Source organism: Leptidea sinapis, chromosome 30 (assembly GCF_905404315.1).
Source record: "Leptidea sinapis chromosome 30, ilLepSina1.1, whole genome shotgun sequence".
Lineage (NCBI taxonomy): Eukaryota > Metazoa > Arthropoda > Insecta > Lepidoptera > Pieridae > Leptidea > Leptidea sinapis.
Window position 1 is genome coordinate 3,909,568 of NC_066294.1, and position 144,179 is coordinate 4,053,746.

Sequence of the window (144,179 nt, forward strand, 5' to 3'; positions counted from 1 at the left end):
TAAGTTGCGTGAACTAAATAAATGCGAGTGAAGTCACCGGCCAAACATTGGATTTTTTTATCCCCGTGCGTTGAAAATGGATAAGCTGCCATATTAGTGATGTAATAGTGATGCCAAATCCAGCCACAGAAATATCAGCAATCAAAAGTACAGATTACATTTATATTTCACTTGCGTCAATTCACAATCTTCTAATGGCCATTTCCAATATTCAGTCTATGCCCGGTTGTGGCTTACTTGAGATAAAAAATTGTACATTTCTGTCCCAATACACTTATCGACAGTAACTCATCTTATCCGTACACGCTGTCTGTCAATAGGACGACGTAAAGCTTACCAGGGATAGAAGTTTGTGTGGAAATTGCAACAGTGAACTGGCAATAAGAATGACCTATCATCGGGTATATTGGGACAGCTTCAGATTATTAACAGCTAATTACTGACAGTAGAAGGTAGTAATTTATCTCTATCTGTAGATAGTATATTGGGAACGGCCGTTAATCCTAGCGTGACACTCATTCTACTAAAACAAGTCCGTGTTGTTATAGTGATAGGCGTTGTTTGATAAAAACTTAAAAAAAATACTATAAAATGTAGCTGACATTAAAAGCACCATGTACATTGATATTATATTTTTTTTCATCATAATATAAGTCATTAGCTGTTTAAGCTTGTACGTGAAATATTTTCTAAAGTTTACCTAAATATTATATAAGTGTTGCTTATAATAATAATAATAATATTGACAAACTTTTTACACAAATTATCTTGCACCAAGTTAAGCATATATAATAGCCTGTGTTATGGGTTACAAGACAATGATATATTTAATACAATATACTTACTTAAACCTACATAAATTCATATAAACATACATAAATACATTTAAACATCCATGACTCGGAAACAAACATCCATATTCATCATATAAATGCTAGCACCTACCGGGATTCCTAGCTAATAGATGATACATATATAAACTAAACATTATGATACATTTATGATACGTCTGTCGTTAACCAATCTCTTTTGTGTGATATAAATGATTATTAATCAGCTTTGTATATGGATTATAAAATATTTAGACCTTTTTTCATTCAGGATTTGCTTAGTTAATTGCCAATTCATCTGATTTTCCCAATGTAATACTTAACATTTTTTTTTTCAACAAACAGTAATATACAAAAAAATGTTCTTATTCTAATACTTAATAGGACCTTAAGTGCCCACAAATTATAATATAGTTATACTTCTTTAAGCGCGTAATGAAAAAATAGTGAGAGTGAAATTTTAGTAATTTCAGTAATTTCTGTAACACAAAAGTAGCAGGTTGAAGTTAGTTCCTAAAATTTTCAGACGTTCGCGTCATTCGTTATTTTTTTGGTTTCTTCGTCCATTATTAGGACAGGCAAAGGGTTCAAGCTCATACAGCCGTATTCATTATTTAATAACTAATTGTTATTGCAAGATATTTACAAAATTGTTATTTCTAAAAACGTAGAATATCACGAGGTATTCCTGATGATTTATTAATCATTTTAATGATTTTTGCTTCGTTAGGCCAAAGAAGTATATCATCTTGCGTGCATACATAAGTACACACAACCTTTTTTTTTAATAGATGCATCAAGAGTGATTGATTATATCGCTTAGTTTAATGGTGAATATGTAGTTGAGAGCTTAAGAGTTTTTGATGTTTCTCATGATCAACCACTCACTACAACAGGCGTCGCATGGTTTTCAATATATCGGTTTTCAAGCAACCGCTGCGTAGACTAGTATCATAACACCATCGCACCCTATTTCCTAAAGGTTTAACGCGTGCTACTAACAACCCATTGCTTTCAGATCAGACTAAAGAATCAACTGCGATTGTCTATGGTCGGCGCACGTCACGTGCGTTTGACAACTGACAGCGACTGTCACGTGTCTGGCACGTGGCCCTCTCTTTTGTTATTTTTTAATTACATTCTAGGGGAGCTTGGAGGGCGCGTTAGGACAACTGGCACTTGATAGTACGTAAATATTTCTCAACGTCCTATTCTTATGCAACTTTTGGATATTTATGCAGTTTATACGTATATTTCTGAGTGATGCGTGGATTCGAAACTGAGCTTTTGGAGATTAAACTAACCATGATCCATCGCTCTTAACCCAATGAGTGCAACCTAATCCGATACCCGCTATGTTTCTAAGTCCTGGTATGTTTGTTGAACTCTTAAGTTCCAGGTTCGAATTCCGCGTCGTCCGTAAGTTTTGGTATAAATTAAAGTTTGTGTATAATTTATTTTATTATAAGTGAATTTGCTAGAAACTGTTATAACCATAATGTAAGCCAGGAACAAACATAAACTTATAATGCCCACTACACGGCTAAGTCGAGTTAGTATGTCTTTTGTGGGGCGTTGTATATGCTTTACTACAAGATCCCGTTCAAAACAAATGTATTACGAAATTCAAAAGAATCGTTATAAAACGTTTGTGTGGTAAAGGTTACTATAACATAAATTACTTTCTTAATGATACCACTGATTGGGAATTGGGCGACTGCCCACAGGTTATTAAAAATTAAACTTTATTGTACGATTATACATTGTTAAAAAAAGAGGCCCGCTGAGTTTGTCGCACCTGTTCTTCTCAGGTCTAAGGCATACCTTTTGGAATGGGTGGTACTTTCAATAAGTGATTTTATATCCTCTTTTGAATTAAAATATATCAATTTGAATTTACCTTATCCCAACAGTTGGGAAAACCACCTAGATATTACACATTGTTTCATTTATACAGAAAGAAAAACACACGTCCGATTCCTAATTTAAGTCTACTTATAAAACCTAGAAAATGTTTCTACTTATTGATCCATTCCATCATACGTCTTCTCATTCATTTTCTTCTCAGGTTGTCTATGAAGTACGGCTCTGTATAGCGAATGGTTGCTATAACCAAACCATAGGCATAAGATTTTAACTTAGATACGTTAGCTTTCGGCTCTCCTTTCACTTTTACTTGGGTTTATCTTATACAAAGTCTTGAGTTTCCACAATGTGACCAGAATGTTGTGGTCCTCATCCATAAGTGAGAAAAATTTGATTTGAGTATTCTTTTTACAGGATAGGCTAGATGCCATACAGCGACAGTCAAGGAACTGTAGTGTGTAAGCACTATAATATGTGCTTCGGTTTGAAGGGAACTGTTGGTACTTAGTTAAATTACTAGGCTAATGATAGTTAACATCTCATATCTCAAAGTGATAAGCGCAGTTGCATTTACCACTAATACTCATTACCACTCAAAATTATGTGTTTTTTAAAAATCCTGAGAGGCACTAGGGGCAGGGAGTATCACTTACCTTACTTTTGTGCTATATATCAGCTTGGTTATAGACAGTCTCTCAAAGAAAAATTTAAAGGAAATAAATATTATGACTGTTCATTGTCAGTACATTTATGAAAATTTAATATACGTTCACAAAAATCGTCACCTTTTTGGTCTTAATAGTGATTTTCATTAGTATTAAACTAGAAATAAGGGATAGTGTGAATCTAATTCTAGTAGGCTTCATATGATACATAATAGCTTTAAGGATAAATACATACACTTTTATAATAAAGTCCCAGCCACTGTTCAGGCATTATATTAATGTTTTATTAAAAAATGGGTCTGTTGAAAATCCTACTACTCCATAGCTGAATATCTAAGTGATCCGACAGCCTGGGACTAGATTATGATTATTTTATAGCAATAGCAATGACAGTACAATATTGTGTATCTCATTAAAAAGCGCGCAAATTAATAATGATGAGAGAGATTCTTGCGCCGCTTCCTCCCTTAGAGGTCTTTTTTTTCTTTCCGAAGCGGTAGTAGTATCTAGTATATTGAAAATAAAATAAAAAAAAAAATTCTAAAGGAATCTTGAGAAAATAAATGCCTTTTATGGATTTTCACCACCTTTATAGATCAGCGTTGGATATATATATAGTTGGATAAGATAAGCGTCCTTTTCGTTTCGTCACTTTTTTTGATTAAAAAAACCTCTTCACAGAATGCCGTTCAAAATGTAATCGTTTTAAAAAATCTGAAAATTATTATAAAGCCAACAATTTGACTTAGTATTGATAAAATTTTTTGGCTCTCCTGCCAACTACACTGTGCTAAATAAGTGTAGTATATTCCTCCTCTCCGATACCTCAGACAATCCCTAAAACGTATATTTGATAATATATTCATGATTTAAGAAGATACCATTTCCAACGTCGAAGTTAGGAACAGAATTACTCTCATCCCAATTCCTTTCATCAAGCTGCTCCCTATCTTTGCGAAAACCTCATCTCGTCCAAAATTAAACTCCAGTAAATGAATCTTTAGCTGCGAAGGTAAAATAAACACAATAATTTAGTCGCCATCAGCGATGTGTATAAATATCGCGCTTCCACCAGATGGCGCGGCGTATCCTGGACGGAACAGATTGCTGGTAATTATAGTCGGTAAGTGGCGCGTGCGCAGCGCTCCCTGTCGTCCTAGATAGCCCCAGTGCACACTGTTAACGATCAGTAAGATATATTATGTTTCAAGAAAAAAAGAGATTTCTAACTCAATCAAATCTCTTCGTAATACAACACAGTCCTGTTTTAATTTTATTATTTTACATATATTAATGTCCACCCATATAAAGTAAAAAACTGAGTTATAGATTTACGAACATCATTACCTAATAAATAGTAATCGTCCAATGTGAGAGCCCAAATGTTACAGAGACCAAACTAGAAACTAGATCCTTTAACAGGTACCGTGTTCTATCTGGGAGATAAGTCTCAAACCACCTCTGTAGATCTATGTGAAAAACGACATGTTCAAGTTTAATTATTTATAGGAAAATCAATCGAATGCCTTCGAATAGTCGGAATAGTAATATCAACCTGAAAACTGTTGTTTAAAAAGCATCCATAACTTGCTGTTTCAATATGTTGTAACAAAAGTGTCATAGATTATTGTTTCAAAATTATGTTAAACTTCTGCTAATGATAACTATACTAAGAACAATCAGTTAATTTGACGTTTTCTCATTTTTTTTCAATCTAAGCTTGGGGCATATACAGATTCTCAGCATATATGCGGTTGTAGGTACCTATATATTTTTATTTATGTTGCCTATATTAATTCGAAAAATTACTAACACATTGATACGATTGATTCGCTACACTATTCACATTAAATTAACCATTTCCCATCCCGTGTTTCATACAAGTCCGAGTAGGCAGCGTGAAGAGTGTTCAAAAATATCATAAAAATGAAATTAAAATAATGTGATCTCACCCTAACTCGAAGACGAACAATTTTGGAACTCGCGTGTGGCTTCCGTTGGCTGTTCGGTATGTCAGAAGATATCAACATTTTAATTTCTCACTGTAGTATATTTTTGTCAATGTATTTTTAAGTAGTGCTATAATTGGATTATTGATTTCTAATTAATTAACTTGATTCTTTAATCAAATCAAATAGTTTATTAAATTTATTGTTAGAAATCGATATCACTATTAGGTATTACTATTTAAAGACTAAGTAAAATACATTATAACTTATTTTGATATGTCAAAATAAGTTACTGTGCAATTACGTTGCTCTAGTAATTCACAGTTAAGAATGGACTCTGAAGTTTTATTATTATAATTATTGTGCGAACAAAAAAGCATTTTTGCAAGAGGAATCACAGAGTTAAAAGACCAGGTCATATAATTTTATTTTACTAGGTATATAAAAATATTTTGAATCTTATTTTAATATTTTACAATACCACCTATTCTTCAAGCTGCTTATATTGTTGAAGAATTGACAAGAAACTGAACAATTATATTGATTAATCCACAAAAAAGTAAATATACATATACAAAGGTCAATACAAATATAAACTTAAAAATAACCGCTGCAGAAGGGAATTTGGGAAGGTTTGAATTTGGGGTGCGTGTTGCTCTTCCGGAGACATTAAATAGTGCTTCAGAACACACGCACATATAAAAAAATGGTTTCAGATTTTTTAAAGTGTATAGTGGAGATTAACATTTTTATAACCATTGTCCACGAATTCTGCTGTAACAGAAACGTGAAAAAAGCCGTGGTTTATTGGATTTTTTTTTAGATGAGGTAAAAATAATAATATGCTATTTATTATATCTACGTTCCCTTTTTTTTAATAAAAGAAGGGGCAAGAGTTGTACGAGTTAGGAAGTAATGAGGCAAAGGCTCATGGACATGCGTAATACCAGGGCTCATGAGAAGCATTACTGTTAAGTTGGGAGTATACTCTAAGTCCTGAAGGTCCCTAAGTTGTATCGGTTAGGGAAAATTTCAATCGGTAATTCATTCCACAAAATGATTGTCCGAGGCAAGAAGACCTAAATACTAACTGCCGTACAAATAAACTTGGTATAAAGTTATTCCTGAGTATAAGCCAAGAATATGCAAAATGTTGACTATAACGTTGAAACACTGTCAATACAGTGATAATTTTAAAGTTTCAGGCAGGCAGCCTTGTAAATAAACGCGGGAAACTTTATACGTCCGAATAAACCAATCAAAAGTAAAATGTTAATTAGTAAACATTTTGCATATTCTTGATTAATTCTCAGGTATAACTTTATACCAAGTTTATTTGTAAGGCCATTAATGTTTCTTTTCATTTGAGTAATGCAAATATTTATTGTATTTTTTACTAAAATGTTACAAATCCCTGAGTGAAGCACCAGGATGTGTAACTTCCGAAACAACTGCTTAAGTTTACAAGACAATGAACACAACGCGCTCTATTTACGAGTACTAACACATCGTAGACAAGCAATCGCCTACTGGCCTGCGTACTGATATCATAGAATGAGAAGTTGAAGACTTTACTTTGCGGAAATCCATAATTATCCCGATGATTTGAGTTTTCTTTAATGTTAATGCCGCCAATATTTGTCTTTAAACAATGTGACACGTGTTTCGCCACTATACGAGGCATCCTCAGGCCAGATTTTGGCGACTCGTGTCGAATTGTTTAAAGACAAATATTGGCGGAGTTAACACTAAAGAAAACTCAAATCATTTGGAGAACGATATAGAATTTGTAACCAGCAATGTAATTTTAGAGTAAGTGATGCTGCCCATTACAATGGAGTGCCGCTTAAGATTGGATGTACCCAAAATTCTGTACAACTTATTTCAGTACTTTCACTAGCTACGGCATGCTTCAAATTTAATCGCAATATTGCTTGCTCATTACTTTCTGACGGCAGAAAAAGACGTTGGCTAACTATTATACTATCGGTATTAATAGGTCTTAAAATTATGAATTATTCGGTATTCTTATACAATACTTAGTTTATTTTCTATAGAATATGTAGGCCGTTTAGGATATGTATGAAATATTATTCATTTTATGGTGGATTACATACTTTATATGTTCTATCGTCTTGGAAACACCGCACAATGAAACTCATTTGACAGTTTGTAACCGACTTCAAAAAAGAGGAGGTTCTCAATTCGACGGAATTTTGTTCGTTTGTTAGTTCAGAACTTTCAACTGGTTGAACCGATTTCGATGATTCTTTTTTTATTTGAATGCTGGTGCTTTCCATGTGGTCCCCATTTCAATTTGGTCCATTATAATGTAGTTACAATTAATTTTATTTTTGGAGTCGGTGTCAGCCAAGGTAAGTTTGTAAGTACATCCATAGTTATAGATGAGATGTACTTGTGTTGCACGCGCACTGTATAATCCTTCCTATCTCATATTTCTTCTACTGCATTTATCACGGGGAGTGTTCCGAAGAGCTGTTTCACCTGATTCCTGCCGCCGAATTCTACCTTCGCACGACACGCCACACATTAGAATATCATGCCCACCATCTGGATGTGTGGCGGTCCTCCACAGTGCAGTTTTTAAGGAGCTTTCTTCCACGTCACGCCTGTGGAATGAGCCTCCTTGTGCGGTGTTTCCGGGACGATACGAATGGAATACAAGTGGAATGGAATGCAAAAAAAGCGCGTACACTTTCCTTAAAGGCCGGCAACGCTCCTGAGATTCCTCTGGTGTTGCAAGAGAATGTGGGCGGCGGTGATCACTTAACACCAGGTAAGCTCGTTTCTCCTTCTTTTCCAAAAAAAAATAACAAATCATGTTATTAAGAGTAAAAAGTGTTGTAAAATTTAACTTCTCATTTCTACAAACAGACAATTTAACAGTCCTCAGGGCCGTATTAACAATAATATAAATTATCTTTACGATTGAAACATGTAACACATGCTGAAATAACTCACAGGAGCTTATAAAAACATGACAGACATACAAAAGCCATTCGTAGCTACGAACGGTTGAAGTAACCAAAATAGTCTTGACCAAGTTAATTCAGAGGTATTTTAAAGTCATTCATCATTTTGTCCTTTTTAATATATTATTGAAAATTATTCATATTTACCAATAATGGGTGGGTTTTTAACATTATTTTAATAATTTATGTATAGGTAATATTATTATCTATGCTAATAATAATAATAATATTGACACACTTTTACACAAATTATCTTGCCCCAAGTTAAGCATATATAGCCTGTGTTATGGGTTACAAGACAATGATATATTTAATACAATACACATACTTAAACTTACATAAATTCATATAAACATACATAAATACATTTAAACGTCCATGACTCGGAAACAAACATCCATATTCATCATATAAATGCCTACCGGGATTCGAACCCAGGACCTCTAGCTTAGTAGGTAGGATCGCTAACCACTCGGCTATACAGGTCGTCATATAATAGTTATCACTACTATATAAATCTATAGGATCAGTACAGACAGAAAAAATTTGGCAAAAAGAAATTATATGTACAGACATATAATTTCTTTTTGCCCGGCAAACGTTGTTTTGCCATATAAAGTATAATTCACGCGATAGTTTTATAAGTAATAAAATATTGTCTATATTATAGCCTGTACATCATTTTGTTCAATTGTCAATAGTTTTTGCAGCGCACGCAAAAATAGGTTTTTGATTTTACACCTTCTGTTACAAAATAGCAATTTTATTACGGATCCCTAATTTTGAAAAAAAAAAAAAAAACATAGCAAAAGAAAGAATCATTCAAATCGGACCAGTAGTACCAGAGATTAGCGCGTTCAAACAAACACTGCAGCTTTATAATATTAAGTATAGATAGGTACTTTTCGTTTTGCGTCTCACTCGTACCAATTCTACTTAAGTTATTAAGGTGTATAACAGAAGTAAATATATTTAAACCTAACTTTGTTTTATTTAATTTTTAGGGTTCCGTAGCCAAATAGCAAAAAATTAACCCTTATAGATTCGTCATGTCTGTCTGTCTATTTGTCCGTGTATGTCACAGCCACTTTTCTCAAAACTATAACAAGTATACTATTGTCACTTGGTAAGTAGATGTATTCTGTGCATTGTATTGAAAAAGAAAAAAATTTGGAGGTTCCCCATACTTGGAAGTGAAACTCAAAATTTTTTTTCATGAAACCCATACGTGTAAGGTATTTATGGCTAAGTCTTCAGAGATAATATTGAGGTTTCTAAAATCATTTTTTTCTTAACTAAATAGTTTGCGCGAGAGACACTTCCAGAGTGGTAAAATATTATGGTAAAATTGGTTCGAACCAGATCTAGTAAGTAGTTTTTTTAATACGTATAAATGAGGAGAGCTCATTTGCACTGTATAATCATCAGCAAAGATTTTTTGCCTTTCCATTTAAAGAATTTAATATCAACTTCCTTTCTATATAACTTTTATATTATGTTACTTGCTGCTACGGAACCCTTCATGTGCGAGTCGGACTCACACTTGACCGCTTTTTAATTTTACACACAGCTTTTCAGGGCTCAGTAAAGGATGTAGGTTACATTTTCTCAGCTCTCGAGGACGCGCGATATAATTTTAATGCGGACGAATTCTGTTGATATATTTGTTTGAAATATATGAATCAAAATAACAGTTTAGATTAAAACTTCATATAGGTATGAGACATTACGTAGGGTAAAACTAATTTTTTGCTTACCTCTATATTTCTTCCGGGAATTCTTTATAAAGGCTGGACATATTACGACAAGATTTGCAATGCCAGAGCTCACTTCAAAGAAAGAAATAACTTATTTCCATGTGTACGTTCAAAAAAAGCGCGTACACCTTTATTAAAGGCCGGCAACGCTCCTGTCATTCCCCTGGTGTTGCAAGAGAATGTGGGCGGCGGTGATCACTTAACACCAGGTGACCATTACGCTCGTTTTTTCTTCCTTTTCCATAAAAAAACATGTTTTCACTTCAAAACTCCAATTCTACTTTTATAATATTCTATTATATTGACGACCTGTATAGCCGAGAGGTTAGCGATCCTACCTACTAAGCTAGAGGTCCCGGGTTCGAATCCCGGTAGGTGCAAGCATTTATATGATGAATATGGATGTTTGTTTCCGAGTCACGGATGTTTAAATGTATTTATGTATGTTTATATGAATTTATGTATGTTTAAGTAAGTATATTGTATTAAATATATCATTGTCTTGTAACCCATAACACAGGCTATATATGCTTAACTTGGGACAAGATAATTTGTGTAAAAAGTGTGTCAATATTATTATTATTATTATTATAAAAACCTATTATAGGGTACCATGCAAAATTTAAAAAACCATGAAATTGACAACAAATTACGATCCAATGGTTAGGTTGTGGTGTAATCGAAATCGGCGCCGCCAAATTTGAGGCGGTCGCTCGTTATGTAATACAAATTTACTCTCAACCAACTTCAATTTGGCTGTAAATTTTGTGTTGCCTCATATTTCAGCCGTTTATGTTGATTTACGTCCCATTAAGTACGCAAGCTGGTAGTGCAGAGTTAACTCATGAGATAGACCTTCAGGATGATGTTAAGTAACCCACCTTAGTGATATCAAAGAGCTGTCACGGCGCTTCTTTGTCAAGGCCACCGTACACTCTAACACTCTTATCGCACCCGATTGTCAAACACGTTCTGGCAAAGCCAATGAACGAAAGAAGACGCTATTTAGGCTTATTAGTGCATACATTCTAAGTCAGCTAATATATAAAATTCTCGTGTCACGGTGTGCGGGACCGAACTCCTCCGAAACGGCTTGACCGATTCTCATGAAATTTTGAGTGCATATTGGGTAGGTATGAGAATCGGACAACATCTATTTTTCATCCCCCTAAATGTTAAGGGTGGTCCACACGATTTTTTTTTTATCTGTTTGATTATGAGTCAGCATTAAAAATACATACAACTTCAAATTTTCACCCATCTATGATCAACAGTTACTTTTGTATCGCGATTTTAAAATCGGCAATACAACGTTTGCTGGGTCAGCTAGTAATATATAAAATTCTCGTGTCCTGGTGTTTGTTACCAAACTCCTCCGAAACGGCTTAACCGATTTGTATGAAATTTTCTGAGTCTGAGAATCGGCCAACATTTTCATACCCCTGTATATTTATTTATTTCTTTTTTTGACAATTTTTTTTATTTTTATTTTATAATGGTTCAGCATAAAAAAATACATACAAATTCAAATTTTAGCCCATCTACGATCAACACCTGTTTTATGTATCGCGATTTTTATGTTATTCTGTTCCGTCCACAGATCCGCAATAGGGGTGCAAGATCGAATACAATAATAATTGTTGTATAATAAATTTTATGTACGATATATTTGGTAGGTCTGAGAATTGTTCGTCATCTTATACCACAAAATTTTTAATTATTTATGTTATTTATCTGAACAAACAATGCAGCTCAGCTCTCAACTCAACTAAAATCTTCGTGTCCTAAATTTCACAGTGTCTGAAGCAGAAAGTGTGCTGCCAGTGATGATTTGCGGAGTTTCTCTGCGAGTACGAATCAAAAATGAGGAGATCCGAAGGAGAACCAAAGTTAGCGACATAGCCGAGATGATTGCGAAACTAAAGTGGCAGTGGGCAACGCACAAAGCTCGACGGACAGATGTCCTTTGGGGTAGTAAAGTAATTTAAATGTAAATTGAATGACGACCACTTTCCGGAAGATGTAGTGTTAGTAGGCCCCCCACAAGATGGACCGATGATCTGGTCAAGATATTCGGAATAGGTAAGGCGAGGCTAGCGTAGGAATGATCGGCGTGAAGATCTATGGAAATGATAATCAAATTTTGCTGTCCCATTTTTTACAAACATAAAACTTATAAGTCCACTCGTTGTACAACCCGTCGTGTGACATGCGTCAGGGCAGACGTCATGAAGAAGAAAGCAACATGAGCGTGACATTGCCGCTACATTGACAGAGTTGCATAGTGTCGCATGTTAATATCAAGCAAGCGTATTGTGACGAATAAGACGCAACAGAAAACTACGCTTCCGTAGACGATGGGTGTCAGACGACCTTTTCTTGTCCTTCTTGACGCCCCTTTGGTGTACGCTTAGGCTTTGTAAATAAGGTATCAAAACATCGGCAAAAGTATATCAAGATACCATTCTTGAGAAGGTAGTGAAGCCCCTTATCAACATCATGTTCAATAAATGAAAATTATTACAAATTAAAATATGTACATATAAATAACCAAGAATGGTCAGCAAGACATATCATAAAGCTCGGTCTACGCAGTCTTGGTTGGAAACGAACGTTTCGGACTTAATCAGAGCGAAAGACTGGCTGTCGTCTAGTCCCGATCTTAATCCGCTGGATTATGATTTATGGTCAGTTTTAGAGAGTACGGCTTGCACTAAACGCAATGATAATATTTTGGAGTCCCTAAAACAATCCGTACGATTGGCAGTGGGGAATTTTCCCATGGAAAGAGTCCGTGCTTTGATAACTGGCTTCAACGTTTAAAAGACTATTGCAGGCAATGGAGAACACTTCGAATATTAAGCTTTTTATATTTTTAATTATTTTATATTTCTGTATTAAACTAGCACACTATAAAAGTAATAAATGTTATTTGCAATAGATTTTTTTTTCAGTATTTATGGCAGGACTAGGTATTCAGTTACGCTGTAAAATAAAATGTCGTTTATTGACTGATTGATTTTTTTTCGTTTGGAAGGATACAGATAGGGTCTTTGATTTTTTTCTACAAGAAATTAAGCACTCATTAAAAACATTACTTGTAAAAAAACCAAGTCTCGCATCTCAGTTCTTCTACCGTTAGAAGTTGTGAGATGCATGTAATACAAAGTTAGTCAATTTATTCTGTCCCTACTTAAGGGTCCTTCTGTAAGTGATTACGTAATAAGCGCACCTAACAACGTTATAGTGACCATATCAATATTACAAATATTTTATAAATCGACTTGGCCATCAATTTAACAAACTTTGACTAGTTATAATTCTTAAACTACTGGTTCAAATTGAATGAAATTTGAAATATACCGTTTATACAATATTTTTGCCGCTTTTTTTTTGCTCGACTTGGTGGGCGTGCCCCCAGATGTGTACTACAGAAAGTATCACTTTGTGAAAAAGGTGCAAATATTTTACGTCTGGAGAAAAGATAGTTAAGTAACTTTAACCAACCAAACATGAGAGGAAAAAAATATGTACAATCGAACTGACGTGATGATGAAGCGGAAAAGTGCCATTTACGAGCCAAGTTTACTTTTTAATAGAACCATGATCAAGCTGTTAGAATTGTCATAACACGTACTCTTTGTACGGATTGTATTCGTATTGTCCCCAAAAATCATTCTCTTTTCATATTTTTCCTTTTACGTCGAAGATCTATGAATAAACGTACATATGCATTCAGACATTAAAAGCATATTATATAAAAAGTTAAATAAATTATCGTCAAATAAAGAGCACGGGATGATATTCAAAAATTGAATTGACTAAACCCGATTGAACTGGCTAATACCGGTTAATATAATAATAACAGACAAAAAGCTTGATAAAAGTAGTGATAACACGATACACGGTTGAAGCCATATGAATTTATATATAGATAAGAATTCACCCATTTATAGTATGTGTGTGTTAAAATCATTATAATGTTCGTATGTAATGCGAAAAATTTGCACAAAAGTGTATATTTAGATACACGTTTTTGTGTATAGTTTTGCAATAGTACAGTTGATATGAAGAGATGTTTTCCTTTATAAGGCACGGCTCAAGAATCCAGACAAAAAAGAGTTTCATTTAAAATTAAATTGGTGTTTCGTCGGTTTACAAGTTTTCTGCATCATTCTGTCGGGGTTCTTAATCAGCGTCTATTTATAAACATATATTTTACTAGCTGACCCGACAGACGTTGTTCTGAAGGTAATAAAAAAAATACCGTTTTTTATGTATTTGTCAATAATTTTTCATAACATCAAGAATTATGTATTTCATAACATATGCTCCTCGATGTTATAATGAAATTGTTTCACAGCTAACTGTCAAACCGCGCGTCAATAAATACTCTCACAGAAAATATGTCCATACAAAAGAAATATTGGAAATAAAAATAATTATGAGACCCAAATCGAAATAAAAACTATCCTATCTCTCAAGTTGGACTAAACTGCACTGCATGAAGTAATCCCCATTTAAATCCGTTCTTTAGTTTAGGAGTCCATCGCGGACAAACAGCGTGTCACGTAATTTATATATATTAAGATTATTATCGTATATTCACTAGATCCCTAATTGACACTTATGATATTCAAGGATATATGTGTCACTATCTACTAAAGATATTTCTTTCAACTGTTCGGTGGTTAGGACTGACGAGTATCATTTCGTAAGAGTTGAGTTTAAGCGAGACAAAACTCAATTACACATTTTTAAATCAAAAAAATATCTACAGCTTAATTTATTTATAACGCATACATGATGCAATAAAAGAGATTATCAGAGTTTAAACGAAAAAATACTTGATTTCACATTTTTAAATCAACAATCATCGACAGCCTTATTTATTTTATAATGGATGTATGATGCAACTATGACTTTACTGATGCACTATTGCAGTTTATATATAGTATATATATAATATTCCCTAAATATTGGCACGGAGATAATAATTTTTAATGATAAATAAGTAAAACAATAATTAATAATCTATAAAAACAAGATAACCAAGTGAAATAATTAGTCAATAGGCTTATCTTAAGAGATTATGGAAATAATAAAAAAGACAAGATAGTTGAAAATGCTGCGTCGCGACCGAATGATAACTTGACGCCATCCACCTCATGGGAGAGACAGTTTGGGAAGCCATGTAAAGAAAACCTGTAGTAGTGTTACAAGTCTCGATTCTTCGCTGGTCCGAACTGCGTCAGAAGACAGCCTTTGTTGGTTAGTAATAGCGAGCTTAGCGTTCACCCCTGATTCTTGGAAACCCAATGTTCTGAGCGGCAACGTAATCGCACCCCGTACTTTGAAACATCAGTAGCCAAGTAATTTCACTAAATCGCAATACAAACATTTGCAATACTTGTACACTTCTACGTGGCTCTATTACGCAGCCGAATAAAACCAAAACGAAAAACCATAGCTGTTTATTCGGCTAAATCTGTCAGTCTGTACTGAGCGTAATAATGGTGAATAATCATGCCTAGCTTAGTTGCAAATTCTGATAAGTATAACATTAATTGTATCTGTATAATAAATTATAAATTTGAAAGCTCATGGGCGATCAGAGGGGGGAGGGCTATGCTTAGAGTTTCCCTGCGAATCAGAAATGAGGAGATCCGTAGGAGCACCTAAGTAAACGATATTTATTCATTTATTTATTCTGAAAGATACTTCAACAGTACACACATATAACAATTACATATAACACTATCTAGGAAATTACATTACTGATACGATTACCAATTACAGATGTACACAACTTTCACAGTTGCTGCTATGACTATTATTAATTATTACATACTTATTATAACTAACTATTAACTAATTACCAATATAATTTAAAATAAAATCTAATAACAATTTAAAGTTGATTATAGACGTTAAGTTACATATGTTTAATTATTACATATAAAAGGGAAAAAAGATATTTATTTATTTATTTCTATAAATACCAAGTGTTTTTTATTTATTGTAATGTTCCCGAAGATTACGTTTTAATTCCTGTAGACTATTGGAAAATACTAATGTTCACTATTTATTTATTTATCTCATTGTACTGCCTAAGCAGATATAGCCCGGATGATTGCGAAACTGAAGTGGCAGTAGGGTACATAGTTCGACGGACAGATGGCCGTTGGAGCAGTCCTCGAATGGCGACAACGTGCCGGAAGACGCAGTGTTGGTAAGATCTTTGGGGGAGGCCTTTATCCAGCAGTGGACTTATTACGGCTGAATTGATGATGATGAATAATTAATATAAATTAATTATTATATACACATATACAATAATAAAGAAAGTTATGATATCCATTATACCTACAATCAAAAGGTTTATAATCTGTTAAATTAGTATATGAACATAACTGTCACTTAACAGTCTGTAATTATTAAATTCTATAATCACCATACTCAATTAACATATTGTAGCAAAATGGGGTGCCAACCTGTAACCAATTTGAGGTAATTAAATCCGACATCACACGACATCCGGCTCATTGGCTGTCAAATAGCGAGATTGTTGAATTTTGGGGGTTTTTTGTTAAGCCTCACACACAGGCCACGGTGCAAACAGATCTGTTGCAGTTTAGTGAGCACTTTGTAGATACGCATCTAATTTATATGGACATGCCTTATTTTAAAATCAACCTAGTTAGAACTCTGTTTAAATCTATATGTTAGATTCGATTTCCATTTCTAACTTACATTCAAGCTTTTTCTTACTTCTTAAGTGGTGTGATGCAACCACTTATCTATTTTGAACGTAGGGTACTGGTACAAATACTATGCATACATTATATTTTAAAGAAGCCAAAAATGCTAGAGTAACCTCATGTTATTATCCGTTTATCGCGGTGTTATTACAGGATCATTCTACCTTTAATTAATATCCTGTGGGCGGTCGCTCAATTCCCAATCAGTGTTATCATTAAGACAGTCATTTATGTTATAGAAATCTTTACCACACCAACGTTTTTTTAACAATTCTTTTGAATTTCGTAATACATTTGATTGGAACATGATCTGGGCGCTTTTTGTAAAAGCATACACAACGCCCCACAAAAGACTTACTAACTCGACTTAGTCGAGTAGTAGGCATTATGAGTTAATTGGTGTTCCTAGTGGTTTTTTTTGGTTATGACAGTTTCTATCAAATTCACTTATGTGTCTATGTACATACATAACTTTATCAAGAATATATTGAGAGGCAACAATCAAGATGTTTATTTCTATAAATTTTTCTCTCAATGATTCTTTAGGACCTAGGGCATAAATAGCGATCTTCTGCAGCACAAAGATGGTATTGATATCGGTAGCATTACCCCATCAGAACGTGAGGGACTTAATAGATCTGTGAGCTTGATTTTAATTGGAAAGGGAATTCATAGGTAAGATATAAACAGGTCATATCCATACTAGGACTTTCATAGTTTCATACAGTGCAGCGGAAATGCGAGTCGTTATATCTTCGATGACATGTGTAGCTGCATGTGTTGCATTCGGAAGGAATTCGCCGAGAAATTGATGACGTCATTAGTCATCTCAAGTACTTTTTTGTTGTTTCCCCTAATTTCAGACCCCACAGAGATTAGTGGAGTGTTTGTTTGCGGCGCTCCGTTTGGCCAAATTTTATGAGTCGCAATTACTGTGGCGAATAATTAAGTGCTCTTTTGTCCTTTACTTTCTTGAAATAAGTTGTCTTGGTATCACTGCCATTGGATCATAAAAAATATAGCTTTAAAGATAGAAAATATACTCCAACCAAACAGTTGGTTTATGTTATGTAATAGGATTATTAATGGGATACCTACATGGACATAATATGTATTACAATTATAAGTTTAAAACCTATGACGTACATGTCAATTGAAAATCACCGTATAGTGCCGTGTACGATCACTATAGACTCCACAACGGCTGGACCTATTTTGATGATATTTTAAGGAAATCTTAAGATTTGCCCAGCGAGTGAATCTGTTAGTTTGGTTGCAATTGGATCAATAATAAGTTAGTATCTCATATTATGCTGCACTGGCTTACGCCATTAGTGAACGCTCCATTTGATATCAACCATTTCGGCTAATTTCATTACTCCTCCTCTTCGCGTCGTATTCCTCATTGCTGAGGGTCGTGATTTCTCTGAGAATTTAACTTTTTTTTGTTTTTATGAAAATAAGGGACGAGACGAGCAGGACGTTCAACTGATGGTAATTGATACGCCCTGCTCATTACAATGCAGTGCCGCTCAGGATTCTTGAAAAACCCCAATTCTGAGCGGCACTATATCTGCGCTCGTCGCCTTGAGACATAAGATGTTAAGTCTCATTTGCCCAGTAATTTCACTAGCTACGGCGCCCTTAAGACCGAAACACAGTAATTACACATTACTACTTCACGGCAGAAATAGGCGCCGTTGTGGTACCCATAATCTAGCCGGCATCCTGTGCAAAGGAGCCTCCCACTGGTAACTTTCTGACAATAGTTCGCCATCTGTGTCTGTCTTTGGCTACGTGCAGTGCGTCATGAAGTCCGGTATTCAGAGATATAATATACTTAATTAAATATATAAACAACCATGACTCATTAACAAAGATCCATATTCATAATATAAATGGTTGCACCTACTGGGATTAGAACCCGGGACCTCTAGCTCAGTAGGCAGAGTCACCAACCACTGGGCTATAAGAGTCGTCATAAATAATAACGACCAGCCCGTCTCTATTACAAAAAAACCTAACTGTAGGTAACTATTACTTAACATAATCATAAGAAATAAATTCCAACATTTTGTTTTTACGTATAGCCTATCATTTATCAAACCATACATTCTTACCAAATACCAAATTTCATCAAGATCGGTCCAGCCAAATTTGACTTTTTTTTAATGAAAATAAAGAACGACACGAGCATGACGTTCAGCTGATGGTAATTGATACGCGCTGCCCATTACAATGCAGTGCCACTCAATATTATTGAATACCTAAAAATTCTGAGTGGCACTACAACAGCGCTCGTCAACATAAGATGTTAAGTCTCATTTGCCCAGTCATTTCACTAGATACGGCGCCATTCAGTCCGAAACACAATAATGCTAACACATTACTGCTTCACGGCAGAAATAGGCGCCGTTGTGGTACCCACAATCTAGCCGGCATCCGGTGCAAAGGAGCGTCCCACTGGTAAGAGTATTAAAAGGACATACAAACATATTTATATACTTGTTTATATAAATTATGTAGTAACTAGCTATACATCTCAGCCCGTCATAAGGTTTCTTGATACAGTTACGTTCGTATAAAAACTATATCACTGGTTAGAGTAAAGGCAACTTGAAATCTTTAATCGGCTTCGGAATCACACCTTTGTTGTAAAAAATTAAAATAACGACCTTCACCAAAGACATAGAGTTACTATTTATAGACAGGAACCGTATATCTAAAGGCCGTTACTATCTAAAGGCCGGCAACGCTCCTGTGATTCCTCTGGTGTTGCAAGAGATTGTGGGCGGCGGTGATCACTTAACAACAGGTGACCCGTACGCTCGTTTGGCCTCCTATTCCATAAAAAAAAACATACCGTAATGTAGTATAAAATGTGTAAGGCAAGTAAGTTGGGAAAAGATCCATCTCAATTTTATTTATGATAGTTGTACATTTGTCCTTTTGTTTTCGGCAATCTTAGAATTGGGGAAAACCCGATGAGTTCTCGTTAAATGGTTGACTTTTCGTGCCAGGCTTCGTTTTTCAATAGGGTTTTTCTTTATTCAATACAAGTAATGGAATCGTACTATCACAGGAGAGACCTTCGGTGATAATCCTATTATTTTAATTTTAACAAATGAACTACAGATATATGTTTTAAATACATTTTGACATAATAAGTTCACGACATATGATTGCTTTTTGCTTAAACGCTTCAAACATATCTGTTGGCTAGGAATTAGATCGGCTCCTAGCCAGTACCGACTTAAGTACTTACGTTGAATGAATTCTATTCTGTTTCACATTTTTAATTTTAAAGAAATCGAGAAAGAAAACGTATCACATAAATTACAGAACGAAACTGAAGTACTGGAAAATACTAATTATATGATTTTACGATGATTATGATAAATGATTGCATTTTTAAAATAGTGCCACAAAATTACTAATTATAAAGAGTTGTAATGATTGGTTGCTCTATATTTTTTAACTCTATGCAACAGGGGTACGATTCTAAGCCGACCTAACCTATAAAGAGGTGCGCTAGCGCAGGTGTTCCGGCAAAAAACGAAAGGATTCCTTGCAGGTGCGGGCAGGATCAGGTGCGGGGTGTAGAGATCAGGTGCCGGGATGTGGGTTAGCAGTGTAGCTCCCACTGAGATATTCGGGTGGTAATAAGTACTTAATTACGTGAAACGAATTCGGTGTGACTAAACATGCCACTATTTGATTGGTTTCAGGTAAAATACCGACAGTGCTATGCTCATAGGCAAGTACAAAAGAGGACAAACTCCAAGTAATGATTTTTACTGTAACAACTTTTACCAGTGGGAGGCTCCTTTGCACAGGATGCCGGCTAGATGACGGATACCACAACGGCGCCTATTTCTGCCGTGAAATAGCATGTGTAAGCATTATTGTGTTTCAGTATGAAGGGCACCGTAGCTAGTGAAATTACGGAAATTGATATGGTAAAATCAAGTCCACACATATAAAAAGCTTTGTTCATATAAGAATATAATATAAGTAGTGCGAAAAGTTTTACCTAATTGTTACAAAAGAACAATGAAAAAGGAGGAGGAGAAAAGTCAAAAATCACTGATAACATTGCTCTCTTATACAATCTTGATATCTATATATATAAAAATGAATTGCTGTTCGTTAGTCTCGCTAAAACTCGAGAACGGCTAGACCGATTTGGCTAATTTTGGTCTTGAATTATTTGTGGTAGTGTAGTGTGGTAGGTTGTAGGTGAATAAATAAGAAAATGCTCGGAATTAAATAAAAACAACAAATTGGTTTTTCCTTTGATGCGTACCCCGTCGAATTAATTGGCTCAACGGTTTGTCAGTTATGCTGTGAAACAATTTTATTACAACAACAGGGTGCATTTTGACGAAGCAATTCTTGATTTTATGATATATTATTGACAAATTCATAAAAAAACATTATTTTATTTATTATATACAGAACAACGTCTGTCGGGTCAGCTAGTAGTCAATAGTTTTATTAAATATAAGCGGCGCGCGCGAAATTAACAATTAAAATACAGGTTTGAACAATGATTTTTTTAAATCTCTATTAAGAATACCCATTAACTATTGTATAAAGAATTGAAAAAAAAAAAAAATTTTTTTTGTTTATTAATACTTTTCATGTGTCAAAAGAACCTAAATTTTAAATCTTTAAAATTCATATCTCTTAAAAATATTATCGTGAAAAGCCATAGTACCATTCATAATTGTATTTTAATAAAGAATATAAAAAAAAATGTCCCGTTGAAAAATAACAATTCCTTGCAATTTCGGTTTAAACAATATGACACAGGGTTGCCCGATGGCAACATGCATTTATATCATCATTAGGGCAATTTGAAGAGGATCACAGAAAAAATCGAGACTTTCTGAACTAGAAAGAGAATCTTCTGGACTAATGGCCTAATTAGCTATATGCCTGTAATTGTAATTGTAGACGTGATCCACAAAGACTCGTTCTACATGATGTTCCCCAAAAATTACTAAATATAATAAAAGTTGTGTATGTAATTGTGTTCGTATTTATAATAAGTTACCGAGTAGCATAAAAAATTAAATTCTAGATTATTTAAGAATAAGCTATATAGTTGGCTAAATGGTTATAATTTTGATAGTGTTAAGGAAATGAAATTCTGATTTTCTTTTTTTTTTTTATGGAATAGGAGGAACTCTTTTGCAGCACCAGAGGAATCACAGGAGCGTTGCCAGCCTTTAAGGAAGGTGTACGCGCTTTTTTTGAAGGTACCCATGTCGTATCGTCCCGGAAACACCGCACAAGGAAGTTCATTCCACAGCTTTGTAGTACGTGGAAGAAAGCTCCTTGTAAACCGCACTGTGGAGGACCGCCACACATCCAGATGGTGAGGATGATATCCTAACTTGTGGCGTGTCGTGCGAAGGTGGAATTCGGCGGCAGGAATTAGGTAAAACAGCTCTTCGGAACACTCCCCGTGATAAATGCGGTAGAAGACACACAATGAAGCGACGTCTCTACGCAACGCCAAGTGATCCAGCCGTTCACAGAGTACTGGGTCCCCGACAATTCGAGCTGCTCTGCGTTGCACGCGGTCAAATGGATCGAGCTGATACTGGGGTGCGCCAGACCAGAGATGACAGCAATACTCCATGTGTGGCCGGACCTGCGCTTTGTACAGCGCTAGAATGTGGGCCGGCTTTAAGTATTGCCGTGCTCTATTAATGACGCCCAGTCTCTTTGAAGCCAATTTGGCTTTGCCCTCCAGATGGCCACGGAATTGGCAATCGCTCGAGATTTCAAGACCCAGTATTCCGATACTAGGCGAGGCTGTTAGGGAAGTGTTGGTGAAGAGCGGTGATGCGACAAATGGGGTTTTTTTAGTAGTAAACGCGCAAACTTGAGTCTTCTGGGGGTTAAATTGGACAAGGTTCAATTTACCCCATTCCGCGACCTTCTCAAGAGAGGACTCGATAGAAGACACAAGTTTCTCCCGGCACTGGTCGACGATTTCCTGACAGAGACGTGCATGGCCCGTGTATACGGCATCACCAGTGCTGTCATCTGCATAACAATGAATGTTGGAGGTGTCCAACATATCATTGATATGCAGAAGAAACAGCGTAGGAGATAGCACACAGCCTTGGGGCACTCCAGCATTCACGGGCTTCGGGTTCGAGCAATGTCTGTCGACAACGACCTGTATGCTGCGCCCAGTGAGGAAGCTGGAGGTCCACTTGCACAAGCTCTCGAGAAGCCCAAATGATGGAAGTTTAGAGAGGAGCGCCTTGTGCCATACACGATCAAAGGCCTTCGCTATATCCAGGCTAACTGACAGGCCTTCCCCCTTGCTTTCAATAGCCGCAGCCCATCTATGTGTTAGGTATACCAGAAGATCACCTGCCGACCGACCATGGCGAAAGCCGTATTGTCGGTCGTTGATCAACTGGTGACCCTTTTTTTTATGGAATAGGAGGAACTAAATACCCTCTAGGTATACCAAGAGCTGACGGCTAATTATGCTCTCCATGATTTTGGAGAGCAGGGAGGTAATAGCAATAGGCCTGTAGTTTGCCGGCTCCGAACTGTCTCCTTTTTTTTTGGATCGGATGGACAAGGGCTGACTTCCATGAGTCAGGGACTACGCCTTTGGAATAAGAGTGCCGGAATAACCGCGTTAGCACCGGCGTCAGCTCAGGGGCACACGTTCTAAGCACGATTGGAGAAATGCCATCCGGCCAACTCGACTTCCTGACGTCCAACGAAAACAGAGCTCGCCTAACAGTTTTCTGTCTGAACTATACTTCAGGCATAGAGCTCTGACACCGCGGGATGGTCGGCGGTGTTTTTCCGTTGTCGTCAAGAGTCGAGTTGGAGGCGAAAAGAACGGCTTTCTCTTTGTGGTTAAATATTTGCATGCTAGGAATAGTGCTGGCAAAACATAAAGGCTCATTATTATAATATTTAAACACCATTGTATACTATGTTTTTTGTAAATAAATATATTACTATTATTATTGGTTTTTTTTTGGAAGACGAGAAATGACGAGCGTAAAGGTCACCTCATGTGAATTGATCGACTCTATTTTGCTTACATAAACCTTATTATGCTTCTCCATTTATGAGATGACTTTTCTTCTCCTTCTTCTTCGCGTGCCACTCCGACTAGAGAAGGATGACGGTCAGCTTTGTAGTTTCAATTTTTTGTCCTTCGCGAGGCGAAATAGTTCTGCCGCACTCGCGATGCCAGTCCACTCTCGGATGTTGCTTGATGACTTTTACTTTAATTAAATAAATAAAAAAACACGTGTGGAACTCGGGGACTGCCGCGGTAAAGCTATTGCATAGCATTTTTATCAACTTATGCAATTATAATTATTTAAATATTTTATTTATGCAGTATTTTTTTTTGATAAAATTAATTTAAAAAGAAGAAAACGGGTAGTGAGTAAAATTTAACTTGCAATATTTGATTACAGACAGACAACGGGACAGGTGAAACTAAATAAAAATGCTTGTCATAATAATATAAATTAAAAAAACGTGATAAAAAAATAAAGAAATTAGTAAAAATCAAGACGGACCCCAGGTTCGAACCTGGGACCTTCAGCATAAAAAGCATACGTGATAACCGCTGTTCCACAGCAACGGTGTTACTAGCTGACCCGACAGACGTTGTTCTGTAAATAATAAATAAAATAATGTTTTTTTATGAATTTGTCAATAATATATCATAACATCAAAGATTACTTCGTAAAATATGCACCCTGCTGTCGTAATGAAATTGTTTCACAGCAGAACTGTCAAACCGTGCATCAATAAATTCTCTCATAGAAATTATGTATGGACACATCAAAGGAAAAACAAATTTGTTGTTTTTATTTAATTTAGCAGCATTTTCCCATTTATTCACATTCCTATTAAACCTTCCCTGGACTTCCACAAATAATTCAAGACCAAAATTCCAGGTCCAGCCGTTCTCGAGTTTTAGCGAGACTAACGAACAGCAATTCATTTTGTATATATATAGATATACAGAACAACGTCTGTCGGGTCAGCTAGTCTTTTCAATAAATATCTACCCCTTCATGCGGTTTCATACCTAAAGCTGTCACTATTATTGTAGGTCTAATAAACTATTATTTTAGTGACTTATCAACCAAAGATATCGACTATCTAGTATTCATTCATTGATTCAATTGAATGGTTCATTGATAAATGATTTAAGCAAACGCTACATGGGTACGAAAACAAATTATATTCTACAATTATTTTTTTACCGAAAGTTTTGCGTAAAATCGATTTCTAGAGTCCTTTTCCTTTTTTTTGTTAGGCTTTTGAGTTTTTTTGGAAAATGATGTTGCTTAAACAATTTATACAAATAAAACTGAAAACAAAATTTTATGAACGATACGGAACTCGGGGAAGCCACAACCTGAGAGTTGAACAAAGCATACAGGATTTTATAAACGATGCGTCACTCGAACGGTTGGCTCAGTTGTAAAGAGCGCTCGCACGGAACGCGAGAGGTCACGGGTGTCAGTCCCGCATCGTTCATAAAATTGTGTTTTCAGATTTATTTGTGTAATTAATTCCAGAACCGAGGGTTATCACTTTAAAAACATAACAAATTGTTTAGATTAACAAGAGCGACATCTCAAGTCAATATCCTAATATGCAAATATTGGGGTTGAGCAGGTTAACAACTGTAAAGTAGATCCTGTAGATGAAGCCACAACCTGAGAGTTGAACAAAGGATACAAGATTTTATAAATGAAACATCACTCGAACGGTTGGCTCAATTGGAAAGAGCGCTCGCACGGAACGCGAGAAGTCGCGTGTTCGAGTCCTGCATCGTTCATAATATTTTGCTTTCAGTTTTATTAGTGTAATTAATCACAGAAGTGAGGGTTATCACTTTAAAACCATAAAAAAATTGTTTAAAAAAATTATAGTTAATGAATACTATAAAAATCTAAATCACAATAATTACACAAAAAGAATTTATTTACCGTTAAATAGGTTTGGATTCGTGCGCTGGCGCATCCCGTGTCAAAGCTGTGATTGACAAGGCGGCACCAAACAGGTCCGCCATTGTCAGAGAACCTTCAGACATAATGCTTCTTTTTTTTTATGGCGCGACTAGTGTTTATTGTCGATTGTGCCCGTATTTGATTTTTGCACAGATAATAATACACTTACTGTTATTGTTAAAGATTGACACAGCACTCGAGTCAACCAGTGGCGTTAAGAATCAGGAATTTACTAGAAATAAAAGAAAGTAATAAAGTTCTACAAATCGAATCCATTTAGAAAAAATTCTATTTAATTAACTTGGTTATTTTAGCTGCATGTTTTTGCTCTGTGACACAAGTCAGAGCGCGGAGCTCAGATATACTACCTACCCTCAGAAATAAGAAATGCCAAACATTTGACTTCTTTTATGCCGAATCTTCAAAGGCATATACTCAATAAAAACACGTGGTAGAAGTGAAACCTTCAAAAATGTTGTCTTCAAGATAATGGGACGAATGTGAAATTTCAGGAGGCGGATAATTGTTGGTTTTAGTAATAACCATAGTGATACAAAGTTTGATATTTTTTTTTTTCATTCGTTTAGAGGAGAGTAACCAAATATGGGCTACCATTTTGTTTTTGCCTCAAATATAAAAAACTATCAAAAAATTAACCATTTATTGACGTCGAAATAATTACATATATTTTTTAAGAGCTAAGTAACAATCTTATGTTCTTAATATTATAATATATTATTAAATTGAGCATTAAACAAAATATCAAAATAGACGCTAAATATGGAACAGGTACTCAAATATGGGCTACAAATAGAAACTTATAATATCTTGTACGAAAATAACAATTATAAATTTTTATCTTATAAGAGATCTAATTACTTTGGAAGATGGATGAAATCACATAATTTTCTTACAAAAATAACATATCCAGGTGTCAAACTCTGGCCCAGCACATCCATTATGTGCCTAGAGCTGACACATTAAACTTGTAATGATACAAGAGGCCTATGGTAACTTAAGTATGAAATAAATACTTTGCTCTTAATATGTTTAATATATCTTTGAAATACTGCGTCAGTTACAGTTTTCGATCTTATTGTTGATAAAGTGCAACTGCTGCACATTTTTAAATTAAATTTGGCGTCCAAAAACTCAAACACCGGAATCTCTGTATCCGATGCAGAATTTACATTAAACCTCTAAACTGCATACGAAGTCCTGGTACATGTTGCTAGGATGACACATGATTTCAACCGCTATGAAAGACATTACTAGCACCGCTACCATACTTATGTTCTCCTAGTGTCTATGTAGTAATACGTCGTACGCATGAAGTCAGGCATACTCGCGTCATACATATGACAATCTCTTCTTCAGCTATGATCGCCTAGTACCAAAACACTGTATAATCCTTCCTATCTCATTTTTTTCTACCGCATTTATCACGGGGAGTGTTCCTAAGACCTGTTTGACCTGATTCCTGCCGCCCAATTCCACCTCCGCACGACACGCCACAAATCACAATACCATCCCTACCATCTGGATGTGTGGCGTTCTTCCACTTTATTACAGCTATTGTAAAATAATCTATTTGATTAAAAAGAGCGACCATTTAGTTTCTCGCGTTTAATTCTCATGACGATTCGAAAGCATTTTAGCTTAAGCCTAATTTAATAAAGTTTATTTTACTTTGACTTTGACATTAGAATGGAGTGCCGCTCGGATTCTTGAATAACCTAAAATTTTGAGAGGCAACGCAATCATTACTTCATCTTCATTATTTCATCTCAATCAAGTCATCTTGAGACATCTCCGAAACCTGGTATGTCTCATTAGGCCAGTGATTTCATTAACTACGGCGCCACAGAATACAAAAATGCTTGCACAGAACTGTTTGAATGCGGCTTGCAAAAAAGTCTCCACTGTGGCACCCATCAGAGACTAGGTTACAGATTTTAAATGTTCACATGTTACGACTTTAAAGCAATATGTGCTACATATTGATAGCTTTGAAGTCGGTGCCAAGGCAAATGTAATAGTAGGTACCTACACTCGCAACGCGTGACTTTGAGCGGGATAGCTTCGCCTGGAACAAAACAACCCAAGCGGACAGACACGTCACGTCACAAGTAGTTTTTTTTTGTCAGTATAATTTTGCAGTTATAAACCTATTTAAATATGATTTAAAGATTCTTTTATTGTATTTTGGTTTCATTTGGCCTTGTTACTAATGCTCTAAATAAATAAATTAAACAATCAATGTAATTTGTCAGAAATGTGTCATATATCAGTAATTGTTACTTGAAAATTATTTTTATATAAATAATAATCAACAAGTATTGTCGCGTTGCAACGCTTCGACGTACATGAAGAGAGTTCCGGACGTTTTTTCCCCGGTTAGGGGCACCCCCCTCTGCATCGTCCCATAAGGAAAGATAAACTTGTTATGCCTACTACTCGGTTGGGTCGAGTTAGTAAGTCCTTTGTTGGGCGATGTAAGTATATGCTTCTACAATATGATCCCAGAAAATGTACAAAACAAATGTGTTACGAAATTTAAAAGAATTGTTAAAAAACGTTTGTGTGGCGAAAGGTTATTATAGCATAAACGATTTTCTTAATGACACCAGGGACTGGGAATAAAGCGAACACCCTCAGGCTCTTTAATTATAAATGTTTAATGTACGATATACATTATATACATTGTAATCCATATTTTACATTAAAAAAAAACCGGTGAGTTTCTTGCGCCCATTCTTGTCAAGTCTGAGGCAGTCTCTTTTGAATGGGTGGTAGTTTTTGTCGTCCAATAAGTGATTTTAAATCCTATTTTGAATAAAAATATTTGAATTTGAATTTGAACTTCGTTTCAAAACCTAAAGTCATCATTTAATTAATCAGTTTGCCGGAAAAAAGACAAGGAGAGTGCATATTTAATTTGAATTGTTTGAAAAAAAAATGGAAAAAGTGACAAATAGATAATAAATATTTTTCTTTTAATATTATTCAAACATTTTTTCTTGTGCGAAATACAAAAGGGCCTCCAAGCAAATTTTTATACGGGGCCCCGCCAAGGCACACTACGCCACTGACCCTAACGTTTATACAGAACCCTAAAACCGAGTTATAGAAATAATGGGTGTCGCTGTCCATATCATTTTGTTGTTCATATCACGCAATACAAGGCACGGGTAGTATATTCAAAATGCACATCTGGGAGAAATGAAGACTTAATCACTAATCGAAAGACGTAAGCGTCGAACGGTTTTCATGATTTTGTACTTTATTGCAGCCAAATAAGTTTCAATATTAATTGAGCGTTCCTAAGATAGACCGCGCTGTGAACACCTGTTTCGACCACAGCGTTTATTTTAAAATACGTTAAAGAAGTTTGAGCCTTAAATACTTTAGCATAAAGCTGATATTGAGCATTGTGATATTATTGCATTCCTACCGTTAGGGTTGATCGCATATTTTATCGATATTTCGCTTCGATGTTGGTGTTAGGTATATGATTGTCTCTTTCTAAACACTTGTTTTTGTTTCAACTTACTTCGTAGAATGTATGGACGGAACGAGTGTCTTGTTGTTGTCTTTTTGTGTTGCCGAATGTTAATTTTTACTCTCTTGTCTTTTATCTCTGGCGCTATTCTTAGCCACTGCGTATATTTTGGGATTAATAGTAGATAGCCATAAAGTGCTGATTTGATTTTTGTTATTTAATTACATCGTCCTTATTTAGAAATTGAATTGGTTTTTCATTAGTAATTCCTTTTTTTGCAATAAAATGAAAACAAATTTTATTCATTTGGGCTTGAACGACTTTAAGATAAGGTTATGTACCTGGTCAACTTGCAAACATATTGTAAATCTTAATAATATATATAAATCCAGTGTCCCGATGTTTGTTTCCAGTGAAGTCCTAAACTAATGAAATTTAATGGGGATTTCTTCATGGAGTGCAGTTAAGTCCAACTCTCAAGTTGAAAAAAAAAACTATCCTATCTCTCATGATAGGATAGTTTTTGTTTATGACCCATAATTATTTTTATGTCCAATATTTTTTTAATATTTCACTGTTTGACAGTTCTGCTGTGAAAACTTACATTATGACAACAGGGAGCATATGAAGTATAGAATATTATTCATAAAAAACAGTACCCAAGTTATTTATTTACTATGTACATAACACCGTCTGTCGGGTCAGCTAGTGTATAATAAAGTAGGTACAGTTCGCAACAACATAACAGAAACTCGTTAAATTATTAATCAGTTCGTGCCTCTATTACATTGGAATTCTCGGAAGTTAGTTTCCAGTTGCAGTTTACTTTTCCAAGCAATTCCTACTTGATCGACGCCAGGTCACGAGGCTAGTTCATAATACACGAGGTGTCGGCGGCCCGACGGCGCCACGGCGGCAAGCAAGGCGCCATCTATCCTGCCCGCTCTGTTGCAACACCAAAACCATTTTCAACTCTATATCTGTCTCCTTAAGTTATTTTTTCTTTTACTGTCTCTTACATCAGCTGAGAGCTACGCTTACACTCCAATTTGTATCTTATCACAATACAGTATGTTACAAAATCGAATGTAAAGTATATAGTAGTCCCTCGATTTTGAATTCCAAACTTTGAAACGCCAAGAAAAGAAAGCGATTTTTTAGGAATTGTGATAACTTTTGCAATATTTTTAATGGAATAGTTGTATAATTTAACATGTTTTCATTTTTAATGACTTTTAATATACTATCTATTATAATAATTTATTTGAAATCACATGTTAATAGATCTTTGATTGAGAGAAAACATTTTAAATATGGCTATTGGGTGCTTTAAGCACTCAATGATTCTTTGTTATTTTTTTATACTTATAAGCTGTGTATAAGTGTTATTACTTATATCGTTTAAATTATTATCATCGAGGCATTAATAGATTATAATAAGATGTTTGTTATTCTACCACGCAGATGGCAAAACAGATATGGATGAAATATATTACACAGTTTATAAGTAATGTTAGTATGTGTAATACTGTTGTGTTACGAAATAATAATATAAAGTGAAATCTCATTTCCACAAGCTATGTAAGTCAAGTAAAAAGTTATGTAAAATACATTATATTATTATGTATGAAAATCTCACAAAATAAACCGATTGATATTCAACTATTTATATATAGTAGCGGAGATTCAAATGTGTTGTTTAAAAAATATAATAAATATAACGTCCTGAGGATGCCTCGTGTATAGGCGAAACACGTGTGGAATTGTTTAAAGACAAATATTGGCGGAATTAACACTAAAGAAAACTCAAATCATTTGGATAATTATGGATTTCCGCAAAGTAACGCCTACATCAATAAATTTTCTAAAAAATATAAAACATTTCTTAGAGATCCTCATCAAACACAGTCGAAAATTAAATGTTAAACAAAACGCGACGATATTCACGCTATTTCACCGCGGTCATCGCTAGGTGTCAAAAGCCTTACCTGACCATTTCACGCCCACACAAGACAAGTTTATATTGGGTTGAATATTTACTATCTCATGCACATTTTGTTTATTCAGGAGTTATCCCTTGACACCTCTCGCATTCAGACCGCTACTCAAATTATTGTTCAAATAGCATAAATTGATTTTCCTAATTCATTTATTTGTATAGGTATATGCTGAAGTACGAATATTAAATGTACTCACCGCATGTGACTTAAATTTATGTTGTTACCTCTGTTTGGGCCCATAAAAATTCATGACAAAACCTGTATAAACGGCTGGAGGCGAAACTTTGTTTTTTTTGCATGCCGTTCCATGAATCTGAGGAAATGTCCGAGCAAAAAGCCGACGGAACAGGATTTCGTATCTGTGCTGCCAAATCTGGACGCGCTAAGAGATGATAAAGGGGACGCCGCTTGCCCCAATCTGGCGTCGAAGGAACCATGATGGGACCAAATAAAACACCGTGTTCTTCCATAAACGAAGTATAACTCGTCGACTACCTTTTGGGAGAAATGGCTGCGCTTAAAAGATTAATTTATATCTTCACTTATCAATTCTGACGTCAGACTGCCTTGTCATAGTGACACAACAATTCTTCACAGCTTCAGGCGTGAGCGTGAGATAACTATCAGATTAGACCCAGCTTCTTTGATATCTTCACCCAAGTTCAAGCAGTTTTGAGTCATTTAATAATGCTATCTAAGAATTATCTACTTTTGAACATCGTAATGAAAGTGTTGTGTATCAATTATTACATATCTAAGCCAGACTTTAACTACCAAAGATCTGGTTTATCATTCTTAAAGAATGTGTGTTCATAGTTAATTTTTACTCCTATTTCTCCAATTTGTTTCTTACTAGTGACGAACAATCAAGTAAAGTATTCGATTACTTAAAATAAAACTTAGTTAAGGTACAGATCTCCAAATGTAAGGTGAATTTCTTGTTGAAAATTAGTAATTGTCTTAGTTATGCATCTAATTGATAGAACAAGACCTGTGATATCTAGCTTGCTACGTTTAATACCACACAATAAACCACCAATATGCTTGAGATTACTAAAAATTAAAAGTACAATCATGTATAGATGATCACCGATGATAATGATGGCAGTCGCGAGAGATCAAAGCCATTCAATCCATATGCCCGCGCCTGTTATATGGTGCGAATAAATGATCGTAAAATATTGTACCGCGTGAGTCACGGATGCGAGTGGGCAAGTGCACATGTGGAGTGAGGACGTGGAAATAGCCGCAAGTAACAAACGCGCAAAGGTTGTCGGTGCTTCACAAGTCGCCCAGCGCCCTGATCAGGGAATGCGACCGTCTGGCGCGCCAGTGCTGTGATATGTCGATAACTACGTCCGCACTCCGCGTTATTAATTTAAACGCTATTATAAATTACTTGTATATAACTAAATGGCGCTCGTTATTTATAAAGCAATCGGCAAATTTGTAATGACATTAATTTGCAGTTGTGCATTACAGTTATGTTAATAACATCAACATTTTACACACTCATGAATAAGAAAAATCAATGATTAGATTGTTTAAATTTTTTTCAAAGCAATATGATAAAACTAATTCAATTATTGGCACCTGTACGTTATTCTGGTTGCGGCAAATAAGTTAATATCTACTTATATAACTACACTGCAATAATATCCATTTGCCTCTCAAATCTTTTTGATGATTGCTATCTAATTTATTTATTTAGAATGCGGTTGGTTATTAAAGTGTTTTAAAATTTTGCAAAACATCAATGCCGATAATCTATTGGCATATCTCACCTGATATTGTATTTTATTGTCAGATCAGCAATGATCAGGTGTCTGTCAAGTTCGCTTGCTTAAACATAAAAACCATAATATTTAATAAGATGTGAGCAATTTTTCAAAGTTCGATAAATCGAACATATATCATACGCAGCGCATCTCTATGGGGCGAGACATGGCGCCATACTTTTTACCCGCTTCGGCTCGAGCCAACTTATTTACTTCAAAAAACTTCAGTTGCCTTCCAAACGTGAAAGGGGAAGGGTGTGTCGAATGTTGTGGCAAATTACGACTTACGTAAACTTTTTTTGAAACTTGTTAAGTGTGTTATTGTGCACGAAGATGTATTATTGAGTGATTATAGGATTGTTTTGTTTTGGATTTGATTATAATGGCGTTAAATATGTCCACCGATTTGACCACTTGTGAAGATATTGTTAAAGCTGAAGTAAAAGGTATTTTTTGAACTTCCTATTTATTTTTAAAGCTTGAATTAGTTTTCTATATTGTTACGTAACATAATTATATAAAAAACCTTACTACTAGCGACTGTGATAAATGAAAAAAGATGAACTTAACTGAACTTAAATTGGTTTTTCTTTGGTTTTATAAACAAACATTTTTTTTTGTTTTTACTGCCTTCACTGCTATTTATTAAAATGTATTTATTATTGGATGGTTAGGTTATTTGAGTTCTACTTAAAATCGTGAATTAACAAGGAGCTTCCACACATTTATAGTGTATGGTTTGGAACCCAATTGTATTTCATTAATAAGTATTTCGATATTATATATATGTCAGCTTAATGGGGCAATAGTTTATAAATAAGGATTTAGTCACTTTCCTCGTCTATAGTCGATTAATAGAATTGGATCAAATTTAACAAAATCGTAAATATGTATACAAGTAATATCATAATATATATATATAAATAACGTGACACGTTGTTTGTCCGCGATGGACTCCTAAACTAATGATAAATGAACGGATTTTAATGGGGGCCTTACTTCATGGTGTGCAGTTCGGTCCAACTTGAGAGATAGGATAGTTTATTTCGATATAGGACCCATAATTATTTTTATTTTCAATATTTCTTTTGTATGGACATATCTTCTATGAGAGAATTTAGTGACGCACGGTTTGACAGTTCCGCCGTGAAACAATTTCATTGTAACAACAGGGAGCATTATTACGAAATAATTCTTGATGTTTTAAAATATTATTGGCAAATTCCTATAAAACAGTTTTTTTTTATCATCTACAGAACAACGTCTATCGGGTCAGCTAGTTTAATATAAATAGGTACCTACTGAATGGTATGGTGGTAGGCATTCATCCTATGAATGCTGAATTTGTGCTTGTTGGCATTATTAAGTCCAAGATAAAGTACCTAGGTACCTAATATCAGAACAAAAGCTACGCTTTTAGGTATATTATTTCAATTTGAATTTTGTCGAATAATTGAGCTTCCTTGTGCGGTGTTTCCGGGACGATACGACATGGGTACCTTCAAAAAGAAGCACGTACACTTTCCTTAAAGGCCGGCAACGCTCCTGTGATTCCTCTGGTGTTGCAAGAGATTGTGGGCGGCGCGGCGGTGATCACTTAACAACAGGTGACCCGTACGCTCGTTTGTCCTCCTATTCCATAAAAAAAAATTACGTAATAGGATACAGTGTGTTGTTTAAACACAATTGAATTGATTTATTAGAAGTTTATATTATTCTTAGGTCAATATTCATTAACTTTTAAAAATGTTGAATCCAGCTAATTTCTCCAACCTGACCCGGCCGTGACTATTACTTATTACTAAAGTGCAAAATTGGCGAAACATCGCAATTTTTTTTAGTGATAAGGATTTTTTAAATTTAAAGTAAACTTTTTTGCACGCTAATTCAAATGACACTGCAATAAATTTGACATCTATAACATATACTGTATTTGAAGCAATAAATAAATTTAATTTCACAAATAATAAAAAGTGTTTATTTTACAAAATAATGAATACGAATAAGTTAGATTTACACACGTTTTTTTTAATGCAAATGTATTTTATCTCAATAATGTCTGTTGAAGAGAAATTTTTATCAGGTGTTTAAAAGGTATTGTGGTTTAAATTGTGTTTAAGTGTGGGTGCAAGTAACGGAAGCCTGTCAAATGAAGGTTTACGCTTAGCCGTCCCCATATTTGGTCGTTCATAAGTACACACTGTTTACGGACTGTTAATTTGTACGACAAATTGATGGTCACCTACACATTGTATGACTCGGGGTTTTTTTGGACTTTTGCGACTCATTTGATTGTCATGATGGTAGTTTTTATGATACGATAATAAGACAAACAAAAAAAATCCTTAATAACGATCCTCGAAAAACAATGATTAACACAATACTTAAATAAAACACTTTTTAAAGGATTAAAACCGGGGACAGGACAAACGTGATCTGAAAAGGTCTCTCAAAACGTCGGGTTAACTAAAATAATAAGTAAGAAAAATGTAACTTTTACGCAAAATCTAATATAATAACACAGTTACAATTACACGCGTTTTAATCCTTTAAAAAGTGTTTTATTAGAAGAACTTGCGAGTTTACTTCCATTTATGACAAGGGATATATTATATAGATGAAAGATGTAAAGAGGCGAGCTACACCCTCAAACAGTGGTAGGTATAGCTGGTGATGCCACCCACCCTAGTACTAGTACTAAACAATAGACTAGTACTAATACTAAAAAGTAGACTAGTACGAAACAATAGCCACTTGCAGGTTTAAAAATTCTTAGCAATGCCACGATTGCGATCATCAACATAAGATTGTAAAGGTGGTCTCAATATTTGATCCGAGATTAAATATGTGATAAAGAAAAATTCCACCTTCGCACGACACGCCACAAATTAGGATATCATCCCCACCATCTGGATGTGTGGCGGTCCTCCACAGTGCGATTTTCAAGGAGCTTTCTTCCACGTACTACAAAGCTGTGGAATGAGCTTCCTTGTGCGGTGTTTCCGGGACGATACGACATGGGTACCTTCAAAAAAAGCGCGTACACCATCCTTAAAGGCCGGCAACGCTCTTGTGATTCCTCTGGTGCTGCAAGAGAATGTGGGTGGCGGTGATTACTTAACACTAGGTGACCCGTGCGCTCGTTTGTCTTCCTATTCCATAAAAAAAATGCACAGTAATATAAAGATACAGACACACAGACAGACAGTATACACACACACAGCACAGGAACAGTTTGACCTTCTATTGTAAATTTAAATGTGTAGGTAATCTAATTTTGGCTACTAATTAGATTATGTTGTGATATTTAATTCAACTGTAAGGTTACCAAATGAATAAAAAAAAAACAAAAGAGATATAATATAATTGATCGCAGAATACGACTTATCAATCTCTCTCTCCGCGATCGTTCTCTACGGCTGACGAAGCTGGTGCTGTGTTAGTTCTTATGATCTGCCATCGGTGCCTCTCCATCGGATCTCTGGTATCCGAGCAGAATTAAGTCGAGGGTGGGCCTTTCACTTGATCGTTCCATCTGGTAGAAGACAATCCGCGGGCTCGTTTGTCTTTCAAGGCATCGTGCTTCGTCATTATGTGGCGGAAATAGGTGAGAATTTTCTGCTCTCAGATAGTAGAGTAGATGGTAAAAGAAAAATGGAAAGAAAACTTAACCAAAATATAGACCGTATATCTTGATCCTTGAAACTGTTGGAAATGAAGACAAATTAAATATTACTCCCAATAAAAAACAAACAATCCTTCATAAACCAACTTTAGATCTAACACGACCCCCGCTATGCGACATGTGAACAAACACTCACATTCAAACACATACAGTTATTACAACACTTATTTTGATAATATTAAGATCTATTTTCGTACAGCTGGGTGGCAACTTATATTGGCATTAATACACACTTGTTAGGACGAATGGGGTTTTGTTTTCACCCTAGTAACATGTGCTGCAGTTTTTGTGGCATCCCTTCTGTTCTGATGAATAAATTAGTATAGATTGATTTTTACCGACTTGTTCGTCAATTATTGATGAAATTTTCAATTAATATAAATTATGAAAAACGATTGACATAGCCCAAATTATTGCGAAATTGAAGTGGCAGTGGGTTGGGCACATAGTTCGACGGACAGGCCGTTGGGGCAGAAAAGACTTTGAATGGCGACCACGTATCGGAAGATGCAGTGTTGGTAAGCCCACCACAAGATGGACCGACGATCTGGTCAAGATCGCCGGAATACGTTGGACGAGGGCAGCGCAGGACCGATCTTTGGCGCAGGCCTTTGTCCAGCAGTGGACGTCTTCCGGCTGATTATGATGATGATAAAAAACAAATATAGGACCATATATGTACATATAAGTATATATTTGCCAACACTACACCTGGATACAGTGAAGGACCTCCGAATAGTACGAAACTTGTCGGTACTACAACCGGCCGTACCAAATCCGATGATGTGTTTAGGCTATAAAACTGATAAATCGTGAATAAAGCCTAGTTTTACAATATTACGTGTCTTACTACGTCTGAATTTCAGAGCGATAGGTTTGAAATCGTCGTGCAGACAAAATTACAAATGAAAATAACTGAAATATGAAAAGCAGCTACAAAATACATCGAATCCAATCATGTCACTGACAGAATTTGTATTAAGTACAACTCTTCTTATAAATTACTAGCTGACCCAGCAAACGTGGTATTTCCATATAAAGTAATAATAAAAAATCAATAATTAGGTACAATTTTTGTGGTATAAAAATAGATGACAACCGAGTCTCAGACCTACCAAATATGAAATTGTACATAAAATCTACCCCGTTTAGGTAGTTAAAATTAAGTTTGGTTTTTACCTTCAGAGATAGTTAGTAAGATATTCTTAGTTATTTGTTAAAGATTCTTATTAGTTATTCGTTTAAAACAATTTTTTAATTTGATTTCTGAACGACGACGGGGGACAGATCAAAGGAAAAACAAATTTGTTGTTTTTATTTAATACCGACCATTTTTATATTTATTCACATTTTAAACGTTCTCTGGACCTCCACAAATAATTCAAGACAAAAATTAGCCAAATCGGTCCAGCCGTTCTCGAGTTTTAGCGAGACTAACGATTTTTGTATATATATAGATATTACTAACGAGCCGATATTTTATTCTTAAAAATTATTACAATTTCCAAATAATTTAACATTATCATGTCATTTTTCATATTAATATTTTTTTTTATAAATCAATTATATATATTCCTCTTAATATTATGTTCTTAGCTTGTCACGCAAACTAATATTCCTGGCCTGGTTTTATCGGTTATTTAAATGTAAGTAAGCGTAAAAGGATAGATTTGTCTACCTCTAGTATGCTAACTACTAAGGATAGATATGTTATTGAAAACGGCCGCTACACGTAGATATAAATTATCTAAGGCTCACTATAGAAGTGACTATAGAAAACAAAAATCATAAAAGTAATTGCCTTTTCCGTTTCAACGCACAAAGCTGCAGAACAAACAGTCCCACAGATTAGCTCCATGTCAGAAGTCTCGCACAGAAGTTCGTCCAAGCCACCCTTTCGTTTTTTATTGGTCAGATACAGATGTGAAACAGCCGACAGTGCATTATTACAGCAATTATGTCACATCTGTAGAGCACATCTGGTAGCCAAACGCTGTGACGTCATTTGACATGTGTAAAGTCTTACTCGTTGTATTGTGTCTCATAAAGAGAATTACAATCTGCTTGCCAAATATTACTTGTAATTAACAATGTAAAAAAAAAACATTTATGCACTGATACTGTATTTGTTTTCTTAATCGCGTTGCCGATTGTCAACATGAGGTTCCATTTTATCCTGTCTATAGCTAGTTAGTTTTGTTTTTGGATCATGTTACAATTTTTGCGCGGTATTTGTCTGTTCCTGTGGTGTCAGAACTAGGTAATGTTCATGTGATTCTTGAGATTTTTTGCCATCTTTGGTGACTCGTTTATCTTCAACGACTGTTTCATCAAATTTTTCATATCATTAGGTGCTGTAAATAGTCTCCGCTATCTCGCTATTCGTATGTAATTTTGTCAGACTGTGTGAATTTGTGACCTAAGAACAATTAAATCCTCGTCTATCGATGGATAACTTCAAGAATTATCAATGAATGATAATCTAAATGAGTCACTTGAAACAATTACTTACTACACCTTAATAAAATTTATCATAATAAGTTTATTGATATAACTTACGGACGGATGATATCTATTATAATATCTGACTCATTACATTATTATCAAACGTACATCCTCTCATAAATCATTTGATTGGTCCTATCAAATAATCCAGGTGTTATTTATAGGTAAGTGGGAGTTTAATTCCACCTGCAAACATTGCAGATTGTCTGCGAGCGAGAGCTTGTAAATATTATTAAAGAAAAACAAAATAAAATTAATGATTAAGAAAAATGAAAGCTGAAGTCTGTGAATATCAGTGATAGCACATTCTTATTATTTTATCTATTTAGTATTAGCAACGAGGCTATCAACTGAAACTAAAACATAATACTTATTCAACAAGAATATATGAAACATTCTACAATTTCCGCGCTCCTAATATTCAATACCCCCTTGAAATTTTTGTAAAAAACAAATACAGATATCTCAGTGATCGTAGTTTAAAAAAAACTTGGTAGACATCTATTTCCATAAAAGTCTATTACGTACTTATACATATTGTGATCTTATAAATTTAGCAAATTTTGTTGTGACTATATATTTCAGCTATTGTTTCGGGTTGAAGTACCTATTCTTAAGAGAGACGTAAATATATTGTTGTAATATCAAACGAGTTGCGAAAAAAAAATTACGCTCTTTTTATCGAAATATTTTGCTAGGAACGCATGAAGGTATCAGGTTCAAATAAACCTCTCAAAAGTCAAAATAGTAATTGCGTCTGGGTCCCTTGAAACTTCTATGTAAAGATTTTTTATTGTTATTTCGTCAGTATGAAACCCTCGGTGCGCCAATCATATTTTTTCGTTTTTTTTTCTAAAGAAGGCCGCATAAGTTTACCATCAGCTTGGCAAATTCAATTAACACGCCCCCTTCCTTTGCCTCTTTGACTCCGCCCATACTTCTATTGACAAGATTAAAACAAATTGAAATTAAACCTACTTCAACTGATAAGGTGCATATTTCATTAATAATTGTTATTGGTTTGGTTTCTATTCGTACGATTTTTTTCTAAAACTAAGCTCTAACTACATTGGTAACAAAACGACTTGGCGGTTTTTAATTTTATATTTTCAAGATCTTTTTCATCCAATATGTTTAAATGTCATTAAAAAAATTCTACTCTTTCGCGTTTTGAGAAACAGCGTTCATATAGTACCGTACAATATTTGCCATTTAAAGGATAAAGGATATTTTTTTAGATTGGCATCGTTTAAGTTTGGAAGAATTGTTTCCATATTAAATAGATTTAAATAAATGCCATAAATATGCAGACGTGCATGATCTGCGCTTAAGTTGTTGTTTTGGGGATTTCCAGTGGCGTAATGCTAAAAGAATTGACGAAAAAAGCGGCCGATGTATTCTTAGAGAATACGTATTTTTTGTCCGGCAATATGGTACCGGATTGCTACTTTTTGACTGACAGTCAATTGTTAAAGAAAAGGTTTGACTTTTATAATTCGCTAACGTTTAAAATGGAACTTATATTTTAAGGTGAGAGTGTCTCAGTTGATAATTTATGCTGAGTGAATTTATTTTATTTTTAGTTTGAGCGTCGGGGATATGACAAAGGTCATCATATCCGCCCTCAGTATCGTTTGTGCCTTATTGTATTATTGTAACGGTACGAACGGGTAAACAGAAAACCGTTTCGATTCGAAACAAAGATTATTTCTCATTATTATTTCAAATTTTCTTCATGAGTATAAAAAAGCGTAATTAGGTGACTAAAGGTAAACTCTCTGTGATTCGTCTGATAATACAAGTGTTATTTATATTTCTACTCAAATAAAGCATGAGTTTATAAAATAGAACTTGTTGTTCTCAAGTCGGAAGCACAGCGCTGTCTTCCGACGCTATGTTCACTTTTAGTGTATTTTAGAATCCATCTTAAGAAGCTAGTAACAATCTTTCAATACCTCTTGTTAATCTATTCAATACAGCATATTCACCATCCAATCAATCCAGCCAAACCTATTTAGCTAGATCGTAACATCATTAGAGTCGTTTAATTTTAGTGTTTCAATTTTGTAATATGGGAACAAAATATAAAAGACCAATTGGAGGACTAGTGTAATCTAAGGTACGGTTTCATTGTCTTTCACGTTTAACCCATTTTTCGTACAAATTTACTTTCGATTTGATTCCAGATAAATGTAGCTGTATATATTACTTAAAAAATTGTCTTCTTTGATTCTCGTGTCTTACTTCCATAGAATAGATTCATGCTTCAGTCACAGCTGTGTTTTCATATCTATTGATGTTGTTTAGGTGTATTGAATGCTGCAACTCTCACGTGGACGCACGTGAGATTGTTTCAAAATATCGTCGTAAAAATGTGTACGAAACGGAACCTAATCACTGGATCACGTGCCATTTATCACTCGTGTTATTCGGTGTTTGCTAACTATCGTAAGAGGCTTAAAGCCAACGCAAATATTTCACAGTCTTCGGCAGTTTTAGTAACTTTTAACAAAACTGTCGAAGACAGGGAGAATATTTAATAATAGGGATTAATAAAACGCTAATTCAATACTGTTATATCGTATAAATTAAACATTTCAAATTAATCGATTCTTCCACAAGTTGCCAGCTTGATCTCTAAAAATAGATAAAGATAATACAGATATGAAAAATGTAGATAAATAAAGGTATTTTTCAATACTCAACATAACTATAAGTTTCTAAATGTGAACTCGTACGGAAGTCTTATGTAGATAAGAACTGGCTAGCTAGTTTTTCATTTACTATAAGCCGTTTCCTGCGTTGTAACCTGGAAAATGCTCCAAGGTACTGGTACCCAATAGAATACAAACGGCTCAGACGACGGACCCCAAAAAGATGGGAGGACGAAATTTATCAGACATTAGGCCCATATTAGATCAGGGTTGCTCTGGACTGGAAGTACTTGAGAGAATTGGAGGAGGTCTTCGCCAATAGGTACCTCGAAGTCAAGGACTTCATTTAAATGTTTTATGTTGAATTTGGAATACCTAGCTACAAAATTTGCATCTTTTAATACTTAAGTCGTTTAGTTATAAAAGCTAGGGTAATTTGTAGTAGACTTTAGAAAGAAATTAAGGCTATTTTTATTTTATGAGGCATTTGGGTGAAGAAAATTAGTACTTATTACTATTGATGCCTCGTTATGTCTACAGCAGAGACAATAAAATTAATAAATTTTAGGTATTTAACAAAACATCTGTCGTTTAATACAATTCTTTGTTGATAAGCCCGTCTGAATCAAGAACTAAATTATTTTAAAATATTTGCCGAAGAGACGACTGTTAACTTTTTAACAGCTGCAATAATCGGTTACAAACGTTGTTGAAACAATAACTTTATTGTTATAATTATCTGTGCACGAGGCAACCAGATGTGTGGTGTCGACTGTGAGCGGGCAAACATTCGCGACAGATGTTACTGAATATCACACCGATAAACTCGATTATATTTCCCAGTGTTTGGAATTATAGATGCTATAATCTATGAAGTTTTTTTTTTAATTTTCTGTATCAACGGTTAGGTGTGTGTTAGCAATAAGTGCAGACTTTTGACAGCAACGTGTTTGGGAGTGTGTGAAACATGGATGGATGGCTAATGTATATTACGAAATATGTTTTTAGCGATAAAATAGACTAACTGCACAGAAAACAAGACATTACTACCTACATTCTCTATCAATATGTCTATGGATAAGACCATAGGAGCATTAGTAAGGCCATTTCAGCAATCTGTTTATTAGCAAGAAATTATATTCAATCAAAATGGGATATTTGTTTTTGGGCTATTATTTTTAATAATTATCTAGTAGATTCATGGTTTATGGTTTGTGATTGTAAAATTCATTGAATTATGTATTGCAACAATTTTAAGCCTTTTGTGTTATCTTAATCATTAAGAATTGTATTATATGAATTATATATAACTAAATTAGTTTTTAGCGACATGATCACTCTCATATTTATATTTTCACTTCGAGACTATGAAATGAAATGAAATAAAAATGAATTTATTTTGGAGGAAAAACTGACACATTCACACAAAAAGTTAATGAGAACAAAATATATGCTTAATCTAATACTTAACTTACTTAACTTAATACAAAAGAAACAAAAGCAAAACTTGATGTGGTAGTGGTCTTCCAAAACTGGAGTCCACTCAGTTATAGTTGTGTCCATACATTATGAGCACAACACTGATTTTCAGTGACCCCATTGTGTGAAGTTTAGAGCTGAACTGACATATTTTAAAAGCAAAATATAATTAATTGTGGCACTAAAATAATGAATATAAAAAACAATGATTAACAAAAAATGTTACTCAAAATAAATAATGACAATAACAAAAATAATAAAAAACGTATTTGTGTAAATATATAAGGAAGAAATATGTTGTATTTGAACACAGGATACCGAGAACGTGTGTATCTTGAAGCAATTGTAACACTTACCATAACAGATAGCTTGCAGACTTGTCAATTTTAAACACAACGGAATCTGCCGAAGATTTTGCATAGCTACATAAATATTAAAAGGGATGACGGGAAACCTAAAATTCTTTGAAAGGGACAAAGGGAGGAAGCTATCGGGTGGCCAGACACAAAAAAATCACTTCCCCTGATACATGGATTGAAAAAGTTGCCATTTTAAAAAGTTTTTACTTTTAAATGAAGACTTGGAATTATGTGCTATACTTATTTAGTCTTGTCCGTTTGAGATTGGAGGAGTCTGAAAATCATTAATGTTTTATAATTAAATAGTTATTAAATTTAGCGACAATTCTATTAGTATGTCTTTAATGTAATATATTATAGTATAAATAAATAAGTATATATATTTTTTGTGACAATACGGGACGAGACGAGCAGGCTGATGGTAATTGATACGCCCTGCCCATTACAATGCAGATGCAGCAGCTGCTGCTCAGGATTCTTGAAAATCCCAAAAAATCTGAACAGCACAGTAATTACGCTCGTCACTTTGAGACATTAGATGTTAAGTCTCATTTGCCCAGTAGTTTCACTAGCTACGGCGCCCTTCTGACCGAAACACACTAATTTACACATTATTATTTACACATTACTGCTTCACGGCAGAAATAGGCGCCGTGGCCGTTGTGGTACCCATATTCTATCCTGTGCAAAAGGAGCCTCCCACTGGTATTAATTAATAGTTACATCGCTTTTGTGGATATTTCGACTGGCAACTTTATGTCAGGAAATAAATAATTTTAATTTAACCTTTAACCTGAGTGTTGAAACTCCTGTACATTAAATAGTAATTTCGCCACGACACGAACAATCGTGTGTTTCTGGGTTTTAAACATATGGTTCTGATATACATTTGAAAAGAACATTGCTATCTTGAAACGCGATCGTAAATTTTAGTGAAACATAGCATGCGTGGGCGCAGAGAGGAACACACTTGTAAATCGTATCAAATTTTTACATTGATACGCATTTCCCCGTCACTACTGATTTATTATATTTGCTAGCTACGTAAAATATTCTTCGGTATGACTTTAATCTTAATATACAATAAATACCGTACCGTTACTGGAAAAATTCAAACGAAAACTACTTATTATTAAAAAATGAAACGATTGACTATAAATCTAATAATTATGCGAATATATTATACCCATTTATAGTCTGTGGTGATTGGTAGGTTTAAAAAAATGTAAGATCTAGAACATTTTAGAATACCTACTTGGCCAGCCTAGCGAGACACTCTAAAAAAAAGCGATTCATTCGATTGTATGAAACGTGCAGTCATTGATAGATTGACAGATGACGGCTGTAATCTTGTAAAAAACGGTGATAGCCAAAATCCACTACGTTTTAAGCAACTGTTCGCTTTCAAACTTAGCTGCATTATACCGGCGCCAATCGCCATACTGTAATTACTACTATTTCAAACTTATGTCAAATGACTGCACGTTTCATGCTAAACTAAATTTCAATTTTTACTTAGGCAGTCCCGACTCTTGTAACGTATTTACATCCTCTTTGTACATCACTTTATCGTGACGTGTGCTTATTTCGTCGTATTTAAATTCGAAGAAAATGAACTAATTAAAAAAAATTATGAAATGCAAATCTATGGATCTTGTGCCTGTAAATAAGTGCTTTGTCTTAAAGGCCGATATATACGTATATAAAAAAGTTATCTGTAACATAACTGTTTTATCACTAAAAGAAAAATGAAGAAAAAAGTATTAGCCAGTCTGTGAAACTGTTAGATAATTGGCTACGATCATGAATTGTGATTGGCCGATTATATCAACCTTGTGAATACCACGCCTTTTTACAAGGATTTATTTAGATAGAACAGAACGCTTAGACAATTTATTATCTTTTTAAGGTAATTTAATAATTTCGTAAAACCAACGAGGTTTTTCACAAACAAGTTTATAATTGCAAAATTCATATTAAGTAGTTGTGAAATGAAATTATGTTCCGTCTGTTGTGTCTATGATTATCGTTCCCCGCTTTTTTGCAAATAATTTTTATTCACAATTGGGTGTTTGTGTGAGGCTGGGATTGTGATCTGATGCAAAAAAAATCTAGGATAATTAATTCTTACCTTAAAAAAAGGGTATTACAATCAACTAGAAAATACAAAGATTTCTTAACATAAAATGAATAGTTTTAAACGAAATTTTACAGCAGCCCAGCGCAACTCTCTAGGAAAAAAGCGATTCACTCGATTGTATGAAACGTGCATTCATTGATAGATTGACAGATGACGGATATGATCTTGTTAAAACAGAGATAGCCGAAATACACTACGTTTTAAGCAACTGTTCGCTTTCAAACTTAGCCGGATTATACTTCGTCGGCAATCGCCACACAGTAATTACTACAATTTAAAACTTATGCCAATCCCTGTACGTTTCCTACTAAACTAATTTCAATTTTTACTTAGGCAGTGCCGCCTCTTATTACGTAGTATTTACATCCTCTTTGTTTCCAAATTGAGGTCACTTTTAAAATTGGAATGTCGCATTTTTTCCTAGTGACTCTAGCATCTTTAGTCACACAACAATGATGTTTTTAAACATTCATGATAACATTTTATTGTTTTTGATAATCTTTAGTTAAACGTGTTTGCGTATCTGTTCGAGGCATTCCAATCAGGGGACAGCTCATTTGCATTAATTTGCCTCTTTTAAAGAATTCTGTCATAAATATTAACGCAAGCTGGCGCCTCATTTGAACGGTAAAGGTATTAAAACTATGTATATCCGGGAAGTATGTATTTGAATAATTAAGAACGTTTTGTCTTTTAAATAGCATAAATATTAAGAGCCGTGTACAACTAGTTTGATGGCATTTTTGTAACTATGAACATTATCAGAATTGAGCAATAAATCATTGTATTATAGGTAATATATATTAGATTTTTAGCAGCGCTTGGAGCCCTTACAATATTTTTTGTGTATGTAATTTTATTAGTATTCTATTCTTTATTTAGTTTAGTTATACCATTGGCAAAAAGGCAATCAGCTCTAAGTAAAACACAATTATAATTAAATCGCATCTTAATCTACGCGATAACAAGAAAATTGACGAAAACCCTTAAGGGGTACGGCATTATTATATGTATATAGTAAAAGACAGAGTATATCCTCTTTGGAAACACTGACAGTTCAAAAACATAAAAACAAGCTTGATTCTATTTTTAAATGTCGGAACAAGACAGTGGCAGAGTATTGTGCCAGATGCTAACTGCAAAAATGTCGGGAGAAGCCAGATGGCTGCGATTCCAACTTAGCGCATGCGAAATTAATTTTTTACAACTGATTTATTATCGACATTCGACACTTGGGCGCCAATACGACGCTATTTATAATACAATTGACAATTTGGCTGCTATAATTGCCATCATTAAAAATGCTGCTGGGTTTTACCCAAAAAATACTGGCCGTATTAAAATTTTATCGCTCGTGGATTGTTGTTTAATAATTAATCGTTCATATAATTTTTCTATAATAATTCGAAGAAGTCACTTATTGTTTGGTAAGCACTACCAATGATAAAATTATGAGTAAATAATCAAACTTATTTTCTCTTGAAACTGAAGCTCAAACGTGTAATCCGTAACTTACAGCCTTACATTTGTGACACTACAGTATGCCTCATAATACATTGATTTGTTTAAAACTGTGTCGAAACTATTTAAATGTAACAGCTTAAAATATTACAATAATTATTATGCCTACCAATTCGCGACCCGACAGTTCGTACCACTTGCCCAACACGCTCGTCAAAATTCAAAGTTATTCACGATTGTCTATGCTTGGTCTAGGTTTTATTCAAAACCGGCCTGTCAATGATATGTTACAAATGACTCCTGCCAAAGTGTCACGCTGATGCAATTTTTCTCTTTCAGCCAGGTGGTGAAATCCATTAAACATCGTATTAAATATGAATATAAAAAAGGCGCACACGTTTTTAAATTGGATATTGTTTTTTTGTCACAACCATCAAAGTATTTTCTGTCCCGATCTGAAATATTTATGAAAAAAATATGTGTTGGCCCGCTTCAAATAATTGATGTTCTTTTATAGTCATATTTTTTTTTATAATTTGTGTGACATGGCGTGTGTGTGTTTGTGGTTTCGCATTCTACATTATCTTTGTGCTGCATGTTTCCCGCAGGGCTCTAAAATATTGGCTGTACCCAATACGCATAATATTATATGGGTAGGTTTAGGTACTAACATCGATTATGTTACTAACCCTTATTAGTAACATTATAAATGCGAATATGAGTTTATTTGCTTTTTACGCTATTCTGCCTTTACTATTTAACCGATCATCATGAAATTTTACACACACATGTAAGGGGTACAGAAAAGTATAAACGGTTACTTTTATCCCGAAATTTTTAAATGTTCCCGAGAGAGCACGAACCGAATTCTACGCGAATGAAGTGGCTGGCAGAAAGTAGTTGTAGACCATTTGATTTTGGTACGTCTGTTACGGTAGCCATAAACTACATGAGGTTCATCTGATAGGGGTCACGTCACTCATTTATGACGTCACTCAGTGATGGTCTCATGGAATTCGTTGACCATTTGACTTTGATACGTCTTTTAGGGTTGAAGTCAATGATTAATGACGAATCGGCGATTGAAAAATGGCGTCGAAACGTGCAATGGGTAGATACTTCTTGCCCTTTACATTTCCGTATGGTAACTTGATTTCTATTACCCAAAGTAGTAATCACTAGCGAATTACTTAAATAACTTTATATTCAAGTTAACAATTGCATAATTAGTTTATGGTTTTATATTTTCTCCTTACAAAATTCATTGTTACTAACGTGCATTAAAATACAATTAATTTGTTTCTTCTTAGTATTGAATATAATTATGACAAGTAGATCGCAAGATGTGAGTTGCCTTTCTTAATTTATTCTCATCTATTAGTCGATTTCTTATAGAATTATTGTTTATGAATTAACGAAATATAATAAGCACGTGTACCAGCGAGCAGGTGTAGGACTGCACGGTTTGTTGAGACTGCTCACAGCAAGAACAATGCTATGTTATGTCTGACAGACAAACCGACATTCCTACACAGTTGCTGTTGTCATACCAGTGTCTCTTAATAGATGTTACGTGTTAGGTTAGGTCGGTTATTATTGAGATGGTTTAGGTAGATACTATCAAACGGCCCTTTTAACATTTTTTAATTATAAAAAAAAATATATATAAAGAAGAAGAATTTTAAACATTAACTAATTTTGACATGCTTTTTCTTGTAAATTATGAAACATTTTTGGAAGTATTGTGAAGAAAAAACTATCACGTTGCAAAGTAATTAATGCTTAAAACCAGCATCAAATGAAATCTATTAAATATTTAGATCTTCAATTCGATTCGATTTAGATCATTAGATGTTAGAACATACTGCATTTTATACTTTTATTGTTATAATTTAAATGAAAATGGATTCAGCCAAGACATGAAAAATTGCATAATTGTATCGAAAGATTGCCATATTAATTAATATATGTATGAGTGCAGAATACAAGAAACGCGTAGGAAATCCAGAATCCATCATGCATAGTTTTATTTTAATACTGCAATGTACACCGGATATAGCCAACTGTTATATTACTTAATAATATGAATCATATACATAGAACGATTACCTAATTAACGTATTGAATGGCTGTATTGAGTATCAGATAAACACGAGGAATAATAATAGAGAATCCATTCCATATACGAGATTGTTATTTAGTGTCGTAGAAACATGGCGGCGGGGTGGCGCCGCTCCGTCGCCTTGGTGGCGCGGCCGCGGTCCGTAGTCCATACGTGACTAATGTGCACCCAGAACTAGGGGACTGGGGTTCAATACCTGTTTCTTTAATGGATACTGACATAGATCACCTATATAAAAATAGTATGGCTGTATGGTCTATGACCTTTGCCTGTCCATAGTTATGTGTAGGTACGTATTTGTCAGCCTAGCGAAACTATCTTAACGGCCGTTTTCAATAAGCAATCTATACTTAGTTTAACTTACTAGAGGTGGACAAATCTATCCTTTTACGCTTACTAACATTTCAATAACCTATCGACATACAGCATTGGAATATAACTATATTGGACATAACTATGGATATCTGAGAACTTGTCATTAAAGGATGACAGCAATGTATCCGTAACTAGAGATACGTTATTGAAAACGGCCGTAATAAAAAAGCTATTCACTCGATTGTATGAAACGTGCAGTCATTGATAGATTGGCAGATGACGGCTATAATTTGAGATAGCCGAATTTCACTACGTTGCCACTGTTTGCTTTCAAACTTATCCGTATTATAGGTACTCCGTCGCCAATTGCCATACTGTAATTACTACTATTTCAAACTTAGGTTTGTTAAATCCCGGCACGTTTCATACTAAACTAAATTTAAATTTTTACTTAGGCACTCCCGCCTTTTATTAGGTAGTATTTACATCCTCTTTGGTAGATGTCTTTGATTTTTTCACCTTTATTTGCCAGAAATGCCAGTTTCTTACTAAAGTACTAAAATCATATAATATTTTAGCTCCTACGTTAAAGGCGTATCTACTTATTAATTATATGGATATGCCCTTTATTATAACAGTCATAATTTAAGACACTGATACTAGTTTTAATATTTATAGATTGTTGTTTTCTGTAATTATTCCTCTACTAAACCTATAATTTAGTATGGTACTAAAATCACTTGAAGCAGCTTCTGTTATGTATAATTTTAAGAAGAAACCAAAGTGGACATTGAAATATAAAATAATCTGTAGGTAACTTTTATCGAAAAAACCTCAAGATAACTCCCACTAAATTGTCCCACTGTTGTAGGTATATAATTAGTGAAATTAGATCTTCAGTAGCAATATTGTTCCATTATCGGGCGATTGGCGCCAGTGGCTGCAGTGAAAGTTGTTACTACCGCGATTCTCGACTCTAATACATTAAACCAAATCGTGCGAAATATGAATGTTTAGCGGATACGATGTATTAGTAAAATGACCTCTCATCATTTTCTCATTTCTTTAGTCTGAATAACGTTCCCACAATCACGGTACATCACTATTTTCAACTTTACTGTTATGCGTGTGAAATTATTGTTCGTATTCGTTTTGAAATTCAAATTTAGAACGATATGGTAGGTATAGACAACTAATTCTGCTCTTTGTAAATGACTGTCTGTGACAGCGATGTGCTGCCAATTATGCACCATGACATGTTCCCACAGATAATTATTACGTCTGATAATAAGTACATAACTTAATTTACGTATTATAAATGCAAGATAAATCTTTTTGTTTCTTGGTAGATTTTTTTACATAACGAAAATTCCGAACTGTAGTCTGAAAAGAATTAATTCAAGTATTATGTATAATGAAGGCGCGTAAAAGTAAACAAAAAGTTTTTTTTTCAATAATATTTTGTAATAACCTTATATTTAAATTATTTGGCTTAATATGTTACATTTGCCTCGATATAAATAACCAAATAAAAAACATGTCATCTCCATGAATCTGTGTTTTTTAAAATGGCCGACATCACTAAAATTAAGACTAAGAAACTGAGACATAATTTATCGCGTACGGGGTGAACATATCGACACCATCCAACTTAAAGGTTAGCGCCGCGGCCCCTTTGGGTCCCTTTTATATTAACACTTCCACGTGAAAAGGCCTACCAATCCTTGGCAGAAAGCATATATATTATAATCAGATTTTATTTTACAATATGGAAGTTTCGTCATGCCATATTCAGCCTAGCCAAACACGAAGACAAACGTATGAAACGGGCAGTCATTGATACATTGACAGATGACGGCTATAATCTTGTAAAAAAAACGGAGATAGTCGACATCCACTACGATTTAAGCAACTATTCGCTTTCAAACTTAGTCGGATTATACTTCTTGGCCAATCGCGATACTGTAATTACTACTATTTCAAACTTATGTCAAATGACTGCACGTTTCATACTAAACTAAATTTAAATTTTTACATAGAGATACTTTGGTCAGTATAAAAATATGTCCGAGTATGTATATATCCAATACATGTTTAAATCTTAACTTCGCCTTGCCAGTATTACAAAGTAGTACATGGCTTATAGAAAAAAGAAATAAAACTCAACCGAGCTATGCGCCTATTTCAACATCAAACGCCAAAAGATTCTTTGTACAAAGCAATTAAAACCTCAATCAAACGTAGGTGGAGCGGTCCGTACCGCGCTCAATCGCTTCAAATTAAAAAAAAAAACACCTGTAGTGTGAGAAGATAGCCCAACAAATTTATACCGACAATCATTCTCAATAATGTGTATCCTCTCGTATTTGAATGCAGATAAGGTTTAAAATATTGTTTCAAGATGGTTCGTGTTGTATGGTGATTGGAACGCCTTTCCGGCGCCGCGGCTCAACGATTATGAGCTATAAAGAAATTCCGGTAGCTTTTCCTACCGATTCACAATTATACTGTGTTAATCGTATAACTATCTTATTATTCTATATTTTTATATATTTTACATGTTACATTCTTTACAAATAATTATACAAATATATTAGTTACTAGCTGACCCGACAGACGTTGTTCTGTATATAATAAACAAAATAATGTAATTATATGAATTTGTCAATAATATATCATAACATCAAAAATTACTTCGTAAAATATGCACCCTGCTGTCGTAATGAAATTGTTTGACAGCAGAACTGTCAAACCGTGCGTCAATAAATTCCCTCATAGAAATTATGTATATATGATACATCAATGGAAAAACACGTTTGTTGTTTTTATTTAATTTTGCAGCATTTTCCTATTTATTCACCTTTTAAACCTTCTCTGGACTTCCACAAATAATTCAAGACCTAAATTTGCCAAATCGGTCCAGCCGTTCTCGAGTTTTAGCGAGAACGAACGAACAGCAATTCATTTTTATATATATAGATATCACGTCTTAAAGTATTGATTTAGGTGTCGCCTGATTTTCGTAAACAAACAAAAAACTTGTCTGTAATAATATTTTTCCTCGTTTAACATTCTGTACAAGTTTTTCGAAGAAATTTCTCACAGGGCTGGTGTCATATTCGTCTACAAAGATAATATATAACACGGGAAAACCCATCGTTAAAATTCCAGCCTCATATAGAAGCAACATATTTTTATTATCAGCGAAACTTGACTTTTGTCGTTGATCTTTTAAACATAAATAACATTCAGCAATAATTATCAAAGTTAATGAAAAAACATTTAGTTTGATCGAGCCTTTGTATTTATTTGAATGTTTCAAATTTAAACTTGTACTTCTCATAATGGTCCGCTAACTTTAAAAAGCCGCTAAGGAGTGTTTTTTCTCATTCTGACTTAGGTCAATAGAAGAAGACAGAGTGATAATTAGCAATGCTTTAAGCAGACTATTATGAGTAAGGGGGTAAATATCTTACAACCACGTTTTCAACACTCCTCGAATCAATGAATTATTATTTTAAACTGGTACACTCGCCTTGTCATGTTTAGTTTGTAAGTACCTAACCTACCTTGATGTCAAATACAATATATTATTTTTCACCAAATACCTACTTTTAATGTCTATTTAGACAAACTTATAGATAGCTTTTCTTACCGATTCACAATTTATAGAGTGTTAATTAATTATTACGCATTTCTGCGTTATTATTCTGTATTTTGATTTTTTACATGTTACATTGTTTTAAACACATAACAAGACTGTATAATGTATGTGCTTTCATCAATTTTTTATTGATAAAAGTACGTGACACAACTATAATACATAATCTGTGGTAAAGATTAAGAATGCAGTAGAGAGAGCATGAACACATTTTATACGTACTGACTAAGATTTTCATGTACTTCATAGGAAAATAATACTAAATTTTTAATTTAAAATCTAATGATTTTTTGTGGAATCAAAGCTCAATGTTGCCATGGACAATAAGTAAAAATAAACCACGACTATCTACATTTTGGTGCTTCCATTTTCAAAAATCTCTCTAGTTACGTAACTTTCACAGGGATATTAAAGATCCTGGTTGCTATGGCAACGTGGAATGCGGACAATAATAATTACAGATGATAAAACAAAGTATATAATATCTAATGTATTTTTTGAGAAATCATATCTCAATGCTACCATGGACAATAATTAAAAATAAACCAGAACTATCAACATTTTCATGCTTCCATTTTCAAAAATTGCCTATATTTACGTACCTTTCACAGGGATATTAAAGATCCTGGTTACTATGGTAACGTGGAATGCGGACAATCATAGAGTCTATAAGTAAAGCGTATAAATATCGAGGCGACCATATGGAAAACCAGTTTTATATCTGATTCTTACCGCGGCTTACATTAGGTTATTTTTTTTTGGTTGCGTTTTATTTAAATACTTAATTGATAACACACTTAGTAGTTACTGTCTCGTCATTAGTGTATTTTTGCTTTTCCATTTTACTGGTCTATATACAGATGCCTCTATGAGGCTGTGCTATATATTAGCATGGTTATAGACAGTTTCTGAAAGAAAAATTTAAAGTATGTATATTTTGACTGTTCATTGTCGGTACATTTATGAAAATTTTATATGCGTTGACAAAAATCGTCACCATTTTTCTCTTAATAGTGATTTTCATTATTATAACACTAGAAATAAGGGATTAGGCTTCATGAAATACATAATAGTTTTAAGGGTAAATGTATATATACACTTCTATAATAAAGTCCCAGCCACTGTTCAGGTATTATCTATAAATAAATTTAAATGTTTTATTAAAAAATTGCTCTGTGGTAAATCCTATTACACCATAGCTGAATAAAGTGATCCGACAGCCTGGGACTTAATTATGATTATTTTATAGCAATAGCAATGAGAGTACGATATTGTATATTTCATTATTAAGAGCGCAAAAAAAAGAATGCTGGGATAGTTTATTATGCCGCTTCTTCTCTCTCAGAGCGCCAATTGTTTCCGAAGCGGTAGTACTGTCTCTGTAATAATTTGAACACACCAAGCTACACAGAGACTGGATAAGTGAACCGTCGCGGCAATTTTGAACAATATTTTCTCAAGAATCATGACAGTATGAGGTTGCTTGGTGTGCAGTGTGTACTGTATAATATGGTATGTGGTAACAGGAAACCACCTCATGTGGCCGCGCTCCGTGCAGAGCTATGACGTCACCAGGCGCCGGCGCTAAAACGACCTGCGCCCGCGCACTAACGACACGTTCTATATTATAAAATGTATTCGTACTTTCGTAGTTAATTATTCTGGATATAATTTGAATAAAAATATTACTATTGCCGTGGTGGTCGAGCGATTTTCTTGCTCAGAATTTCAATTTGACTTTGATGGATTTTATTTTCGCTTTAAATGTTTAAGAAATCAGAACCAAACAACCTAATAGTGTTTTAATTCACGAATTATTGTTGGTTGTCATATGCGAATAATTTGTTATCCGTTGTATCTACATACCGTGCGTGCGTGCATTTCATATAGGCAATTAGGCAGTGCCTACCTCATTATGAACCTAAATAAATATAACACTGTTAAAGTTAATTTACTACCTACGGTAGGAAGTCTACAGATTGCATATATATAAGCAAGCAGCCTTTCATACAACTTGCGCCGTACTGTCGGACTCACAGTTAATCTAAATCTCTATGGTCGTACTAGTTAAAAGAATTACGCCCTATCATTGAACAGGAAAAATCTATGCATACTCACTAGGATGCTAACCGGGCACTGTCGTCTAAACAAGCACCTCAGTGTGGTCGGCATCAAAAACGACAAAACTTGCAGATTCCGCCTTGAGGATGATGAAACGCCTATTCATCTACTCTGCGACTACGGCCCACTAATGCATAAGCGTAACACAATCTTAGGCGACTACTTCGTGCCACCAGATGGTGTTTGCAACACTCGCGTCAAGGAATTACTGCGGTTCGTAAAGGCGGCAGGGCTTGACGACGAGCTTTAGTATGAGTGGCGAACACAATAGTTCAATTTTGGACGCGGTGTTACTAGGAATCTTTAGGACTAGGAAATAGCCACCCTCTTTAAATAATAACAATAATGGTCGTAAAAAAGAGCCATTACTTCTAGTTGGATCTACAGTGCCCACCTTGCTAGAAAAACAATGCATGCCCCTGCCTACTGGTATAAATAGACTTAGAATATAGGCCTTAGATTAAGGATTCGTCTCCGCTGCGCTCCAACTAGAAACCGCACTAACCTAAGAACAATAGCTTTTTTATTACGAATAGGTCAGGTCAGGTTAGAGGTCAGCCAAGAACGAAATTCCACCCGCAAGTTTTTTTATTATGTACAGAACAACGTCTGTCGGGTCAGCTAGTATATTATGTTAGAATAAAATGATTTTGTTACAATTATCTTAATATAACATAACACAACGATAAACAATGGAATAGTTTCGTAAACGGATATATATTACAATAAAAAACTGGATCTATGGTCGTTCAATACATTACTGCATAATCTGAAGCTATTAGCGAATATTTAATAATTATACGAATATTTGGTTTTGCCCGCAATTTAAAACCACTTTCGCAAAACTGATTGTATAATATATTAGATATCTTGGGCATTTGTTTTTCGTGAACAGCGGGCAGTCTGCTGGTTGCTTGTGGTCTGTGGACGATATATTTTATTGTTATCTATTGGCGTCTTGTCTATGGTTTAGTTGGCCAATATTTAATTACCATTGAATTTAAATCTTCTGATAAAAAAGAAAAGTATTTATCCATACAATAAAAAATAAATAGTAATAACTTAATATTTGTTTTAAACAATTTATTACATTATAATACGAATTTTTCTAACGTAAATGTTGAGTAAGTTTATGGAATCTTGAAGGAGTAGTAGTGCTAACTTTGTCATTGTGTTGGTACTCTTTGTATTTTAAATTTTTTTTATAAGACATATGGTAATTGGACCTGGTAATGAGACCTTTAGCCAGTTTTCTATCTATATGATCTAGCCATGGATTGTCAACATATACAGTATTTTTATGTACTCGACTTGTCAAATGTTAGAGAAAGCTGACCTTATATATATATATATATATTGTTTACTGTATATTCTTAGCTAGAGCTGTAACAATTTAATTAAAATTACAAGTCATATAACTACTGTAATATTAGTGTGTAGATGGCGTTTAATTATTGCTTATTGCTTTACAGCTTTATATATAAAAGTTAAATGAGAATACCGATAGGACATAAGATTTGGGGCCATTAAAAATACGAAAGATTTCGCTTAGATTGTGTGTTTCTATGATATTATGATATGTATATATATTAGCGAAACTGCGATGGAGACTTGTGAAAGGAATTTACAGAATCCGCTCTTACCGTTAGGCAATTACTAGCTGACCCGACAGACGTTGTTCTGTTCATAATAAAAAAAACTCTTGCGGGTGGAATTTCGTAAAATTCTCAGCTGACCTCTACTCGACGAAAGTAATATTCCTACCAAATTTCAAGTCTCTACGCCTTATGGTTCCAGAGATATCGTGATGGGTCAATATATAGGTGGAAATCTCTTGTACATAATAAGTTATTATATCAGTCTTCACTTCATATTGCCAACATACATACCAACGAAGACATGGTTACTGTGGAATACAAATTATTATATTATTAAGATTTCTACGGACGAGATAATAAGATGCGGCATTGCCCCGTCGTAATAAACTATAAAACACTACTACACGAATACTTACCATTTGGACAATAATGCAAAGATACGTCGTGCATCAAATTGCAGCGGCAATCACGTAACGGTCGATAGACACAAATCGATAAACGAGCTATACCGATTTTCATATTGCTCAGTTAGTGGCCACAAGAGTTGAATCTTTATGCGCATCACGTAGGACCTTTATAACAAGCCGCGGCGTCGTTTGTCCGCACGTCTTTTTGTCTTCCGTTACTACAGACAGACAGATGGACTTTGTCAATATGCCATCAATTAATGGCAATATATTTTTTGTACCGTTCTGACTACAGAACGCAACGTTATATCGATTGCTATATCTGAACTTAACCGATTATAGATCAGCTTGTAATGTTAATAAATCTTCATTTGAAAGTCATTCCACTTTGAATAAATGTACAATATAGCTACTCATCATTCGGCTAAAATAGTTTATAATTATATTAAAACCATTTGAAATACTTAATTTTCTTTTTATCTTTGTTACAGAAGAAAGAATACTAGAAAAAGACGCTGGCTTTGTCTCCGGGGGCGAAGATGATGATTCATGTTCGGGGCCAGCACATTCTGACGACTCTGGAGTCCGGCTGGTGGATCCTATACCAAGGAAACGACCACGAACCCCCACTAAACTCCAACCACCCAAGAAACGAATCAGAATCAGCTCAAGAGATGATCTCACGAGTCCTGAGATAGACGCACGAACTAGTCCATTTCGACCCTGGTCTTTTGCCGACGAACCTCAACAAGAGCCATTGTCTTTAGTCAAGAAGGCCAGCGAAACTAGCTTGCTTAGGCAAAGACGGAGGCCCATAGAACCTCCGCCTATACCGATCCCGATTCCTCAACAACCAGGACCTCCAAGAGTTCCGCCACATCCAGGTGTCATAGAGTCGTTTTCAGATAAAAAGAGAGAGCAAAGGAACTATAAGAACATGACGAGAGAAAGAAGGATAGAAGCAAATGCTAGAGAACGTACAAGAGTGCATACGATCAGTGCAGCATTTGATACTCTAAGGCGCGCCATTCCCTCATATAGTCATAACCAAAAACTGTCTAAACTGTCCGTTCTCAGGATAGCCTGCGCATATATATCTGCATTATCATCAGCGACAGAGCCTGATGCAGATTTAGCGGACGCTGTAGAGAAGGTGACGCAAACGATTCATACGGAAGGAAAGTTAAGAAAGAAGAAAGATGAATAAGAGCTGATGAACCAGCCTTGGGTGCTAGTTAAGTATGTACGTACTTAAAGATTCAGTGGAGCGAAGTCTCTTGTGTATGTTCCAAATTGTTTTGTACAAACATTCTCTCGGGGATTCCGGTTGGTTGAAGATGAATTCGAGAATATTGTAATATTTCTTGATTCCCCGGAAAGAACTACTACAACTACCTCACAACTGTCGCTCCATTTGACATTGACAATCCAAGTTTGACGTTTGGTACAAAGACGACAATAATAAGCTTTATAGAGAATCTCACGTCTGATATTATGTGCCTGTCAGTACAAATATTGTTCCTAAAGTGGTGGTATAATTGTGTGATGAATACTGGCAACATAAATTGATGTATGATTAATTATATTTTACATGTGTTCTATCCAGTTTTAATCCTTACTGACCATACTATGAAAACGTATGCTTTAAGTTCAATCTTTACGTGTTAAGATGTCCTTGTCTGTCGAATAGATTGTAAAAAGCAGAATATATTATGTAAAAAGATCCTATATTTATACTTCTTGATTAGAGCCGCATTCATACGGCTTTTGTTCGATTAGAAAAAATATGAAATTTGATTGCACTGTAAGAAAATAGTATGGTTCAAAATGGTGCCTTGGTCATGCACATAAGACCTTGTTTCGATATTTGAAAACGTTAAAATATCATAAAATGTGTTGCCACTAATTGTTAGAACTTACATTGTCAAATATTACGTCGGTTTAAATAATAACAGAAGGCTTAGCCAATCTCACCATTCCCGCCCAGTATTAGGAGGTTCTATGACGAAAATTAACTATTTTAACTTTGGCTTTAATATATTTATTGAAATGAGTCAGTAATCTTAAGACAGAATTGTATATTTTATATAATTTAGTATTAAGTTCATTTTTGTAAATATAGTTAGATGTACAGTTATTGTAAATTGTAATTTTACGTTTTAAGGCATTTTCTCTCTCAGGTATTTAAATTATCTCAAATATTTTTTTTTGCTTCCCCTTTTCTGGGAGAGGCAACGGAATAATTCCATACAGCCAGGTCTTTTAGAAGAATGTTATATAAATTCGTAATTAACTCCAAACTAAGACTATGTATTTAAGCAATCGTCCATAAACCGAAATGCCTTGAAAATTTGTTGTGATAATAATGTAAATAATAGTTGAATAGTTATTATATTATAATAAAAGACACAAGCAATTTTATTAACGATAACGGTGATTGTAAAATGGCCTTACCATAGTCAGAATGTTTTTTTTTATATTATTATTAGATGAGACGTTGAAACAAATAATTATAAATCCAAGTTGTGTTACTTGTTGCTAAGTGTAAAGTATATATTTAAATAATTAATCTGATGATTCAACCATTTACAAGACTTGAAAGGAAATTAATAAATGATAAATGAAAATTTATTTTTTGTTTGATTTAACAATCATAGAATAAACTCTACTTAAGACCTACCTATAGAAATGAAATCAATTCACGCGCACTTAGATAATTTAGACGTCGTGGTTTACAGTTGTAAAATCGTCGATAAAATGAAATTGCGGCGAATTGTTAGCCTCTATTTTCGAAGCAGGACGTTCAGCTGGTGGTAATTGATACGCCCTGCCCATTACAATGCAGTGTCGCTCAGGATTCTTGAAAAACCAAAAAAATTCTGAGCGGCACTACAACTGCGCTCGTCACCTTGAGACATAAGATGTTAAGTCTCATTTGCCCAGTAATTACACTAGCTACGGCGCCCTTCAGGCCGAAACACAGTAATGCTTGCACATTACTGCTTCACGGCACAAATAGACGCCGTTGTGGTACCCATAATCTAGCCGGCATCCTGTGCAAAGGAGCCTGTCACTGGTAAAAAAGTGACTGACGTATCGCGAGTGTAAGACTTAGCTATTATGTATACTAAAGTAATAAACCTGACCAGTTATCATGCGTTGCCTAACAGCAAAGGGCTCTGTCTAAGCATATAAATTATCCAAGCACACGCATTTATTATATAAGGTATTAGGTATATAATAACAATCATAACAAAGTAAATTTGTTAGTACATTGAATATTTCTTAAGGCGACACTAAATGCTAGCGACCTTGAGCGATATGAGTTCACGGCTGCCGGCCCGCGATGTATACAGTAACAAAGCCAACATTTTCAAAATTCTTGCGTGTATATCGTAATATTTTAACAGGCGCAAACAGTTTATATGCTTACAATTCTCACTATTAATCAATAGTAATCACTAATCTGAATAAATGTACCTACACAAAAAAAGTACAAGCTATATAAATACCTTTTCTGAGAATAGTACTAAACAAATGCGTCATGCTGAGAAAAACTTGTTTAACTGCAATGAAAAGTGGTAGTTGAAAATAGCTCTGGAGTGTTTACTTATAACCAACAGCAAACATTAGAAACCTTCAAATAAGCCTTAAGGGTATGTGTTATACGTTAAAAGAGTGTTCATAGCTCCAAATGGTGTAATTTCACTAATAAACTTGTCTAAAAATGCCTTGTTTGCGTGTTTTCTGCTTACCCTTCGCCTTAAAGATTACTTGCAGCTGTATGTCAATAGAAGATTTGTCTGTATGTATGTCCGGGCAAAACGCAATAACTACCTACTGAATTCATTTTATTTCAATTTTGCATGAATACAAGAGGTCGTCTCAACATATCGTATACCCGGACGACATATTGGGCAGGAGTTACTTTAAAATGAAAAAGCGGAAAAAGAGTCCCGTAGCAGCAAAGAATATAATATAGAAAGGAAAATAATATTAAATTATTTTAATGGAAAAGGCAAAAAATTGTTGCTAAAAATCATACAGCACAAATGAGCTCTCATCATTTATACGTAAAAAAAAACTAATGTAATGTAAGGTAATGTACATCATATATTTAGTTTTATCATTCTCTTATTTTAGGAGTTACAGGGGGTGGGGACTTATTTTACCACTTTGGAAGTGTCTCTCGCACAAGCTATTCAGTTTAGAAATAAATGAAATTAGAAACCTTAATATCATTTTTGAAGACCTATCCATAGACAAACCCACACGTATGGGTTTGATGAAAAAAAAAATTCGAGTTCTAAGTATGGGAATACCCAAATGTTTTTCTTATTTTTGTGTGAAAATCTTAATGCGGTTTACAGAACACCTCTACTTACCAAGTTTACACAGTACAGTTCGTTTCGTTTATAGTAGAAAAAAGTGGCTGTGACATACACGGACGGACAAACAGACAGACGTGACGAATCCATAAGGGTTCCGTTTTTGCCATTTGTCTACAGAACCTTAAATAGCACTGTGGCGGGCATTTTCATTTAGCTGGATTTCAGCAATATACGACTTACAGACTTTTTCTATAGGTTTTAATAATAATAATATATTTACAAAAAACAAAGAATACAATGGTGTTAAAATATTATTATAATGAGCTTTATATGTTTTTTGCGATGTTGGAGGTTTGGGTGTTGAAATGATTATAGTCTGACTGCGATAATAAAACCCCTTTATTATGCTATGCAGATTTTTTTATACTAGTTGGATAGATGAGTGTGTGTATAGGTGTATAAAGGTGTTACACACACTACACCTCCCCCCTAAAAAGAAAAAATATATGAATTATATATATACATATTTGTTCAATTTATAGTATCATACTGTAAGCACAATCCCTAGCATGCAAATATTTAACTTAATACAATTAATATCAGAAATTAGTATCCATGAATTCCTTAACACAATAAAAATTATAAGCATTTAGCTAACTATATAGCTTATTATTAAATAATCTTTTATATAACTAACTACAAACACGCACACAATTACATACTTACACAACTTTTATAAAATTTAGTAAATTTGAGGACATCATGTGCAACGAGTCTTTATGGATCACGTCGGTTCCGCGGATTTAGATCATTAGCTGATTTAAACAATTCTTTATTTTTTTTTATAAACATCTCAAAAATATAAAGCGACGGCAAAGGTAACAATATTAGTTATTCATTATTAAAATCCAGAATGCTTAAATAGCACTCGCGTTTGTTAATTGACCACCCACATAGCTGAATGGTTAGTGACCCTGGCTACTAAGATAGAGGTCCCGGGTTCGAATCCCGGTAGGTGCAATCATTTATATGATGAATATGGATGTTTGTTTCCGAGTCGTGGATGTTTATATGTATTTATGTATGTTTAAGTAAAGAAAGAAAGAAAAAATGTTTATTGACGTCATTATACATTCTGATAATAGTTCTTAAAGTTATGCTAATCTAATTATCTAAGTAAGTATATTGTTTATATCGTTGTGCCCATAGTACAGGCTATGCCTAGTTTGGGGCAAGATAATTTGTGTAAAAGTTGTCAATATTAAAATTCCAACTAAACATCTACTAGAAATAGTAACATCAATAATTGTAACAGAAAATGTGGTGTAGATACGTAGTACCTGCCAGACACATTGGCGTGAGGGGTGCTGTTATCAGCACTGCAGATGTTCTTTATTATGTGTTTACCTCACAAATCACAATGTACGTTGAGTACATAACGACTGCAGCAGCATTATCAAAGAGGATGTAAATACTACGTAATAAGGGGCTGCCTAAGTAAAAATTGCAATTTAGTTAAGTATGAAACGAGCTGTCATTTGTCAGTCATAAGTTTGAAACAGTAGTAATTACAGTATCGCGATAACGGACGAGACGAGCAGGACGTTCAGCTGATGATAATTGATACGCCCTGCCCGTTACAATGCAGTGCCGCTCAGGATTATTGAAAAACCCAAAAATTGTGAGCGGCTCTACAACTGCGCTCGTCTCCTTGAGACATAGAGGTTAACTGTTAAGTCTCATTTGCCCAGTAATTTCACTAGCTACGGCGCCCTTCAGACCATAACACAATAATGCTTACACATTACTGCTTCACGGCAGAAATAGGTGCCGTTGTGGTACTCACCCATAATCTGGCATCCTGTGTAAAGGAGCCTTCCACTAGTCGCACGTGCCAAATGACAGCTGCCACGCGCGACTGTAGTTTATTTGATATTATACATAATATCAATATTGATACATGTAAATCAAAGAAAAATATTTAATTATTACGTGCGTAGGTACGCCTACTAAATGCTGATTAAACATAGATAACAATATGTCTGCAGAGTTAGATGAACTAAAGAGGTTGCGCTAAAAAACGTTGGAGATACTGTAACACTGCCGGTGTTACGGTCAATTTCAATCAGCAATCTTAGATAAGAAGTAATACAACAAATTAGACAACCAATGAAAACAGGCCAGGTTTTTTTATACATATTTATCTAAATAATATGTACCTACATATTTAACAAAATGTGAACAAATAACATACATTGAAAAAACCGCAGAGATTTGACCTCAATGCTTAAGTATTATATGTTAGTTATTTACAAAAGAAAGTGTGTGCGTGTAATCTTTACGCGTGATTGAAGTAAAATTTGATAATAATTAGCTTTAGGAATAATTAACAGACGCATTTATATATTACATTAAACTTACATTAAATAAAGCCGTGTTACCAACTAAGCACTCATGTATTACTGAAGAGCTAGGAGCATTGTTAAATTTTTTGCAATTTTTTTTTGAAAATTTGACGATATTACTTCATCTTTTGAGCAGCGTTGGCATCTTCTCTACCTAAAATAAAAAAAAAACTTTTATTAATATTATTTTATCATGTGATAAGTGATAGTTTATGTATTTCACAAAGAATGATATAATGTTATATTTCGATATTATTATTCATCAGAATATATACACTTACACTTTTTACGGGTCACGTCACTATCAGGTTCTTGATTTTCTCTTTTATTCTTATTTAATGATTTAAGAGTAAAATGTTCCTGGGATTACGCCATTTTATTTGACTGCTTATTATTTTCATCATATATATATTTATAATTCAGTTCATTGTCCGTTCGCACATTTAAAAATTTTCACTCATTAATAAAATAATTTATAATAAGAAATTGAAGGTTATTATTATACTAGCTGACCCGGCAAACGTTGATTTGCCATATAAAGTATAATTCACACGATAGTTTTATAAGTAATAAAATATTGCCTATATTATAGCCTGTACATCATTTTGTTCTATTGTCAATAGTTTTTGCAGCGCACGCAAAAATAGATTTTCGATTTTACACCTTGTGTTACAAAATAGCAATTTTATTACGGATCCCTAATTTTGAAAAAAAAAAACATAGCCTATAGCCTTCCTCGATAAATGGACTACCCAACACTGAAAGAATCATTCAAATCGGACCAGTAGTACCAGAGAAGAGCGCGTTCAAACAAACAAACAAACAAACACTGCAGCTTAATAATATTATAGTATAGATTGTTTTATAAAAAAATGGCTCTGTCGTAAATCCTATTACTCCACTGTTGAATATCTAAATGATCGGACAGCCTGGGACTAGATTGTGATTATTTTATAGCGATAGAAATGACTGTACAATATTGTTTATTTTTATTGAAAAGAGCGCAAAAAAAGAATGCTGGGAGAGTTCCGCCGCTTCTTCTCTCTCAGAGCGCCATTTGTTTCCGAAGCGGTAGTAGTACCTAGTAGTATAAGAAATGACATCAAAAAGAATTCTAAAGGAATCAACTTTGAGAAAATAAATGCCTTTTATGCCTTTATTATTAGCACATATAAATATGACGTTGTTACTGAATATTAACAAATATGGCTGCATGGGCTCGAATCCTTTGCCTATCCTAATAATGGAAACGAAAAACAAAAACCAAGAACAAATTAACGAATGTCATAAAATTTCTGAAATTTATTTAGTAGTAATAAATAAACAGTAAAAACACTTGGAGATTTAAAAAAAATATTACTGAGCAATTTTAAATATTTTTTAAAACCATTAAATTATAACGGCTTACAAAATATTTCAATTGGCTTTTTTACTGAGCGTTACTTCCTTCAGAAAAAAAATCTGAGTCACTCCCAAGTCGTGCCTAAAGAAGTTTTACTTCAATAAATATAATATAAATTTAACATTAAATCCTATACCAACATAACTACAGTTATTAATATCTATAATAAGTAACAATCGGCTACAAGTAAATTACTTAAATACTAATACTTACAAGAAATAAACTACAGATAATATGTACATTACTAATATTTATTTCAACACGGAAATCATCTCCGAAGCAACCAAAAAACAGACATTTCAAACATTTCCCAGGCATCCTTACTTTAGTGTGCGTGACAATTTACGTCTTACACTCGCGATCTGAATGTCACTTTGTGTTGGTGTGCGTGCATTGCTAGAAATGCAGGTTAACTTAAAACCTCAATTTTTTGAAGTTTTCACAGCTGTCAAGTCTATCTAGAGATAAAATCTAAGGATATAGGATATCTAGCAATCATGAACAGAGTCCTGTCAATCCAACTCGCCGATAGCAAAGAATAGATATAGTAGCTAAGAATATACTACAAGTAATAAAAGTACAATTATAGGTAAATTATAACAATGCCAAAGAGTTATTTTATTAAAATTCAGTTTAAGAAAAAAATTGTGAGTATTCGATTCGAATCAAAATGAAATATGCTATAAAAATTGATAACCGTATATACGGTTTAGTACTTCATGCATCTCAAACAATCCCTATTTGTTCTAATCATGTGTAAACACCCACCCTTCATTAGTAACGGGTATATGGTGACAGCTGTCGTTGCAAATGTTAAATTATCACAAATGCGACCAATAATTGTTGTCCCCTTGCGAGGGACCGAAGACACTCACGATATATTAGGGTAAGTGTGATTTTGTGCGCACATATAGGGAAAAAAATGATTGACAGCCAACACAAGAGTTTTGTCATGATACTTTTTTAGTAGAATCTTGCACGAAAGAAATTATACTTCTTTGGCGTAACAAAGCAAAAATCCTTAAAATTATTTATTCCTCCTGCTATTCTACGTTTGTAGAAAGAACAAAATTGTAATAATCTTGTAAAAGCTTTGACAATTAATTATTAAATAACGAATACGGCTGTATGAGCTTGAACCGTTTGCCTGTCCTATTAATGGACCAAGAAACAAAAAAAAAAATACGAATGTCGCAAATGTTAGAAAATTTTAGGAACCAACTTCACCCTGTTACTTTTGTGTTACAGTGATACGCGCGCATCTTGAAATTTCACTCTCATAATTTTTTCATAACGCGCATAGAGAAGTATAACTTCAAATATAAAACTAAAATATATGATCTATTTTATGAGGTATATAGGTGTATCCTGTAAAAGCATATAAAGACTTTGCTATATAATTTATGATTCTAGAAAAAGTGGAAGCTATAAGATGACTTCTAGAGTCTGTATCAAATAAGTTTAAGAGGTTTTCTATCTCTGTTTGCATATTTTTATTTAATGCATGTATCCTGATTTTTTTTTAAATATTAAATTATAATAGAATACTTAATTAGTAATAAGTATTAATTTTTCTTTGGTTTCCATTCCAATCAGAATGAGCTACCAATTCACCAGCTTCTATAATAAAGTCCCAGCCACTGTTCAGGCATTATCTATAAATAAATTTAAATGTTTTATAAAAAAATGGCTCTGTCGTAAATCCTATTACTCCACTACTGAATATCTTAATAATCGGACAGCCTGGGACTAGATTGTAATTATTTTATAGCCATAGAAATGACTGTACAATAGTGTATATTTTTATTGAAAAGAGCGCAAAATGCTGGGAGAGTTTCTTGCGCCGCTTTTTCTCTCTCAGAGCGCCATTTGTTTCCGAAGCGGTATTAGTATCTAGTAGTCATAAGAAATGACATCAAAAAGAATTCTAAAGGAATCAATTTTGAGAAAATAAATGCCTTTTATGCCTTTTAAGCTGGGATATAACGTAAGTACGCTTGTTCCAGTTGGCAAAAGGGAACTAAACAAGTCAGAGCAAATTTTACTAAACTGTACATATTACACAATTATAATTAAACGGAAGTATATTGAAAATGTAGGTATTATACCACAAAGGTGGTTTTCGTATTATGGCCTAAAATCTAAATCACAGATCTTTTTAGCCGACTTCAAAAAGGAGGAGGTTCTCAATTCGATCGATATTTTTTTTATGTATGTACACCGATTACGCTGAGATTTATGATTTATACACCTCTTTATCAAATTTAAAAGTTACATTACATAGATAAACTACTGCCATCTAGTGAATATTATTTAAACTACATAATACACTCGCTACTCAACAACAGGTGTCACGATATTAATAGTCAATTTCCTCTGTGGAATTAAACATTTGAATGCAGTTAAATATGTAGTTCACAGATGGCGCTCTATGATTCTAATCAAATCTTATTGGCAGGAAAAATAACGGTTGTTTTCCATTTATATTTGGATATATTTGGTCATTACTATTATTGAACCTTAATAGAGAAACAATACTTGAATACTAAATAAATTAATGATTTTTCCCACCTCTTTATCAAATTGAAAATTTCCATCATATAAATTAACTATTGCCATCTAGTGAATATTATTAAAACTATATAATATTCGCTGTCCACCAACAGGTGTCGCGATACTAATAGTCAATTTTCTCTATAGAATTTCAATGCAGTTAAATATGGCTCATCAAACTTAGCCACCCAAAAAAAAATTTTTTTCTATTTTTGAATTTTCAATATCGCATATCGTTAGTTCGTAGTTTGTTCTTAATTGTTCGCTATAAATAATTGTTTGTTCTTTTGTTGTTTATTTAAAAACAATTAATTAAAAATGGGGGGAAACGCCTATTTGGTTCTGGCAATTGTTTTAACTGTTCTAACATAACCTAACCTAACCAATTTTAATGAATTGCAAATTAAAAAAAAAAATCGAGAACAAACAAATGTTTATAGAGAACAATCAAGAACAAATGGCGAACTAACGATGTTATAAAAAAAAATAAAAAAAAAATCTGGGCAGCTAACTTTCTTGAGCTGTTAAATATTTAGTTGCCAAAGTCTCCAAAATAAAGTGAAATTAAAAAAAAAATCTAGTTCACAGATGGCCCTAGAATCCAAATGTTATTGGCGGGAAAATTAAGAAAAAAAAAAAAACGACTGTCCTCCACTTCTACTTAGATATATTTTTATCATTACTAAAATTGAACCAATTACGCAGTCCATTTTAGGCATCGTGTATCCAAGTGGGTTCCAAGGCATTTCACTGAGCAGTATCTCGCCCCGCAAGGAATACAAGTATAATTTGAAGGAAATCCACAAACAGCACAAAAGTGACGATCAGGAAACCTAGAAAGGCAAAATTGGTAAGTTAGTTGATGAGCAAAAATTGAGTCATATTAAAACATAATCCAATTAATTTGGATGAAATAGTAGTTTATTATTACATTGATAAATATAATATTTTTTACGAGATTTGGAGAGCAAGAACATTGAGTTCAAAAGTCCAGGCGCCCATGTTTTCTTGCAACATCAGAGTTAAATATATATACATAAATAAAATAATATTTCTAATAATAAAATTATGGCTGTGTACATTTTTGACAATCTTCCAATGATACCTTTTTTTAATATTGTTAAGTCTACTTGATAACATTAAAATATAAAAGTTTACCTACTACCTACCTAGAAGGTGGCACTTGTGCAGTCAGATAATTGGGTGGATCAGGTCTAAATCCAGCATCCTCTTCAACCAATTGAGCGAATGTTTTTCTAAACCTCAACTTATAATATTCAGCACTTTTAGATTTTTTCTTTCTTGTTGGTTTTTCATTTGAATCGGCAAACTTTGGTACCTTTTTTGACATTACTAAGTCGGCATGAGGGTCTTCATGAAAATTGTCTTGTTCAAGTGCTTCAATTGCCTTTCTTGCTCGCCTCTTCCTTGATGCATCATCCAATACTCTCTTTTTTTCCGCATCTTTGACTCTGCCGGACTCTCTTGATGTCATTTTTATGGTTAAAGTATATAAAAGAAACAGCAATATCTAACATAAATAGAAATTCTACAATTCGTTTAAAATTAAAGTCCCTTATCATGTACAGGTATGCTTAATTGGTCCATCAAGTCGTCAACTCTTGCTTGTAAGGTGTCCACAATATCAGCAGATATAAACAAATGAGTTTCATCTAAATCTTGTAGGATAAACTTTCTGCCGAGAGCCAAAGTCTCATCTAAGTGCAACAGGAACTGTTTCATAGCTGGATCACTGAAAATGTCCAAGAAACGAGGTGTTAGTGCTGAAGAAAAGAGAATCAGAATGTTGGAGATATTTCACCAAAGCAAGGACTTCTTTCAACTTAAGGTATCATTTAATTTTTGATAAAGTTTTTAAAATGAAGCAAGGCCTTCTTACAACATAAGATAGGGTTTATGGTAGGTTTTCAAGTATGAACCTGATTCTCTTATTTTATATACCTAATATCATTTAAATAAAATATTTATCAAATTATAAATTTAAGCTTAAATTAAGACTAAAGTGTAACCCCCTTATTCATAATAGTCTGCTAACTTAAAGCATTGCTAATTCTCACTCTGTCTTCTTCTATTGATCTTAGTCAGAATGAGAAAAAACACTCCTTAGCGGCTGTTTAAAGTTAGCGGACCATTATGAATAAGGGGGTAACTATTTATTTATTTCACTGTTTAGCTTACTATAACCTACCTATGACAGCAAGCTTATAGGTGACTAAAGTGGAAAGTAAAACATTGGAGCAGAAAAATAATGTTTTGATTCAGTTACGGTTTTGATTAACTTTTTATATTTTATATTTTTTTATGTACCTATGTAACCCTAAAATGTATCACTAATTGATTTTAACTGAAACAATAATTGTATTCCGGCAAAATATTTCAGGAATTAGAAAAAATAGCCCCCAAAGAGAAAGGTATAACAATGCAATCAGTGAAGGAGGTTGTACAGAGCTTAGTTGATGACCATCTCGTTGATTCGGAAAAGATTGGTACTTCTATATACTTTTGGTCTTTCCCCAGGTAACTATAACTTTGTTACAATCTCTCAAAGTATTCATATGAACTATAATGAAAGGTTAAATTATGATGATATGATACCTCAGTAATGAAGAGATCCAACAAAGTATATTTAATAAATTAATTTAATTTACTTTAAAAAAGAGGTGTGTTTCTTGTGTTTGTTTTCATCATGTTTAAGGCGGTTAGTGGTAGATTTTAACATTAGTGATTTCAAAATCCTAGTATAAATAAACTATTTAAATTAAAAATTTATAGATCAACCTCAGTAATAATATGTAACATACACTGAATTTTTTTCAATAAAACACAAAGGTTTTAGTATTTATATGACAACGAGCTGATACCCCACGACATCATTCGCTTACGTATTTTTACACCGTGGGTAACATTACTGGACTTTCAGTAGGGATGCCTATTTTCTTGAAAATGTTATATAGCCCATAACACTCGGGGATAATGTACCTTCCCAACAGTGAATTATTCAAATCGGTTAAGTAGTTGCAGAGCCTATTCAATGCTAACAAACAAACAATCAAATCTTTCCTCTTTATAATATTAGTATAGAAGTATAGATAATGAAGGCATTCTCATCTCATTTGGACTGACCTGATATCCTCTTACTTGAACATCTTTTCATCATCATTTAGGAAAATAGGATTTTTGCCAACAATCACTCAAGCTACTCTGATCTTTTTTAATGTTAATAAATGACAGGAAGACTATTACAGTAACACTATGTTCTGATGTCTCTGAGCAAGAGGACATCACAATAAATACTTATCCATAGTGTATCACAATATATTAAATATTTATTGTTATAGCAAAGCAAAGAATGCTCAGAAAAGAAAGCTACAAGAGTTACAAAACCAATTGAATGATACAACCAAGAAATTGAAAAAGACAGAAGAAACTATTGCTACTGAATCAGTAAGTGCTGGTACTTGTCAAAATAATAATAAAATACATAACTTTTTGTATACCCAATTGGGACACCATTTGACATATCTTTGAAAATCTTGAAATAACATGAAACAATTATATTCGGTACTTGCTTGATTTTTAGATGGGACGTGAACCCAATGAGGAGAGAAAACAGATACTTGAAGCACTAGATACAGTCACAAAGCAAGAAATTGAACTGAAGAAGGAATTACAAAAGTACAGGGATAATGATCCCGAATACATTTCACAGATCAAGACAGAGACTAAGGTATCACATTAAACTCAAATAGAGCACAAAAGATTAAGTAAAAGATTTAGTAAAATAGATTAGGTATAATGAAAAATGTGGGGTTTGTATTTAACACATTATATACCTGCAAAAAATTATGTCTGTTCTTATGTGTTTATATAATATGTCACTATTGCAACAGATAAAACTGTTGACAGTACCACTGAGCCCCTGGTGGGATCATCACAACAGTAATATGTTCTTGATTATCTAATGGATACATATTACATATATACATCTGTCCCATAATTATGTTATTTCACACGAAATTAAGTTTGAATAGTTGTATAACATGTCTCACACTGTCAATATAGCAACATTTAAACAATAATTTATTTTTTACTCATTATTAAGAATTTTAGCAAAATATAAGCAAATGAACATAGAATAGAACACATTATTGTTATGAAACTGTATTACAAAGCTGTGGAATGAGCTTCCTTGTGCAGTGTTTCCGGGATGGTACAACACCTTAAAAATTGTGTAAACCTTCCTTAAAGGCTGGCAACTCTCCTGTGATTCCTTTGGTGTTACAAGAGAATGTGAATGGTAGTGATCACTTAACACCAGGTGACCCATATGCTTGTTTGTCCTCCTATTCCATAAAAAATGAAAATACAAGGATGGGGGAAAAAATACAATATTATTTCCATCATACTCAATTCTATCTTATGCACACTTTGATATTATCTAATAACATAAATTATTATTACAGACTTTGAAAGTAGCTATAAACAGGTGGACAGAAAATATCTACTTACTCAAATCATATATAATAAATAATTTTCATATGGAATCTGATGCAATTGATCAACACTTTAACATTGCCCCAGACATGGACTACATTGAAGATTTGTAGAAAACATAGCATACATTTTGTGACAAGTTGTAATTGTTGATTTGAAGTAGTTTTTTCATTAAATTATTTGTAGTTCAATATGGTGTTTTCAGTACTACTTTAAAGGAGATGCTAATTTATGTTAGTATAGCTAGGTTTAGTGAGCAAATATTGGCATATTATGTTTATTTTATTAAATAGAAGTCGAATTATGAGACTGTAAGTTTACCATTCCACAAGAACTCCTTTCATAACATTCACCATGATGCATGATTCTTTTTATCAGTATAATATAAATGGTGTTTATCAAATTACGATCGCTTAACTTATGAATATTAATGATGAGCAAAATATAAAACTCCACTAATTTATTATGTTCGGATAAATCATAAAACTAAGAAAACTGATTTCTGAACCGAGTTATCTGTTGTCAAGAATGTCAACTGTCAACTATCATCAACCAAAGATTAAGTAGACACAAGAATATTGTACAACCTATGTAATGCTTAACGTCAGTCATCAACAGTATATTTCAACTTCATTGTCATATTTTGTCAAATGTAGGACTTGACTAAGACTAGGAGTTGACTTTGAGCGATTTTGATATAAAGAGAAAATCCAAAACCAAACCACCAAAAAAAAATCATAACATCACAAGAATACTTATAAACTTACGATTATACCTCTAGATCTTAAGTTGTATCATTGTTGTAATCATCAAAGTAATTGTATGAGAAGGTCTAATGTGCCTAATAATGCTTGTCACCAGATAGGTAAATGTACGTACGCGCCGCGGCCACACCAGCGTGGCTATGCAGTAGGGACTCACGAATGCTCACGAGCGAGCAGTGATACACGCGCGAGCTTTATTCTTCACCTACTTCACCGATCCGACGGATGTTTTAAAAATGAAGAAACATAAAAAATAAATTCATTTTGAAGGTCATCTAAAACTATTTTTTTAAATCTTTCTAAGGACACTGAAAGAAACAATCAATTTTAAAGTGGTTATTATTACATATTTTGAAATTACTATTCATGATAGGTACCTATTATACTAAGTGAGTTTAATGGTTTTGTATTGTTTGTTATTGTTAATATAATATACCCTTAGATCATTTAATTACTATCTGCAAATTTAGGATTGACAGCGAAAGGTTATTTTTATGAGATTGACAACGGGGTACCTTTGTCGAAGAGAATATTTATTTATGTCCACTGATAGGTAAGTATTATTTGTGTAATTAGCTTTGTTATGACGGTACTTACTTATTTCATGTCTTAGTATAACATAGACGTTGTCAGAAGAGGTAAAAATCAAAGAGGCAACTTCTAAGTGTATATAAATTTAGGTCTGTCATTGCACACTTTGATATTATCTAATAACATAAATTATTATTACAGACTTTGAAAGTAGCTATAAACAGGTGGACAGAAAATATCTACATACTCAAATCATATATAATGAATAATTTTCATATGGAATCTGATGCAATTGATCAACACTTTAACATTGCCCCAGACATGGACTACATTGAAGATTTGTAGAAAACATAGCATACATTTTGTGACAAGTTGTAATTGTTGATTTGAAGTAGTTTTTTCATTAAATTATTTGTAGTTCAATATGGTGTTTTCAGTACTACTTTAAAGGAGATGCTAATTTATGTTAGTATAGCTAGGTTTAGTGAGCAAATATTGGCATATTATGTTTATTTTATTAAATAGAAGTCGAATTATGAGACTGTAAGTTTACCATTCCACAAGAACTCCTTTCATAACATTCACCATGATGCATGATTCTTTTTATCAGTATAATATAAATGGTGTTTATCAAATTACGATCGCTTAACTTATGAATATTAATGATGAGCAAAATATAAAACTCCACTAATTTATTATGTTCGGATAAATCATAAAACTAAGAAAACTGATTTCTGAACCGAGTTATCTGTTGTCAAGAATGTCAACTGTCAACTATCATCAACCAAAGATTAAGTAGACACAAGAATATTGTACAACCTATGTAATGCTTAACGTCAGTCATCAACAGTATATTTCAACTTCATTGTCATATTTTGTCAAATGTAGGACTTGACTAAGACTAGGAGTTGACTTTGAGCGATTTTGATATAAAGAGAAAATCCAAAACCAAACCACCAAAAAAAATCATAACATCACAAGAATACTTATAAACTTACGATTATACCTCTAGATCTTAAGTTGTATCATTGTTGTAATCATCAAAGTAATTGTATGAGAAGGTCTAATGTGCCTAATAATGCTTGTCACCAGATAGGTAAATGTACGTACGCGCCGCGGCCACACCAGCGTGGCTATGCAGTAGGGACTCACGAATGCTCACGAGCGAGCAGTGATACACGCGCGAGCTTTATTCTTCACCTACTTCACCGATCCGACGGATGTTTTAAAAATGAAGAAACATAAAAAATAAATTCATTTTGAAGGTCATCTAAAACTATTTTTTTAAATCTTTCTAAGGACACTGAAAGAAACAATCAATTTTAAAGTGGTTATTATTACATATTTTGAAATTACTATTCATGATAGGTACCTATTATACTAAGTGAGTTTAATGGTTTTGTATTGTTTGTTATTGTTAATATAATATACCCTTAGATCATTTAATTACTATCTGCAAATTTAGGATTGACAGCGAAAGGTTATTTTTATGAGATTGACAACGGGGTACCTTTGTCGAAGAGAATATTTATTTATGTCCACTGATTGGTAAGTATTATTTGTGTAATTAGCTTTGTTATGACGGTACTTACTTATTTCATGTCTTAGTATAACATAGACGTTGTCAGAAGAGGTAAAAATCAAAGAGGCAACTTCTAAGTGTATATAAATTTAGGTCTGTCATTGTAGGTATGTCTACTAGCGCTGTGCGATCTGAATTGCACATTAGTGTATCGAAGCATGAGTCACTATTTCTTTAATTGATTTTGCGTAGTGAGCCTTTTGTACTTGAAATATTACTATTCTTTGGTACCTAATCTATTTTCCTTCAGGGTGACTCAACAATAGGTGTAGGTGAGATAATAACATATTGTTCTCATAACAAATTATCAGTATATCCCTGAACAACAAAAAACCTTAATCCACCAAATTATCCATGATCTATTGTGGCTGTGTCAACGAAAATAACACTTGCGGTTATCAGCTACACGTAAGAATTATGAAAAACGTGTTGAAAATTATTAAGCTTCAAAATTATGTTTAAAGTATGAAATATATTACGTTTTAAGTTTAAAAAGTTACAGTAAGGTGAATATATTTATACGAAGTTTAAACTCTCGTTGCATAAATTAAAGTAAGGCAGCTAGCTGTCTTCTCGGTACTTTACGGTAGAATTATGGGGACACGAGAGTACTTAATAGACTCTGTCAAGGTACGTTGTGTTGACACTTTTGTCATTTAAAAAATTGTCAAATTGCAGAAAAATTGGTACCTAGTTGGTTGGATCCAGATCTGCTGGGTACGGAAGATGAAGAGAAGATGTCAGAGTGATTCTAAACGAACATCCTGTAGAGTTACAATGGTTTCTCGAGCCATGTGAGATCTTTTGTAATCATGGATTAATAATATCGCATTTTTTGTTGAATTTGTTGAAAAAAGTGAATTACACGATGAAGTGACGATCAAACAGATGTCATCGCTTTAGTATATGTAAAATTTGCTTAAGATTATCGTACAGTGTTCATTTTACATCACATGTCATAATTCTCCCCAAAATCTCTTCCTTTCGACATAGGCCTCCTCCAAAGACTTGACTTGACTCCATCTTTCTCTCTCTCTCGACATTCTCACCCATTCTGGCTCAGTCATTCTTTTAAGGTCATCCTCCCATCGATAAAATTTGTCGCCCTTTGGTTCTTTTTCATCCTGGTTGATACCACTACGTTATGATTTTTGTCTATAATTCGCTTTTCTCGCATAGCATATTGTTTCCAGACCATTTCCACTTTAATGTAGTACATCTTTGGCAGCCATAATATGTTAGACATGGCATAATACAAATTCTAGAAATTTTCGTTTTCTTTAATTGGTGTGTCTGCATTTTTCAATTTCTTTAGACATGGTGTCTATACGCTGACCTAGTTAAATGCACTCTTTAACTTAAGCAATTTTTTCTACAATGCGGAGTATTTTTTTCAATAATACGATAATATATAATATATGCGAAGGAAATATCCCTCCGCAACAAATTCAAATTCGAGAAAAAGTAATAGCGGGAATGCTACAATTTTTGTTTCTGTAATAATATCACGCAATGCTAGCATAATACGATGGAGCACGTAACTTTTAAAATAACTTTTTAATTGCTTCTGACCGTCGATAATGGCAGTCAACTTTATGCAAGAGGCTTTAGGAAGTTTTGCTTCCGGACAAACAATGTCCCACTAAACTTTCCTACTCACTTAACTTCATAATAATATTAATCATTTAAACCTGATAAGAAAATATTCTTAGATTAAAGACATGTCTAGAGTGAGCTTCGTCATTATATCGCTTCGTCACAGATAGGTCAGTTTCTAATGTCAATCATCTGCATGGTTCCTTAAAAATATATCTACTTTCTTACAATAATTATACCAATCAATCTATTTCACTAGTACTGATTTGGGGACTTTTGAATTTGAATGAATTGCAACACTGAAGTAATGGCGCGAGGGAAACTTCAAAAGTCAATTATTTATGTCATATTTAATTTATTAGGATATAATATAAATAATGGATTCTTACTGATGCCGCGATGGTAGGTTACAGTTCTATCACTTTTTAATCGTCCCCTATAGTTTCAGTACCCTGTACTTTAATCGCGCATCTGGTAATGTTATATTTATTAAATCGTGCGCACACAGCAAGGTCATGGTTTGCACATGGGCCAGAGCAAGAGTGGCGCCTACTGTTGGCGCCAGAATTTTTTGACGTAAACTCGCGCGCCTGTGTCCATCTAGACATGTATATATAAGAACATATCATTATATTATATGCATCTACATTGCAACCTTTAACGATAATCAACCATATTCATTTACTTCTACGCCACAATAATCCCATATTATAGTAATTAGGTACAAAGTTAAAGTCAAAAAATCTTTATTCACTGTAAAGTCAGGACGATTTAGTCTGTAAAGACAGGACAAAATTTAGAACATTAATTCCAACTATCTTTCTCATTCAAATAATCTTTAAGAGATCATCTTAACTTAATTTATTTTTTACGATACATTTAAATTTTTAATAGGTAATATTTACCTAATAGACATTTTTATTAAACTCTAACAACCTTGCAAATTAAATTGGCATAATTTTATTTGTAAAAACCAAGAATGTGACAAACTCTTCAAACAAACTCTCAAAACTTGGTGGCCCGTGTCATATTGGGAATTTAGATAGGCGAGGTCTAACGATGACGATGTTAACACTTTAAACTAGGCAATAACAATACAATGCACGTTCGTACCTTGAACTGCTACTAACACTCGAAGATTCAGATGATGATGCTACAGGGATTCTCGCGCGGACGCTTTCGTTCTAACCGTTGGTTTTCAACTCAAGTAGACAGACGTGTGTAGACTGGAGGTGCCACGTCGGAGTGCATTCGCTCTGACATCCGTCAAGAACGTCATGCATGACAACTAGTTTTAGCTGCATGTTACCTTGCACTAAATAATTCAAGTGCCAACCACCGATGGTGGCGCGAAATATAAAAGTTTATATGAAAGTGTTACGGTATAGGAACAAAGACAATACAAAATGTTTAAAAATAGACATTTTGCTTACGATTAGTTTATTCGGACGTATAACGTTTCCCGCGTTTATTTGCAAGGCTGCCAGACATTCGGAAAACTTCAGAATTATCATTGTATTGACAGTGTTGTCAGCGATATACCTAGTCAACATTTTACATAATATTCTTGATTAATTCTCAAGTATTATTTTAAGCTAATTTTGATTGTAAGGCCGTAAAACTTCACACCTTGTATTAAGGGTTTGCGTCTTCAACACATACCCATATTTTTATAAATAAGATTGTGTTACATTCAAGTCCAAGATTCGAGAATGTGTGGGTTGGAGATGATAATATGTGAACATAATTAATTTTTTATTTCATTTATTTAGATTATTGATAACAGGACCATCATCTCAAAACAAAATATAATGAAAGAATTTTTACAAAAGTTTTCAATATACTCGTTCATAAAAATAAGACTTGCGAACATTACTTAAAAGCAGTTCATCCACCAACAATTATTATGTAAGAAATATTATAGTATGTACGATCCTCTAAAGATATCTAGAAATCCGAAGCAGTTAGCTGTCGAAATTAACTAATCGTTAGCCGAAGACAAAATATGATGTTTAAAAATTTAGTTGCAAAATGTGAGTCATAATAATAATTTAAGTGAAATAAAAAGAATATTTCGATTCATTTGTTAAGCTGACACACAGCGTAGCCGAACGAACAATATTGGTGTAATTGGCTAGAAGGATATAACATCTGGGAGAGTGTCGATTTCTTCATTATAACAGCGATAAAAGTATTTTCTTTGGCGATATCGCATTTTGACACTATAAACGCTGCGCTGTGAAGGTTTTCGGAATTCTCGATAAAATAATTTATGTTTCATGATGATAATACAATTCAAATTTTGCGTGAATATTAAGTCGGGACTACATATTATCTTAATATATATAGTAGCTATAGGGTAGGCCTACGAAAGGTTCTGCGTGCCTTAAACAATATAGATCCCCTATTTCACGTGCTAGTGGGACTCTAAAATATCGTGAAAAACGTTTGATAGCTATGAATGACGGGTACCCAGACCCACATATCGGCAAACGGGTTAATATTAATAATTATATATAAACAAACTCAATGAAAACTCCTAACAAAACAGTACACAAACTGTAACAACATCACCCACGTAACCAAAAATTTTTATAAAATGAAAACTACTGGGCCAAACTATGTCAAATTTTTATGGGACCAAATGACAAACATTCCGCATCAAACTAAAGAAGATTCACGAAAATCGGATCATAAATCTCAACGTAATTGGTGTACATACATAAAAAAATACATATCGAATTGAGAACCGAATCGAAGAGAGAAATGAGGACCTTTTCGAAGTCGGTTAAAAAGAGTTTACTACGTAATTTTGATATCCATTAATACCTACAGTACTTCTAAAGGTACAATATATGAATGTTGCCGTATATATTGAAAAAATTATTTTAACTCGTATTTAGAAATGTATTCAAATAACCATATTTATATATATGACAAGTTCATATGAATTTGAAGTTAAAATTCTGCAAGAGTTTGAAATGGTATCGTTTTTTAATTTTTGCTTAAAGTGGTGGTTAAAACCGGAAGTACTTCTAAGGAACTATGTTTTTCTTCTCTTTTTTTTGGAAAAATCTCTTCGAAAACATCTTAAACAGTGCCTCCATTTATTTTCAAGCCAATCCAATATCTATTACTCTTCAAAATCTTTAGTTGAAGTGCTCGGCCTTTATGACTATAAAAATTTGGACCTTTACAGAGTACCGTCGGTCATTATTACAACCCACTCTTGAATTAGCTTCGGTCTTACGAGGTTAAAGGCTGCATGAAACAGATCTTAGCGGAATAAAACTAAATACTATACAACAGAAAGAACTCTTTATTTCTACACTTTTCCAAGGCGTCGCATTTGGTTTATTACGAAAAAAATTAATATAAAATAATTCACAAAGCGAATTGATAAAACCCACGAGGAATATTTATAAATACTAATAAACTATGGAATAAAATAAGTTTTGTGTTTATAGCCATCATAGTTTTATGATAATATAAAACAATTCATATAAAAAAGCCTATTTTTCAAAAATAAATCCATCGAGACTTTTTTCGTAATCGTGTTTTCGAAACTGCAATAATTTATATAAAGAAATGAAGATAAACATGACAAAAAATTGGAACCGTAGTATTTGTAGAAGTATTTTAAGTAGATTTTCAAAAATCATTTAAATGTTTAGTTTAATTTAATTATGAAGCTATTAAAAATATGGACAATTTCAGCCTATAAAGAAAAGATAAGGAAACAACCAGATATCGATAGTTTGAAGCAGTATATAATATGAAAAATAATATAGTAAAAAAAGCATCATCTGTTACATCAATGCAATCCCTATATTGTGTTGTTAAAACATCAATTACTGGCTCTCGAATTTCAAATCCAGTGTTATATTCAGAATAACGCGTTAATCAAATTTAACTTTTTCAATTTCCTTCTTCAAGGGGAGCTTCTGTGAAATAATTTAATTTACACATTTTTGGATCAAAGTTTAATGTAAACTTAGCTCGCGAAGCAATCGGAATATTGGAGTAAATAATAGCTTCATTCGATCCAATATTCCAGCTTAGTTCTAATGTTAATGAAATTATAAATACAGATTTCAGAGTTTATAATATTATTGTAATTGAAGTGATTAATATATCATGTTAAATATAACTAAACAGGCATAAATGTTTATAGTGAGTTTGCTAATAATAATGAATAAGCTATCGGAAGTACCTGCCTCTGCAACTCAGGGTATTCTACCGCAGAGGGTAGGGCACAAACATTATGTAACTATATATTATTAGTCTTCAATAAATGACTATTATTATTCTCTTTATTATAATTTCAGCTTATTTTATACATTTATATTTATAACATATTTTAACAAATACAATATTACAAATATAAATATAAAAAATAGAGTCCCGCCGGCGTTGGTTCACGACAATTCCGCCGGTGGTTAGGGCGACAGACTGAGGAACTTCCGCACGATGCGTGCCGTTCCTAAAACAGCTGCTTTCTGTAACTGACCCTTAATTCAGTTATTAAGCGAGAGGCTCTTGAGATGATGGTCGAGGCTCTTTGCTATAAGACCGTTTACGGAAACGGCTATTGGGACAATTATTGTTGAATCAATATCCCACATGTCAGTAACCTCGTGTGCCAGGTCTAAGTACTTCGACAATTTGTCTATTTCAGCTTTCACAAGGTTATCATCACACGGATAGGTGATATCAACTACAAATGCCCGAGGCTATAACCGATCTACCAACACAATATCAGGCTTATTAGCAATGATAGTTCTGTCCGTGATGATAGATCGGTCCCAGTAGAGCTTGGCACGGCTGTTTTCCAGAACTGGCTCCGGAGAATACTTATAATACGGGACTTCAAAATGCACAAGATTTTATCGAAGAGCAAGTTGCTGATGGATAATCCTGGCTACTTAGTTGTGTCTGTGCAAATACTCTCCATTGGAAAGACGAGAACAACTATTATTATTGATGCCAATGCCATTGAAACTAAATAGCAAATTTATAAACATAAGTGTTTTGCAGTCTATGTAATGTACTTACAAGACTAACTAAATTTATGGAAATGAATCTTACTGGTGAAATTGTTGAAGGTTTATTAATTTAATCGATTTTTTTTAATAAATAGACAGGCAAACAATAAAAACAAAATATTTTTTCATGTTAGTACAGAGTGTGAATCTTACTCTAAGATACGCAACAGCAGTGAGCCAAAGGGCTGTTATCGGTTAGTCGGACATAGTGAAAGCTTATCTATAGGCTTTCCTAGAAATTGTGCAAATGGTTAGCTTTTTGGCTGGTCGCATTTTTTTTATTTAGAGAGGAAATAGTTATTTGTTCAACAAAAGAGCAAAGTTATTTTTTGCTGCGAGTGCTGACTTTAAATCACGAATTGGCAAAGTAGTCTAGAATTGAATCACGAGCGTAGCGAGTGATTCTAATATAGACTACTGAGGTAGTGAGTGATTGAAACGTACGAGACAACAAAAAATTGCTCTCGTGTGAAACACACAACTTTTCACCTCGACTAGCGAGAAAAGTGCTATAGGTTTAATATATAGTTAAATTTTTGTGACAATGAGAGAATACGCTAGACTAAAATGAGTTTCGGAACGCACCGGATCGCATTGTTTATTTTTTTAACGTGGAGTAATTTCCGAATGTATGGTCGGTCACGTGGGGTTCGAAATTTAAATCACTTTGCCTCACGCTCGCAGTAAAAACCGTTTTTGCTGCGTTTTTCCACGTAGCAATAGCACCCTTTTCGTGCTGGAGAGGTGAAAATACATTTACGTATTAAAAACCCCGAAACGGTGCCCATATGATGGACTCCGACGGACGGCCGACTAAAAACCTCCTCTATGCTGTCAGCCCTGATGGCTTTTACTTTCACGGCTGTTAAGTCTCATTTGCACCGTAATTTCACGAGCTACGGCGACCTTCACACCGAAACACAGTAATGCTTACACATGACTGCTTCACGGCAGAAATAGGCGCCGTTGTGGTATCCGTGATCTAGCCGGCATCCTATGCAAAGGAGCCTCCCACTGGTGAAAGTTGTTACAATAAAAATCACTAATTGGAGTTTGTCCTCTTTTGAACTCGCCTACGAGTACAGCACTGTCGGTATATTTTAACTGAAGCCAATCCAATAGTGGCATGTTTAGTCACACCGAAATCGTTTCACGTAATTTTGTACTTTTTACCACCCGAACATCTCAGTGGAAGCTCCACCCACTGGTAATAGGTAATAGTACTGCAGTAGTGTAGTGTAGTGCAAACATTTGCTTATAGTTGAAATCAACAATATTACTGAAATATACACTAATTTTCAAGTCATAGTTGATACAGGCGCCCGCGTGTTTTAATCCTTCGAAAGTATTTTAATTAAATCCGTGACTCTCGAGTTCATTTAAGAAAATGCTATGAAAATTATTTACGGACAATGATTTGAATTTGAATCAATCTGGATTAAATCACGGAAATATCATAACAACGATATTATGTTGATTAGTAGAAGAGAGTTTTCTATTATATTTTCTTCTGTTAATAATGTTTATTAATTCCTCTAAACGTTTTAACTTACAGAGCACTTAATTCACACGCTCGGCTAGTGGTTAACGGGAAACCTACTCTGTGAGTTACTAAGTACTTCTTAACTTCTTTTTAAAAATTAAACTCCTTCAGAAATTTCTGTTGAGTTTGTGTTAAATAGATTACTAGCACAAATACATAATTAAAAGGTCTTACAACGAAATAAATGAAGTATCTTGCATCACTAATTTGTATTCTTGTTTTTTTGTTAGATTAATCTTTATTATTTAATTTGCAAGTCAGTTTTCATATGATTGAGAATTATTTAAACGTTTTTTGTGAGGGGTCTGTTAGAAATAAGATTTCGGCACCTGTCTGGAGATTTCCCTAATATAACAGTTCATTGAAATATTAACTTATATGTATGTCCTATGTCTATATTATTTGAAATATACTTTAAAAAAATCATGTATATAATTATTTTTATATAAAAAAAACGCGTGCACTTTTTTAAAAGACCATCAACGCTCCTGATCACTTAACATCAGATACGTTCCTACGTTCCTTTATCCTCCTCTTCCATAAAAATGGATAAAATTCAAAAATAGGAATTTAAATTCACCCATTACACGTTTAAATCTGCCACGCATTCGACAAAAATGTCTCAGACAGAGAAAAACGGCCGTAAGAACCTCAGCAGACCAATTTTGTTTAAATAAATTTACATTATAATTATAACTTTATTCGTTCAATGGGTGAGGTCTGGGGACGGTCACTTTATTCCCAAGGTATTGTATCATTTAGAAATGAATTAATGGTATAGTAAGCTTTCCCACACATTTGTTTCTTAACAGTTCTAGCATTCTGTTGTAAAAGCATATATACATCGGCCGAACGAAAGAATTAATATTTGGACTTAAGGCCGCTATCTCAAGAAATCGCCAAAATAGCGCATAATTGAAACCATTTCTTAACGGTTTATAGAAAGCTTTTATTTTTTACAAAAGAACTAATTATAATATGTCTACTATTATTTAAACAAAGATTTTCTACGCAACCCGGAATTTTAGTTTTAATTATTAGCAAAGTTTAACAGAACACGTTGCACATCAATGTTACATATTGTTCGAGATTGGCTCGAGTACACCAAGTTGGGCGTAGTATTAGTTGCCTCACTTTGCGACGCCTGCGGTATCTAGTTGGAGTACCTACAGCGGAGACCAATTCCTAATCTAAGGCACTATAGTTATATTTGTACTCTACAGAATTTATTTCATCCCCTTAATAATTTCTCACAACACAAACATTGTTTATTTACGAAAATAATTTTTACAACAAAATTGAAAGTAGAACGCTGCTGATAGATTGAATTATTTGTTTAGAACTTTTTAATCCCCTTGATTTATTAATCGGATTATCTGGAGTTATTTCACTCTCCCGTGGGATGTCACAAATAGGTGCTAATAACATTTATTGTTACAGGAATAGATTTTTATTCTTGAAATATTGTTCTTTTCATAGGGTAAGAAGTTTATTACGAAAAAACTATGTAATGTTAAGTTAAAGTACTTTAATCCAAATGATTTGAGATTTCTTTAGTGTTAATTCCGCCAATATTAATTGTCTTTAAACAATTCGTCACGTGTTTCGTCTCTACACGAAGCATCCTCAGGACCTGTTGAGTCGCCAAAATCAGGAACGAGTCTCGAATTTTTTTATTTGTCGAATTGTTTAAAGACAACTATTGGCGGAACAAACACTAAAGAAAACTCACATCGTTTCAATAATTATGGATTTCCGCAAAGTAACGCCTACTTCAATAAATTTTCTTAAAATACTTTATCACGAAAATTAACGGCTTTGCTAATATATAAATAAATAAACAGTCGTCAGCAGTTCAACATTTAAATTTTATTGATATTGTTACGAAGCGAGTGAGTCTCAGCTTTTTTATCATTTTTATCGCAGAAGTATAAACCCTTCGATCTCCTATAGATAACAATAGCAAATCTCGATGGAATATTTTTACCGATCAAATGAATTTTATTGTTGCGCATCGTGAAGGGTTTTGTGAATATAAAACGGCTTTTCTACATCCAATATTGGCATAGCAATAAAAATTTTATGCCAACAAATTTTCTAGGTTAGGCGGATATTATTCTACGATCCATTTTTTCACAGTACGAGTTCATTTTATTTAATACTAGCTGACCCGACAGACGCTGTTCTTTCAATAGATTTTTTGAAGTTATACTTCTTTAGGCACGTTATGAAAAAATTTTGAGAGTGAAATTTTAAGATGCGCGCGCATCACTTTAACACAAAAGTAACAGGGTGAAGTTGGTTCCTAAAATTTTCTGACGTTTGCGATAAACGTAATTTATTTTTGGTTTCTTCGTCCATTATTAAGACAGGCAAAGGATTCAAGCCCATGCAGCCGGATTCGTTATTTAATAATAAATTGTCAAAGCCATCTTTGCAAGATTTTTACAATATTGTTCTTTCTACAAATGTAGAATAGCAGGAGCAATAAATAATTTTAAGTATTTTTGCTTTGTTACGCCAAAGAAGTATAACTTCTTGCGTGCATACATAAGTATTCACACAATTTTTTTTAAAATGAATATAGTATGTTATCCTTAATAGGTAGACATATGCCATCGCCAACCTTTGTGCAGACCTATTTAAGATATGGCTCGAATGGCAACCACGTACCGGAAGACGCAGTGTTGGTAGATGTATGTAGATGGACCGACGATGGTATGAAAAATACTACAAAATCATGAATCTAGTATAATTTAAATGAGGAAGGAGTGATATCAACAAAATCAACCTTCATAAGCCAAGGGCGTCCTGATTAGGGATTCTGAAATTGATCCCGGGTGCTCCGCAAATAAGTAGACGGATAGAATACTTATTAATTATTACTTAGTTCCTACATGCGTTTCGATTCACAGTGTAGGGATGGATACTTACTACTATACACTGACTTGTGTAATAGTAGAAGTCGGTGCTACTACATACAGTGTGTTTTTTTTAAGTGGGACAGTATGGGGAAATCCTAAAGTATAAGAGACAGGGAAACTGTCTTAGGAAACATTAGGTACTTTTTTGTGAAAAAAAATTGGTATTGTCAAAATTGGTCAAGTGTGAGTTTTCCCTAAAAATTATTAATTTTGATGAAATTTTTTTTTGCTGCTCAGTTTCATCAGGGGATCATTTTATTGTATGGGAAGAAAAAAATTGAGACAGCAGAAGTTAGTCAAATTTAAGAAAATCGTTTTCATTATTACAACCCGTGTAAATTGCCTACCACTACCCACTGCAAGGTTTTTATTAAAAAAATATTGCCTATTCCAGTTTTACATTTGAATTTGGAACACTTTATTTGGTTTAAAAAGGATTAAAATACTTTAAGGTATTCTTACGCGAGCACCTTACCTTACAAATCTAATTAAAAAAAACAAATTTTAAATTTGGAACTTCTTCAAACAAACAGTATTTTACTTGATATTTCATTGTTTAAAGTTAACATTATGTTAAGTTTTCGTCATGGAATTATCAAACTCGCATAAAGTAAATTTAATTGAAGCGTATTTTGTAAATTATCGTAGCTCTGTGAATGCCTTACAGTGGTATCGGGAACGTTATCCGGACCGCGATCAACCGAAACGCAAAATTTTTGACAAACTGGTGAAAAATTTAAGAAAGGGAGGCTGTTTTACACTAAAACGGAAGCGTCACTTCTGCCACAGTAATAAATGAATTTACAACTATCGCAATCTTAGGATATTTTGAAGCCTACCCAAAAGCCTCATTGAGGGAAGCTGCTAACAATATCGGTGTGCATAGATCTACAGTACGAAAGGTATTGAAGGCTTACAAGTACAAGTGTTACATAGAAGGTCATCTTGTACAAGCATTGCTTCCAGGAGACGCTGACCGGAGATTAGCATTTTGCCATTGGTTTGTAGCATGCTCGATTAGAAAACCGTCTTTTCCAAGGCGGATTATTTGGACAGATGAATGCAATTTTTCAAACAATGCCATGTACAATAGAAAAAATAATCATTTATGGGCACGTACAAACCCCTTCCGAACTACGGCTACCCATAACCAGGTCCGATTTTCCTTTAATTGTTGGTGTGCAATATTTGATAATAAAATCTTTGCCATAAAAATTTACCATGGAACATTGAATAGTCAAAAATATCAGGAAATATTAAACATGGCTGTGGATTTAGTATATATGGCAATTCCATTTAATAATTTGAATAATATCATCTACCAACAAGACGGCGCCCCTGCCCACAATAGTATCGCTACTAAACAGTTTTTAAATGAACATTATCTTGATCGCTGGATGGGCACAAATGGCCCTATTAAATGGCCACCACGTTCACCAGATTTAACACCGTTGGATTTTTTCATTTGGGGGTACCTTAAAGGTCGAATTTATGCAGATACTTACAACTCGGTACAAGAGTTAAAAGACGCAGCGCATTATCATTTGAACAACATACATCACAACGCCTTGTCTAAAGCTACCAGAGGTGTTCTGAAACGCGCTCGTGCCTGCATTCGACAAGAGGGAGGCCACTTTGAACATTTACTTTAATGTAAAATTATTTTATTAAATTTACCTAACTTCTGCTGTCCCGATTTTTTTCTTCCCATACAATAAAATGATCCCCTCATGAAACTGAGTAGATGTGCGGCAAAAAAAAATTTCATCAAAATTAATCATTTTTAGGGACAACACACACTTGACCAAAATTTTGACTATACCAATTTTTTTTTTCACAAAAAAGTACCTACCTTATGTTTCCTAAGACAGTTTCCCTGTATCTTTTATACTTTAGGATTTCCCCATACTGTCCCACTTAAAAAAAAACACACTGTATAAAAGGCATAAAGGCATAAAAGGCATTTATTTTCTCAAAATTGATTCCTTTAGAATTCTTTTTGATGTCATTTCTTATACTACTAGATACTACTACCGCTTCGGAAACAAATGGCGCTCTGAGAGAGAAGAAGCGGCGCAAGAAACTCTCCCAGCATTCTTTTTTCTTTAAATTTTTATATAAATCTGTAGCCTCGGCTTGTCATTGATGTAGGTGACTTTTTGAGATGGGCGTGAATAGGCAATTTCGAAACTATGAGGAATATCAAAAAGTACTCTAAGGAATCTTGGCCCCATTTTGATAAAAACTAAAACTGTATCAAAATATTGAAAACTAAAGATATAGAAATCAGTATTTGAGCTAAGACATTTTCGTTTGTCATCCTATTTAAATAAGACAATCACATACCACATTAACAGTGGGAGGCTCCTTAGTCCTTTGTACAGGATGCCGGCTACATTATGTGTACCACAACGGCGTCTATTTCTGTCGTGAAGCAGTGATGTATAAGAATTATTATGTTTAGGTCTGAAGGCGCCGTAGCTAGTGAAATTACTGGGCAAATGAGACTTAAGATCTTATGTCTCAAGGTGACGAGCGCAATTGTAGTGCCGCTCAGAATCTTGAGCTGAGCTTTTTGGTTTTTTCAAGAACCAATTATCTTCAGCTGAACGTCCTGCTCGTCTTGTCCCTGTCATAAAAAAACGTTAAAGACAAGAAATAGTCAAACATTTTTGTTGTAATAGATTAAAGATTTTTAAAGTCTCAAAGATTTTTACTGAACATAATAAACAAACATATTCAAAAATAGTTAAACTGTAAGTAGCTGCATTAGTATCTATAAACTGTGTCGCGTGGCGTTATCTGCAGGGCGTATCAATTACCATCAGCTGAACGTCCATCTCGTCTCGTCCCCTATTGTCATAAAAAATGTATATTTTGAATCAAAAACATTAATTAACTATTTTTTATGTTCTTAGCCCACTGAAATTGAAAACTGTTGAAGGAGTCACATATCGACTTCTAGGTCTATTCTGTCTTGAAGAAAATGATCAACTTGAAATAAGTATTAAATAAAATAAATAACATAAAAAATAAAAAAATAAATAAATAATAGAGTTTCATTTGTACTAGAGTTTCTTACAAGTATTTTATAACAGAAACCCAGGAAACCTTTTCCAGGTTAGGTAGGGATAATCTACACCTGAACTCAAAACTTTTAACAAGCAAACTATCGTCATTTGAAGTATTTTCATACATACACAAAATAGATACCCTAAAATATAATTTATCGAATATTAAAATTGTCAGTCATCAAAATTGATACGTCTTTAATCCATTTTCTCAAAGACAATTTACTACACCGTACAAAGTTAAATTAACTGAACATGACTCCAAACCACAGTTTGTTTCATGTTGGAAACTATCCATGAACTAGTTGTTTAGATGTAGGTTCTATTCTAATTAGTATATTATCTGCTACAGCCTCGTGTTAATTATAAATATATTTAATTATCGCAATTATATTGTGAAAACCAAACCTAATATATTAAAACAAACAACACGTATGAAACAAACAACTATCGAACTATGTTTGGCTCAATTCTTGATTAATAAATCATTAAAGAAATATATATTTTTACTGTTTTTCTAGACATTGTCATCTATTTCATTTTGCCCCGCAGTAGGGGTAAAAAGGGACAGCGGGGAGGCAAAAAGGTCCAATATTTCATTCTTAATTTTAACTTTATAGTTACATATTATAAAAAAAAATACCTAGTCTTTTTTGGAAAGATTCACACTCGTAGGACCTTTTTAGAAGTCCAAGACCTATGCAATAGCTATTTGTAACTAAAAATACAACGACAGGTTTACCCATGGCGTACGAGGTTATCCTATGCCTCGTGTAGAGGCGAAACACGTGTCGAATTTTTGAAGACAAATATTGCCGGAGTTAACACTCAAGAATACTCAAAACATTTGGATACTTATGGATTTCCGCAAAGTAACGCCTACTTCAATAAATTTTCTATGACTTAGGCAATCTAATCTAGTAGAAAACAGTTATTAGACAAAATTAAATAAATATATAATACTAATAATACTAACCTGGTATATGCTGCAGGTTAAACTGGTTTGGCGTATGCACGTAGTTAAATTGGTGATAAAAAGGCATAAAAGGCATTTATTTTCTCAAAAGTGATTCCTTTAGAATTGTTTTTGATGTCGTTTCTAATATACTAGATACTACTACCGCTTTTGTAACAAATGGCGCTCTGAGAGGGAAGTAGCGGCGCAAGAAACTCTCCCAACATTATTTTTTAGCGCTCTTTTTAATATATTTTGATAAAATTGAAAGATATGATCGATCACACCAACATCTCATTTATCTTAAACTAAGATTTATTAAATTATTAAGTAATCTAAAGTAACTTAACCATATTCTCGTCTCATCTTGTTTAATTTTTTCATAGATATTGGGATTACAATAATTATTAAACCTAATTCAAATGAAATTTACACTTAATTATGTTCATTTAATTAGTATATTTATTTACACTTAATAAGTATATTTAATTAGTTTATTTGTTTACACTTAATTATTTTTATTTATTCAGTTTATTTATTTACACTTAATTATGTTATTTAATTAGTTTATATATTGATGTGGGAATTAAACATAGTGAAACGTGGGTGGATAAATACACTTCTGCCTAACCCTTCAGGAATACAGGCTTGTAACTGTGTAATGTTATGTTATTTCTTATTTTGTTTATTTGTTACGCAATAACAGGAAGTAAGTTATTGTAATTGTATGTGAAATACATAAACACAAGGAACGTGTTCTTGTGTGGTTTCGTCTAGTGTGCATACCTACACCTTAATCATAATCCCAAATTCAATGGATATTTTATTTAATAATTTTTATACTTTAGTAATGTTCCGACAGTCGTGTTTGTTAAATCGTCACGTTGGGCTTTGGATTGCAGTGATTTCGTTTGATAATCATGGCAGATTATGGAAACAATGAATATTACGACATCATATTGTGTGTAATGAATTGTACCACCGTTGGTAACGGAATAGGAGGCTTCTCTCATACGCCTGTTTCCCAAGGTGGGTGCACAGGATCCACTCAACTGAGTCGTTCTGTAGTTCTGACTGAGATGGAAGACAGAGGAGTGACTCTTGATCATGTATGATGTACCTAGGCTGTTTGAAGGTACTAGAGATGAAATAACTGGGTACCTACTTGTGGTGTATTCTGTGTATTTATTGTGAAACTCCAGGAGTGTTTAAGAGCTGCGCAAGATACAAATAAGAAGAATGGCACGCACCTACGCTTTGCTTATATTGTCCTTAAGTTTGTAGGTAGGTTACCTTATTTTGCTTACAAATAACGGCTCCGCCTAAAAATGGCGGTCTCTTTTAAAAGTTAGTGTTGTCTAAGAAAAGAAATTCTAAAATAATATTTTTATGTTTTATTTATTTGGATTTATTTATTAAAACTTAAACATCTGCATACTATTGCTTATGACTTAAATAACGTAGCATTGTAGGGATACTTTCTGATTCACGCAGTACAATTAGTTTATTAATTTACACTTAATTATGTTTACATAATCAGTTTACTTATAAACACTTAATGGACTAGTGTGTAATATTATTAAGAACGCGTGTGTTATAGTTCATTTTATTGCCCTAAGGACGATGTGTTAAGGCTCACTTTACGAGCAATTCTGTTGAAAAATTCTTATTTTTTACTATATAACAATTATTTCTTTACATTGACAACGAGGCATAGATAATATATAAAAGGGAAATTCCAGCTAAAGTCAGAAACAGAATATTTAGGAAGCCAATCGTACTAAATTGGTTTTCTTAAAGTTAGGGAAACTTCTAATTCGGTGAAAGCTATTAGTTTTGTGTTATGATTGCAAGTGTTTGGGCTTCGTAATTATCACATCGTATGTTGTTAAATTATTCTCCAATTTAGTTGAGCTTAGGCTCTATCGAATTTCTAAAAATTATTTATGAGCATATATACTTACATATTGATTAATTATTGCAACACCATGAAGAAGTCAGTCTACTCCACATCTTTATATACTTAGTCTGGCCATAAATACTGTTATAATTAAAAATAAAAAAAATATTTCATTTGAATTTAGAACCTGTCATTTTATATGACTGACCATTGAGTTTTCTCATTTTGGCGCCAATACATTGTACAATTTGCGATATTAGAATGGAATGGGGTGATAAAGAGAACCGAATCGCTGTGATTGCATTACACAAAGTAGGTATGGAGCCAAATGCAATTTTTAAAACACTCCATATGCTTGGTATTAGTAAAATATTTGTGTACCAGTACCATTAATAGGTGCAATGAGGCCTCTGTTTGTGACAGAAAAAGATCGGGCGACGTAGTATTCGTTCGAAAAAGGTGGTCAAAGCAGTAAAGGAAAGAATTCGAAGAGTCCTATCCGAAAGCAAAAGATTTTATCTCGGGAGATGAAGATAGCACCTAGAATCATGTCGCGTATTTTAAAAGATGATTAAGGACTTGCAGTCTATTAGAGATGTACTGGTAATTTTTTTACTGATATTAAAAAAATATATTTATTTTATATTTATATTAAAGGTTTAAAAAGAATAGGGTAGTAAAACCGAAACAACTACTGAAGCGGTACGCAAAGGTAGGTCACAGAAAACTTTTATTTACGGATGAGATTTTTTTTAGAATTAAGCAACATTTTAACAAACAAAATGACCGTATTTATGCTCAAAGCTCTAAGGAAGCTTCCCAACTAATCGACAGAGTGCAACGTGGGCACTATCCCACTTCAGTGATGGTTTGGTGTGGTATTAGGTATGAAGGACTGACTGAGCCATACTTTTGTGAAAAAAGTATTAAAACATCGGTACAAGTGTATCAAGATACCATTCTTGAGAAGGTAGTGAAGCACCTTAACAACAAGTATTTACGCATTGTAATAATAGTTTTGATCAACCTTTTATTTATAGATAACTATATTGTTTCAATGCCCAATTAACTATTTGGTAAATTATCAATATATATTCCCAAACTTTGTCAAGTAATCACCTAATTTTGGTTTCGTTTTCTTTGGATTATGATCACGTTCCTATTGACCGCCAATTACGGACTCAATTTGGTAACCTTTATAAACGATCTCTGTTATTTATCTTATGATAGAAACAATTTCACCAAATCAAAACTGATCAGCAAATCCCAGTTTGCTATACAATTGTGCTGCCGATACATAAATCAAAATACAAATCAAGCATCCATACATACAAAGTGAATCGTAATTTTACTGCTTATGCTGGCATTATCAAATATCTATGAAAATATTTAAAAATAATAATAAATAGGCATTATTGAAGTAGGCGTTACTTTGCGGAAATCCATAATTATCCAAATGTTTTGAGTTTTCTTTAGACTCGCCAAACAGGCTCGAGTCTCGTGCCAACAATGAATGAGTCAACATCTCCTGAGGATGCCTAGTGTGTTTAAAGATATTAGCAGAATAAACACTAAAGAAAACTCAAAACATTTGGATAATAATTATCAGAACATATTTTTGGATATGTGGGTTCTCGCATTATGATCAAACATTTTTAGTACAGTTACAGTTACAGTTATTTTATAGTAATAACAATGACAGTACAATATACACCTACATTAAAAATATATCATTTTATATACCTACTATATTAAATTGCCCATACTCGTATAAAATCTATAAAAGGAAATTATTATAAAAAAGTTATACAAAGAACTAAGTAAATGAGCGCAAAAAATTAATGCTGGGAGTTTCATGCGCCGCTTCTTCTCGCTAAGTGCGCCATTAGTTTCCAAAGCGGTAATAGTACCTAGTATATTAGAAATGACAACAAAAAGAATTCTGAACGATTCAATTTTGAGAAAATAAATGCCTTTTTATGCCTTTTTACAGCGTACATTTGCAACACAGTTCATATGTGATTCGTATGAATGCGTAGAGGTTTTTTTTTTTTTGAGAGGAGGAAATACGGTTACGTATTTACGCCCCGGAACGGGGCGTAATATGTCGGACTCGAGTGTCCCCGTAAGCGGACACCCCATACCGACTAAAACCTCCTCTGTGCTGTTAGCAGCCCTGGCTTTCACAGCGACGTAGGACGTGGGCCGTGGAGGCCGCAAAGACTACGCAACAACAGTCGCGGGACGTCTCCTAAGGAGACTCGAACCTCAGACCGGCTGTGTGCTTGTGGGAAGGAGAGAGAATGAAAATGAAGATGAAATGAAGATGAAAGATGAAAAGGTGATAAGAACACACTCGCCGGCGAGTGTGGTGATGTTTTGTGTAATGTATGTAAGTGTGTATGTATGTGTTTATGATTGTATGTATGTGTGTTTGTATGTATGTACGTAGTGTAAATGTTTGTGTGCATGTATGTTTGTGTTTGTGTCTGTTTGTGGAGTGTGTTTGTGATTGTGTAAGTGGTATATGTCAGTCCGTCAGTCAGTCCGTGTGTGAGTGAGTGTAGTGAAGCGATTACAGGGCGAGGACTAACGTCTCGTCGGGTATCAAAACAATGTGTGGTGTATCTAGGGTGCGGGCCGCTGGCCATCGTCAGAGCGACGAAAGCCAGTGGTTTGCGGTGGTTGACCGCGCCTAAGCCTGCGAAGGCGGTGTGTGCGTGTCTGTGTCGGTGTTTGTGTGGGTGTCGCGTTCGCGATCGTGATGTCGTCATCCGGGTCTACCGTTACGTGTCTGGGACGTCTTATTGGGTTGAGACTATGGTGAAGGGTGGTGTACCCGCATGCCTTCCTAACCAAGATGTTGGGATGGTTAGGCGCCTTGTCAAAGAAGCGTCGCGAGATCTCTTTAAAGTGTTGAGCTATCGTCGGAAGCTCTAGGTCGCGGTGAAGGTCAACGTTTCGGATGAACCACGGGGCTCCGGTTGCCATGCGCGTGAATTTATTTAGAACTACTTGCAAACGACGTAAGTAGCTCGGTCGGGTGTGCGCGAAAACGACGCTTGCGTATGACAGTATGGGCCGTACGACGGTTTTGTACAGCGTCACTTTGTGTTTGAGCGGAAGTTTGCTTCGCCCACGCACAAGTGGATAAAGGCGACTGAGGATAAATCGGGCTCTATTGCATACCGTATCAATATGTTTCTTGAAGTTCATATTGCTGTTGAACGTGACTCCTAAGTATTTGTAATCCTTCACCCACGGTATGGGTGTTTCATACAATTTAATGACGTCGGTCGGTCGTTTTTTAGCGCAGATGCTATTCGCGTTACCGAAGAGTACCGTTGCACTCTTGGTGGGGTTCACTTCAATCCGCCATTTTCTGAACCAGTTGCCTAGTTCATCGACGGCGGCTTGAAGCACTTTAATGTTCCTGCTCAAGGTTGAGCGGTTCAATAGAGCGGAGCCAAAGTAGAGTGCCGTATCGTCAGCGTACTGAGCGAGCTGGACACTCGGAAACTTGGGAATGTCGCTCGTGAAGAGCGAGAAAAGAGTGGGAGAGAGGACTGAACCCTGTGGCACGCCAGACCTGATGGGTCTGGGTGAGGAAAGGGTGCCCTCTACTCGATATCGGAAGGAGCGATCAGTAAGGTAGGCTCGTATGATGCGCACGAGCCTGTCTGGCACTCCCAGTTGATACAGCTTGAATACTAAGCCGTTGTGCCATACCTTGTCGAATGCCTTCGCGACATCGAAAAACACGGCTGCCGTGGTAGCGTGAAGTTGACGCCGTACGAGAATGTACTCGGTGAGTCGGTGAGCCTGCTGGGGACACGAGTGAGTGGTTCTGAATCCGAACTGTATGTCGGGTATCAGGTTGAGCTCCGCGATGTAATGATTAAGACGCGCGAGAATTAATCTTTCGTAAAGTTTCCCGATCGAGTTAATTAAGCTAATAGGCCTATAGGATTAGCTTTAGGTTTATTGGGTTTTGAGATACCGATAACAATGGAATCCTTCCATTGTTCGGGGAACGCGCTGTTAGACAATATTAAAAATGGTAACCAATAAAGTAATAAGAGTCGAGGGTAGGATTTTAAGAATCCTATTGTTTATAGTGTCGGGCCCCGGGGCCTTCATGGAGTTAAGTGGGTTTTATTACATCGCCTGAAGGGCTCAGAGCGGAGCGACGTTCAACTTCACGATCAACTTCGTCAACGTGTGTCGGGTCAGCTGCTGCATTTGGAGAGCACTGACTCTCGAGACTATCGGCGAGGCATTCAGCCTTCTCATCGTCATCGAGCGCCGGCTGCAGTCCCGGTCTGTCCAAAGGAGGCATGACAGTGGGCGGCTCCTCTTTGAACGCGCGAGGCAGCTTCCAGAAAGCCACATGTGATGGCTTAAGGTTGCCGAGCAAGCGGTCCCAACGTTCGCCGCGGAGTTCCGCGATACGTTCCCGTACCACCCGCTGTAGGTAGCGGAGGTGGCGCCTATTCTCGACCGATGGATACCTATCGTAAAGTCTAGTGGCTCTGTGCTTTTGTGTGAGTAAGTTCCTGACCTCTGGAGGCAGGTTTAGGCGATGCGATTGCATCGTCGGAACCAGCCTGGAGCAGGCCTTGATCCTATTCTGTATATGTGTTGTCACATGACAGATAGCACTGTGAGCCGTGTCGACCGAGTCGATGACGTCCGGTATAAGGTCAAGGTCGTCGGACTTGATAGACTCGAGATCCTTTTCCAGCCGTTGCCAGTCGATCACTGTTTTCGTCGGTGGTTGAAAGTTAACCGGTGGGCCTAGATTTAGGACGACGGGCCGGTGGTCTGACTCTAATTCGTGAAAAACCTCGATTGAATTTACATTGAATATATTACATTGAATATATTATACATTGAAGAATATTTAACAGACATGAATGTATAGTCATTAGAATAAGTTCATTCAGATATTTCAAATTAACAGTTTTAGTAAGCAAATTTTTCACATTTTTATAATATTATGGTGGATAGACTTTTATGAATAATTTGGTTTTTATGTTGTATGTTTTTCACGGTAAACTTAGAGTAAGAATTGTAAAATATTATTTTTGCATGCCTACCCGGCAGATTGTTAGCACCTATGATTATAATCTAACACCAATGTACCCACTCAATCTATGCAATTAAATGACTTGATTTGATTTGATTTGATTGAGCGTTACGTTCTTAAGTAACGCAACGTCTAGAATGTCGGGTCGGTGCGCGACATTATCCGGATAATGTGTTGGTTCGTCGGGTGCTATTACTGAAAAGTTCAGCGTGTCTGTCAGCGAATCTAATAAGATTCCGTTTCTATTTGTGGCTCTACTGTTCCAGCTGGAGTGTTTGGCGTTAAGATCGCCGCCCACTATGACTGTGGGACCGTGGCCGAGTAATGCTTCTATATCTGTGTATAATACTTGTTTGTTGGGCGGAAGATAAGCTGAAATAACAGTGATCGGCTGGTGATTCGCCATACTGACCCAGATGGCAGAGGCCTCGATGTTAGTGAGGACCGGAGGATCTATAGGTATACAGTGTAGAGACCTTTTAAAATAAATAAGGGTGCCGCCCATACGGGTGGTGCGATCATTCCTGACTAAAGTTATAATTAGCGATACGCGGATCGCATATACGTGGTTTTAGAAATGTCTCTTGCACTAAGAATAGGTCTAATTGATGTTCGTGAGCGAACTCCTTCACCAAGTCTAGTTGAGGCTTAAGGCCTTGGGCGTTAAAATACGCTATACGGAGCGTATGTGGTTTAACCCGTCCACTTACGTAGTTAGGCATCGCGAATGTTTTTATACTTTCGCCCTATATCGGTGAGGGCACGGAATATTTTGCTGTTGTCTGCCATAACTTGCAGGAGCGACGGCGGGTCGTCCCGGACAGCCTCGAGCCTGCTGGCCAGGGCTATGATTTCATCTATGTCGAACAGCTCTGACAGTTCGAACATGAAGGCAAAGGTGCTGCCGCCTTAGTTACCTATTGCCGCGGACGCGGGCACCGGTGGCCTCGGTCGCGGGACTGACGCCGCCGGGAGGGACGCTAGCGGTGGCCGGAGGGGCGCGGGGGCCGCGAGAGTGGCCTATGTGGCAGCGTTGGCAGCCGGAGGAGACCTCGCCCAGGCGTTTACCTTCGGAGGCGGCGCAGGTTTGAAGGTCGGAGTGAACTCCACCTTCTCTGCTCTGCCTTGCGGCTGGCGGCGCCCTGGGTGACGCTTGTGTTTGGGTGCCTTGGGACACCCGCGATAGCTCGCGGGGTGCCCCTTCTCCCCGCACAAGACGCAGGCCGGGGGCTCCGCGCATTGCGCTGGTCGAGGGCACTCCGGCGTGCCGTGTTTGCCGAGGCACTTCACACACCTCGGGGTGTGTTCGCAGTTGCGTGCCGAGTGCCCGTATAACTGTCATCTGTGACACTGACCAGGCCCCCCGCGGTTGCGAGGAGCTTCGGCCCGGATGCCCTGAAGGGAGCAAACCGATTTTATGTTAAAAATTTCCTTTCCCTCTTGCGTGAGGTCGAAGACGACGAGAACCATGTTAAATGGTTGTTTGTTGGTGGTTCCGCGCATACGGTGCACCTCGTGTGCAGGGTAACCCTGCTCTTTGAGGTCCGATAGAATGTCGGCCTCGTCTAACTCTCTGGGGACGTTCCTAATAACGACCCTCAGACGCTTCTCCTCAGGCAGGGCGTACGTGTGGAAACCCACACTCAGCTCTCTAAGAAAGGATGTCAAGGCGCCGTGGTCCGCTACCTCTTTGGTCTCTAATTTGATGAGAGATTGGTACGCCCTCGCCTGGAAGGAGAGCGTGTTCGAGATCCTATTTTATGATAACCAACCAGCGGTCTCGGTCTCCTATAAAAATAGGAGGCGGGCGCTTGGTCGGAGGTGGTAAGCGGGCTTTAGCGGGCGCGGGCTCGGGCGCGGGAGTGGAGCCAGTCGTGGCCGCGGCTTTCTTGGCGGGTGTGCCATCAAGAGAAGGCGAAAGGTGATCCAATAATTGAAAATAAGTCAAATTGGATTCCGAAAACAGTAATATTATATCTATTTCTTGAAAAGGAATCGTTGGTTTTCCTCCTAAGTATATAGTTGAACCTTACTTTTATACTTAAGCTTTTAACTATTACATTGATTCATATATATTTTTCTGAGAAATATTGATAAAATTCATTAATATTTTGAAATTTCAATAACTTGTAAAATAAAAACGATATACTGTTAAAACTTTTGTTAAAATAATGCCTTTATAATAAATAACATTATTTAATCTATTAAGATTTTATATATTTTACAAAGAATGATATAATTTTATATTTTAATATTATTATTCATCAGAAAATAAACACCTTAACTTTTTATAGGTGAGGTCATTATCAGGTTGTTGATTTTCTCTTTTATGCTTATTTATTGATGAATGAGTAAAATGTTCCTGGGATTTCGCTATTTTATTTGACTGATTATTATTTTCATTTTATATTCAATTTATAATTTTATAAAATAAAATATAACGGCTCAAAAATTGTTTTAATTGACTTTTTTACTGAGCGTCACTTCCATCCGAAAGAATTTCTAAGTACCCCCAAGTCGCGCCTAAAGAAGTTTTACTTTAATAAAGTAATTTTTTGACATTCATAACTTTAATTTTCTTGACCTACATGAATAAAGTGATTTTGATTTCATTTGATTTCTAGCTTCACGACAGAAAAAGGCGATGTTGGGGTGTCCACGTAGTGGCATCTTATGCAAGGAAGCCTCCCATATGTAAATAATAAATATAAAAAAGACGTGTGGCACTCGGGGACTGCTGCGGTAAAGCTACTTCATAGCATTTTTTATCAACTTATGCAATTATAATTATTTATTTATTTTATTTATGCAGTATTATAAACGGGTAGTGAGTAAAATTTAACTTGCAAGATTTGATTACAGACAGACAACGGGACAGGTGAAACTAAACAAAAATGCTTGTCGTAATAATAAAAATTAAAAAAAACGTGATAAAAAAATAAAGTAATTAAAAAAAATCAAGACGTACCCAGGCTCGAACCTGGGACCTTCTGCACAAAAAGCATACGTGTCAACCGTTTTCCACGGCAACTGTAATGACTGTTGCGAAATATCTATATATACATCTAGTAAGTAAGTGTTACGTTACTTTCGTTACGGAATTGCTGTATTCGTTCTCCACGCTCAAGGCCCGCGATAGAAGCTATGCAATAGCTTAAAAATAAATATATTGACACACTTTTTCACAAATTATCTTGCCTCAAACTAGGCATAGCCTGTACCATGGATGCAAGACATCGATACATTTAATACAATAACAAATTTAAATATACTTAAATTAATATAAACATCCATGGACTCGGCAACAAACATTCATATTCATCATATAAATGTTTGCACCTACCGGGATTCGATCTCTATCTCAGTAGGCAGGGTCACTAACCACTGGGCTATATGGGTCGTCGTAAATAAAAGTAGTGGAAATTAATTTTTGTAAACGAGCTGAGATGTTAAATTACCAAATGGTTTGTCATAAAATTTCACGCAAAAAGAAACAATTTTAACAGCTAGAAGCATCACACCACTATCCATATAACACAGACAAATTTCACTCACGACTTCAATTTTGTGAGACTCCGCTTACGTGATCGCCTGACGTAGCACGTGATCGAGTCTCGGAAAACAAGAGCGTACGCTCTTGAACTATTTTAACCATAGATAATTTATACGTCTAGATAGAGTCTCTTGCTGTCTACGCTACGAGACATGCTACGTTTTAAGACTGTACCAGCTCTGCACAAGGCACGAACTACCCAAGCTTGGCTGGAAGTCAACTTACAGACTTTATAAGAGCTAAAGACTAGCCCTCATCTAGCTCACATCGGAACTCTCAATCTATACAGTTATTTCGTAAATAAGCTGGACAGTTTAAATTGTCAATGCAGCAAGTGCCATGTTAGAATTCCAAACACGAATATAACAAAGACTTAAAATTATGTGAAGTAAATGATCATGAATAGCATTTGTTATCATTTCACAAATATGTGTAAAACAATTAAATAATTTGCGTTCACAATCCGATCCTACTCTATAAAAGTGTAGCAATATTATTAAATTAAATCTGTGTTTAGATTATTACAGTAAATACATGGATCACAAAACATTTGACCTATCACCTAACCGCAATATCGAAAATATCGCAAGCTTCTTTGGGTAAACTCTAAATATTCATTCGTTTCCAATTTAATTATTTGTTGGGTCCATTCGAAGGGCTCACAAAATAAATATAAATAATTAACGTGTTTGCCTGGATCCTAAGAGGTAATTTATTTAAGAACGTTGTTTAACGTTTTCTCCAAGCCTTAATAGGGTCACCATACAATATGTTACTCCCGAAAATATTAATTTCACATAAGGGCATAAAAAGGCATAAAAGGCATTTATTTTCTCATAATTGATTCCTTTAGACTTCTTTTTGATGTCATTTCTAATAACTACTAGATACTACTAACACATACATAGTAAGCTAAGTCCGGTTTTGGTTCGCGATACGATAATGGACTCCAAAACTAACAATAATCGTAACTAGAATTAGATTAATTAATAAGATTGTATAAACATATGCAATTATTTTATACTTTTGTTTTTATATCTATTGTTTTGGGAGAGTGTCTTTGTAGTGAATCTGAAGTACATTGACTAATCATTTGTCTAAATATGTATAGATCTTCTGTATTTTGCAATGTTTAAGCGCATTGCAATTTAATTACAGACAGTTTTTGCCACAGATCACACCCTTACTGTAATTCGTTAAGGAATTCCATTGATCATCATATTCGACCGAGACAAATACATGACCATAACGACGTTATGGTAAGTGACTCAATAATGAATGAATGAATGAATGAAAAGTTTATTAATAACAAACACAAACCACACAGAATAATAAAAGTAAAAAAGAATTTACAAAGGTAAAAAAAAAATTAGAACTAATAACATATAAATAATACAAATGACAAATGAAACAAGTATATGTATAATATTATAGGAATTATCTTAATTTAAAAGTACTGTGTAATAGTTATTGTTATTAAAAGGAGCTGACTCAGCGTCAATCTACGTTGGTATAATACCAACACAGCGCTGATTTTCAGCAGCCCCTTGGTGACCCATTGAGTAACTACTATTGTTAAATATTTTTTGTTTCATTAAAGGTTCCATTAACTTAATTACTTTTAAAATATGAAATTTGGTGCTACTGTTCAAAATTAGGTACATAAATATTAAAATAATTGCAGTTTTAGAAATATTGGCAACAATACAAACTAAAAGTTCGATCCCATTACGTATTATTAATATTTATATGATTATATACGTTATTAATTAAACAGACATAAGAATAAGGTTTTTAACCTATTTCCGGAAAGTTCCAACAGTCTTCAAGCTGCGAAACAGTGGTGGTATATCATTCCAGCACTTAGTGGCACTGTACCTAAAACTTCCTCTAAAAGAGGCGGAATGATGGAGTGGGACTGATAGGACATTGAAAGCGGACTTTGTTTCAAAATTTAACTGGCTGCGCTGACCTAGCCATTTCAATTTATTATATAAATATGTTGGCGTTTTTGTCATAATAATACCAAAAAGAAGCGTAGCTAAATGAAGTCGTCTACGAGCATCCATATTTAAAATATTAGCTTCTTTGAGGTATGGAGAAATGACATCTTACATAATTACAATTCTTATAATATAAATACATGTATAATAAATTACGTTATCCACAGATTACTTATTTGTGTTGGAGAAACAAATTTACTAAAATCACCTTATCACAAAGGTTTTAAAATACATACATAGACATAGAATCATAAATATATACATATTAAAACTTATCCACATTATATAACAATATTAGTCAAAGATTACGTAATTATTTGATGCAACTTGTTAAATATCAGTTTCTTAAAGGTACCCACTCTTGTTTCTAGTATGTCAATGTCAAGGAAGTTTTGGTTATAAGATGAGACCATCCTATGAATTGGAGAGCGCATGCGAGCATATTTTGTACGACACTTTTTAAGGCAAAAAGTTGATGAGCGCGTGTAGCCTTAGAGACATGACGTACAGGAACTCGGTAATACAGCTTGCGTGTTAGATCAATGCAATCATATTTATTATGGCATATATCATATAGAAGCATTACTTCAAGTTGTTCACGTCTGGCTTTTAAATCTAGAATATTGTATTTTTCAAAGTTGTTATCATACAAAATATTGGCTTTTGTAGATGTACAAAAGTAATGCATATTGCGCAAAAATGTATTTACTGTAAAATGGGTTCCAAATAGAAACAGCATATTCAAGTTGTGATCGTACAAGCGATTTTTATAAAAGTAACAACGTTGAGGGTTTCTTAAAATTACGCATAGTTCGCTTAATAAAACCATACATTTTGTTCTATCCTATCAATATGTATATCAAGAATTAATTAACTGTCTAGACTAAGCCCCAAATCATCGACATTATCGACTTTAACAAGAGTAGTTCTACAAAGAGAGTAAGTAGAGTTAATAATGTTTTTTTCATGTGAAGGATATGTAGTTACATTTCCTTAAGTTAAGATCCAACTTATTTTTGTCACAGTAAACAGTCAAACGGTCCAAGTCTTTTTGTAGTTGATGACTATCATCTAAGTTGCTAATGGCACTCCATTAGCAACTTAGACGAAAGTTATATCTTAAGATCATCAGCATAGAGGAGAAAAACACTAAATTGAAAATTCTTCATATATAATCATTTTCTATTAAATAATAAAAAACGCATTCAGTAACCGTTAGCCGGAAACCTGGAATCAAAATGTAATGCCATAATATATAAATTTTGAGTTTATTTTATTAAAATATTTCTCTCTTTCGCATATCACCATTCTTGATAGATTGATGCTTATTCTCGATATAAAGAGCAAACCTTTAATTAATCCTAATCCCTACAGTTAATAACAGTGGCTCGATCATAATGGTCTCTGTCCCAATTTGCGGAGGAAAAGTACAGAAATTGTTCTTATCACCATTGAAAAAATAATATCAATCGTAAATACTACAACAAGCAACATGATAGAGTATACGCTGATGATGTCAGAAAGAACCACATATTCATTCTGCGTGAATCATGGTTTGGTGGAGGCTGTCTTATCAAGAAGTCACTAAGATTCATTTTTGTGAAAATTAAGTGAAGACTTAAGCCAAGTAACTGTCTCAGATCGTGTTGTACAACTACATAGCATTACGCTTTCAAAAACAATTGCGTGCGTACAAAGTACACATGTCAGAAGTGAAACCTGCATTGTGCATGAGCCTCTAAACTGCATATGAAGTCCTGGTACATGTTATTAGAATGAGGCTTGATTTCAACCGCTATGAAAGACTTTACTATAACAGCTACTATATTTATGATTTCCTGGTGTCTATATAGTAATACATCATGCGCATGACGTCAGAATATATTAAGGTATACTCGCGTTATACTTAATACAATCTCTTCTTCAACTATGATCGCCTGGTACCAAAACACTGAATAATGCATCCTATCTCATTTTCTCCCACGTTAAATCTTATAATTTTATGTGTCTGTCTGTTTTTATTGTCGCGCTTCTTCGTTTCTTCGATTATAAAATTACAACAATGCTAAAGAAGTTTTCATTTCAAAATTTACTTTGGACCTTCTAGCAAGACTGTACCAGCTCTGCACAAGGCACGAACTACCCAAGCTTGGCTAGAAGTCGACTTACAGACTTTATAAGAGCTAAAGAAGCTGCACCTCATCTAGCTCACATCGGAACTCTCGATCTATACAGTAATTTCGTAAATAAGCTAGACAGTTTAAATTGTCAATGCAGCAAGTGCCATGTTAGAATTTCAAACACGAATATAACAAAGACTTAAAATTATGTGAAGTAAATGAACATGAATAGCATTTGTTATAATTTCACAAAAATGTGTAAAACAATTAAATAATTTGCGTTCACAATCCGATTCTACTCTATAAAAGTGTAGCAATATTATTAAATTAAATCTATCTGTGTTTAGATTTTTACAATAAATACATGGATCACAAAACATTTGACCAATCACCTAACCATTATGCAAGCTTCTTTGGGTAGACTCTAAATATTCATTCGTTTCCAATTTAATTATTTGTTGGGTCCATTCGAAGGTCTCACAAAATAAATATTAATGATTAACGTGTTTACCTGGATCCTTAGAGGTAATTTATTTAAGAACGTTGTCTAACGTTTTCTCCAAGCCTTAATAGGGTCACCACATAATTTGTTATTCCCGAAAATATTAATTTCACATAGTAAGCTCAGTCCGGTTTTTGGTTCGCGATACGATAGTGGACTCCAAAAATAACAATAATCGTAACTAGAATTAGATTAATTAACTAGATTGTATAAACATACGTAATTATTTTTATATTTTTTAGTGCATATTTTTATATCTATTGTTTTGGGATAGTGTTTTTGAAGCCGGTTGTTTTATTGTTGTTTTATTTAATTTTTTGACTTTTAGTGAATCTGAAGTACACTGACTAATATTTGTCTAAAAAATGTGTAGATCTACTGTATTTTACAATTTTGTAAGCGAAGATCTGAACTAAATTGAGACCACACGGGAAGCACCAGCTTTGAAATAAAAAAGAATTATCAAAATCGGTTCACCCAGTCAAAAGTTCTGAGGTAATAAACATAAAAACAAGAATATACCGACGAATTGACAACCTAAGAATGTAGACCTATTAATAAATCAGTTAATAATGGCTCACGAAAGTTTTAATAATTTAATAGCTTCTATACGTTTCCTTCTATAGGTCTTCTTTAATAGTCCACGCCTCACACCGCACATCCGTATAGAAGTATGGGCCAGATGTAACAGCGCAGTTAACGAGTGCGCAAGGAAATATCTTACCCTTTGTCCACTAAGATCCATTGAAAAAATCCATTGATGGATCTTTTTCCATTTTTATGTCCACTTTGATCCATTAATCCAGACTGTTGTACATAGTGGATTTTTATGCACAAATGAGTTTCAAAAAATCCATTATTAGGATATTAATACACCAAGTAATAAAAAAATATTTCTTTACTATAATGTATATACCTAATTAAAATATACAAGTTTTAACTATTTACATTAGAATATCAATTCATTCTAAACAGAATACCCATTACTTAAGAATGCTCTCCAAAAAAACTGAAAGTTTATAATAGTGAATGATAACTTCCAAAGATATTTTTCTACCTAAAATTGAATAGAAGTAGTTAAATCTAAAATTTTCATTTTAAGATAAATATTAGATACATTACATATCTTAACATTTCGGGCGTTGTATTTAATTAATCAAGTAGACAATTTAGTAAAGTAATAAATTTCAATGTCAGTAGCTCGTTTAGAGCTTTAAGTAATTATATTAATATTATGTACACGGGCGAATTAACAGTAAACTTTGCTGGAATTCAACCCCTCTCCCAACACCCCGCGCGTCACCTCCCTTTTGTCTGGAACACAGTACCGACAGCATATTTGTTACAATATTTTTGTAAGTTTTCTACTAATAAGATTTGTCAATACCTACAAAACCTATCATATGTTTTTGTTTTGTTTCTTAAGGCTTAAAGTTGTTTTGAGTATCACGTTTGTATCATAATTAAAATAAGAAAGTTCATAGTGAAACTATATTAATGGAGGATTTTATTAAAATATAAGATAACAAGTATAGGTACTCTTTGACATATAGATCATGCTATAAAAATGGCTTAGTCAGAAAAAGGTTTTAATAATTAAAAAAAAGATGAAAATTTAAAAGATATAAAAGTTTAAAACACAAACGGTTACGTGTATGGAATGACCCTCATAATTTAACAAATAATAAATTTTAACACGGGCAGTAAAGATAAGGACACAAAGTGACCTATATGTAGAACTTGAAAACTAACGTTTTCTGTACGTAATGATACTACTAACTTGTGAGTTCTGAAAAAAGTAAAAAACTCAGGAAAAAATAGTTTTAGAAATAATGTATTATTTATCATGTTTTTGCAATCCGTACATTGTGGACAGATAACAAAGACGGGCTGTAGGGATGAATCAATTTCGGAACTGATTTGTATAGATTCTCTGATTCTAGCGCGCATAAATATAAACGATAAATTATCGCATTGTCGAAAAATAGCATATACGAGTACATTCAGAACGGAACGATGACCTTGCATCGATGAAAGGTCCATTTTGGATGAGCCAGTAAAAATATCAGCATAGCATAGCATACACATAGTACTCGAGTACCAACCATTTTATTGAAAAAATATAAATATACAAATAGAGGAATATATAAATAGAGGAATATTTCGGCGTTGTTACTAGAGTCTTGAATTTTTTCTTGGTTCAAATGCTGCTGCAGCCTCGCAAAAAGCCAATCTAGTTGGTAGAAAATCAAACAATACGGAAACAAATATTTTCTTAAAGAAAAACAGGTAATAACTATCATAAGACTGATTTTTTTCTACTTGCTCATTATAAGAGGACCTTTTCCCCGATGCCAGGTTATTGATATGTTCTGGAACATCTTGTATAAGGGTTGTATTTAAACTCAAGGAACCATTTGTGAAAATGACATAAAATCTTTGCAAGAAAAGATAATTTAAGTAAAATCTTTTGTATTCTACCGGATTCTATAAGAAATGGTTTCTCGCGTTTCCAGAATTTTTTTGTGGTGGATACGTTGCACTGACAAAGAAACTCATTAATCATTATCAAGCTTACAAAAATAAGGACTTAGCGTTGTGGTAACAGAATACAAAAATTTAAAAATAATTTAAATATTTTATAAAAATACAATTTGAAACACAAAAGTTTATGAACGATGCAGGACTCGAACCCACGACCTCCGGCGTTCCGTGCCGTATGAAGCCACAAGCTGAGAGTTGAATAAAGCATACAAGATTTTATGACGATCCGTCACTCGAACGATTAGCTCAGTTGGTTAGAGCATCGGCACGGAACGCCGGAAGTCGTGGGTTCGAGTCCCGCAACGTTCATAAAATTTTGTTATTCAAATTTTATTTGTGTATTGATCCTAGAAGTGAGGGTTATCACTTTAAAAACATAACAAATTGATTTTATTATATTTACACACGTGAGTTGAATGTTCTATAAAATTTAATAAACATTGGGGAATAAGTATATTCGAGAGCTAGACACAGATTCTAATATTTTGGAGAAGATCTTGACAGTATATAAGGCTGTTTACGAGTTTCTAAAGGGAAAATAAATTGGGCCGTTTTTCTACGCATTTCTAGAGAATCTAATTCTAGTTTATTTAGACTTTTTTGATAATTGTAAGTATAGAATACAGTATGGATTATTAAAGTTTACATTGCATAAGATTATAGTATACATTATCTATAAAATAAATAAAAATATAAGTAATACAAGTGCATAGAAGTAACGCTAAAATAATTATTTAATTAAAAACTTTTAATTGAAAAAGTGAAATTTTCAAACAAAATAAATATTCAAATATATTTAGAAATATTAAACTCTCTGTACTGACAACGTAAAATACCCTCTGGAGTGATGCACGATTTCGGTTTTTGAAGACACCGTAAGATGTGGCAAGGAGCGAGAAGTAAACGTATGGCAACGTCGCTTTAAATCTGTCCGATGAACGACCAGCGACTTGATGCTCGCGGGACGGCAACGTCGCTTTTTGATGTTCAAAGATTTAAGTTCATTGAATCATTGACCTAGTGACCCAATTCTACAGTGCGTTCATATTTGCTCAAAATTAAGCACTAATTAGGTTAGTAATTAGGTCAAAATGTAGACTTAAAAGTCTTGACCTAATTAGTGCACCGATTTCCTTTGCGATCAGTAGACGATCTCTGTTATGTGTCGTTTTAAGCATTGTACAGAAACTGGAAATTATTAAAATTCTTAAATGATTCTTGTTTTATTTATTTATGTATTTATTTGCGCATACAACTATCTTAAACTGTGGACACATTTAAAAAAAATTATAATGTTGAACACTCCACTTATAGGCAACTCAACATGTATGATAGTTATAATAAACATAAACCTTTAAGGCGAGGTTTTCCCAACACTTTAGGTAAAAATTGCGCGAACGTTAGATTCGATAGGTACGCATGGACACGGGCGTCGGGCATGGCTAAGAACGAACCGAGCGATGCGGGTTAACGACCGCCGACCCAGAAGGACCGCGTAATATTTTTTAAAACTTACAGTTGTGCTAGAGTACGGAATTACTGTGATAATATTTTTTATGCATTTTCGAAGTAAATCTTTTTTATTGACGTATGAGAGAAATGTTATATTACGCGCAAAATTATGATTTGAACATTATGGATATCGTATCCGAGATTCTCGAAGGTGCAGAGAACTAATTTGGGATCATTTTTGAAATCCAAGATGGCCGCCGTGCAAAATTATGATTTCAACAATATGGGTATCGTATTCGAGGTTCTCGAGGGTGCAGAGAACGAATTTGGGATCATTTTTGAAATCCAAGATGGCTGCCGCGCAAAATTATGATTTCAACAATATGGGTATCGTATCCGAGGTTCTCGAGGGTGCAGAGAACGATTTAGTGATCATTTATGAAATCCAAGATGGCCGCCGCACAAAATTATGATTTCAGCAATATGGATATCGTGTCCGAGGTTCTCGAGGGTGCAGATAACGATTTTGTGATCATTTTTGAAATCCAAGATGGCCGCCGCATAAAATTATCATTACAGCAATATGGATATCGTGTCCGAGGTTTTCGAGGGTACAGAGAACGATTCTGTGATCATTTTTGAATTCAAAGATGGCCGCCGCTCATTATTATGATTTCATCAATATGGATACGTGTCCGTGGTTCTCGAGGGTGCAGAGAACGATTTTGTGATCATTTTTGAAATCCAAGATGGCCGCCGCATAAAATTATGATTTCAGCAATATGAATATCGTGTCCGAGGTTCTCGAGGGTGCAGAGAACGATTGTGTGATCATTTTTGAATTCAAAGATGGCCGCCGCTCATAATTATGATTTCAGCAATATGAATATCGTGTCCGAGGTTCTTGAGGGTGCAGAGAACGATTTTGTAATCATTTTTGAAATCCAAGATGGCCGCCGCACAAAATTATGATTTTAGCAATATGGATATCGTGTCCGAGGTTCTCGAGGGTGCCATCTTGGATTTCAAATATGATCACACAATCGTTCTCTGCACCCTCGAGAACCTCGGACACGATATCCATATTGCTAAAATCATAATTATGTGCGGCGGCCATCTTGGATTTCAAAAATGATTACAAAATCGTTCTCTGCACCCTCAAGAACCTCGAACACGATATCCATATTGATGAAATCATAATTTTGCGCGGCGGTCATCTTAGATTTATCTAACTTCCCTAAAGTACATATTATATACAAAAATCCCGTGTGGCATAATATTCAAAATAATTTTACGTAAATTTTATTTTAGTACTTTCCGACTTACATTTACCTATATATTTCAATAAATACGCTGTCGCATCATCATTATTTTTTTACTATGATTCCCGCTTGGTACTTGTTTGCTAAAATCTTACGTAATGTGAGCCCGAGAGACACGAACACGGTACCTTCCTTGACAGTGGTCACGGGCGTACTGCTGGCTTGAGCAAGCATGCAACAAAGGCGTCGCGTTGGATTTATTACGAAAAAACTTAATATAAAATAATTCAAAATGCGTATTGATAAATCCCACAGTGAAAACTTATAAATACTAATAAACTATCGAATAAAATAAGTTTTGGGTTTATAGCTATCATAGTTTTATGATAATATAAACAATTCAAATAAATAAGACTATTTTTCAAAAAATAAATCTATCAAGATTTTCGTTTTATGAGTTTTGTTGCCTTAAACAAGGCAATAATGTATTGAATAGCTGTGGTAGTACTTGACTTAGTACTGAGTGATCTTGATGCCGATCAGGTTGTCGTGTCTGAATGTCTGGACCCGTTCGTTTCAATCGACCATTACCACCCTGCTTTGGAAGTCAGGCTATGTATCAATCATGGTGCTGTGCCACCACCAGTGTCACAAGCCCCGACATCGCGGCCGTTTACATTTAACGATTTAAATTGGCATAAAACGGACTATACGGCATTATACTCTGCTCTTTGCGGCTTAAATTGGAATGATTTGTTTAAAATTACCGACGTTGATACAGCCGTTGATAATTTTTACTCTACTTTGTTGAATTGTATTACGGGGATTGTTCCAATGAAGAATCCATCCCCCATCAATGGTAAGTATAGATATCCTAAGTGGTATACAGGTGATATAATTACTAACCTTAAACATAAGTACCATCACCTAAAACTGTTCAAATCGTACGGTAAGGTATACAATAGGGAATTATATAAATACTATAGATGGTACGTTAAGATTTTAATCGACGACGCATATAAGCAGCATATAAAATTGATCCAAAAAAATATTGTTGATGAACCAGTTAAATTCTGGGAATATATACGAGACAAAAAAAGTGACAGGCAACGTATTGACACATACACATATTATGACACTGAGGTGACAGGCCAAGCAGCAGCTGAAGCATTTGCTCAATATTTTAGTTCGGTGTCCCAGGATGAAATACCGTTACTGAAACCGCAAAAAGCTACTCAAGTGTCCAACATGTGTGGTGTCCGTTCAGGTTCTTCTGTTGTTGTCAATGTGATTCAAGATACAGACCTTGAACTGGCTACAAAATGCTTGAAGGCGCGATCTTCTGCTGGTCCGGATGGTTTACCTGTGTTCCTTGCCAAGGATTGTATGTCTGTTTTTAGTCACCCGCTCTTGTACCTCTACAATCTTTCATTAAAACAATCCAAATATCCAGATTGCTGGACGATATCTAGAGTGACGCCGGTTCCAAAGAGCAAACCAACAGAAGATGTTGCGTCATATAGACCGATAGCAGTGTTATCAGTTTTCGCAAATTTTTTTGAAATTATTCTAAACAATAAAATTATCAGCCAGGTTGGTAGGGAACTTAGCATTGCTCAGCATGGGTTTCGGAAAGCACGGTCAACGAGTACAAATCTCACCGCACTAGTAGACTTTGTTTATGCGGAAATGGATGCGGGTCGACAAGTAGATGCTGCCTATTTTGACTTTCGAAAAGCTTTCGATCTTGTTGACAATGCATCTTACTACGTAAACTAGCTGTGATGGGGTTTACTGAAAACCTACTCAGATTATTTGCATCATATCTTAGCAATAGGCGGCAATTTGTAAAGGTGAATGGATACGATTCTGAATATTTTTACACAAGGTCTGGCGTAAGTCAGGGAAGAACCCTTGGACCAACGATATTTTTAATAATGATAAATGACCTTCCCGAAACGGTCCAAACCTCCAAGTGCTTATTGTTTGCTGACGACCTGAAACTATTTCAGAGTATTGCAGATAACAGTGATACCAAAGCTCTATAAGCGGATATCGATGCCGTATCTCTGTGGAGCTAGGCTAATCGCCTCCCTTTCAACTCTGATAAGTGTAAGGTTTTAACGTTTTCAAGGAAACGACTGCCGATCACCGTAGCTTATAATATATTTGACGCCCCTATGGAAAGAGTTTATGACATTTGCGATCTAGGACTGACATTAGATAATAAATTAAATTTTCACCTGCATATTATAACTACCTGTAAACAGTGAATAGAGTACTAGGATGCATTATTAGGAATGCTTCTCAATTTAGCGATATTAAGGTAGCGAAGGTATTATATAATGCTTACGTGCGGAGCAAACTTGAGTATTGCGCTACTATCTGGGATCCCTATGAGGATAAATACACCCTCATGATTGAGAAAACGCAGCATAAATTTGCCCGCTGGCTCTATAAGAGGACCATCGGATATTACCCATATTTATACCCTCCCTTATTTGTGTATGGGATGGTAGGATGGTATGATGGCTTGAGAGGCTTTCGTTCAGGAGAAAGATGCTGTTAGTGGTGTATTATCTCTCCATAATACAAAATAAATTAGAGTGTCCGCAAATCCTTGCTCAAGTTGGTTTATTGGTACCAAATCGTATCTCCCGTGATACGGCGGGGGCGATGGCTCCGCGGCGTCGGCCGCGTCTACTGGAGCGGCCCGTCACGCGCACCCGACATGCGGATAACGCTCCTACAATTCGAGCATTACGTCTGATCGGCGACTTGCTCACTCAGTGTGACATTGATTTATTTGCGGACAAATTTCAAACGATTGTAAATGACATGCATATTATGTTAGATAGTACTCGAATTATATATTAATAACTTTATTATTTAATTTAATTATTGACTTAAAACTTTGGACTTATTTTATTTGATTATTTGGCGCTATGGACATTATTTGATTTTATATAACTTGACATTTTTTGTATTCTTTTATCATTATTTATTTTATCTTCAATTTAAAATCTAATTTTATTATATTAATGGTATTTTTGGGACTAGCTTGTAAACGCTTTGGGTAAAACTGTAAGTTTACAGGTTTATATAATAAATAAATAAATAAAGATAATTTTGCCACTAATATAAAGCCACAAGCAAAAGACAGATAAAATAAATAAAAACGTACTTATATAATAAGCAAGGAAACAAAAGAAAAAAAAAACAATATACGACCAATCATCTTGCAGTACTTTTATAAATTAACTTCTTTTTTCTTAGCAAAGTTATATTAATTTATTATATTCACGAGCAAAAGGGAGAGGGAAACATTTCATTGTAAGTCTTTCTAAACAGACTCAAATTAAATGAATACAAAATTACCCGTTTTGCTTACGTTCTACCCTAAAATTTTATTGGAATTGCTTGTGCATTTGAGACAGATGATAATATAATAGTAGCTCCAAAAATTATTTTTTTTAGACTTTATTTTACATGATATTTTTTTATTACTATTAATTTTTATTACAACAATTAGTTTTTTGGGAAAAAATATATGAGAACAAAGCAAGTACATAAAGATTAATCGTAAATAAAAATTATCCGTTGTAACTACTACTAGAATATCACTATACTAGAAGTATACTCGTATATGTAATTGTTTATGTGTCAGTGTAAGTATTAGTAAGTATCTCGCTCATCACAAATTCATATGTTTATTTATCCAAAGCTTTTAATTTTTTTTGGTGAAAATAAGGGACGAGACGAGCCGGACGTTGGGTTGTTGGTAATTGAGACGCACTGCTCATTAAAATACAGTACGACTCAGGATTATTAAAAAACCCAAAAAGTATGAGCGGCACTACAATTGCGCTTGTTAGAATGGCTACAAGAAATAGAGTATATAGGGTATGGAAATTATAGATAAAGCTAATATGAAAATCTAATAACCTTTATATTCAAGTAAACCACTTTATTCTTTGAAATATTTTTATATGCTCCAAATTCGTTCTCTGTACCCTCGAGAACCTCGGATTCGGTATCCATATTGTTGAAATCATAATATTGCGCGGCGGCCATCTTGGATTTCAAAAATGATCCCAGAATCGTTCTCTGCACGCTCGAGAACCTCGGATACGATACCCATATTGTTGAAATCATAATTTTGCGCGGTAGCCATCTTGGATTTCAACAATGATCCCAAAATCGTTCCATGCACGCTCGAGAACCTCGGATTCGGTATCCATATTGTTGAAATCATAATTTTGCGCGGCGGCCATCTTGGATTTCAAAAATGATCCCAAAATTGTTCTCTGCACGCTCGAGAACCTCGGATACGATACTCATATTGTTGAAAACATAATTTTGCGCGGCGGCCAATCTTGGATTAAAAAAAAACTGCGTTTACTGCACACGACGTTTTGCGACAGAATTGCCATCTAAAGTTCTAATATTTAACTACTAAACAAATACATCAACCAATTATCAAAAATACATAGGTATAAAAAAAAACAAAATTCAAACTTGCTAAAGTATCAAATTCATTTGATTCCCGAAATTAACTTTAAGTACGTGTATGTGTTTGAGCAGTGTCAGTGTAGTGATGCGATTCGATACCCCTCTGTTTTGAGAACGCGTCCTTAAGATAATTACATAAAGGAAATAAAAAAAAAAAACATGAAGCAGGCCTCCCGGTAACAAGATTAACCAGCCAGTAGCGCCCGTTCACGAGCATGACGCATGGATCAGCCATCGTTTCCCTCGACCATATTTTAGGGAAGGGAACCACCCGCGAGCATGACGATGCCTGTCACGAAAAATCTACCAAATAACATAAGCATGTTCATACATACATACATAAAATCACGCCTCTTTCCCGTAGGGCAGAGACCACTTCTTTCCACTTGCTACGATCGTTACATACTTCTTTCGCTTCGTCCACTTTCATTATTCCTTTCATACATGCTCTCCGGTTTAGGGTACTCTTGACCTGGCCTTTTTTCTAGACGTCCTGTCCTGATTTGATCTTGAAACGTCCGCCTAGGTCTACCCCTTCCAACACTTTCATTCACACTGGCCTTATACACTTTCTTCGTCAATCGTTCTTCATTCATTCTCTCGACATGTCCAAACCATCTCAGCATACCTTTCAAGCATGTTCATCTACATAATATATTACGCAATACTTACTAAATGCCTGGCAGGTGGCAACCGGCCATAAAACACACAGCCGCAGTGATCACATAACATTAGATGACGTATTTATGCTCGTTTGTCCCCCTCTTCATAAATACTTCCAAAAACAGAATTGCCCATTTATAAAATCCAAAGACGAAAACATTTACTGTCATTAAGGATTCAATCCCTAATAGCCAACATTTGTAAGAGCGAGAAAAATCGCAGCATTAAACTTTACGACCATCTCGCCGAAAGTAGAACAACTGATCAAATTAGAGATATCAACGTGGTTCTAAGTTATAGACTTAAAAAACACAAGGATATTTTCTTAAGGGAGAGGGAGGATCAGAGAAATCATGTGACCGTTGGTGACCTTATAAAATGTCGTATAAACATTGGTCAGAATCAAACCGCTGTAGGTGGATATTGCATCACCAGTGCCTACATATCATTGAATATTCAATATAATATATTATAAATTTTCAGTAACAGCATCAGAACTAATTCTTCTGGACAATAAACAAAAATTTGTCGAAACTCTCAATCAAAACTTGAAAGGGTGCCAAGAGCTGATCTCGACGTCGATTACAAATTGGTTATAAAAAAAAATTATTACCATTCTGTGGAGATTGCTTCTTATACATAGCATACTAAAATAAACAACTAAAAGACGATCGACTTAATATCTTCTACTTTATAAAATCTATTTTCAACACTAGATCCTTTTAAAGTTAATCAGAATTATCTCAATGTTAAGCGGAAAATAACTAAGACGGCATTAGAAAATACTTGTAAAAATACTAGAAATAAAAAAGTAGAAAAGACTTTTCTCCATAAATCATATTTGTGCTAAAACAGGACATTCAAAATGTAATGAATAATAGAAAATAAGCTATGCATTTGTGGACTATATATAAAGCATTTGACTTCTTGACTTTTTTCTCTTATAGATTTAAATTAATTTTGTAAAGAGTATAAACTCTAAACATGTCAGGATAATACAGAAGTTGGAAGTTTTATATTGCGAAGATCATCATATCTGTTTAATATGCGTTCACAGGCTATTCGTATATAACAAGAAAATTAATGATGAATAGGTGATCTGGTTCTAGGATCCCCAGCTCATTGAAGAATTTATAATGGACTGTAGTTTGCGGGATGAGATAAGGCGTGAACAAAAGGATTGATAAAGGGAACAAGTACACTAACCTGGAATATCACCTGTGATGATCACCTGTGATATTCCAGGTTGCTGATGGGATGCTTGTGCGCAGATGAAGCTTCAATCGTCTCATATCCGAGAACTGTACACACCTCGAATTTCTCGCATAGAAAATATGTCCATAGAGAAAAAATATTGGAAGTAAAAATTTTTAACAAAAAAACAACCCACTTCAAAAGCACTAGACCAAAACAATAGATACAATATGCACTAAAAAGTATGAAAATAATTGCGTATGTTATACATTCTTATTAATTAATCTAATTCTAGTTACGGTTAATGTTATTTTTGGAATCGGTGTCCTCCCGCCGCGGCTCGCTCTCGCCTCTCGCCTCTCGTCTCCTCACGACTCAAGCACCTACCTTGGCTGACACCGTCTCCAACTCCGACTAGAATTAGATTAATTAATTCGATTGTATTTATACAATTTTCATACTTTTTAGTGCATCATATTATCCCCCTTGTTCATAATAGTCTGCTAACTTAAAGCATTGCTAATTCTCACTCTGTCTTCTTCTATTGACCTAAGTCAGAATGAGAAAAAACACTCCTTAGCGGCTGTTTTAAGTTAGCGAACTATTATGAATAAGGGGGTATATCTATTGTTTTGGAATAGTGTTTTTGAAGTCGGTTGTTTTTTTATTTCTTGATTTTTAGTGAATTTGAAGTACCTACACTAACTAACAATTTGTCTAAATATGTGTAGATATACTAAATTTTTCAATACAGCAATGGACGTAAGCGCTTTGCAATTTGTAAGTCGTTAAGGAGTTCCATTGATCATCATATTCGCCTACGACAATAACTTGACCATAACTACGTTATGGTAGATGACTTAAATATCTTACTAGCATAAAAAAGATTCAGTATCGTCAATTTGCTCCTAAGAATTGAAGTGTTCCGTTACTTTGTCATGGATCTCATAATCAGAACCTAACCAAACTGTCACCAAACTACCTTCGAAGTATAATATTTTTTCCAATAAAAAAGAACCATTGAAATCGGTTTGCGCGATATTGAGTTATTCGTAAATTTGACTTCCACATACGTATAGAAAATTTAGGACTTTTATGGTTTTCTCATGGATGCCATTGTCAGATCTGGACCAAATTACAATGGGACCAAATGGAAAGCACCAGCTTTCAAATAAAACTAAATAAGAATTATCAAAATCGGTTAAACCAGTCGAAAGTTTTGAGGTAACAAACATAAAAAACCTCCTTTTTTGAAGTCGGTTAAAAATAATCAAGTGTTCCAAATCGAAACTGCACTCCATCAAGTAATCCCCATTAAAATCTGTACATTAGTTTAGGAGTTCACTGGAAATAAACATTAGGACACTAGATTTATATATGTATATAAAGATATAATCTGATTGATTTGAGCGTCAGAAAGACAGACGTTTAGGAACAAGGACAGTGATAAAACACGGCACCATTGTTACTTTTTACCAAATCAATGACATGTATACATAGTGACTAATGTAGAAGTGATTGTTAATTTAAACACACATAATAAAACTGTGTCTTTTTTAGAGAAAATTTTATATATTAGATAACATTATTAACACGGTAATGAGTTAGTTAGATAAATGTAATTATTAATTGGAATATCTTAAGGCATTTGATGACGTTGGTAGCGCTTGTTAACACATCACACACACACCCAAGTGTATTGTTAATATTAGTAATATATTTCAAAATTTATATAATATTTTACAAACACTATTTTATGTTAACCTAGTAATTCTTTATTTGCAAGCACATTTAATGTTACATGGACTATGTCACTTCTAGTGAAAACTTCTTTGGAGCATATCTTTATTACTCCGTTAAATACTCAAAAGATAAAAGATGAAATGAAATGAAATATATCTTTATTGCATACCACAAAATTATGAAACATAACAAAAATCGAGACTACAAAAAGCAATAGGCGGCCTTATCGCTTAAGAGCGATTTCTACCAGGCAACCTATAATGAATCAGTTATAGTTGAAAAGATAACAGAAGGTGGTGTTATCGATATGCATATAATTTAAACATACAGTAAATAATTCCAAGAAAAGAACTAGTATTGAAATTGTCACAGTAATAAATAATAATTATGGAGCGTTGTTTTGAAAGATTGGAGAGTTTGAGCCTTTCTGATTTCAGAGGGAAGAGAATTCCATAGGTTAACAGCTTGCACAGCAAATGAGTTGTTGAAAAAGGAAGTTTTATGAACAGGTGTACAAAGCAAGAGATTATGAACAGACCGAAGATATAGTTGGTGAGAACTTAATGCTGAAAATTTTTCCTTGAGATATATAGGAGTTTTAGGATCAAATAGGACACGATAGAGATGTATAAGTATATGGAAATTTCTACGCAAGCGGATAGGGAGCCATTTGAGCTTTTTGCGAAATTCAGACACGTGGTCATACTTACGTAGTCCAAATATAAAACGAATACACATGTTCTGCAATCGTTCAAGCTTATCCAACTGGAGTTCGGTTAAGTCGACATATGAAATGTCAGCGTAGTCAAGAATGGACAGGAGAAGGGATTGAGCGAGTAAAGTTTTCGTGGGAATAGGAAGAAAATTTTGGAGTTTTTTTAATGAGTGAGAGGCAGCATAGAGCTTCCTACTAACTTCTTTTAATTGATGGTGCCAAGACAAATTCCGATCAATGAATACGCCCAAGCTCTTAACAGAGCAGCTAAAAGGAATAAGAGTTCCTCCTACAGAAATGGGAGGTAGATTACCCCACTCAATTTTATGGGTTAGTTGTGATCTACCAACAATAATACATTGAGTTTTCGACGGATTCACTTTTAGTCCATGGGCAGTACTCCATTCCACGATTGTAGTTAAGTCTTTGTTAGTGTTTTTAATAGCTAAAGGCAGACCCTCGAGAGAAGATTGTGAGTATATCTGGAGATCGTCTGCATACATATGATACCAGGAAGTTAAATTTTTAGTTATAGAGTTAATAAAAATTGCAAAAAGAAGAGGAGATAGTACACCGCCTTGTGGAACTCCAGCGGAAAGGTTAGACCAGGTTGAAGTGTTATCATCAATCTTAGTCCTTTGCCGACGCCCACGTAAATAGCTTCGAAACCACCCTATCACTGTTGGAGATACGTTAATAGAACTCAACATGCTCAGCAAAATATCAAAGTCAACAGTGCAGAAGGCATTACTGAAGTCGAGTAGTGTAAGTATTGTGAGCTGTTGCTTATCCATGCCAGATCGGATATCATCGGTAATTTTTATAAGTGCAGTAGTCGTACTATGTCCTGGACGAAAACCAGATTGGAGAGGGTTAAGAACACTGTGCTTATTAATAAATATAGAGAATTGTTGATGGACTAAGCGTTCAAGAACCTTGGAAAGAAAAGGTAGTATAGATATGGGGCGATAGTCAGAAAGATTATGTGGTTTAGAAATTTTAGGTATTGGAATAACATTAGCGTCTTTCCAGGCTACAGGAAATTGGCCAGACGTTATAGAAAAATTAAGAATATGGAAGATTGTAGGAACTAGGATATCTATGATAGGAAGGATCATATTACGACTAATGCAATCACTACCAACGGCCTTAGATGTAACAGACAAAATGGTTTTTTTAACGTCAGAATCAGTGAAGGGAGAGAAGTTGAACGGTGGAAAGTCAGGGGTTGGGATTAAGGATAGGGATTTAAGCGTTTGAGCTTTAGTGTTATTGTCAAGAAAAGATGAATTTTGAGAGAAATGTTGATTAAGTTGTTCAATATTTAGATTATTGGAAACTGTATGTTGTTGCTTCCCAACTCCTAGCGTTCTTAGGAATTTCCAAACTTTACTGGTTTCACCGTTCTCAACAGACGAGTAGATATGGCGTCGCTGCGCGTCTCTGCACATTGTATTGCAACGATTCCTTAATCTTATATACTTTTCCCGGTTAAGATCAGAGTTATTATGCTTATAAATAGATTTAGCTCGATTTTTAGAAATTTGCAGTTTTTTAATATCATCAGTAAGCCAAGGAGCAGGTAAATGCTTTATCTTCACGGGTTTAACTGGCGCATGCTTATCATACAGCTGTATTAGCAAAGAATTAAAAATATCAACTTTATCGTTGATACTATTAGAATTAAAAATGACATCCCAATCAATAGTTTGTGCGTCTATAGAAAGACGTTGCATATCCATCCCAGAAAAATTCCGCTGCATCAGTATTTGGGGTTTACGTTTAGGGGGGCGTACTTTATAGGAGAGAAAAATGAGATCGTGGAAGGAAAAAGCATCCGCAGAGCATTGCCCATGCGAGTTTACATACTCGGGCTTAGAGACTATGATGAGGTCAAGAAGAGACGGAGTGGAGTGAGGAAAGAAGTGGGTGGCTGTAAGAGGAAGGATATGGAGATTGTAGGAATCAGTAACGGACAAAAGCTTTTTTGAACGATGGTCATCTTTAAGAAGACAGGTATTAAAATCACCCATCAAAATCAAGTGATCATATAGTGGTACAAATTTCTCGAGGATATGATCAAAGGAAGAGAAATAATCGACATTAAGTGAAGGACTGTATAATACTCCAAGAAGGATTTTTGTATGTGAAAGGATAACTTCAACAAGAAGATACTCAACTTCATTCTGTGACATGGAATCACTAGAAGAACTTATGATTGAAAACGGAAGGTGAGATCGAAGATAGATTGCAACGCCGCCACCAACTCTACCCACACGGTCGTTGCGAAGGAGGTGGTAGCCTGGAAGGTAGTAAGAGGAAGAAGGGAGGCTGGGCTTAAGCCACGACTCAGAAATAAGTACGGCATGAACATTGCTAGAATCAAACGACGCCTGAAGGTCAAGATAATGTGCAGGAATGCTTTGTGCATTTAGGTGAACTATATTAAAGTTTTTCTGTGTGTCTGGGAAGTGATTACTGAGAGCAACGTCAATAGGAATATAAGATACACTTTGAAAACTTTCTTCACCACTAGAACCAGAAGAGACTATAGACTGAAAATCATCAAGGCTAGAGTTATGTGACATTTTGAATCTTGATAATATTTAAAAATTATCTACTGTTTATTACTACTTATACTATTACACAAAAAATAATCCTATATAAAATAATATCCAAAAGTATACCTGCAACGAGTTTCCTAAACTAAAAAATAATATACAAAAATAATTAAATTAAATTAAATTAAATGATTAACGAACCCACCCGCCAGTTGCAAGGAGAGATTAATTCACTTCTTAAAACAAACAATAATAAAAAATAAAAAAAATAAAAGATAAAGTAAAAACAATCAAAAATGAAAAAGTAACCCTTTTTTCCTTTTAGCAAAAATAAACTATTTATCTCAAAACCCTCAAAAAACATAGGTAGGTTTTAAATAGGTAACTTAGAGGACTAAAAACTAAGTGACTAAAGACAAAAAATTACTATAATAAAAATGAAGTACATATACAAATTAAAAGAATAAAAATAATATAAACTATATCTATGAAGCTGTTTTGAGATAGACTTGTAATTTTCACGTAAATTATTATAAAAAAGAAATAAAGATTGCGCGCCTCCATCTGAGTACTCCATTTTTATGCTGTACAAATTTTATTTACGGTGAAAACATGATGCAGTAATTAAAACATAATATTTTTAATACCTTGACCCATATTAAGGGTGAGAAAAAATAAATAATAAAATAATAAGCGGCGCTATCTTACAGCTTCAATAACTTAGCTTACTAATCATGTAATTCTATAATCTAATTCTAATAATCTATAAATGCCAGCGCAGTGATGACCAAAAGCCTTGTATCCAAAGCAGTTATTTAGTCTGCGGCTGGTATGTCAAATGTCACAGCTGTCATTAGATGACAGTTGTCACGTACATCTGCCAGTCACACAAGACACTACAGTCTACACAAATAACAATGGTAATTTAATAGGTACCTATTATGTAACAACTACAGTTTTCATTTTCTAGTATCAACAACGGAATTTGATTTATTACACTAAAACTACAGTTTATTAAATATATTATACACAGGAAAGAAATAGCATAGGCAATATAAATCTGATAATTATGTAGTATGACATTTATACTATGTAACAATTGAAAATGTTTGAAATATAAGCTGCATTTAGTAATATCAAATTATCAAATTTTATGGAAAATTGTTTATTTAAAATGTTTAATAAATAGCATTTAATAGTTATATGATGTTCCATTTTATTTTTGGTATTAAAAAACAGAACAGGATGTAAATGAATACTGCAGGCTTGTTACCAAACTATTAAACTATAACACAAATGTTACAATGTGGTGCATTACAAGTTAGGTATATGCATTCTTTATATATTATCTTAATTATCACCACAGGATGGTTATGAAATTTTGTAATAAGTTATAAATACTAAATAAAAAAAGGTTTAATTCATATACATAACATAAAGATTCATACTAGGATAGCTTAGGCTTTGTGGTAGTGACATAGGTAATTAGAAGTTACAAAAAGCTTACAGTTAAAGATATATTGGTGTGAGCAGTTATGTACAAAGTTGGAACAGCAACCAAAGTGTTTAAATCAAATAGCGCTTAATTTATCTGTTCTTCAATTTGTATCCATGTCTCGATTACGTACCTTTCGCTGTGTCTAAGTATTTGTTTCATATGGAACTTTATTATTTATTTTAAGTTTTTGTTATATTACTTTTACAAACATTTGTACGGCATAAGTTACGTCAATTTATATAAAAATGAATATTAAATTGTGGATTATGATTTTTATTCAAACAAAACAAATCTTATAACTATATTTACGATATTATGACAACATAAAATTAAAATAATCATTACAGGGAAGCGTACCAAGAATGCTGGCCACGTTGGATAGCTAGGCTGATCCGTTGATCGAAATAGATGGTTTCCAGTAGCCTTTTGAGGCGCAAAGATAGTTTTTTAAACATTCTCCGCGCCTCTGGCACCCACGGACCAAGTGTCTCGTCACCAAACGGCATAAAGATGTATGACTCACTGAGATCAACATATTTGCGACGCTTTATGTATTCGGCAGTCAAAACAACAGCCCCAGCACCAACTGACATAACTTGGACATGAGAAGGAGCCAGAGTGTCGACGCAATTGTGGATTAATTACCATTATTTTCAAATACAACATCAACATACTTGTTGGATACTATATTTGCTTTAATACCAGTTATGCAAGCGAAAGTCAATGCTACATTATCAGCTTTCATAGGGATGTGTAGATAGTTTCCAACTCTTAGTTTAGACCATATCAACATCATGGAGAGTTAGATATTTTGGTAGATCGATAGTGTAACACTTCCTTGAATGGTATGCCGCGTTGAATTAATCTCGACTCTCGATTTGGACATGTCCTGTATTATGTTCTACAGAGGTTTTGCTGGTCTATCATTGGCATCTACTCCTACGACATATGAGTCTACTTCGCACCATTTTGTTTTATGTCGTTGTTAGGTCTTTGAATAAACCAGGGGCTCGTGTCATACTGCCTTTCTGGGGGTTATTTTGATTAATAATTAAATGATGTGAAAGCGGGGCGTATTCTCTTTATGCCTATAAAAACATGACATTACCACTAAGCGACTTTCTTGTTATTGCGGTGGTCAGTAGTGCTCAAAATTGTATCATACACCAAACCCCGGGGGATAAAGTAGTCGTAACACAACACTTAAGTCAGTAATTAGTAATAACATTGAGGCGGTTCTGCCAATGCCAATCTAATCGTGCGCGTTCGCTTCGGCAGGAGTTTCAATCGAATTCTTCACCCCAAGATTAGGCATTTTAAGAAAATGGCGCGAACAGTCATAGTACTTGTTTCCATGTATTGTGGTGACTGTATTATGTTTCAAGGTGGAACGAGCGTCACCTGGTTTTAAGTGATCACCGCCGCCCATATTCTCTTGCAACACCAGAGGAATCACAGGAGGAAAGCTGGCCTTTAAGGAAGGTGTACGCATAGGAAGTTCATTCCACAGACCATAGTTTTGTAGTACGTGGAAGACAGCTCCTTGAAAACCGCACTGTGGAGGACCACCACACATCCAGATGGTAGGGATGATATCCTAACTGGTGGCGTGTCGTGCGAAGGTGGGATTCGGCGGCAGGAATCAGGTAAAGAGTAATGAAACGGTAAATGTTTTTTTTAGTGGTAAACGTGCAAACTTTAGTCTTCTGGGGGTTAAATTGGACAAGGGTCAATTTACCCCATTCCTCGATCTTCTCAAGAAGGGACTCGATAGAAGACACTAGTTTCTCCCGGCACTGGTCGACGATTTCCTTAGACAGACCTGCATCGCTAGTGTATACGGCATCGCCCGTGCTGTCGTCTGCATAGCAATGTATGTTGGAGGTGTCCAACACATCATTAATATGCAGAAGAAACAGTGTGGGAGATAGCACACAGCCTTGGGGCACTCCAGTGTTCACGGGCTTAGGATTCGAGCAATAACCATCGATAACGACCTGTATGCTGCGCCCAGTGAGGAAGCTGGAGGTCCACTTGCATAAGCTCTCGGGAAGCCCAAATGACGGAAGTTTTGCGAGAAGCGCCTTGTGCCATACACGACCAAAGGCCTTCGCTATAATTGTAATTCATCATCCCACCAGGTGACTCCATTTGATTTCTGTGTTAAATTGTTTCACGGCCATTTCTGGACTGATTAAAAAAATTTTGAACTCATAGAAAGCCTTCAAAAATTTCTAGGTTATTGTCGAGACATAATTATGAATTTCGACTTTATTCAATTATTATACAAACATGATTAACAAATTACAGAAGCTACGTCCTGATTGAACGCTTACTGCCTATTCGGTTTTTGGTATTTTTTTTATGGTATAGGAGGACAAACGAGCGTACGGGTCACCTGGTGTTAAGTGATCACCGCCGCCTATACTCTCTTGCAACACCAGTGGAATCACAAGAGCGTTGCCGGCCTTTAAGGAAGGTGTACGCGCTTTTCTTGAAGGTACCCACGTCGTATCGTCTCGGAAACACCGCACAAGGAAGGTCATTCCACAGCTTCGTAGTACGAGGAAGAAAGCTCCTTGAAAACCGCACTGTGGTCCTCCACAATATCCTGTTGGTGGGGATGATATCGTAACTTGTGGCGTGTCGTGCGAAGGTGAAATTTTTTGGTAAAAATGAAACCTCTCATCAAATCTTTGGTTTTGGGGAAAATACAGAAATCACAGGGTGCTAGGTCGGGGCTATGTGCAGTATGGGTGACGAGTTGTACTTTTTCGGAAGCTAAAAATGACTTAGTTTTGGTGGCCGCGTGTGAACAAGCGTTGTCATGATGTAGGAGAAAGCGGCTTTTTGGCCGTCTTTCGCGAACTCTTTTTAACACCCTGGGTAAACAAATAGTAGAATATCACTCGGCATTAACACTCTTTTGATTTTCAAGTGGAACTGTGCAGATGGTACCCGAGCTGAGAAAAAAATGCGATCATTTTTTTACCAAAGTTTCTCGCCTGCCTCACTTTTGTTGGCCTATTCTCATTTTCAAACACCCACTCACAAGATTCCTTTTTTTTTTCTGGTTCAATACAATAAATCCAAGCTCATCTCCTGTGACAATGTCATAAAAAGCACTAGAATGTCCGTGGTCTTACTTCATTAGCATCTGTGAGGACTATTCCACGCGATCCCGCTTCTGCTTCGCTGTCAGTCCATGAGGGATCCAACGACAGCAAAGTTTCCGAACTTACAATTCTTCGTGTTAAATTTTCTGAAGTTAGCTCCTACCAATCCCCAATAGTCCTCGAATTGTCTCATAGGTAATCCGCGGGTTTTTCTTAATTAGCCGCTTATCAGTAGCCACGTTATTTTCGTTGACGGTAGTTGAAGGCCACCCTTCACGAAATTCGTCATAGAAAGAAACATGACCTCCTTCAAATTTAGCAAACCATGGAGTGTACGCATATGTAGAAACGTATTTTATCAACAAGGCTTAGTTTCCGTACTGATACATATGTCTACTGTGCTAGAAGTGCAAAACTTTTAGTGTGCCCCATGTATAAGTCAGCAATTCTCACGATCATACAAGCAAATATTAAAAAGATGTTGATTTTAAACGCTTCGACGTAAATGACGAGAGTTGTCAAATTTCAAGGCATTGATTATTTCATAAGCAATATTCGTAGCTCAACGGAATAGTATATACTTCAGACACTGTAGACCCGGGTATTAACACCTACAGTGTAAGGATTTTTTTGAGTTTTATAAAATTATAGAAAATTTCTAATAAGTTCAGGATCATATCGAACAGAGAAAAAAGGATGGAAAATGTGTAAGCAGGATAGTAATAGTAAAAAAAATTCTTGTACAACTTAAGTTTAAGGAATAGAATCATTTTGAAAATAGAACAGATCCGGAGGTATATAAGCCGTATTAAGCGTGGCCTACGGCTGTTCTAGTTCAGACTCGAAAATGAAAAGCGAAAAGAAAGACGAGAAGAAGAAGTAATGAATAGTGGAAAGTGATCAAGGAGAAGAAGAAGAAGAGAACTAGTGTTCGATGCCATGTGATCTGCTTAAGGCACCGCCATCGACAAGAGGAACAGCGGCAGACCGGTGAAGTACAAGTTCGAAAACTGAACGCAAATAAAGACTCGTTCCTTTAAGCGGAGTATTTATTTCCAATCCCTGTCCCACTCTCGTGTCAATAGCTTTGCATTGACGTCTGCCCACACGTTTTTTGTGGTTTATTTAACTAACAATAGCAATTTTCAGTTACGCGGCCAAAATAATATGTCATGATTTAGAATCCTTTGTTGTTCAGGACTTGTTATGTGAACAATCAGACGCTGAGTAAGCTTGATGTTCATTCATTGTATGAAGGATATTTTTAGTATTCATCTTTGTAAAATATTATAAATATAAAACTATTATTATTTATATATTTGAAATTTTATATATATATTTTTTAAACACACCTATACACCTACATTAAAAATATAACTTTTTAAAATACCTATTTTATTAAATTGCTAATACTCGTATAAAATTAATAAAAGGAAATAGTTATAAAAAATTTAAATAAAGTTTTTTCTTTATGGAATAGGAGGACAAACGAGCGTATGGGTCACCTGTTGTTAAGTGATCACCGCCGCCCACAATCTCTTGCAACACCAGAGGAATCACAGGAGCGTTGCCGGCCTTTAAGGAAGGTGTACGCGCTTTTTTTGAAGGTACCCATGTCGTATCGTCCCGGAAACACCGTACAAGGAAGCTCATTCCACAGCTTTGTAGTACGTGGAAGAAAGCTCCTTGAAAACCGCACTGTGGTCCTCCACAATATCCTGTTGGTGGGGATGATATCGTAACTTGTGGCGTGTCGTGCGAAGGTGAAATTTTTTGGTAAAAATTAAACCTCTCATCAAATCTTTGGTTTTGGGGAAAATACAGAAAACCGCACTGTGGAGGACCGCCACATATCCAGATGGTGAGGATGATATCGTAACTTGTGGCGTGTCGTGCGAAGGTGGAATTCGGCGGCAGGAATCAGGTTAAACAGCTCTTCGGAACACTCCCCGTGATAAATGCGGTAGAAGACACACAATGAAGCGACGTCTCCACGCAACGCCAAGTGATCGAGCCGTTCACAGAGCACTGGTTCCCCGACAATACGAGCTGCTCTGCGTTGTACGCGGTCAAATGGATCGAGCTGATACTGGGGTGCGCCAGAGTACAACCAAGTCAAAAATATGAGCGCAAAAAAAGAATGCTGGGAGAGTTTCTTGCGCCGCTTCTTCTCTCTCAGAGCACCATTATTTTCCGAAGCGGTAGTAGTATCAAGTTTATTACAAATGACATCAAAAATAATTCTAAAGGAATCAATTTTGAGAAAATAAATGCCTTTTATGCCTTTTTATTCACATTAGGTATTAGATTTTATGCAAGTGGACCAGCTTCCTCACTGAGCGCAGCATAGAGGTCTTTGTCGACGGTTATTGCTTGAATGCTTTAGCTTTGGGGCTGAGATTGGATTGATGCCTTTGATATGTGGTGTTGGAGGAAGATGCTTCATATCCCTTGGACAGCATTCCGCACCAACCAATCCATCCTTCACACTCTAGGTGTAAAAACCCTATAAAGTTTACCTACTTAGTTTAGACATCACTAAAGTACATAGCCCTAATGTAACATAATATTGAATTGAATATAAAATTTTTGCTTACTTACTTATAATATATATTTGTAATAACACAGTAATTGTACAATAGAATAAGTTTTAATGGATAATTAATATAGACTTAAATTCAGTGATCAAAAACCAACCAACCAATCGATCAATTCATTTATAAAATTTGAAATATAGGCAAAAGATCGCGCAAAATCGCCTACAAGCAAATTATATAAGAGAAATAAAAAAAAATGTGATTATAACAATCGACACAGTTTTTTACACAAATTATCTTGCCCCAAATTAGACATATATAGCCTGTGTTATGGGTTGCAAGATAAAATATATTTAATACAATATACTTACTTAAACATACATAAATATATATAAACATATATAAATACGTACTATAAACATCCATGACTCGTGTAAAAAAGTGTGTAAATGTTATATATATATATATATAATAATGAATTGACTTAAGTAAACTTATTCTTTAATTGAATTGATAATTAAAATGTACAGATTTTTTTTAATTAAAATAAGGGACGAGCAGGACTTTATGATGATGGTCATTCTTACGCCTGCATTGTAATTGAATGCAGTGCCGTTCAGGATACTTGAAAAACACAAATATTCTGAGCGATACTACAATTGCACTCGTCACTTTGAGACATAAGATGTTAAGTGTCTATTGCCCGGTAATTTCACTAGCTACGGCGCCCTTCAGACCGAAACACAATAATGCTTACACATTACTGCTTCACGGCAGAAATTGGCGCCGTTTTTGTACCCATAATGTAGACGGCATCCTGTGTAAATTAGCCTTCCAATGGTGACAGTTAATTAGTTTAATATCAAATTGTTTATTTAGTTTTATATAATTTCGTCTAGATGTGTGTATATTCGGCTATTTATTACAATCTATGAAATAGAGCAATTTCATTTTCCCTAATTTGTCTAGTATTAACCGCAGTATACGTTGAGTACACGTGGTTGAAAAATCATAGGAAATTATTTTTACATAAAAATTGATTTATTGTCATGAAATAGTTTAAGTGATATTAAACTTACTTTAAATATGCGGACGTCATCTTTTTTGTTAGAAGAGGCTTTAATTCAAGCGCTTCTGAAAATTTTAACTATAAGCCATCTAATACTTAAGATTTTAGGTCAACAAGTTCTTATGTTAAATAAGGTAGAGGAAATATGGGGCAATTTCAAATTATGCACATAACATTAACTCGAAATGTTCAGTATTCGATCAATTTTTAAAATATTTATTTTGGATTTTAAAACCTGAAACACAACAACGATTTTAAGCCTTTGGTTGTTTAATATAACGGTAGAGATTATGTGACGCCTTGAAAAGCAACGTTTTATGCGAATAATGGTAAAATAATATTAGAAAATAAGTTTCACAAATAATAAAACAAAAGTACCTACTTCTATTTCATCATCAGCTGGAAGATGTCCACTGGTGGAAAAAGGCCTCTCCCAAAGATCTCCACGACGACCGGTCGTGCGCTGCCCTCGTCCAACGTATTCCGGCGATCTTGACCAGATCGTCGGTCCATCTTGTGGGGGGCCTACCAACACTGCGTCTTTCGGTACGTGGTCGCCATGCGAGGACTTTACTGCCCCACGATTATACATTTTAATGGCCATGTGTTGAGGGCTCGATAACGCTAGTTTGAGGTAATTTAAATTTATATTATATCTAATGTTATTTAATTTTTAAATGAAAGTAACGGACGAGACGAGATGAACGTCCGTTCAGCTAATAGTAATGAATACGACCTGCCTATTACAATGCAGAGCAGGTCAGAATTCTTGATAAACCCCAAAAATTCTGAGTGGCACTACAACTGCGATCCTCACCTTGAGGATAAGATGTTAAGTCTCATTGGCCCTGTAATTTTGCTAGCTACGGCCCTTTAGACCGAAACACAGTAATGCTTACACATTACTGCTTCACGGCAGAAATAGGCGTCGTAGTACCTTCAATTGCACTCGTATGAAGTATATAAGTCCGAATGTTTTACATGGTTGCAAGATATATTACATTGAAAATAGAATCCAACGGATGATAGATTTTCCAAAATTGTGATACATTTTTTGTTACAAAAATATATTATATAGATATCTATTATTTCACAAAAATTTACAAATGTTAATATTCTGAGAATCTCGTGTGTGCATTTACATAACTCTCGAACGAATCAACCGAATTTTGACAGGCTTGATGGTGAACGACGTGGTTTTTTCATGTTAAGAGCCGATTAATTTTTGGAATTGATCGGTAAAGCCGTTTAAATGTTATTCGAGAATAACCACACTAAAAAAAAATTGTAGTTTTATTGAGATTTCTTACAATCTACCAGTCTGAATCGTTCCGAATTGTATTCAAAATCTAAGTTTAATCAAGTTCTTTAGAATTGTGCCACCCACGATGAAATCGGTCGAGCCGTTCAAAATTTATAAGTTTGGCGCAAGATAATTTATGTTAAAAAGTGTGTCAATATTATATTAATATTTATTATTATTATTCATTCACACACACACACACACACACACACACATACATACAGACATACGGACACCATCGCAAGAATATACAGGGAAGCTTCCTTGAGGCCTTAAAACATCTAAAACTGATGAAAACTCGATTTTCGAAAAATGGGGATTACGGAATCCATGACAAAGTAACGGAACTCTTCAATTCTTAGGAGCAAATTAATGATTCTCGGCCGAATCTTTTTTATGCTATCCGGATATTTACTTCATCTACCATAAAATAGTTATGGTCAAGTAATTGTAGTAGTCGAATATGATTATCAATGAGACTCCTCACAGTAAGGGTGAATTTGTGGCAGATTTTCTAACATCTAATTCTAGTTACGATTATTGTTATTTTTTGAATCGGTGTCCTTCCGCCGCGACCCGCACTCGCCTCCGCCTACTCACGACTCAAGCACATCTCACTTATGTATGTAGTTACAAACCAATATTGGATGACTCGAGTGTCTGCGTAAGTGGACGCCCCATACCGACTAAAACCTCCTCTGTGCTGTTAGCAGCCCTGGCTTTCACAGCGAAGTAGGACGTGGGCCGTGGAGGCCGCAAAGACTACGCAACAACAGTCGCGGGGCGTCTCCTAAGGATACTCGAACCTCAGACCGGCTGTGTGCTTGTGGGAAGGAGAGAGAATGAAAATGAAAATGAAGATGAAAAGATGAGAAGAACACATTCGCCGGCGAGTGTGGTGATGTTTAGTGTAATGTATGTAAGTGTGTGTGTATGTGTATATGATTGTATGTATGTATGTTTGTATGTGTGTAAGTAGTGTAAATGTTAGTGTGCATGTATGTTTGTGTTTGTGTCTGTTTGTGGAGTGTGTTTGTGGTTGTGTAAGTGGTGTATGTCAGTCCGTCAGTCAGTCCGTGTGTGAGTGAGTGTAGTGAAACGATTACAGGACGAGGACTAACGTCTCGTCGGGTATCAAAACAATGTGTGGTGTATCTAGGGTGCGGGCCGCTGGCCATCGTCAGAGTGACGAGTGCCAGTGGTTTGCGGTGGTTGACCGCGCCTACGCCTGCGAAGGCGGTGTGTGCGTGTCTGTGTCGGTGTTTGTGTGGGTGTCGCGTTCGCGATGGTGATGTCGTCATCCGGGTCTACCGTTACGTGTCTGGGACGTCTTATTGGGTTGAGACTATGGTGAATGGGGGTGTACCCGCATGCCTTCCTAACCAAGATGTTGGGATGGTTAGGCGCCTTGTCAAAGAAGCGCCGCGAGATCTCTTTAAAGTTTTGAGCTATCGTCGGAAGCTCTAGGTCGCGGTGAAGGTCAATGTTTCGGATGAACCACGGGGCTCCGGTTGCCATGCGCGTGAATTTATTTTGAACTACTTGCAAACTACGTAAGTAGCTCGGTCGGGTGTGTTTACGTGAGTCTAATTTTATAAGCTAGCGTGCCTATAATCATGACTTAAATATAGGTAAACATGTAGTTTGTTATTTTTGTTTCAAGCTTCAGTTTTCATGTAACTTATTTGCAATACACGTAGAACAAAATTACATTCCTTTGAAATGAGATTGTTATTATGTTTTTATAACCAAATCAATAAGCTATCATTTTTTTGCCAACGTATCAAATCAGACAGCCAATTTAAGTGCCTCGAAAAAATATAGCCTTGCCGTTGAGCTCAACGGTTAACTGGATGGCGGGACGTTATTAAAGAAGTTGAGATGTGAATATTGATGTATTTCTAAAGCTTGGATAGATTAGGTATATATGTGAGGCACAGTAGCACCTCGACCCCCACTCGAAGAGGTCCGCGGCTAGATAAACTTCCCACCGACCCAACAATGCTCGCTGCGAATCCCTATTTGAAGTTACAAGTGCCGGCTTTGTCGGAGTGGAGGTGCTTCAGCTGGCTTATTTTCCATACCAGGAACGGCCTTTTCGGAGTCCACTGAGGACCGAATGCAGGTATATGCAGCATATGCTGGTGGATTACCCGGCTTGGGCCAATCAGTATAAAATATTATGTTATGCAAGTAAATTTTAATGTCGATAAACTATTAAATAAAAGTGTATAAAGTTCAACAGCTGCAGAGTGCAGACGGGTGTCCGGTGTACTTAAAATTGTTCGTGCTAACGGTCGGATTTTAAACTGTACAAAAGGAACCAGAAGATTGGATTCAAAATAATCTCAGGGAGTATTTCTTTTCAAAATAACAAAATAACTAACACACTATAATATATTATACACCACATAAAACTACTTTACATGATATTACTTCAATATTTTTTTTTTTTTGTCTTTGTATTTTATTTTATAAACTTCTACTATTTTATAACCTTGTAAGTCATTCTTTTTGGATATTGTTTTGTATAAAACGACCAAAATGATGACTCGCGGAGCCTTAGCTCGTCAGGAGGAGATTAACCTCCAACTGACTTTGCAGCAATTAAAGGCAGCTAAAGAGGAAATCCTGCAGTTGCATAAGGAAAGGGATGAAAATGAAAAGGAATTAATTGATATGCTAGCCAGGAATAGACAGTTGAAAAGCGAGATGGCTGAGTTGGATGAGAAATGTTCAAATGCTATTGGGGAACGTGACCAACTTCAAATGATATTAGAAGGTTTTGGGAACTGCAGTGATGCATATGAAGAGGCCCTGAAGCGCATCACTGAGTTAGAAATTGAATTGCATGATGCTAAAAATGAAATCAGTAATTTTCAGATCTATAAATCCAATTTGACTCCCTCACATAACCAAAGTTTATTTGATGAGTTGGTCTGTAGCGCTCCTGAAGTTGTTTCTGCTAAGACTAATTCCAACAATAGTTTAATAATTAACCTTACAAGTCACAATAGTCACCTGAATTCATCTAAAGAGGTTAAGAGAATTAAATGTAGCAGAAACAAGCTGAAAAAGTATATTAAAATAAATAAATACATAAAAAAGACAAATAAATTAGTAAATAAGCAAAAATTAATGAACAAAAATGTAAAATTTAGTAAAGAAAGAATAGATCTAATTAATCAATTAAATTTATACTCATTAACAATTCAAAAGAACCAATTAAAATATGAATCAGATATAAATAAATTAAATAAATTAAATAATGAAATCCTAAATCTACAGAAATCATTGGAAACAATGAATAACAGATACAATGTTACAAACAAACAAGTGAAGGATCAAGTACTGGTTTTAGATGAACTTCTTATAAACAAGGAGTCCGTGACAAGACACCAAAATGTGTTACCTACAACTTAGAGAAGAAATCTGAGCCTACTTGTGAGCCTCTTGCTAATCAGCAATTACCTTCACACAAATATAATCAAAACACAAGCTCATCTAATACTAAGTCTATCAGTTCCTTTAAACCAAATAATGTGAATAGCAAAATTGTAATGTTTAGTGATAACTTAGGTAAAGGTATGGGCCGGCTTATTTCAAGCGAGATGGGACAGGCAGTAACAAATTATTGTTTACCAGGACTAAACTTTTCACAGATTGTGCAAAGGCTATCTAAATTTAACTTCACCCCTGACACTTCCTTAATGTTATTATTTGGAAACAGAGGAAATACAAACAGAACATAGCTAATCAAACAGTTTGAGTGTTTAGATTCTCTAAACATAAAGAATGTTGTTTTGTTTACTTTCCCCTACGGTCACAGATTGTCACAATCTGAAAATGATATCAGATATAAATTTAATTTATCACTTGACATGTTGATATGCAATAATATAAATAAATTATTATTAGAGGAAAATAACCCCAATGTTTTATATAATATTTTTTTTATTTTATTTAATACTGAATTTAAAAAAATATTTACATCGAAGACCATTACAATTAATACTAATACCAAATTTAGTGAATGGGCTACAACTGGAATTCATAAGAGTAGAATGAGGCTCTACAGCCTCTATGATGAAAAAACTTTCAACCATAATCCACTCTTTCTGGAATATGTAAAAAAATATTCAAAAACATTTAAACATGTTTGTCAAGCAGCAAAATCTTTATACTTAAGAAATAAAATAAGACATTCTAACGATAAAATCAAAACTACTTGGAAAATTATTAATAATGAAACTGGTAAAACAAAAGATTAAAACTCTGAGTTTAATCTAAATATTAATAATGTAATTGTAAAATCAAACTTAGATGTTGCTAGAGCTTTTGAAAATTTCTTTACCAATGTTCCCATATCTACCACTAAACATTTAAACTTATGTCCAACCAGGGCAATATCATTACTTTCTGCAAATGTTACGTAATGTTCAAATAATTTCCAATTTAAGTATGTTAATATCTCGGATATCATAAAGTCATTTAAAGAGATTAATGTTAAAAAGACAGCTGACCTCTGGGGTATAATCTGTTAAAGTAATAGGCTCTCTGATTGATATAATAGCGCCTGATCTAGCCCTAATATTTAACAAATGTATAGACTGTGGCACATTTCCAGACCTCATGAAGCATAGCAAAATAATACCTTTATTCAAGTCGGGTTGCTCATCAGATCCCTCTAATTATAGGCCTATTTCAATTTTGCCTACCCTGAGTAAAATATTTGAAAAACTAATACTGTGTCAACTACGCGCTCATTTTAACATAAATAAAATTATACATGATAAACAATTTGGATTCACTCGGGGACGTTCAACTGTTGACGCAGGTGTTGCATTAATGGAACATATTTTTAGTGCTTGGGAGGATTCACAAGATTCTTTAGGAATCTTTTGAGACCTTTCCAAAGCGTTTGATTGCGTCCAACATGAAATTCTAATCAGGAAATTGCAACACTGTGGCATAAGAGGAAGTGCATTAAATTTATTAATCTCATATTTGAATAACAGGATACAGTATGTTGAAGTTAATAGTGTAAGGTCTTCAGGCTCCGTGTTAGGAATGGGTGTCCCGCAGGGTTCAATTCTCGGACCATTTCTGTTTTTAGTTTATATCAATGACCTACCCTATCTTATAAAGAACACACATGATATAGTATTGTTTGCGGATGATACATCACTATTATTTAAAGTTAATCGACATGCAACTACTATTGAACATGTAAATAATGCTATTTCTAAGGTAGAACAATGGTTCAAAGTAAACAATCTTCTTTTGAATGGTAAGAAAACGAAATGCTTAAAATTCATATTACCAAATGTAAAAAAGATTAACACACATATTAAATTAAATGGAGAAATGTTGGATCTTGTAAATAAGACAGTGTTCTTGGGTATAACTCTAAATGAGAAGCTTCAGTGGGGTGACCATATATCTGCCTTAGCAAACAGATTAAGCTCTGCAGCATATGCGGTTAAGAAGATAAGAGAACTGACTGACATAGATACGGCCAGAATAGTATATTTTAGTTACTTCCACAGCATTATGGCTATGGTATCCTTTTATGGGGTAATGCTGCTGAGATCGATACGATATTTGTGCTGCAGAAGAGAGCCGTTAGAGCCATTTATAAGATGGGATCTAGAATTTCGTTAAAGAATAAGTTTAAAGAAATAGGTATTATGACAGTGGCCTCACAATACATTTACGAGAATTTGATGTTTGTACAAAAGAATAAAAATAAGTTCACAAAACTAAGTGACTTACATAGTATTAATACTAGAAATAGGGGTAGACTTGTCATGCCTGCCACAAGACTCCATAAAGTCAGTAATTCCTTTAGGTGTCAGTGTGTTCGCTTCTATAATAAACTCCCCGAACATATAGCAAATATGTCTATAAATAAATTCAAATCCTACACAAAAAGTAAATTAAGCAGTAAAGGCTATTACAATATCCAAGATTATTTAAATGATAAAGCAGCCTGGAATTGAATTGATCTACTTAAAGTGTGATTTGTTTTATGTGATTTTAATTGTTTGATGTTATTTATATTACTTATTTGATTTGTTTGATTTTAATTTTATCTGTTTGATATTATTTATTTATTATTATGAAATTTAGTGTTTGACTGAACTTAAGCCATTGTAAATCAATGTTATGAGTTCAATAAACGTTTTGATTTTGATTTTCAGTGCCGTACCCTAACTCCAGCCAAATGAGAGGATCTCTTGCTGCCGGCCGTTATACGTTCCACGGTAGACGATGTCCAGTGTGATCGCATTCGCCGCTGGCGAATTGGTCTCGGAGGCTGAGGCATACCTGCGCCTCATGCCGCCTTGAGTGTCGCATCGGGTGGTCAGGATTTTCCTCCTCCCGCTTTAGTGACAAACCGTTAGGTGTCGAGTACCAGGTACCGTGTGTACCTAAACGTCGCCTAACTGAGAGTTTTTACTCGAAATAATGCCCGCTCTTTTACGGGCATGCGCCTGGAGGGGTGCCGGAAGTGCTTCAAACACTGTTCACGGGTACATTCTACTAAGATGTAGTTGCAGTACAAGGAACAGTTTTAGTCGGTTTGATTGGCTTTGTGGTGTCTCTAGGGGTTTCTACACTTTGGTAAATTGAAAAGTTTCTACACGCTGTTTGAGGTGGTGTTAGATGAGTAAATTATAAAAACAAATGATTCAGAAACCTGTGACCGAATGTCGACATATTTTATCACATTCCAAAAATACTAGAAAATACGGCATTTTCCGTGTTTTATTCTATAGTTATTAAAACAAAACAAAATCTTATAAGTATATTTAGAATATTAAATTAATATTATAAACTATGATTACATAAAATTAAAACTATCATTACGGGACAGTGTACTAAGAATACTGGCAGCATTTCCATAGATGGTAGTTGGATAGCTATGCTGATCCGTTGACAGAAATAGCTGCCAGCGCTTGGGTTATTGCAGCCTATTGAGGCGAGAAGATAGTACTTAAATAAAATATAACTAATAAATGATAGTTATTAATGATTCACATTCCTCTCTGGATCCAATGCGGAAATAGACATAGATGAATTGATCGCACAAGACAGTAACATAAAGAAACTCATAAATAAATTGTCATTCAGTTCAGTGAAGTCCACATCAACACTTGTTATTCAAAAAATAACAAAACATTTTCAAATGGAAATATCATAAATCAAAGTTGTAACGTTGAGGAAATATTAACGTCAATCAACAGAAAGCTTTCTCATCGTACGTGAGAAATCATTCAAAATAGAATCCATGATATTGACAGATGAAAGAGGAGCGAAGTGTTTACTAAGATTCTTGACGTAACATTTTATATATTAAATTCTCGTGTCACGGTGTACGTAATTGAACTCCTCCGAAACGGCTCGACCGATTTTCGTGAATCTTAACGTGCATATCGGCTAGGGTGGAGAATCGGAAAACATCAATTTTTTTTTGTTTTTACTTTTTTATGATACGGCATAAAAAAATACATACAACCCTAAATTTTCAACCCTCTACAATCAACACCTATTTTTGTGTCGCGATTTTTATAATATTCTATTTCATCCACAGATCCGCAATAAGGTTGCAAGATGGCAATCGAATACAATAATTGTAGTACGATATATTTGGTAGGTCTGAGAATCGGTTGCATCCCAAATTTTTTTTAAATACTTTATATGGCAATACAACTTGCTGGGTCAGCTAGTATTATTATAATATTTTCAACCACTGACCTCTACTATATACGACTGGAGTGGCGGCTGTCAAAATACTTTTGAGTCTGTTTGATATTCGCCATTTTGGCGCTGTTGGCCATGTCGTGAGAGTCTGCGGTACTAATACTAGTGATGATAACCTTAGCAAAATCAATAGATGGTGTGAAACTATTTAAAAAAAATATGTACTTTATTACGTTGATATGGAAAAGGAGAACAAACGAGCGTACGGGTCACATGGTGTTAAGTGATCACCGCTACCTGCACTCTTCTGCAACACCAGAGGAACCACAGGAGCATTGCCGGCCTTTAAGGATGGTGTATGCGCTTTTCTTGAAGGTACCCATGTCGTCTTGTCCCGGAAACACTGCACATTTCACACAGCTTTGTAGTACGTGGAAGAAAACTCCTTAAAACCGCACCGTGGAGGACCGCCACACATCGAGATGGTGGGTATGATATCCTAATTTGTGGCGTATCCTAATATATATCCTAATCTTTTGGGATCAATCAAGATCTCTGAGTTTCATTGGATTATTATAGACAGAGCTTACCTATAACCATTAGGTGAACGTTTGGCTGGTCTTGTCAATTTTTATGATTAAAAAAAACAAATATCTAGCTACTAAGCTGTTATAACATATACCTAGATACTTTTTAACCCACTTTTATTTGAAAGTCAAAACTTAATTGGCAATCTCAATATTGTATAGTAAGAAAATCGAAACATGCAATTTACTTCTGTGCTTGCAGAACAGCTGTTGATAATAATGGAAGGAAAACCGATCAGCTAATTGGCTGTCAAGTTTTCCCACAATAAAGACTTGTTAAAGACCTAGTAATGGAGAAAATAATAAAGTTATATCATTGCACAAAATGCGCTTTAACAAGCTACCTGTGCAATTAGAAAGCAGCTAATTAAAAACTCCATTATTACTATATTCAATAAATATGTTACGAGACAGTAATTTTATATAAAATATTATGCTAGAATATTGTATAACACTATATAACAAATTATTATTTTTTGAAATAGAGCCACAGGGTTCTCGGCGTCCATAAAACGTTAGTAAACGTTACTTAACCTCCAAGTTTTTCTTTTATTTTCGGACGTTATTCTCCCAACTTCTGAAATATAGTAAAATTATGCCTTTTTTTAAGTCGGGACGTAGTTCTAAGTCAAGTAACCTAGTCAAATCAAAATCAAGTAACATAGTCTTGTTTCGGTGTTGATCACCCTTAGTAAATTTTTTGGCAAACAGTTTTAATGCTTACTTACTTTAAAAATCATATAGTTACTTCATATAAAACATTTTTTTTTTATATTTCAAAGAGGCTAACCTACTCTATCTCATTAATATGCCATATTTTTCCTTGGACATGCGCTGCGACATTCCCCTAAGGTGGTATCATTTACTGCAGAGAACTGTTCTTCAAGACAATTTGCAATATACATTCAAGTAATATATACGGGACCATAATTTCTGGAGCACTTTCGTATAGTTTATTATTTTTATTTAGTTCTTAGATCATACGTGATTTTGACACAATGTCAATAATATGAGCGATTTTTGTAGATTACATTTTAACCGTTATCGTTGAAATGATAATTGTCTATTATATAAAAAAAAATGTATTTTAAAAAAATCACGCTTTTATAGAAAATCGAAAATATTTCCTAATTTTTGGTTTGGTTTATTTAAAAAATCGTGTTTCTTTAGTTTTATTAAACTATTATTTGTTTTGTTGGATTAAAAATTCTCTTTGGTATTCGAAAATTTCCTAATATTAGATGAATCGGTTAAAAATAGTGGTTGAAATTTAAAATTAACATCAATTCCTGCCTTATAGACGATAGATGAAAATGAAATGAAATATATATCTTTATTGCATATCTTTATTGTATATCTTTATTGCACACCACAAAATAATTAAATAAAAATCGGGACTACAAAAAGCAATAGGGCTTCGCAGAAATCGCTTAAGAGCGATTTCTACCAAGCAACCTGTAATGGAGTAGTTTTAGTTGAATATATATAACCGAAGGTGGTGTTATCGATATGCATATAATTTAAACATAAACATACAGTAACGTATTCCAAGAAATAAACTAGTGATTAATTTGTCACAGTAATAAATAATTAAATATAAGTAATCATGGAGCATTGTTTTGAAACATTGGAGAGTTTGAGACTTTCTGATTTCAGTATGAATTCCATAGGTTAACAGCTTGCACAGTAAATGAATTGTTGAAGTAGGAAGTTTTATGAACAGGCAAGAGATAATGGACAGATCGAAGATATAGTTTGTGAGAACTTAATGCTGAAAGTTTCTCCTTAAGATATATAAGAGTTTTAGGATCAAATAGGACACGATAGAAAAGTTTAAGTAATTCCAAGAAAATTATATAAATTAACAAAAATCTTATTTTACAAATTGAATAACAAAATAATTTTAATAAATTAATGTATTGTCATCGGTGCTAGATAAATCTAGCAAGTTTGAAAGAAATATTAGGCCATTTAAAGTGGGTCTAAATCGCGCCGAAATGAGTAGGTTTCAAATAAAATTCGTCCATTAAAAAGGAACAGTGAAAACATGCAAATTCTGTCGCGGATTTCCCACAGATATAGCGACATAAAGTTGCTAATTGTAGCAAAATCTGTTTTGGCTTAATATCACACTTTTATAATGAAGGATCCTGCTTACATAAAAATATATAAAATGCCAATGTTAATAAGTAATGTCCAAACATTCTTGTACTTTAGTTTGAAGGTAGCTAGAGAAATTACTGTATCTAATGTCACAATTGCCATGTCACTCAGGATAATGGTTTTAATAAAGAAACCTTAATGGCGCTGCACTGTCCTGGGGAGGGCGTATCATCAACAGGTGTATGTTTTAATCATATTTTGGTCACTTTTCCTCAAAAGACAAACAAAAAATGTAATTACAAAATGCTAGATTTCTCAATGATGTCGCAGCAGATTCTGCTTGCAGTATCAACGTACTTCAACATTTTATTATTTTTTTTTATGTATGTAAACTAATAACGCTGAGATTTTTGAACTGATTTACGTGATTCTTTTTTAGTTTTCATTTGGAATAGTTGCCATTTGGTCCCATAAAAATTTTGCAGAGTTTGGCCCAGTAGTTTTCATTTTGTGTACAGCTTTATTATATATTATTTGGTTGGTTTATTATATATTATTATTAACCCGTGTCCCGATAAGTGGGTCTTATTGTACCTGTCATTCATAGCTAACAAAAGTTCTTCACGATATTTCATTATCTCACAAGAACGTGAAATAGAGTTTCGAAAAGCATTTTTTCGGAGTCGATTCATTTTTCCTTTCCCGTTTATTGGGATCTATATTGTTACTTAAAAAATGACTTCTTAATATATGACAAAATGAAGCAACGAAATATTATACTTTACCGGATATAATCGAGAAAAAACCTACTGCAGTTTACAGAACCTATCAGAGATACTAAAAAGTAAAAAATAAACAAAATTACGTTTAAAAAACCCGACTTCAATAACAAAAAACTATAAAATAACTTAATAAAGATTTCATTTAATTCACTTCTTATGCAAACCTAATTAATATAAATAAAATGCTATTATTTATATATGCCACCTATTGATAGATTTGATGTCGGTGCCAAGCCAAATGTAATACAGGTACCTACACTCGCCACGCGTAACTTTGAGTGGGACAGCTTCGTCTAGAACAAAACAACCCAAGTGGGCAGACGTCGTTAATAATAACAGTAAGTAAGCTGTATTTAATATTAAGTTTTATTTTGTTTAGGGCTTTGGCACTTATCTTGACTTCAAATCTATCACTCGGTAGCCTATATAATAATAGTATTTTATTAATATTAAAGGCATTATGTTTGCATAAGAGGTGTATGTATTAAATTAAATCTTTATTAAGTTATTTTAAATTTCTAATTTTTTGAAGTAGTTTTTTTTATTAGAGTTTACTCCTTAAGAAACGATTTTCATATAAGGCGCCCGGTATGAGAAAAATATGGAGAGATACCTACTCATCAAATGGGATAGTAACGTTTTTGGTGCGCATCATTTCTCGCGCACCTTTACTTTTCAGTTTTTTTTTTTTTTTTTTTTTTTTGCGCCCAAGCAAGGGAATGGGCTACCCTCCGGGATAACGACGGGAGGGAGGTGGTGAATGCTCATGCATACCAACGCAGCCTAAGTCTGCGTTGGTTATGTGGGACT

The 144,179-nt window shown here is 34.6% G+C and overlaps 4 protein-coding genes across 4 annotated transcripts; 2 read left to right on the top strand and 2 right to left on the bottom strand.

The window, feature by feature from the left end:
• The first annotated feature begins 33,345 nt into the window (after window positions 1–33,345).
• Window positions 33,346–60,268, top strand: LOC126973910 (transcription factor ATOH8). The gene is made up of 2 exons (XM_050821281.1): window positions 33,346–33,576; window positions 58,129–60,268. The coding sequence occupies exons 1-2, from the start codon at window positions 33,513–33,515 to the stop codon at window positions 58,842–58,844; spliced, it is 780 nt and encodes a 259-aa protein (XP_050677238.1). The 5' UTR covers window positions 33,346–33,512; the 3' UTR covers window positions 58,845–60,268.
• Window positions 60,269–68,978: 8,710 nt separating this feature from the next.
• Window positions 68,979–69,823, bottom strand: LOC126973927 (zinc finger HIT domain-containing protein 1). The gene is made up of 2 exons (XM_050821303.1): window positions 69,498–69,823; window positions 68,979–69,161 (listed from the first exon to the last, which is right to left on the bottom strand). The coding sequence occupies exons 1-2, from the start codon at window positions 69,821–69,823 to the stop codon at window positions 69,026–69,028; spliced, it is 462 nt and encodes a 153-aa protein (XP_050677260.1). The 3' UTR covers window positions 68,979–69,025.
• A 71-nt stretch (window positions 69,824–69,894) lies between these two features.
• On the bottom strand, window positions 69,895–73,314 carry LOC126973930 (general transcription factor IIH subunit 5). The gene is made up of 2 exons (XM_050821306.1): window positions 73,165–73,314; window positions 69,895–70,081 (listed from the first exon to the last, which is right to left on the bottom strand). Exons 1-2 carry the CDS (start codon window positions 73,197–73,199, stop codon window positions 69,895–69,897), a joined length of 222 nt encoding a protein of 73 aa, XP_050677263.1. The 5' UTR covers window positions 73,200–73,314.
• On the top strand, window positions 70,040–74,561 carry LOC126973920 (meiotic nuclear division protein 1 homolog). Its single transcript, XM_050821291.1, has 5 exons — window positions 70,040–70,177; window positions 70,730–70,866; window positions 71,688–71,793; window positions 71,930–72,076; window positions 74,340–74,561. Exons 1-5 carry the CDS (start codon window positions 70,088–70,090, stop codon window positions 74,481–74,483), a joined length of 624 nt encoding a protein of 207 aa, XP_050677248.1. The 5' UTR covers window positions 70,040–70,087; the 3' UTR covers window positions 74,484–74,561.
• The last annotated feature ends 69,618 nt before the right edge of the window (window positions 74,562–144,179 follow it).

Coding starts and splice junctions, on each gene's coding strand:
- LOC126973910 (XM_050821281.1), top strand. CDS start 33,513: ATGGCGTTAAATATGTCCACCGATTTGACCACTTGTGAAGATATTGTT. Junction 33,577..58,128: donor TGTTAAAGCTGAAGTAAAAG/GTATTTTTTGAA, acceptor TCTTTGTTACAG/AAGAAAGAATACTAGAAAAA.
- LOC126973927 (XM_050821303.1), bottom strand. CDS start 69,823: ATGACATCAAGAGAGTCCGGCAGAGTCAAAGATGCGGAAAAAAAGAGA. Junction 69,162..69,497: donor GCACAAGTGCCACCTTCTAG/GTAGGTAGTAGG, acceptor TTGCCTTTCTAG/GTTTCCTGATCGTCACTTTT.
- LOC126973920 (XM_050821291.1), top strand. CDS start 70,088: ATGTCCAAGAAACGAGGTGTTAGTGCTGAAGAAAAGAGAATCAGAATG. Junction 70,178..70,729: donor AGGACTTCTTTCAACTTAAG/GTATCATTTAAT, acceptor AAAATATTTCAG/GAATTAGAAAAAATAGCCCC. Junction 72,077..74,339: donor AGATCAAGACAGAGACTAAG/GTATCACATTAA, acceptor TTATTATTACAG/ACTTTGAAAGTAGCTATAAA.
- LOC126973930 (XM_050821306.1), bottom strand. CDS start 73,199: ATGGTGAATGTTATGAAAGGAGTTCTTGTGGAATG. Junction 70,082..73,164: donor AAAGGAGTTCTTGTGGAATG/GTAAACTTACAG, acceptor GGACATTTTCAG/TGATCCAGCTATGAAACAGT.